Source organism: Zonotrichia leucophrys, chromosome 1A, assembly GCF_028769735.1.
Source record: "Zonotrichia leucophrys gambelii isolate GWCS_2022_RI chromosome 1A, RI_Zleu_2.0, whole genome shotgun sequence".
Classification (NCBI taxonomy): Eukaryota; Metazoa; Chordata; class Aves; order Passeriformes; family Passerellidae; genus Zonotrichia; species Zonotrichia leucophrys.
This window is the reverse complement of record NC_088170.1, coordinates 61,545,680-61,689,858: the sequence shown is the minus strand read 5'-3', so window position 1 is coordinate 61,689,858 and position 144,179 is coordinate 61,545,680. Positions and strand designations below refer to the sequence as shown.

At 38.3% G+C, this 144,179-nt stretch overlaps 1 protein-coding gene across 1 annotated transcript; it reads left to right on the top strand.

Annotated features, from left to right (window-relative positions):
• The first annotated feature begins 27,829 nt into the window (after window positions 1–27,829).
• Window positions 27,830–142,071, top strand: SEMA3C (semaphorin 3C). The gene is made up of 19 exons (XM_064702955.1): window positions 27,830–27,948; window positions 28,140–28,222; window positions 31,327–31,467; window positions 93,784–93,944; window positions 96,151–96,213; window positions 97,561–97,680; window positions 101,497–101,587; window positions 105,375–105,494; window positions 107,339–107,481; window positions 109,576–109,690; window positions 111,815–111,884; window positions 114,499–114,643; window positions 119,354–119,576; window positions 129,907–129,995; window positions 131,969–132,010; window positions 133,276–133,433; window positions 136,682–136,749; window positions 139,530–139,660; window positions 141,508–142,071. The coding sequence occupies exons 3-19, from the start codon at window positions 31,365–31,367 to the stop codon at window positions 141,919–141,921; spliced, it is 2,256 nt and encodes a 751-aa protein (XP_064559025.1). The 5' UTR covers window positions 27,830–27,948; window positions 28,140–28,222; window positions 31,327–31,364; the 3' UTR covers window positions 141,922–142,071.
• The last annotated feature ends 2,108 nt before the right edge of the window (window positions 142,072–144,179 follow it).

Sequence of the window (144,179 nt, the reverse complement as noted above, 5' to 3'; positions counted from 1 at the left end):
AATGCTTTCCCAAAGCACACTGGTGAAACCACACTACACAGCACTGGAGGGACACTCCTCTTCCTGGCTCCACATGTTCTGTCTGTTCTCCCAACACACATTTACACTACGTGTGGGTTTTCCAGAGAAGGGTGTGTGAAATGACATTAGAGCTGCACTGCTGAAAATGTGCAGGGCTGGAGGCTTGGTGGGGTAATATCACAAGACAGTGTGGCATAAAGGGAGTTGAATCTAGTGCAGTTTCATCTCTGTGGTTTAAAGGAGCAGCCCTGGAGCTTGTTCTCTTCATAATAAAGCAGAAAAATTGACAGCCTCATAGACTTTCCTAACTTTTTTGTTCCAAATAATAAATTTGATGAAATTCCTTTGGATTTGTCTGGTACTGTGAATCAAGTTAGCCCATTCTTAACTTTATTTAGGATAATAGATGGATGACACATAATCTTGGAGTTTTTCAAAGCAACTATATGACTTCACAAATCTTATACAAATTCACACTCTTCCCTATATATTACCCCTACACATCTTTTTTGAAGATTATATCATCTGACTGTTGTCTGGCACTCTTAGGTGCTCTTGGTATCATTACAATTAGAAGTAAGTAATTACAATTACAATCATTACAGTACAACTAGTTCCCCTTTCTAACAGTATGGTTTTGTCTGACATCTATTTCTTATAGGATTATAAACATCAGAAGGAGGTGAGCTTGATTACAGCACCAGGTACCACAGTGTAGTCCACAGCCCAGCACAACTGTTGATCTGTACTAAATACCTAAACTGCTGCACATACCCAGGAGAGGCATCCTGAACAATCTAAAGGACATTGAGTAAATTTGTCCATTTCAAATTATTACCAGTTAAAGACAAAATCAATGTCAAATTAAATCAAACACAGACAATTCTTGCACTGATTGAATAAGTAGAAATAGTCCTTAACTTCTCTTATAGCTATTTTAGAATAGCTAAACCACTACTGCTTGAAATTAAAATAGCAAGGAAATTAAAGTGTGCAAAAAGGCTTCCCTTCATTTCCATTTTTGCCTCCACCCCATCCCCACCTTGTGCAAGAGTGGAATAAAGATGTAGACCCAGATTGGAAGAATATCCATACACACCCTGCGGAGATTTTGATCTGGCTGGACCCAACCCTTTCCCAATCTCTTGAACTACAAAGATGCAGGAGTTTGCCACTGCAGCTCAGTGATAACTGAGCAGGTTTGGTGCAGAGCTGTGCTAGCACAGCTCTCTGACAGATTGGAGCTGGCTCCCATCCACCTACCCTGGAGTACAGACAAAACAAGTTCACATCTATCTGCACGTGTTCATAAAAGCCAAGGCACAGCTGCACAGCCCAAAAGAGGAAGGGAGTGGCTCAGGCTGGAGGCTCACCCTGCTTCCTACACATTCACTGCCTAAAAAAGGAAAGGCAGCTCAATATTCCGGAGGAAAAAAAAATAAAAAGCTCTGGCTTGACTTGTTTGATGACACAACAGACAGAAAGTTGTGCAAGAAGTTTGCCTTTCAGAGGGGTAGGGAGCTGCACTTCCCTGCACAGAGGGCCAGGGCTAAATGACACAGCTAATCCTTCAGGGTATGATTTCTACATTAGTTTTTGAGTGTCCATTAGGTCAGCCAGCTGTAAAAAGAAGGAGAAAATGCTTGGTGAGAAGGGGAAAGAAAAGCAAAGCACTGTGAACATGTATATTTGTCTCCATATTTCTCCCAAATGAACACTACAATTTTATTTCTTTCAGGTAGGAAGGAAAATATTTTAACATTTAGTCTTGTCTTTTTAAATTCTATTTCATTCCCTATAATGGTAGAATTTACAATAAACAGACTTTATATATCATTTTAATGAATTTCAGGTCACCTTCTTGGTCTCAGCTTTAAATTTGCCAACCAATTTAAACTAAAGTCAAAGAAAAACAGTATTATTTCTATTACTAAAAGGAACACAAACAAAATTGCATTGTGGAACAAATATATACAAATTTATTCCTTCTTGGCTTGTTTAAAAGCTATTTGAGCTTTAAAAAGTGTGAAGGGAGTGAAGTTTTATTAAGATCAGCTGCAGAAGGACAGAAAATGACTGAAAGAGCCTAATGTTCATGAGACTGCAATTCTATGAAAGACTGGATCAGTGGACAAGGGAAGAGCAAATGATTTGCTCTACTTAGACTTTTGTAAAGCCTTTGATAAGGTCCCCCACACCATTTTACTTCCAAATTGGCAAGGTAGGGGCTTGATTAATAGAATATCAGATTGATAAGGAATTGGGTGCAGAGGCAAATTCAAAGAGCTGCAGTCAATGGCTCCATGTCCAAATGGAGATCAGTAACCAGTGGTGTTCCTTAGGGGTCAGTACTGTGTCCAAAATTGTTTAGTATGTTAATCAATGATCTATAGAGTAGGACCAAGTGCAGCCTCAGCAAGTCTGCAGATGACACCAAGCTGAGTGGTTCTGTGGATACTCTGTCATCTGAAACCTCAACAGGCTCTAAAAGGGAGCCTGTGCAAACCTCATGAACTTCAACAAAGCCATGTACAAGGTGCTGCACCTGGTTCAGGGCAATCCCCAGTGACAACATTGCTGGGAGATGGATTTGGGAGTATTGATGAGTGAAAAAATTGGGCATGAGTCATCAATGGGCACTTGCAGCCCAGAAGGCCAACCATATCCTGGTCTGCGTTACAAAAAGATTCCCAGCAGGTCACAGGAGGTGATTCCTCCTCTGTATTCTGCTCTTCTGAGGTCCCACCTGAAGTAGTGCTCAGCTCTGGGGTCCCCAGTACAAGCAACACATGGATCTGTAAGAGCAGATCCAGATGCGAGCTGTAAAAATATCACAGGACTGAAGCATCTCTGTGTTAAAGACAGGTTGAGAGAGTTGGGGTTGTTCAGACTGGAGAGTAGGGAGACCTCTCTCTCTTTGGGGAGACCTTAGAGCAGCCTTTAATATTATGAGGGCTCATAAGAAAGATGAAGAAAGACTTTTAACCAAGGTCTCTAGAGGCAGAATGAGGCAAAAAGGTATTTAATCTAAAGAGGGTATATTGAGGCTGGGCATAAAGAAGAAATGCTTTGCTGTGAGGGTGCTAAGATACAGGAATAGTTGCCCAGAGAAGTTGTTTAAGGGCAAGTGTTAAGAACCCATCCCTGAAGTGTTCAAGGACAGGTTGGGAGGGGTTTTGAGCAGCCTGATCTAGTGAAAGGTGTCCCTGCCCATGGCAGGGGAGTTGGAACAAGATTACCTGTAAGGTCTCTTCCAACCTAAACCAGCCTATGGTTCTGGTAAAAATGCAGCTCATTAACTTAAGAGGGCAGCTTTTGTTCACCAGTGAAGATTTTGCTCTAGGAACAGGCAATTAAAGTCAGTGCAATATCTGAGTACAAAAAATTTACTGCAAGAATTGGTCATTTTTGTCTTTATGTCCTTGAATCAATTAAAAAGGTTGTTGTAGGTTCAAAAGTTAGTCACTTGATTTCTTCACAAGATGATAAATTTGTTTAATATTGTGACTTGATGTCAAATAACAAGGGTTATATATTCTCATCAAGTTGAAGAGGTTTGAAGTTGTAATAATTTACAAATAACCTTTCCGAATTTTCTAGAAATTATATCAAGATTTATCACTTATAGTTCCAAGCAAAATGGAATTCCTTCCACTGCTGGACATAATTTATTATCCACAGAGGTCTGCAAATACTGAGGAAAAATCTTAAAAATAAAAAATGTGCTTGTATTCTTGAGGTTTAAAACCTCAAGAATTACCAGAAGTAGGGTAAAAAGCAAAAATAACCAATGGAATTTAAAATGCTTGACTTTCTTTACCCATACTTTCTTAGATTTTTCTCTCCTAGTTTGTGTGAATGATTATTTTTAATTTCTTTATTTTATTTTGTCTTTAAATAAAAAGGATTTTGGACTCTTTTTCATTAGTGTGTTGCCTTACTGATCTCACCAGCTTTGCAAGAATGCATCATTGGAACTATACATACTACTCATTGTATAAAGGAACGTTTATAAAAGAGAAATCAACAGTATTTCTCTTTTGCCACAACTGGAGAAAAAAGTTTAAATATCCACCAAAGGCATAGCACATACCTGAAAGACTTCTTTGTCAGAACACTGACTGTTTCTAAAGGCAAGTTCTTAAGAAAAAGAAATTTGCAACTTAACATTGTTCAGAAGGGTAAAAACAGATGTAGAAAAAAAAATTGAAAAAGTAATTTTGAAAGACACAGATTACACAAAGAGCTGTCTGTTATTTCTTACTGTGTCTGTGATTGTTGAGGCAGTTTTTGCTTCTTGTTTTTGGTCAAGATTTCAATCAGCTATTTTTTTATTTTACATATCATACACCAATTATAATAAGCTACAGATCTCTGACTTGGCAATAGTTTTCTAAACAAAACAACATAAGCAAAAGACAATACCATTGCAAGATACTCAGTAAGTCTGGTGTGATTTGGATCCAGCTACTCTACTGCTGTCTGGAGAACAACCACTATGTTTTCTACCCTGAATTCTTTGTAATCAGGAAACATTGCCTGAACACTCCTTTAAAATGTATTTTTACATTTACTTTAGCATGCACTTTTACATTAACTGTTCTCTGCAACAGATTCTAACAAGAATTCTGCATGATGATGGTCAAAGGCTTTGACTGAGGCCACCTTGTATTTAGCTTAATTATACAGAAAATTAGCATATTGTTGATTAATCCCTGTTATGCTAATACTGAGAACAGAAGAGTTTTGGAGAGTGTTTACACTTCTGCTAAAGGTGAAAAACCAGCCAGGACTGAAATGAATCATCAGGTCAAAAAGAAAAGACCTGGCTTTTTGTTTTTATGTTCAACGGTAAGGGTTTTTTGTTTCTGCCAGGGTGCATTACAGCTTACAGACATCTCAGTGCTGTTTTCTTTACTCTTGTTGTAGCTCTCTCTGCTTGAGTAATAACACATAAAGAAAGCCAGATTGGTTTCTGGATTATGAGACATTGAGCTTGCTACAGAAGATGTTGGGAAGACGACACAGCTTTTCTAGTGTTTATCAACATGAGCTGAGGGACGACATTAGATATTAAAATACCTGTGAAAAAATGAGGGTTCTGACACATCAGTAAAGATATGGAGAATAGTCAGTATTTGATCCTAAAACTGTACTATGAAAGGTCATGTAACAAAAAATCAGTTGTAGTATAGGGCTTGTTTATCCTTGCCTTGTTTTAGTTTCCTCTCCTATAGCACATCAGTGCCACTAGGAAGCTCAAAGCAGCCTAGCAACAGTTAGTACACAGTGTATGTGTGGCAGAAGCAACACATTCCAGTTGTTATGATTTCTGGGATGAGGCCACGAGAAAGAAAATATGTCCAGATCACTGCTGAGTGAGTATGAAGTGGCTATTCACAGCTCAGAATATCAAAAGAGCAGAATAACCTCTGCAGTCTTGTCAACTGCTTTATAATAAGGTAGAAAATTCCATATCAGCACCTTAATCACCCTACCATTATCTCCTACTAAAGAGGCAGCACAGTAATCCAAGCAAACTTTTAGACTTTAGCATATATTTGCATATGATGAATTAAAAATTGTAAAGATTAAGGATTAGCTTTGACTGAAGCTGTGGAAGCTATGAAGCTGCAGACACTGTGAAGCACAGCATTCCTCCACAGGAGAAGAAACCCTTGGACAGGCTTTGGGAGTGCAGAGATATCTGGAGTTTCTGAGCACATCCCTAACCAGGAGAACAGTAAAGAAGAGAGAGAAGAAAGTCCCTGCCTCTCTTTCAAAGCAGATTTTCTGTTTGGCAACCTGCTCAGAGGCAGCCACAGCATGTGAAGTAGCTGGAGGGGGCTGTGAGCAGAGAGGCAGGAAGACCCAACCTTTTGGTCACCTACACAATACATGATCACCAGAGTAGGTGCAATTCCCCAGAAGCCTGAGAACTTCCTCACTTGGTCTTCTGAAAAATGCCCAGATGAGCTCTTTTGCTTGCACCTTGATGAGGTTAAGGTGACTTAAAAAGTTAGCTTTGGTCTGATCTGCTGGAAGAATCATCAGGGGAATCATTCTCACCACCCCATCTTAAAATTTACCTGGAAAGGGTAAGGCAAAAAGGCAATTAGAGTCAGAGAGAGAAAGAAGGTTCTTTCATTGCATTTCCCCTGTTAGCAGGATTAGTAGTCAGTAATAACCCAAGAAAAGCACATGGAAGAAGAATACAGACATATGAAGAATAAATTAAGGAATAGCCTCCCAAGAGATATTAGCTTCAAATTCCCTGTGCAATAGAATATAAATATACTGAGATTAAATACTTACAGTAGTAAGGATCAAACACAAAGGTTTATAACACACTTCTGGCAGAGGAATGTGAAAACAAATCAATGCCTGGTGGCCTATGGATGCCTGACAGGATGGTCCTATCTTCCAATGAAATCAGGATAAGACAGAAACCTCTGAAAATCCCATTAAGTGCTTTGGTAGTAACTCTGTGTGTATACATAACATCTGAAAATCTCTCAGCTAAATCATCAATCAAAAACCACAAGATAGCAGACTAAAAATGATTACAATTCTCACCACAGTTTCTATTTCATCCAAGAAAAATAAAAAATCAGAAATATGAAAAATAAAACATTATCCATTTTAAGAGTTTGTAATGACACAAAGAATTTTACATCTGTGTTTTAGAAAAAAAAAGTACTAATATACAAAATGGATATACAAAAGCATCGAAGCACTTCCAATATTCTTACAAGTCTGCTTAGGGTTCATTAAACTTAGCTTACATGACAAAGTTCAACAGAAACTTATTGTGACCTTAATTATTATTAGAAAAAGAGCATGGCCTTTTTTCTGTTATAAGTGGCAAATATCAACACAGATGTCACTGGTCTTTCCTGTCTGTGTCATAGCCAGCCTCCCCACACAGTCACTGGATACACTGTTTGATGCTGGGCTCAGTCATTCACCCTTCAAAATTCCCAGCCCCAAATAAAAGCACACCACTTGCATCATAGGATCAGTGACTCATGTCATAAAATCAGCTTCCTCTTTATTTGGACATTGAACAACTGGCTTGACCCAAGATGTAACAACTGTTGCAAAAGAAAAGGAAAAAAAAAAAAAACAGCCATTTCCCTTAAGCGAAAAAAGAGCTGGTAATAACAGACGTCAGCTTAAGTGGGTTAACAGGGTCACAGAACCATTTACATTTTGTTTGGTGTGTGAGTTTTTGAAGTTCTGTGTAGCTTTTAAAGAAAAGCTATTATTGTACTAGCAAAGGAGGATGCACAATCCCATCAACATTTACACAAACAATGGGTCTGTTAGCTAAGAGAGTCCAAAAACCTCACCTCTTTATGTTGGAAACTGAATTCCTGACTACAAATAAATTTGCTGTCAAAAGCACAGGAAGCAAGCAATTTAGAACATGTTGCAGATGTAACACTCAATACTCATTTTAACCTGACTAGACACCAATGCTTCAGATATTCAAACTGATTTTGAATTACTGATTTTGAATTACTTATTTTAAAATTCAATTTTATTTTAACTTGTGAAGGTTGTCATTGATGCCCAATCAAATATCCCACTATTTCTCCCACTCCTCTCCCCAGACTTAGGTAATGCCCTGCATGTTTTATCTGTGCTCTTCAGCATATCCATAAATATTCAGCAGACAAATTTCTCTGTTACCATTATGATTTTCCTTTGCTTACACCTTTACAATCCCATTACCTTCACGCATATCCTCAGACACAGCTGTGCAATGTTACTGAGGATAATGACCATGACATGCCAACTTACATAAAAAAGCATCTTATTTATGAAAAGGCAGAAATGTAAATCACACTCCTTTAGAAAACAAAAAGAAACCCAAAAACCTCTGAAATTATCATCTCAAAGAGATAAGAACACACAAGTATAATCCCAATGAAACATAATTACAGGGCTGGACCACCACTTCCATGAAGACAGGCTGAGTTGAGCTTGCTCAGCAGGGAGAAGGCCCCAGGGAGATCTTGGAGCATCTTCCAGTATCTAAAGGGGGCCACAAGAGAGCTGAGGAGGGATATTTTACCAGGGCATGTGGTGACAGGACAAGGGGGAATGGCTTCAAACTGCAAGAGAGCAGGTTCAGATTAGCTCTAAGGAAGAAACTCTTCACTGTGAGAGTGGGAAGACACTTGAACAGCTTGCCCAGAGAAGTTGTGGATGCCCCATAGGCGAGGCTGGACAAGACTTTAAACAGACTGGTCTAGTGGCAGCTGTCCCTGCTCATTGCAGAGGTTTGGAACTAAATCTTTACGATCCTTTCTAACCCAACCATTTTATGAATACATGATTCTAGGAATGTCAAGTATTATATAGTTCATTCACATCAAGCCAATGCATTCAAACTATGCTCAGAAGCATACAATGCTGCAGAAGGATAGCATCAAGACACAAAGTTTTGTTCTCTATAAAAAGGAAATAAGCACAGTTACAGGTTTAGCAGAGATAATAACCTATTTCTGGAAAAGAAGGGGCACTCAGTAAAAATTAAATCCTTTGCAAAATAAAACAGGAACTACTAATCACCTTTAAGCTTTAAGTTATTGCTCTAATTTTTCATAGTGAATCAAACACAACCTCCAAGCAGAAATGGGCTTTTAGCAATTGACAGACACCTTGCTGCCAAACATTTCAAAGAATGCACATGGTTTAGCATAGATGCGTATGATAAAACATCTTGAAATATTTTTACATCTCTAGCAGACAGATAGGAATTGAGTGTGTAGAACTATAATTTTTCCACCCAAGGGCTGCCTGGTACAGAGAACTGTCTTTGTCAACAGAAAAATTCCAGCTTGAAAGTTCAAACCCATATCAGTGCTTGCTGCCAGCACTCAAAAGTGAGAAATGCAAGAGTTAGACACAGCAGTGGAGTAAGGAGGTACTGTAAAACTACTCCTTTTTGTTCACCCCCAGCATTCCCAGCACTGGAGCCCAGACTGCCATGGAAACCTGTGCTGAGTCAGGCAGGGGAAAGCTGCTGGTCTGCTCCCACAGCCAGGGGAGAGATCCCCTTCCCCTGCACCATCAGAAATCCACATACATCCCTCTGTGATACAATTCTTAGGTCTGTACCTGGGCTTGCTGAGAAAATTTGCCCTGTAAGATGTTAGATGCTATTTTGGTAGTCACAAGGTCGCAGAGGTGGCTTGTACAAAAGGGTACATTTTTTTAATAACTGTGGCCATCTACTAATATTTTATTATATCATGGCAGTGTTGTATCCAGAATTTATCTGAATTCTTAAATATTCAGATATTATGTGAAATATGTGTGTTTCCACAGTCCCAACAGATCTCGAAGGCTCAAAAATCATACCCAGACTTCATTAGGAGTAAACTGACATCATCCCACTGAACTTGCTGACTGTACTATCCACAGTCAAGATACTTAGAGCTGCCAATACAGGAGATACAACCCATAATCTGCAAATCTTATACATTCTCATGAGCATGTAAAAAAATTCAGCCACTACATGGCAGTGGAAGTGATTTAATTCTTTTTCCCATATAATTATGGGAAAGTTCAATAAATCACCTTCATTTTGATGTGAGGATTCCTACCTCTCTATAATAGATCTTTGTCCTGACATTCTCCTGCCAAAATCTCATACAGTTTATGAGCTGTATGAAAAAAGTCCTTATTCCTTCATACTCAAAATCCACAATGTCTGTTGTCACAGCCTATGATTCTAAGCCATTCAGTGGAACCTGTTTATCTGTCTGTATACTAGACATATGAGAAAAAAATCCCTGTATGTTTTGATCCCTTATACAAAGTCAGTGCATTACACTTAATTGTTATCTAGGAGATCTCGGTTCTGTAGTTGTGCTTTCATTCTCAGGATTTCTGTTGTGTTGGAATACAGCCACATATATGGCCTTGAACATAAATTTTTCTAACTTAGCAAACTATTTTTCTGGGAGGAGGTTTGAAAAATATTGTATCCATACCAGACCAGAGGGAAAATTTTAGCACCATTATACACAGTACTTTCAATTAGTTGGAATTTACCCAGGACCATGGGGCTAATTTCTCTGTTCTTGCTAATCACCAATTTGGCTAAGTGCTAAGCCCTGCAATTTTGCAAGTCCTCAGATGTTGCAGAAGTGTTTTCACTTCTCAAGATCAGACCTTAAATAAATTATATGGTACTTAATAATAGCACATGATCAACTTTATGTCTCATCCAGCTTTATGGATCATCACCAAACTACCAGAAGAGAGTATCATCAATTTAATTACTAAGTTTGAAGCAGACTTACTTATTAATCCTCGCTTTCAGAGCTCCCATATGTCTGCTTGCTCTGTGAGTTAATATCCCCAGGCATGTCATGCTAGCTTCTATAACTAAATCAGTCCTCTTAAGACAACAAAATGAAATGCTAGAAAACTGATCCCTTTCCAAATGAAAAACTTTCTGGTCACACAAGTCAAGACACAAGATCATATCCCCACTTTATACCTCTTATTTTTCTCTAAATTCCAGATAAATAGGAAATCCATACTCTTTCATGGCAGCATCATCATGGCAGCATCACTGCAGGGATGTACTTCTAGGACAAACCATTTTTACCACATGCAAAATCAGCCCCACTGCTCTGAGAGTCCATCTGCCCATTAATGTCTCCAGAAATTTCCACCTGTGCAAATAGCAGGAAAAAGAGAATCAGACCAAGCTGCTATGATATTTCACCCATAATATTCTGTTTGCCTCAATCTATTTTCAGATTTATTTATAAGTGCTCCTTCAATCTATCTGTTAATCCATATAAATGTTTTGCAAACAAAACGTCTTTTGGCAAAGAACTACACAGCCATGAAACCTGTTGCCTGGAGAATTGCTGCTTTTTGTTTGTTTTGAAATTCTCTACTCTGAGATGGTACTAGACAGGGACCATCTGATGAAGCTTGCACTGGAAAAAACATGGATAGATCCCTATCTGCCTTCTCTATGATGCTAATTATTTTGCTGATCTTTATCATACTCATAAACTTTCTCTTCTGTAGGTTGAAGAGGTCCAACCTGCTCAGCTGTTGCTTTTTTTCATTCAACCTTATTACCTTGTTCTTTTTTTGGGGGATAACAAGGTAAACACATTATGAAGCAAGGAATGTTTAACTTATTCATGTTTTTTTTTACTTTATTTATTTTCCTAAAAATTCTTCATATTTTACTTACCTTCTTGACCACTGACAGACTGTGAGCTCTTGCTTCCACAGAACTTTTGTATCAGTGAGGTGAAAAGAATTATAGAAGTAGTTCAGTGTATTTTAAACCTGTGAGACTACTAGAAGTCACAATATGCTAAGCCATCCTAATAATAACTGTATGACTTTATAACAGATTTCATCGCTGAATTTATCTGTTGTGCTTCAGAGATGGGAGACAGACATTCAGCTGACAAAGGACCTACAGCACCTACAGCAGCTCAGGTACTGGAGTACTCATATCTGGCTCTATTCAGGTGTGGCCCTTTGAAGAAGATAAAGTAGCATTAGACTTCCCTATAAATATTGTCTGGTAAAAGATATTTTTCTATGACACATTTGTACAGTTATATGGAATCCCCATTTACAACTGCCCTGGCTGTATTTTCTAAGACAAGTACCAAGAGCTGGCTTCTACCTCTTTGCCTCAAGACATCTGAGGAAAACAACAGTGCTCTCAGCAGTTTGAAATTCTGGAATGTTCATTGTCTGTTGGAGAAAAAGCTCAGCCAAAATCTGGGAGAGAGGCTTAGGAACTCAATCTAAAAGCTTCCACATTAACAAGACAGGGGATGTCTTCATGTGACTAATTTCATGAGTGTTGCAGGACTGTGCTGGTAGTTCCTATGTGCGACAAATACTGTTTTCTTTTTGAGATGAAATTTTTTTTACTGAAACTTTTTATACCTGAACTCAGAACTCCATTGAACCAAACTGTAGTCACAGTGCCACAATCTCCCATTCTATGCTCATATATCATTTTCCTAGACAATGAAGACATATGTGATTTATGTAATTTCTCAGAGATGTTGGTCTTTTCCTTTCTTATATGAATTAGAATTGAGGAGAAAGAGTAGACACTTGCTCTTGCTGTAAAGGAGAATGGAGATGATTCCTGCACTATCTGAATAGCTCACAACCCTGCTTTTACTTCTAATAGATATAGCTCCTCCAAAGCTCCAAAAAGAGCTTTTGGCAGGAATTACTGTTCCCATGCACAGGGCGTGCAATGTAATCACTCCTCATTAGATTCTATTGATTCACTTTGGTTTAAAAGGAACTGAGGATGGATACTGATCACTTTAAAAGAGATCAGTGACATACTTTCCACTTTCACAGCTAAGAGTGTAACTATTATAGTCAATAGTGTAAAGACTTTTATTCAGGGGCTGAGAATATAGTCCTGAGAAAATGAAATATGAAACAGGCAAAATGTAGACTTTTTTTTCCAAAGGAGGAAGAAGTTCTGAGTACAGTAAAAATAAAATAGCTGCATAGAGCAATTTACATTGGCTTATTAAAGTCAGCATTTAAATTGAGGGTGAATGCTTTTAAAGTACTGTAAGAAAGAGCAGGAATGCCAGTTGGATAACTAATTTTAGCTGGAAAACCAGAATAAGGTGTATTTTGAAGAGAAGATCAAAGAGAGAGACTTATAGAAATTGTATGGTGTGCTGGCTACCAGCACAGGATGTTGCCATCAAGGCAACCAAAGTCAAAGACACAGTGCAATTACTTAAAAACACAAATGGATCCAGCATGTTCCCTCTTGGCATTCAGAGCTGTCTCTAACCCTGAAAAACTCAGCCTGGAAGAGAACTCCTATTAGCAGGAAAAGTAGAGAGAGAAAAACCATAGCGAGCTTTGCAAATCTGAATGTCTTTATCTTCATTAGAGAAACTTGTCAGCCTAGTAAATTTATTCCAGTGCATAAATGATTGAGCAAACCTTACAGTAAACAAAGTGGGAAGAGAAGCACACAATATTGCAGAAAAAGTGGTTGACTGCTTAAGAGAGATGGCTTTGTTCCCCTGTCACATAAAATGTCAGTGGAAAGGTCTCTTGCATCAAGGAATACTTATTTTTTCCACAGTAACTTTTAGATCAGGATGATCATAGACCAAAAGGCCTGGAGGATTCACCCTGCCAAGCTACTCTAATGTCCTGTGTCTTCTATAGGACACAGGCCTTGGGATTTTTATTTAATCACTATGTGCAGAGCCCTAACACCAGGACTACAATTTTAATCTCACAACATATTGGAAAAAACCAGATTTTGATTCTTTATAAGGTTTATGATTGAGTTGATTGCATTTACAGATAAATAAACATCAGAGAATGAGTCATACAATCTTCAAGCAATGATACTATACTGATCAGCATATACATGATAATAAGAATACAGCCTGCATCTTTACCTACTTTTTTCTGAAATTACAATAAGCCTTGGGATCCGGGTCCAGCACTCATTCAAGCTGGCACACGTAGCACCAGCAAATTTTGTCTGTGATAGTTTGTACCAAAAGACATTTGCCTGGTTAGATTGCTGTCAGCATTATCATTCATTTGCTGTTTATCCCAGATCTGTTTGCAAACACTGCTGAAAAAGTCGGCCAGGTTTAAAACAACATGTATTCTTGTAATGAAATAAAATAAATCATCATGGTAAGTATTATTTCATGTCTAATTGGCATGCCCTCAAGAGCTTTAAGATCTTGCTAGTGCGATTAAATAACTAAAGGTTCGGTCTTTAACAACTCTTTTTCTGCTCTGGGAAGCACTTAAATGTTGTGAGCCCTCCACTGATTTCAGGAAGATTGCTGGAGTTATTAATCACAAGTCAAATTTTTATTATGGCATCTGTCATTAGATAATGACAATATCTGCAGGAAGGACCAAATGTTCTGCAATGGTTGTAAATAATTTGAATACAAACTTGAAGAAAATTCAACTGGCCCTTGATAAACTGGAGGATCCTTAGGATGCCAGTGCTGTAGGTGATGCAGTTACTCATGAGTATTTTGGCCAAAGGGAGGCATGCAATTTGTGAAGTTTCAGGTACACATATTATCCTGCCATATTTCCCTGTTTGAGGTTCCACATAGCCTCCTTTTCATTTCCTTATTTTCTCTGCCCTGGAAGAGTTCTTGTACAGTAGGACATATGAGCATTTGTTTTTTTCCAAAGGCTCAAAAAATGCCACATTCACTTCCAAACCTATGTCTCTTCTCAGACAGCAGTGCAGCGCAGTGCTGCCAAATCCAAACTTGTGGGCTAGTTTCCTTGTTTAACAAAGGCAACCTGAAACTCTGTAAATCTTGTATAAAGCTAACATCTGCATTTATTCAGCTGAAAGTTATATGCACAAGGTTAGCTTCTAGCTGGTGTAAACAAGGACAGCTTCTCTGAAGTTGCTGAGGATTGCATCCACTTACACAATCTAAACATATGGTATATATTCATCAGTTCACCTCCCTAACACAAAGTTGGCCAGATTGCCAGTGAGGTATTCATTCATGGAGTACTCATACATAGTCTCGTGCTATGAGCAGCAGCCCTCAATTTTAAATTCAAAGACATATTTAAAAATTACTCTCAGAAAATTTAACTATCTGCTGCAGCTGCTTTTTTGTGTAGATTGTGCAACTCTGTTGGCAATTTCTCTCCTGCTTCATGCCCACTTAGTCTTGGATTCAGAAATCCCCCATTGCTGTTTGTATATGAAAGAGAAAATCTTGTTTCCTCCTGCCCCACACACTGTCCTAAGCTTTGCCTCACAGACAGTAGCCATGACCAGAACTGATCAAAGTTTGACACCTAGATCCTGGCTTAAAGGCAAGGAAGAGCAAACAGGACTAGAAAATAGGACAGACAAAGGGGATTAAATGGCAGACTTGATCAAATAGCAGGATCAATGTTGCAGGCTCCCTACATAAAAGGGAGTTGCAAAAACAGGGGCAGATAATTCTTCCTGGAGCACAGTGGAAGGACAAAGGGTGATCAAGGAAAGGATGGATCAGAACTGCAATAAGGAAACTCCAGCTGAGACAAGAGGAAAAAATCTTTGCTACAAGGGAGCCCATGAGCACGTCTCTGAGCAGGTGACTGAACATCAGTCCTTGGAGATTTTCAAGATCTGATGGGATAAGGAGCAAAGTGATCCTACTTTGAGGCTGGATTTAACTCCGGAGTTAGTGCCATGTTTAAAAGGGATGGAATGAGATTAAATCCTTGCAAACCTAAATCACACTGCAACTCCGCACTTTAGTTAAATTCACTTTTTATGTGACAAAAGTTGTCAACAAGATAATTCCAGTGACTGCAGGTGAGTAGTATTGTAGTAACATGAACAAAATTTACAAAGCAACCCATGAACTCCTTTATCACAGATTATATTATGCATTATATATTATAATGTAGTATGATACAATTATATAATATATAGTATAATTTTTTAATTTAAGCAATCCCCAGCAGATACAAATATTTACATGATGCTCTGATAAAACCTACAACTTAGGCAGACATGAAAAAAGAAAAAACACTTTCAGCTGTTTCCTATAGAGTACAAGTTTACTAATGTAGAGCAACAGCTTTGATAGCTTTGGAGATTTTGTTTAACCCTCAGAGAGAAATTTCTAAAGAAAATGTTGACCTTAAAGAAAAGGGGCATGAAACAGTATTGAAAGAATTGAACATTTTAGTGTCTGGGATTCTCTGTATATTTTAAATACCAAAGGATTTGAAATTTTTTTGATTACAGATTAAAAAATGAAAGTTTTATTGGTCATTTGATCTTGATGTGCTTCTTAGATCAAGCAAATACTAATAAAACATACTTTAATACTAATTCTCTGGAGCTTGTGATGATAACTAGATATTATGTTTGTGATTTTTTTCAGAAAGTGAACTTTAACTCTGAATTTCCTTTGATGCTGTTATTTACAGTTTATCTTTTTACTAATAACAGCTAAGATGATATAGCCTCTAAAGGGACTCTAAGTGATAAAAAAACCCCCAAACCCGAATTTGTTTGATTCCCTCATACTAAAACATCCCATAAAAAAATGGCTTTTGTTTAGACTGTGGGCGGGTGGGGGGAGCTGCTCACTGAAAGCAGATGATCTGTATACAAATTCTCTGTTTCTGTGCCATAAGAATTACTAACTCCATTTATGGAAATCACATGTACCTCATGTATTACAATTGTATAAAAGGAACATAAAAACCCCCTTAAAAGTAAAATCACTCTCTTTTGATTGCGACTTACATCACCCTGCACCTGTGTAAACCACCAAACAAGGTGTGAAGTAGTCAGCAGAGATTTCAAAACACCTCCTCATTAACAACGATGCTTTAAAAGATTGTTGTCCAAAAGTAGTTTCTATGATAAGAATATAAAATTAGCATCTTTAAATATTTACAAAATGACATGTATTTTAAAACCACCTAGGAAATCAACATCCTCCCTAAGATGCAAATAGCCTGACAAACTATTCAGAATGAAAAATGTATTCAACAACTTGAGCATAATTTTCTTTTCAAGCACCTTTTTTGAATAGACTTGATTTTTGACAATGGCTTCATTATTCAAAAATATTTTAACCAGTCATCACCCAAAGATGAAGATAAGCATGAATGAGGCTGTTTGACATGGCTCACAAATATCTATTTGCACTTTAAAAGATTTGGGGATTTTTGAATATCAGAATTGTTCTTTGAATGCTTGCAGACAGAGTTTGAAATATGATAGAAAATACTCTTGATAAATATTCTTTTTTTTTCTACAGTGACCCCTTTCAAGTTTAGCCAGGTTGCTAACTTCATGCCTTCTCTGGATTTGAAAAGATGCCTCACACAAATACAGCAAATGTGGGACACTGTCTCTGACAAAGTAGATTTGTATGACATCAAAAACACAGGTATGCTCTGGTGGATGTTGCTGATGGCTTCTTAAAAGCTTTTCAGTTTCCTTGAGTCATAATGGATTAGCTTTCAAAAACCACCTAAAATAAATATAGCATTAGGTGAAAAAGGTGTTGAGAGACAGATCCTTTTCTGTAGATTCCCATTCAGATAAAGAAGCTGGAGAAAACATGTAGTAAACATGTAGTGAGGGAGGTGAAGCTGTGACACACAGGAATTAACCATCAGGATCACAGAAGAAACTTAAGAGTTGTACATTTGTATCAGGTTTTTGCAGGGGTGTGAGTTGGGAAAAGCTTGTTTATTTGTTTGTTGGCTTGCTTTTAGTCCAAAACCACAACAGCGAATAATAGATATAGAAGATACTTCTTTATAGTCTTTTTTATCTTTTTTCTTCACCAGACCTAGACTGAATAAAACTAGTTCCAGCAACCAGGTAGAAACAGGAGAATGAGACACCTGGGTACAAGTCTGAAGCCTTAGAAGGCTGCAGCTTGCCTTTAGATCAATGGCCCAGACGAGACTGAAGGAAAATGTATCTGCTGGCCTATGGAAGCCACTCTTAGAATGATGAAAAATATTTTCTTCTAAGAAAGTAGTAACAGCTCTTTCATACATGAAAGTTTCATACTTTACTTGGAAACTGCCTGTTTCCAAGACAATTTTAATAAAATGCCTAAAAGAACATTTCACAAAGCAGTTGTGGGTTTAAAGGCAGTAGAAAAAAATTTTGAAATGTGTACTGGAAAAACACTGAAACCTGTAGATAATTTGTGTACCCAGGATGCACAATGTTTCTGATAGAGAAATTAAAACTACAGAATACATTTTACTACAATTATTACCATTAAAAGACAATGTAAACCTGCTAGCAGTATGAAGGAGATTACCTGGCAGAAGTCTCCCTGCTCCCAAGCAGGTACAAACAATAGTGGACACTCATTTCCAGCTGAGTTCCATTTGCCATTTATTGCTTTTGATCTTCAGGTATGTAGGTAACAATGAGAATTACAGCAGTATCAACAAAGATCAGAAAAAAATACAGGAAGAATTTTGGAGGAGCAGCTGCTGGTATGTATGACAAATTAAAATCCTACAGTTTTGTTCAGGCATGTATGTAAATCCACACAAGCAGCTCCACTAGTCATTCCACAAGTGGAGAAAGGACAACCCTCCCAAAATCAGCCAGTCATGGAGCTGTATGATTTCAACCTGTTCTAAATAAAGACATCAGCTCGAATGCTGGAATTTATTTGGGCTCTAGTCCATCATTCCAAGTATTTGTTATCTGATGAATTTTACAAAATTCCTGTCATTTTCCTTAAAGCAGAAGGGAGAAAGAAGTTAAAAAAATCTGAGGTTGCAGATGCAGAATTTAATTGATATGATTTTCACCTCTAACAGCATGGATTCCATTATTGACACTGAAATATTACTGCCTTCGGGAGTGTATTGAGTTCTTAAAAAATATGCAGGTGTTAACACAAATTATTTGTAAGTTCATAACTTCCTGGCTTGATCAGAACATTATTTTTCAAGCCAGCTGCAGTTCTGGCTTTTCAACTCTTAATGTAATGTCCATACAGTGATGAAGTGGATTGAAATTCAAAGCACATAAATCGTTCCCTTACAGGATTCTTTTGATAGTAATTAATTGGTCTTCATAAAACTGCACAGATGACAAAATGACCAAATTCAGTTCTACATTTCAACTACCAGTTTCTGCAAATAACAGATTACTGCTCGATCTCTGCACATTTCTGGTATAAACCAATGGAAAAAAAAAAGAATTGACAAGCTGGAGAATACCCAAAACATATCTGAAAGCAATTTGTATTCTGTTTGTCACATTGTTTTTCCTTATGGCTGTCAGTAAAAGGGATTTAAAGGTAGTGATCATGTGATACAGTACATTATTCCAGGAAACAGGACAATGAAACACATCCTTTGTGATGCTAAATAATATTAAATCAGAAAATTCTGTTCTGAGAGACTCAGAATTGAAAGGATGCATTGGTGATTAGGTGGAGGAGGATGACACAAGAAAATGCTTGTCTAGAGACACTTTCAATACCTGACAGAAGAGGCACAGGGGGAGATGTTGACAATCCCTGCACAGGATACCCAGCGTGTGCAGTCCTGAGTTCATCTCTGTTCAAGAGCACAAATGCAGCTTGCATGGTAACAGTCCTTGAGGGCTCTGAAAACTCCACTTAGTGTGTATTTTTTGTTTGTTTCTTGTTCCAGAATGAAGATTTTCTATTTTTCTGGGAAACAATCCAATACTCATTAACATTAGCAGAAGTCATTACATTATATTTTAGGATCTAACTTCTACTCTAAATTCTTTGGTGGGGAGTGGAGAAAAGACAATTCTTTTCTACCCCAAAGGTTTCTCAGACCCATTATTTGATAGGGCACATCTCTGTATCCCTCCCATCCTCACAACTTACATCACTCATAAAAAATGTTAGAGGCTCAGGATTAAGTACTTTTCCATTTTTTTTTTTACTCACAGCAGGAACTCAAGGATTTGTGTCTTTAGTCTTACACATGTTCTAACTCTTTAACTTCCATTTTCCTGGAGGGCATGAACAAGTGCTTGATGCTAACCCTGCCTTGGCACTCTTCCTGAATTGTGTCCATAGGTAGAAACACAAACTTTTGGCTTTCTTGTCTTAGGTGGTAATTTCCAAACTGCAAAAGCAGTACTTTGCCCCTTTGGTCTCCTCTTGCATCTTCAGACTATCTAGGAAAAGAGCATAGCACAGTGAACTATCCCTGTCCCAATAACTTCTTTAAAGTATTCCTAATTAAAGAAGTATTCATATTTATTTTTTACTTCATTGGTTCATGAGTGTGGATAATTACTATTTCCTTCAATGTATGTCTGTATATTGAGATGCATTTTCTAGTCTAAGTGCATGAATAATGCCCTCTTATGGCAAAATTTAGAGATTTCCAAAAACTTATTTAGTCTAAGATCATTTACAGGCTAAATTGATGTCCAGGAAAAAAAACCCAACAAACAAAAAACCAACCAACCAACAACAAAAAACCCAAAACAACACTTATCCTCGAAAGAAAAAAATTATAACAAAAATTATGCTGTGCATGATACTACAGCCAATGCGTTACACTAACTTTTCCATCTTTATGCTTCCTCTCGTTCTCTAATATTTGAGAGGAAAAACCTGTCTTAAAAGCAGTTTTTAAACAATTAGGATAAGGAGCCCATCTTTGGAACATTTTAATGAGTGGTATTTGGCAGCTGCTAAATTAAATTGAATATACATAATGCAAAGAGCAAGCATGTATTATACATATATTTATTGATATTGGCAACAAAGGGTTCAACTGATTTCTGTTAGTGTTTGTAATATAAGTAAAGTGCAAGGAATAAATAGGCAAGAGTGCATTGAAGTATTACTGAAAATGTTTATCTCCAATTTCACAATACTTTGGAAATACATTAAGATAAATTTGAAGTAGCACAAGTAGGTGTTTTAAATGTTAGCAATGGCAAAATGCCATATAATAAAGATTTTAATAAATATTTTGTATCAATGCCGTGCTTGTCTTTTGACTTTTTTTTTACTCCTAATTGACTTTGAATAATGGGCAATAAATAAATTGAATTTAAGTTAAAATGGTGTTACTTTGGAGAAGATACTGTGTACTGGCTGCCATCCAGACTATATATTTTAATTTTTTTTTAGTCTTTTTGGCTTAAAACAAACTACTGCTAATAGATTCAAATAAAGATTCAATTAACAGATGTTCTTGAGACATTCATATAAAAAAGATAAATATTTAGTGGAATGTTTATGTGCTCAAGAAAAAAAATATAAGCATAGATTCACTTTAAATTGTAGTTCTCTCAATAAAAAGCCAAGAACCAATTTAAAGCAATGGAAACTTTTCAGTATGATAGCAAATTCTGAGGCTTGGTTCCTAATGTGACATGTGATACTGTATTTTGGGTGCTTCAAGTGCTTCTATCAATCCTGTGCTAACTTTGAGTAGGCAACTAATAAAACAATAGCAATAAAGTGTATTTCCAACCCATAACAGCCAATAAATACATAGGTCAAAGTCTATGACTACTTCTAAGTACTTTTTTAGCTAATAAAATTTGATTCTAAGTGGATGATTTAATGTTATTTTAAATTAACCCATATCCCGGTTGTCCTGAGGCCCAAAAGCCATACAAAGAATGGAACATACTCAGCAGACTCCCTTAAACCCCACTGAACACACATTGCCTTCATCAGCTTCTACCATCCAGCCAAGAGTTTGCTCAGGCTTTTTATGCAACACATTTTAATGAACAGTGTTCATACCATGGGGCAGCTTTCAAGAAAGGTTTTGGTGACTAAAGTATGACAACTTAAAATACTGCAAAAAGCGTTTTTTAGAGCCTCTCAAAACATCTATTGCACTGACAGTGAGAAAAGGAAAACAGATCTCATGTCCCATGGAATCAGGAGCATTTGGAGGCACCTGTGACAAAGGTTTCTACCTAAGCACAGACCATATTCCTGAGACTTCACACAGTCAAGAACACAGCACAGAACACAATCAAAAGCACAGCTTCAATTTTATCTTCTTTAGGAGCTTAGTAGTGCAGTGGTATCTGCGTAACAAAGTACAAAAATGTCAGCATTGTACCTAAAACATCAGCACAACCCCAGCTGTACCACGCTGATTCCAGAGCCAAACCTTGCCTCACAGCAGACAACATGACAGTCTGTTTGAGAAATGGGGATCAGACTGCTGGAAGCAAGAAAGCATTCCTTAGTGCTGTGGTAAAGAATTACAGCTTGTATTCTATAGTATCTCAATGTTTTCCACTTTGGGGAAGTTAAAGTGTATATTTGATTTACATTAAAATAGCCAATGCTTCTTCGGTTTCCTCAAGAAAATGGAAGAATGGTCATACTGGGTTACTTGAGAGATCTGGTTTAAAATCCCAGCTCCACTGAGAGCTAGGGCATAAGGCAAAAGGATCAGGCTTGATTTGTAGGAGAGGAGATAACTCTGATGCCAGCTCCATCCCTCAGCATTCTCTGGTCCCATATGCACAGACCCTTGACATCTCCAGGGGTCAGCAGGCATTATTCAGATTGCTTCAGTCAATGCTCTGCTTGGCATGTATGCTTCAAATTACAAACTTTTAAAGTACCTTTGCTGTCCTTTCATCTGGGGACACAAATTCTTTTATGTCTTCTGCATGGCAAAAACTTCCTTAGGGAGAGTAAATGGAACAGTGGCCAAGAGGACATGCTTAGGGAAGGACTAGGCCTACACAGAATAGTCCTTCTGCTCCTCTTCTAAAGGAACAGCCTGCAGAATGCAAACAATATGTAGTCAGCAATTAGATGGCGAATACCATCAGTAAAGCTTAGTCTGTGCTTACAGAGGAACAAAACAAATCGAAGACTGTAAGGTATGCAGTCATTATTCTTGATTTGAAGATGAAGGATGGTGGGAAATAGGACTGTGCTGGTATATTATCTGGGACCAGACTGGTTTTCTACAATCTGGCTTGTAGGAGCATTAAAAAATCATAAGCCTTCTTTTGTTTTTTTATTTATTAAAAAAAAAAAAAACCAAACAGTAATTCATACAAGGCTCTACAAACACTGAAGTAGCTGAAACGATGACAAAAAGATACCTTACCAAAACTTCCTTCCAACACAGTGAGAGGACTCCCTTGAGTGCTGTGAGCCCTGTAAATGCAGCAACAGATCAAGTAGCAGGCTGTAGAGTGGCATGTGCTGGAAATGGCCATGACACTCAGGGCTATGTCACTGCCCCTTCTATCCTGCAGTAATCCCTTGCCCTCCCTCCCCTCCTATTTCTCTTTATCTGTTTGGATAAAAAGCTCCATAGCTGCTGCTGCTTTATTTCCCTGTGTGTTTATAGAACTCCTTGCACCATATGACCTTCACTCCAAGTACTTCCAATGCACATGTTACAAACTGTTGCCTCCACTATGCATTTGTGCTTTTTTCTGTTTGCGGCTTGCTTGGCCTGAAACCATCCTTGGTGCATCAACAATTCTTTCCTTTCTTTCCTTCAAGTCTTCATTATACATATTCTTACTCATCAACTTGCAAAATAATGATTACTTGTTTGATTTCTTAAAAACTCAAACGCAGCTTTGTGCAAGAGCAGTGACTGGTTCTATTACTGACCTCACTTAGTCATAGTGGCTAAAAAGTGGAAAATCTGACTACAACACAGTCTTTCTCCTACAAACAGCAATAATGTGGTTGCCATACTAAAAAAGAGGAAGCATGAAAGCCTGGTAGCATACCAGGAACATGCTCACATCTTCTGTACAGGCACAAAAGGACTTATTTGATTATGACCTTGCCCAAATCACAGTCAGAGTTACTATCTACGAAGTGCTGGCTCACTGACTTCCAGGGAACCCACTCAAGGAAGGGTTTATTAAATGAGACAACTGGACTTTTATCAAGCTGAGAGCATATTGCTTTCCTCTGTTCCCATCCAGGTAGTAGTACTTCATTACGTGGTTATACCAACCCTGATCCTAAGCACCTAATTTTTCTTAAGTTCTGAAAAGACAAATTATCTCCTTTAAATGGACTTTCACAGAACCTTAAGCATTAAGAAGCAACCTGATCAATTCAGTTTGACAGCTCATTGTTCGTTACATGCCAGCAGTTTTATAAGGCTGTGACCTTGGTGAAGAATTTTCACCCTTCATGACCAGTCTGACACTGACCCACCTGAACAAGGCCAACGACAAGGTGGGGCACACTATGTCCAAGGACCTTATGCCACCTCTGATCACACAGTGGTATCACCAGGAACTTTATCCTTATTATCTCTTGAATCCTTGAACTACTGGTTGTGAAAAAGAATGTAAATTGCTGCTTGTATGAGCACACCGTCAAAACAAACACCTAATAGATTTCCCACAACAAAGTGCTGATATATTTCACACTTTCCCTACTTCTTGTAACTCTAAGAAAGAAAATAAACAAGGATGAATTAATTGGATTACCTAATGACCCTGCATTTCTTTAAGGTGATTTGACACTCATAAATGAGGGCAGAGAAAATAGATGTTAATAGCATTTTCTCTAATCACTTGGAAGCTGACATTTACTGTATACAGCATTCCTTTGATTTTTAAGGAAGGAATTAATTCCATTTGATGGTCACTTTATTATGCCTTTACTGCATTTTTCTTTATAATAGCTAGCACTTGATCTTGTCTTGATCTGTGCTTGTGTTCAAAGCAGAATCTGATTATTAAGCCTATTGATCTTCATATTGGCTAGTTGTTGCCAATCCAGTGAAATGATCTGATTCTATTCCACTGTGCTGCCTTTAAACATCCAACTGCTTCTCAGAATGTTCCTATCTTTCTCCTCTTTATACTTCTTAGTTTCCTGCTTCTTTAAACCTGTGTTCCTTCCTGTCCTAATGCCTCCTACAAGATGTTCACTTCTTCAGGAGCTCAAAATCTAAGGGAGGGGAAACAAACCAAACCAAAACAAAACAAAAAGGCCATCCCTCAAGCCCATATGCTAAGTAGAAATCCAAATCCACTCTTGTCTCTCTTATTACTGGCTACAGTTCATGTTTAGGTCTAAAGCTAGGCTTGGGTCCATTAAGATGACTTGTTTGGGTAAGAAGCAAACACCATGCACAGATACAACAAAATCAGCTCTATTTGTTTTGGCCAGGGGGATTTGCTTGCTCAGATCACATTGCAAGATCAGAACTGCTCCAACTTCGAAGCCGAGCGAGGGCCTGACTCTGTCCTCACATGTGTGATGTGACCCAGAATTACTGCCCCTGGTTATAAATCTCACATGCAAGAAATCAGAACCAGAAGCAAATTGTACAAGAGATCATACTCTTTGTGTAATAGAGGAATGACTAAAAATTAGTTGCAAAGCCCAGTCCGACTTACTTGTCCTCATCCCAGTGTTAGGCTGTAAAACACACAGCCTGGAAAGCAAGTGTCTTGCATACTTTTCATTGAACTCACAGGGCTGATTCATGCCAGTTAATGCTGAAACCCCACCTCATAATTGGGAGAAGTAATTTCCATTCCATGAGTTTTGCTTGAAGCTAATGCATGCTATTACAAAACACCTAAAGTAAAACTTTAACCATTTCTCTTAGCCCAGCTGTGAAGTTCAAACTGCTTTTTAAAGTTAATTATCATGCTCTGACCTGCACATATGCACAAGTTAAATACAAATAAATCAATATGGCAAGCTTGTTCTTGTTTCAATTTGCTTTTTAAAATTAGCATTCTCTGCCTTTGCCTATCAGATATGAGTGTGATGGTATCTCGCAGATTAAAGTTTTGCATTTGTCTCTTTGTAGTTCATTTGCTATTTTATAAGCCCAAAGTCCATGAGGGAGTGTTGGAAAGCCCCATAATTTTCCTCAGTGTTCCATTTTACTTCTTTATCTCCAATGTAGCTAGCACATGTGAAGAAGAAGTGCAGCAAGCCAGATGGCCCTGCAGTGTCCGTACATACACAAAATCCCTGACAAACACAAGTGACTTTAACTAACAGTGATGTTGATTCATGCTTGGGCATATTCTTTTTGTTCTATTTTTTCTTTATTTTGAGGAGTATGTGTTTGTGCTCTTACCTAGAAAATCAGAACTATAAAAGAAAAAAACAGACTTTTCTATTAAAGGAAAAATATTTGGGGAGGATAGAATCATCATAAATTCTAGTGTTGGTATTTCATGGTAACATTCTTTTTTTCCTCTAACTGGTATCATCACCTATTACACATCTCCCCAAAATCTCCTAGAAGAGAAAGATTTTCATACTTGTTCTGTGGTTTTCTGTGCATTTTCCTTTGAATCACCCAGTGTAGATCACAGCAAGAGGGAGAACACTGGAGTGACTGATTCACTTCTGCTGCTTGGCATGACAATCTCTAATTGCACTTAGTTGTGGGGATTTTCCAAAGCACAAAAGTGACTTCTCCTTTTGCCAGGGTGCTGCTGTCAGACTGAGGCATTTAAACATCACCACAACTCAAGGATGAGCAGCATCATGTTCACAACCACACTGCCTGCCCATGGAGAGAACTGAGGGCTTAGTTTAAACCACTCTCTGGGACAGCAAGTGTTCACACATTTCTCTGTAGTTTATTTGTGTTAAGGAGGAGATTGGAAGAGCACCAATGTTTTTAAGGACTCGTGATCTCAAAAGTTTGGTTCATCTAAAAGGACCAGTGAATTAATCTTCAAGACATGATCTGAAGTGAATCAACCTTTCAAAAGTTCTGGATCCATTTATTTTCTGGCATCAGCTGCAAATCTGACTTTTCATTTCAGAGGACAGACCATCCTATACTTTTGTATCCTCAGGGATGGTAAGTGCCATATAATATTGAAATTTCTTGCTTGAAGAAAGCATTAACTTTGCTAGTCTGGCACTGAAGCCTGGGGGATACAACATCTTTGAATTACCTGTGACCCTCACTCATGCAAAAGAGCCTTTACACAAAGTAACCAACAGACACAGGCCATAAAGCAATCCACATCTATAGATTTGTTTAGTCAGGGTGCTGTGTTCAGGCTACTCCCTGATCTCTGGCTATAATACCACCACTATTATTGACTGCTTTGGTTAGAGTGTGTAACAGTTGGAGACAAACTTAACTTGAGCATGTGCACACTCATTGTGGATACTTGTTTACTGGTTAACATATTTCTGGCTGTGGGAGATCTCTCCAAGCGCACCACAAGATGTGCTCCCTCTAAGTCCTGCTGAGTGACCCACACTGCCTTGACAGGATCAGAGACCATCTCTTTCTGCAAAAGTGAAAATCTTGATCCAAAAGGAGTTGACACCCAGCAGGTTGGAGCAGCACAGAATATGCTTGCAAGACAGTTTAGGATAATCTAAGCGATGGTTTTTAAGCCAAAACCCAAGTGATGTTGCTTGGAAAATCCTCAGCTGTAACAGAGTTGACACCCTGGACAAATTTTTCAGTGCTGTCCCGCTGTTGTAAGAGCACAAATCTCACCAAACGGGAAAGACTGCTCAGCGTATCTTGGGGAAAACTGAGCTTGAGCAAATACAGCTCCAAATCTCCACAAAAAAAAGCTTCTGAAAGCTGGGGTAAAACACCTGGATCAATCAGAGGGCTGAATCCAACCACTGTTCTAACACTTCTCTTACTCTTCTTCGCTTTTAAAGTTTTAAATATCGGAAATAGTTCGCGGGGAGTGTAAGAACCCATCCGAGGGTCTGTCTGTTATCCTGTTCCCCGTCACGGCCGCCTCCTCCCGTTCCCTCTGCACAGTGACCCCTGCCGGCCTCCGGCCTCTCCCGCATCCCCACGGCCGCGCCGGGGCCCGGCTCCGCTCCCGGCCCGGGGCCGCTCTGCCCGGGTCCCGCCGCTTCTCCCGGCCCTGCCCCGGCCCCAGCAGCGCTCCGGCAGCCTCGGCACGGCCCGCCCGGCGGGGCAGAAACTTTCCGGGCGAGTTTCGCTCCCGCTGCGGGCGCGATGGGCCGGGGGCTGCGGCGGCCGAGCCCCGCGGCGCCGAGCGCGGGCGCTGCGCCCCTTACGCCGCCGTGCGCGCCCCTTGCGCCCCTCAGCCCGCTATGCGCGTCCCTCTGCTCTCTCTGCGCGCCTCTTGCGCCTCTCTGCGCTCCCTGTGCACCCCTTGCCTCCCTCAGCCTGCCCTCCTCTCCCCGCACGCTGCCCGCGGCGCTGCCTGGGGCGGGCGGACGGGCCGGGCGGCAGCCGGCGGCGCGCAGGGCGGGGTGTGGCCTCGCCATTATTTATGAGCTCCAGCCCCTATTTGCTCAGCTAATGATGCACCGGCGGCCGCCGAGCCTCGCCTCGCCGGAGCGGCGGCCAGGGCAGGGCAGCGCCTGTAACTGGAAACCAGCGCCGGCACCGCGCGGCCGCTCCATTCACTCCTAGGTGCGTGCTTGCGCGCGGGGAGAAGCGCTCCCTGAGCCTCAGGAGTCACTGCCAGGATTATTGCACAGAGGAGCCGGGAGTATCTTTACAGCCACCACGAGGAGAGACTTTTCTTCTTTTTCCTTTTTTTTTTATTTTCTTTTTTTTATTTTATTTTTATTTTATTTATTTTACTCTCTGCCGTGAACCAGGTTTGGAATTAAAATGTTCTGGTAGCAGGAGTGGAGTCTATAAACTGATAGAAATCAGTAATACTGCTGCTTCCAATAGCCGGGTAAGCATAACTTAAAGTTCTCTTTCTTTTCTGTAATAGATGTGAAATGTCTCTGATGGTTGGAATTTGCTGCTGTTCACAGATAGTTAAACCAATGCTTTCCAGATTGGCATAGTCCGTGTTTGGCAGGGTTTTTTAGTCTTTTTTTTCTCCTTCATTTCTTTTCTTTGCTCTGCCAAATGATTTTCCTTACAGGATTTAGGGGTAGGACCCAGGCTGTAGCAGATGACACCTGCACAGCGCTTCCTAGCAAAGCGATACTTTCCAGAAGCCGTGCCGCATGCTGCCAGCGACCTCCGTGGCAGCGAAACTTCACTACTTCACTTTCGTAGCGGTTTCTCTGTTTGTGTACAGTTAACGCTAGAATGTAAGAACAGAAATGCAATTAGACGCTGCTTTTTGTCTGTCCTGTTGGATTCTAAAGTACTTGCAAGGCTTTAGGTCTGTGTGTTGTCAGCAGAGATCATGTGCACTGGACGTGCTGAATATAGTATCATGACTTACTGAGATAAATTCAGAGCTGGGATATAAGCCCATAGCAAGAGTCAAACCTGCAATGAGCTGTCAGTTACCAGCTCTGTAAATCTCTGAAATTAAACCTATTTCCATTAGGTAACTCACATGTCAGGCACCCTGAGGTACCTTTTTGTCACTATATGCATTTAATATTTATGTGTCTAACAGCTGGGTAGGAACCATGCTGCTCAGCACTTGAATCTTATATTTGCCTGTCACTTCTGTGTTAACGGTGAAGATCTGCAATTTGAGCAATGAGATGTAGCAATGTTTCACTCCTCTAACTGATTACACTAGAATTGGCAGGAGGCACGAGAGTGGGAGGGAAAGAGAGCTGAAAGGTTTTTTTTCTATTATTGTTTCCTACAGTATAATTTAAAGGAAGAAGGAAAGCCGCACTTCACTTGTTCCTCTTTGACTTTTTATCTATATTGCAAAGAAAGCATGGTGTTACTACTGTAAAATACTTATCCCATTGCGTCTGTTAAATCACATGTTCTGTATGATTGGCTATTTATTTTGGCCTGACAATGAAATTTTATTGGAATTTAATGCCATTTCTCTCTTAGAAGAGGAGTAAGTTAAAGGATATCCCATGGGCAAGTCACAAGGTTTTAAATTTAAAGCCCACAAAGCAACATTAGTACTAGAGTTCGTGCAGCTTGTTTAAAAATTATTCTTGGCAAAAACTCTGCAACTATCATTTTATTAGTTAACAGACCCTTAGAGATAATTTGGAACTAGGCCAGAATGGATATGTTTTTCCTACAGACCCGATCTGTAGCTGGCAAATTTCTGACAAGGTTGTTTTTGTCAATTAGCAGAGTTGCAGAATTGCTTGATCTCCGTGCATTTCCCAGTACTCAGAGCAGATAATGAGGGAGAGTTCAGAGTGTGGGCTGCAGAGCTCTGCGCTGTCATGCACGCTCTCCTTCCCACCCCCAGCCTGGTGTGAAGTCCTCATGCACAGAGAAGCCTTTCCAAGCGATTTACAGTGAGTGGATGGGGAATGACAGGGGTGGTAACGAGATACGGGGCTTTTACCGCTAAATCAGTGGTGTGGATCCAGCCCCAGCCAGTGCTGACCTAAACTCATCCCTGCCTGACAGCTCATTCCTGCCGTGCTGGGTGCTTACAGCCGGTCCCTTAAGGACAGGTGTGAGCCTCGGAGGGACAGGATGAACGAGGCTGTAGAAAAATTGGCTGTAGAAATACTGGCTTCCACTGGAGGGACTGTAGTGCTGGAGCAGAGCTGAGGTGAAGATTGCCAAGCTGACTGCACAGGTAACAAGTCTTAATAAAAATAAATGTACAGCCTTTAAGGATATCTTCTAGCTGTAGGGGTTGTGACTTTCAAAGTGCTTCCTGTTGCCATAAAATCAAGTATATCACCTGAATGATAAACTAATAAGTGGTGTCTAGTAGAAGGGCTATTTACATCAAAAAGAAATATATATATATATATATATATATATATATATATAAAAGCACTGAAATAAAATGGGCCTAAAATGACAGTGTTATGTATTCTCACTTTTGCAGCTGAGCTGACAAAGTTGTTACAATAGGCAAAATGAAGTTTGCACTTCACAGTTTTTGGAGAGATGCAGCTTAGTAGCAGATGTGATACAGATATGCACTGTTCAGCTTCTAATGGTGGCTGGGCTTTTTTGGATCTGCTCCAAGGTCCATTAGAAAAGACACTTTCCTCCAGTGATTTCAGTAATCTCAAGTCCTTCTTGAACTAAGAAAGGGTACAGAGTTCTGGAGGGTTTTCTGATTCTCTGAGATGCTCAGGCTTCTCAGCAGCTAACTCCTATAAGTGAAGGTTCAGCAAATGTGCAGGAGAAGTAGCAGATATATCAAGTGTGGTATCATTGTCCAACTCCGGGATTCTTAGTGCCCTGTAAGAGTCAGTGAGAGCAGGTGTGTATCCTGAAAGGAGCTAGCCCAAAAAGCAAACGTTGACTAACAGTTTCAAGCGTGTTGAAATACTTTTGGTTTCACAGTTTTGAAATTAATGACGTACACAGCCAGAATTTCTTTAAAGAAAAACTTTGAGGTGATTAGAGAGCTCAGCTTGCTAAAACTTAAATCTTATTTCCAAGCACCTTTAAGATGTTTAAAGAAAAGAAAGAAAAACCAAACAACCAATAACCCAAACCTCCCCCCCCGCTCAACATGAGAGAGAGATGTTCTAAAAATATCAGCCAGATTTTTATTCGTGAAACTTTATCGCTTGTCCTTGCTTTGCTCTGCCTTGACATTTAGCATAATTATATTTCCAGCAGGTGGAATTGTCTTCATCTCAAATAAAATGAGTCTAGTGCTGTAGTCTGCCCTAGCCAAAAATTGGGCTCTCTTGGTTCCTACTAACAGGCAGAGTGTTCCTCTTGTGCCAGCACAGGAAACTGCTGGGGAAAACCACTTTCAGATGCACAAAGGAAAAACAGGAGTGCTGTACCTCCTTCACATCAGTAATTATGGCTTCAGCTGGAAGAGGCCTCCAACACAATCTTTCCATACTTCTGTTTTTGCTCCACAAGAGTGTATGAGAAGAGTAATGTGATATTATATCTCTCTTTCAGGTTTCATTTCTTGGATATTAAGTTGCAAATCTGAAGAGATGGCGTTTCTTGCAGTGAACGTGTTGATTGGGATATTTATTTACTTTAGCAGTGTAAAAGGATCTTCCCAGCCTCAAGCAAGGGTGTTCCTAACATTCAATGGTAAGAAAGAAGATAAACATTCTTAAACAAATATTATGATTGAACATTTTCTTCTTCTCCTCAAATTCAATAACTGAGTAGAAACTGGCATTTTGATCTGTGTCCACAATTACAGTCTTTGGTTTGTTGCTGAGGCACCTGTCAGCCTAAATTTGATTCTCTTACCAGAGTCTACCTATTGCTGTAGATGCATATTTAATATATAATTAATAATTAGTGGACTTTTTATTTTGGATTATTACTACTTACTAAAAATTAAAGGCTTGTTTCTTATCTGTAATTTTGCTTGGAAAAAATATAACACATTACATGTGGTGGAGATTATTAATGATTTGAGTTGCTTTCCTCTTCAGTCAACTGAAACACTTTATATTCTGAAAGTGGGGCTGCCTGAAGTTTTACCAGAATAGTTAGCCAGGCACAGAGTCCTTTGGAAAAATTCCATTCCTTGTGCACTTTTTGCTCTGTGTAGGATGTACATACCCTGTAGCAGTCACTGATGCCTTCATACTGTAACCCAGCAATGAAAATTATCATTTTCAAAAGAAAGTTTCTTTTACTTCTGAAGTGCTGAGCAGTATCTCATTGCTGCAATTATACCAGTATTGCTTTTAATAGTAAAGTAACTTATTCTTCTATTCTTAAATGCTGATTTTACAGAATGTGTGTGTTCTTCAGCTTACAGTGCCTGTTAAATCTGAGCTGAAACTTTCTGTCACTAATTATAGAGGCATTGAGTTTCTCCAGCCCTCTGCCTTTTCTGTGATTGTCTTTGAGGCATGAGGGCTTGCTACTTCCTGCACCAATACTGCTTGCATTAGGATGGCTTCTGTGGTTCATTAGTGCAGGGATGCCCTGCCACTGCCGTGGGAATACTCTGTGTGCTCTGGACATCTCTAAGAATTGCTTTAAAAATAGTCAGAGCTAGTCAGTATCTCAAACTTCTACTTGATACTGTGATCAGTAACTATGAAAACATGAGTCTGAGAGACATCCAAGTTAGACCTGCAAATACCAACCAGACTTTGAATAATTAAGTTATAGAACAAGGGGCCCTAAACTGATCAATGCAGTACTTAATAGGTGTAAAATACCATGGCTCCAGGAAAAGCTATAGTAGGAATTGAGTTCCAAGAGGGAATTCAAATGAAGAAGTAGGGATAGGAGTTTATTTTCCTTGTATATAGTCTGCACTGGTTTTGGTGGAGATGGAGCTGTTTTGGCACAACTCAACACAGAGGCAGGTTTGGCTGTGGTTGTGTGTTACATTGTAGGTTTGCCACAGTTATGCACAACAGGCTGATTTAGATTGCCACATCATCTCCTTGGTGGCCTTGACAGTAATCTGAGCTTCCCTTGATCTCTGGTATGACCATGAAGTAGGAAGTGTTCATGTCTTGCGGCATTCAACCTTGTGAATGGCAAGGAATAAAAATGAGAGGCAAATGGTTTTAAGAGAAACTCAGGAGCTTTTGTCTCATCACAGGTGCCCTGCAAGGCTGAAACAGTGAAGCATCCATAGGGCAAAAGACCCCAAACCTAAGAATTAAAAAAAAAAACCAAAAAAAAAAACGGAATTAAAGCCTTAGTTTCTGTGTTGCTGGGAGGAGGTTGTCCCTTCTCCATTCAGAAGGGGCTATGATAGCTTCATGCTGCAGTGACCCCTTTGTCTGGTCAGGTCCTTGGGCCCCAAGGGCTCTGTCCCCTGTGCCAGCCCTGGGGACACAGCCTTGCCTCACCAGTTCCTGCTGGAACCCTCCTTGGCTGTCTTGGTTAGAGAGCCTTGCAGTGCTATCTGATTTTCTTAAAACTGACTTTTTACTCTCCGTCATACTTAACAGCCAACCTTTGAAGAAGAAATTACATTTTGAGGTCCTAAATTTTTATTGGGTCTTTTGAAGTCATAAAAGTAAAAAAATGAACTATGTGTTTTTACAATATGAGAAGTATGTCTGAAATAAAAAGCTAAGCTTTTTGTGTAATATATAAACAGAAGTTTTATTTTTAAACCTGATTTCCAGATGGTAAGAAACAACTTTCATTATGCGAAAAGAGTTTGCAGGTTGTTGTGTATACCAAGGTAATGGTCCCACCTGTAATATGAATTTCTGTTCTATAAATCTTTGTTTGTGTACATGAGTAGAGATGTAATAGAAAAAGGTGAAACTTTGTATTGTTCTCTAGCTATTGTTCTCTAGTGTCATAACACATTTTTTCTTCATAAGCTGCTTCATAACTTCTTGTTTTTAAATCATGTCGAAATACCAAGTTATTTGGCAGTCTCCTTGCCCTGAGAAGCTGTCAGTTTTATGGAGAATTGTCACTCTTTTAAAGTGCATCATTTGAAAATAAAACCATAATTAGGACTCCTTATGTTTTAAATGACATTAGACAATGAAGACAAGTCATTCAAGCTTAGGATACTTATGTGATATTTTTCAGGTTCTGAATTGGGTTTGGCTCTGTGTCTACAATTACATTGCATAAGTTTTGGGGGTAGAGTGTATACAGGAGGAGAAAATGAGTGATGCTTTTCAAAGCTAACCTGCTCCTTCACGATCAAGTCAATTGAGCTTATTCACATTGCAGCATTTCTCATGGGAAAATCCAGCAAGTATCTTGACCTATTCTGTTTTTCATCAGGAAAGATAAAAATGCGAATCATTTGAATCATGGGCTGCTTTTCTCTTTGCCATCTACTTCATTAAGAATCAAATGTAATTAAAAAGTGCGCCTGGGTAATACCTCAAGAGCCTGATAATAGGGATTTTGCAATTAACTTCAATGGATGAAGGACTGCAACCCTAACTTCTGTTTCTGAAATCAAAAGCCTGGCCCCTTGTCTAATTAAAATGTAGTTCATGCCTTAGCTGAGGCTGTTAACTGTGGGTATGACGTGAGTGTGGAACTCGCTGCTGTCTGCACCCCGAATGCCTTGGAAATTGCTGTGCTGCACAGAACCCTGAGGCCTGATTCCTGTTGCACCTTGTATAGCCATTTACTCAGCTGGAAGGAGAGGTCAGGCTGGAGCTGAGCTGCTGCTTTGCTCAGGTAATACAGGGAACTGGGCTTAAGGAGAACCAGGCAAAGGGGCTCTGGGTGTGCCTGGGGTGATTTTGTGTGACCTGATTGTCCTGTTCAAGGGGGATGGCTCAAACCACTGGTACCTGTACAAGGTCTGCACTTAAAGAGCTGCTGCAGCTGAAGGAAAAAAGATGGCCCAAGGCTTTTCCTATTCTGAAATTGCAAAGATGTGAAGCCTGTGGTGCAGCAGGTGCAGCAGTGTTGGGAATCATCTGCTGTGTTCCTGTTGAGCCTGCAGGAGTGAGGGAACCTGGCACGGGGAAAGCAAAGGACTCAACATGTCTCCCTGCACCATTAGTACACTATTCCCCCTCCTCCTGCCTCTTCTGGCTCCTTGTCCCTGGAGTAGATATTTTTTAATCTACTTAAATCACCTATCATGATTTAAAGCACCATAGTTTATTTTCTCTTCATAGCAAAAGACTTACCTTATCTGTTTATCAACAATCAAGTGTGGTGCCTGCTGTTTCTCAAGCTCCATGCATTCCTTCTTGTCACTGCATGTTCCTGAACAGATAATTGGGAGCTGTATCCTTCAGTCTTCACAGGGAAAAAGCCTTTCTGAAATCACTGGGAGTATTACCAGAAAAAGGAAGGAGGTACTAGACTCCAGGTTAGTGTCAGACTTTGTTTCATTCCAACTCCAAGAGAGCTGGAATGAAACAAACCTTTTGGGTTTTGTTGCAGGCCTAAAATGCTGAGACATACCATTTTAACAACAAATTCTGAATTGATTGAAGCAGATAGAGTATTTTTTAAAATATTAAAGCAAATAGTGTATTTTTTAAAATACACTCAAACAAAGCGTCTTTGGGATTTAAATTTATACAGTGATACACAACAAAGTGATAATTTCACAATTTACTGGGAATGTGTAATGCATTCCTGCCTTAAATGTCTGGTCTAGCAGATATTTCCCATGCAGATTCTTCTATTGTCTGCAGTGAAAATTCCATATGAGAAGTGGATCAAGGCTAATTTGCACACAGTTTTGTTCTTCTCTTTGTTATAAAATTACTAGAACACATAAAGGAATTTTAAGAAAGTATCAGTCAGATTCATTAATGACAATTAAAGTGCATAAAATGTCACCAGAGCAACAGCAGCACTTATTCAACTGTCAACATATTTTAAAAGATTTAATGCAACCCCTGTGGTTACCCTCAAGGAAAAATAAAGGAACTGAGAACCATTTTCCTTGCGCTCTTGAGCAACAGCAGTACAACTTGTTTTTAAACAATCCCTCATTGTAATGTTAATGTTACCACAGTTAATAAAAAGTTCATTTATTATTTGAGGGACTTTGTGCTGATGACAGTCTAGTAGGCAAAGGTTTACACTCATATAGTTGATTGGATCTTTTTTGGTGTCCATGGAATGAAAGCTATTTACAAAATGAAGTAGAAGTAAACCATTAAAAGAGAGAAAAAAAAAGAGATCTATGGTTTAATTTTGTTTACATGCAGGACTTACCTTGAATGTTCATATAGTTGCTATAGTTGCTTGATTTTCAGCAAATTGTGGGTAATATTTTCTCAAAGTTAACTGATTTGAGGGTTTCACAGCTTCATGGATCTTAAATAATGTTAATTTATAAAGTGCTGAGCACCAACAGTGTGAAAATTTTCCCAATTTAATTGTGTCTCACTGGAGATCTAAAACACTTTATTTGAATACATCCAACTAAAAATAAAGTACTATTTTATCTTTGGTAGAGAAGATTGGTTTTTACAGTTATAGAATCACAGAATGCTAAGTGGTTGGAATGGATCTTAATGGATCTGGTTCCAACATCCCCTGACATGGGCAGGGATTCCTCCCATTAGACCAGGTTGCTTAAGGCTTTATCCAAGCTGCGCTTGAACACTGCCAGGGTTGGTATATCCACACTCTCCCTGGCAACCTGTTTCAGTGTCTAACCACTCAAGAGTACAAAAATTCTTCCTCTTATCTAACCTAAATTCGTCCCCCTTTCAAGTTATGCCCATTTCTTCGTGTCCCATCACTCCTGCCAAAGAGCCTTTCTCTGGCTTCTCTGTAGCCCCTTGAGATACTGGAAGGTCTCTGGTTGCTGGGAGGTCTCCAAACCTCCTCTTCTCCAGGCAGAGCAGCCCCAACTTTCTCAGCCTGTCCTTGTATGGGAGGTGCTCCAGTCCCCTTATCAACTTTGTGACTTCCTCTGGATTTGCTCCAACAGTTTCAAGTTCTTATTTTGGGGACACCAGAGCTGTGGTCAGTATTCCAGATGGGGTCTCGAATTGACAGCTTTGGTTGTTACAAGTTATAGTCTTTGGCGGTAATTTTTACACTTCTGCCTTCTCTGTATTTTTTTCTGTCCCTTTTTTTGTGTGTGTTTCTTTATTCTCTATTATATAAACAGAGGCTTATTGCTATAAATCTTGCATTGAAATTCAATTGCTTGAATAGGCTATGAGTTAAATGTACAAAAAAAATCAAACATATTAAAGGAAGCATTATTTAAAAACCTCTGTAATCTTTCTACAATTCCATGGTTAAAGGTCCTATATGCCAAATGATATTGAATCTGCTTATTTTCATGTTCAGTGCCAATGTCTTAGAATTGGCTTCATTGTCATTATTGTTGACATGAGTTTACAGGAGAGGATAATTTATTTTTTCTGTATTTAGTTAAATTGTGCCATGTGATTTGACTTCAGTTATGAAAATGGTCTTGCAATAAAGCTGAAGTCACAGGTGGTGTTTGGTCCAGTTCTGTGTTTGTGCTCTAAAATTACTGTAAGAGGAACCCTCATGGGAAAGCACAAAGAAGTACATCTTCAAGGTGGTTAATTATCAGGCAACAGAGGTATCTGATGATTAACCAAAGGTCGTTAATTACTAGGCAACAAATTACCAGCCTACAAATTTGATCCTGCTCTTGGATGAAGAGCTCATCTGAATTTGACAAAATTTGTGAAGACTTGTTTTTTTTCTTGCACACTAATAAGTAGAACTGTTTTCTAAGAGATTACTTACTTCCTTTAATCCTTTCATGTTCCTGAACTCAGTCAATTTGACCTGTATCTGAACCAGCTGTGGTTTTGTTTGTTTTTTTAAATTTTGGTATGGAAAAATCAAACTTTATCTTAGAACATTTTGACAGATTCTTCACATCTTGGCGCTCTCTGCTTGTCATAGAAGAAAGCAGCTTATCTTGGCCAATTCCATTCCTCTGTCATTACAGTTCTTTCTTGCATTGCCTGTCCAAGGCAAATGCTGAAGTCCCTACGTAGGCAGTTGTATTGCCATTATTCTACAACACATCTTCTTTTTATGCTTAAAAAAATGTGATGAGAGAGAAATGGCAGAGACATTTCCAATACCCAATTTTTTTCAGTGTTTGGGTACCAGTAACAAGAGCTCCTCTGTGAGCTCACAGAGCTCCTGCTGGATGAGCTCACAGTGCACTTTGAAATGTGGAGCTGCACAAGCCTTTGTGTGTATCAGATGTAATTAGTGACGTGACTCACAATAATTACTCATTTTATTGAAGTGCGTTGACTGAGGTCCTGCCATGAATAAATACATAGACCAAGAACTTGTGCTGTTGCTTGAACTGGCTGTTCCCTCAACATGTGTGTTTTGTTTTTTTTGGTGCTGACTTTCTGAGTTCTCAGTAACACTCCTTAATAAAAGGACTAGGCAGTTTCTCAGGGGAAGGTCTTTCTCCTAGGGACACGATTTACTGATTCACAGTGCAGCTCCTCAGCTCATCTTACCTCATCTTACACTCAGGCATCCCTGGCTCAGCAGACACCAGGCTAAAAGAAGGCTGTATGTTTTTGCCTGTTCAGTTGATTACAGAGGTGGAGTCTCAGGGGTACAACTGAGGAAAACGTGCTCCATTACCTGAGTAATCAGGGTGATGTTGTATCTCTCTTACTGGGAATCAAGATAAACGTGTATTTCCAGGAATGAAGAGAATGATTGTGGTTAACAGAGGATTTATGTTATTCAGTGCAAACTTGGTGCAACTGCATTTGCATTGTTACTTCATCTGCCACTGACACAGCTTCTTCCAGGAAGCAGAAATCCTGGTAGTGATTTACTGGAGCTAGGATTCAGGTGTAACAATGGAAGGAAGATAGGGAGTGATTGCTCTGCCTCTCCCATGAAACCCCTCTGGAGCTAGGACCATCATCTCTTTAGAGAGTTTAGGTCTTTGTCTTATCTTTGTGAATGTAAGGCAAACTATTCCTCCTTGAGGAGAAGTTTCTGGATTCTTTTGGTTGTAAGGTTGGTGGAGGTTTTATTTCCTGCTCCTTTATACAGTATTTGAGATATTTCCACCTACTACTCTAACCCAACAAGTAAGTTATACAAAAGTGAGTGCAACAAAGGTTCCTCAATTACCACAACTAATACCCCAGATTATATAATTTTTTTTTTGGTTGGAAACACAGTACACATAGTTTTAACTTACACTCTTACAAGGCTTTTATTCCAAGGCAGCATTTTAAAGACGTGTCTTGCTGCCATCTTACCTACAAGAAATGAGGCCGTGGTATTTCATCATTATCATAAAAGAAAAAAATCTGTAATTTTCCATCATATCACCTTGATAGAAAAAAGTCTCTGGAAAGCATTTCACCAGTGAAAAACTCCAGTGAGTGCTGTCAGGGAGTTGCAAGAAATACAGGATTTATTGGGAGCTCTGTGTGTTGTTGGGAGAAGTGGATCTCAGATCTGGTGTGTGAAGACCCTCAAATCACCATGAGCTTAGAGACTCTGTGAGCAGCTTTCAGGGCTGAGCTCTTAATTTGTGATTTAGCCACCATTTCCCAAAGCTATATGTAATTTTTAATGACATTGATAATATTGAGAAAGGAAGAATGGTTTTGGTTTTGTTTGGGTTTTTAAAATTTTTATTTGGAGGCTGTAAGTAAACACTTCATATGAAATACATCCTATTTTTTGTGAGAATGTTTTATTTCCAGTAAAAATTTCAAATGCAAATATGATTTTGTGAGATGCAATTTTTAGTGATACAATGGAATGAATACCCAGACTTCTGAACTGTTCTGCCTAATCTTGCACACTGCTCTGGAATAAATTATTACCTCACCAAAATTATCTTGTAGAATGTGGATGAGGAGACATCACAATCAGCTGGGACTGCCAAGTTTCTTCATGGAAAAAATATGTGTATTGGCAATTGCTTGTATTTTTTTTTTAAAAAGAACACGAATCCAAATTCTTTTAATTACAGGCACTGCTTTCAGCCATTAAGAAGGCCAGAATGGCATTCCAAAATTAAAAAAAAAAAAAGGTTTTAAGAATTACTCGGCAAATGTGTGATGTATGAAAATTCACTTTCAAGTATTGTCTCAACTGTTGTCTCCTTTTAGAATTGCCTTTGCAATTTCACAGTTCTGATATTGCTTTGAAATGGAACTGAAAAACACAAGGTCTAGCAAATCCCTCCCTGACAGTAATAGGCTTTCTCAGTTACATGTTCTCCTTATCATTTGTTGTTGTTTCTGTTGCTTAACAATTCTTTTCTGTTGTTTAATACCATTTCTCTTTGCCATTCTTAAAGAAAATATATTTATTTTCAAAAGCTTTGAGTTGTGCAGAGTAAATCAATTTACTTCAGCTCAGAATCAATTAAATTGGACAAACATTTGTCTTCTTTTAACATGTGTGTAAATCAGGCTTGATCTCTCAGTCTCCCAGCTCAAAGGAGCTGCAGAGTTAGATTTACAAGCATAAGAGAAATATGCAAGGCAAGTGTCTGTTCCCTTATTTAGCTCAATTGGCTGAAAATGATGAGTTTTGTTTTCTTTCCTTCTCATGATGCAAAGTTTTGAACAAAAGTACCATGGTAGATATGCACACTACAATTGATAGTGCAACAGGAAAGAGAGAGGGGAAGACAGTAACAGTAGATGTAATAATTAATATTGAAATAATGAAATACTTTCATTATTTTTAATGAAAAAAGGCATATTTATTTAGAACAGTGTTATAGATACATCAGTTTGAAGCCTTAATTTGTTGATCCCAAGCATTTTACTTGGCTTGAGCCTAACCCTGATACAGAAACTCCTTGAGACCAACTACTGCTCTCAGGAGAGTGGATTTTCCTTCTCCTCTGAGATATCCTCTGAGCCACAGCCAACCAGGGAATGAAACACTCTTTTCCTTGGATCCAGCACTGTCACACACCTCTTTGGCCTTTCTGGTGCATTACTATGGCACAGGGTACACATCATGAGCTGTACTTTCTGTGGCCCTTAGGAGCTCCTCCTTGTCTGGAGCAACCAGCCTGCATGCCTCTCATTGCAGCTGTCTGAGACAGTCTCTGTGTGAGTATGTTGAGTGCTCTTACAAGGCAAATATCAAATTAGAACACAAAAATGGGAGCACTTGAATTTTCAGAATGGCACTTTCTGGGGTTTTTTAATATCAGCCAATTAAGATGTTATTTTCAAGGAGAGGCTTGGCATTTTTTCAAAAATTTACTTCTCGAGGCCTGAAAAGGCTTTAGTTGGCATAGAGAAGTGATCCCAGGCTTAGAGTTTGTGATGGCTTCAGCCTGAACACAGCTGGAATTTTTTAAGCTGATTTGACTAAAAACCCACTTCCTGCCACTGTTGAAAATAATGCACCATATATTTTTTATTTTTTTTTACCTAAAGCAGACAAACCTACAGGAAAGACAAAAGAGTTTAAAGGCCCCATAAGGTGTTTTATTGTGGTTTGCATTAAGGAACTAAAACAGTACATACACAACTTTTAAATATGAAAATGAATATGCCTGTAAAGCCATTACCTCTTCTTTAATAACTTACTATCTTTGTAGCTGTGGTAGCTTTAAAATGAGAAGACTGTCAGCCATTCATTTCTCCAGCAGTAACACTGTTTTACTTATGGATACTTGCAAATTTTGGGCTCTTTAGACAAAATTTTGAAAAGTGAAGTAGGTAAAGAATCATTTGTCAATATTTTTATTCCATTTCTTTTCAAGCTCCCTCTCTACTATTTCCTGATCTCAGGTAAATATGTTCTTAATTTCACAGTAATAGCTGAAAGGCTAAGCTGCATAAAATTGCAAAAATAATTTCAAGCTTTCAGGTGCAGTCAGGTATACCACAGTGCATGAACAGTGCCCAGAAAGTGGAGCTAGGAGAAGACTTAGGAACTTGGCTGGCATAGTTTGGCCCACCAGCCAGATACAAAACACCACAGACTTTTTATCTGGTCACACTCTTTCCTTTGAGACATGGGAGAATCTGCTTGCACAATGTGTGCTTCTATAGCTGATGAATTAATTTTCGCCAGCGCCCAGAGGGTGAGCAGTGGGTTCATGAAGCACCAGCATGGTCTTACTTACTGAAGTGAAAGAACATGAGTCTTGCTGCATTTTTGGGTATATATGCCCCTGGACTAGTTAGAGCAGGCTCTGGGGAAGAAGGGAAGCACAGGAATTCAGCATCTCCCCAGCAGCTGGGGAGAGCAGAGCGACCACCCTGATGCAGGGGCTCTGAGGAGGGTTTTATAGAGCAAGGCTGTGCCAGCTGAATCAATACAGGGGCAGGGTTCATACCTACTGGGGTAATTTACAGAGATTTGTTGGGTGGGGGAGAGAGCCTCACAGAATTAATTATGAAAACCCAACCAGCCAATCTCTCTTGAGTTGGATTTTTTTTCAGATACAGGAATCTGCCTGAAATAATGACTTAATTTCCATTTTCTATTAAAAAAATAAAAAGGTAGATTTTATCCCAGATTCTGAGTGTCATTGGCAATTAAATTTTCTTCATAAAAACATTCCAGTTATATGCAGCACTGCAGTCCAGTGATGACACCCCTTATTACTATTACTATTACTATTACTATTACTATTACTATTACTATTACTATTACTATTACTATTACTATTACTATTATATTTGTGCTTATATCCAGTGCATTTTATGGGTACTGGGATTTTGGTATTGGTATTAGTATTGGTACTAGAGTCAAGCACTGAATGCTGGTTATAAAGCAGCCTGTCCTTCTCCTTGTATGCTCACTTCCTCTCTTGTTCTTAAAGAGGTGGAAGAATCCTGCCTGGATTTGTCCAAGAGGCAAGCAGCTAAGTTTATTCTGTTCACTATGTGTGGTGACTGTGACAGACCTTTGCTTTGAGGTTATTTTCTTTTGCACAAGGGGACAGTGGCATGGGAAGGGGTTTATGGCTTGCTTATGGCTATTGAAAGCTTCCCTGGCCAGCTGGAGATCACTTTCACGTTGGGTTGGATGTGAGAGAAAACATGCAACGTCTAAGATCAACTAAACTTGAGATTGTGTGTAACATCAATAAACCACAGCACTCTGAATAAACAAGGCGGCCACTCACTGTTTACTGTTCCCTTTGCTTATTTTTCCAGCACTGTGTCTGTGACAGTCCCAACCTGTTTGCTGAGCAGCTTAAAGTGGGTTTTGCTCAAAATAGGTCTAATTCTTAGCTGATAGGTTTAAGTTCTGTGTGGAAATGTAGGAGACTGTGGGACAATTTTTCACTAAAAGGCCCTTTAAAGAAAGCAAATATTTATCAGTGGAGAGTGATGGGGCGATATAGGAAGCACCAGGAGGTGAAAGGGGCTTGTAGAGGTTACTCACAGGCACAAAATACTGCACCCCAGCTCATGTAGTATGAGAACATTAATGTCTGCTCCAGAGGTAGTTTCCAGTTCCTTTGTGAGTGACTTCAAATCTGATATCAGATCTTGTGTTGAAGAAAGCGCACGTATGTTCTCTTAAGGTTCATTTAGGAGGCAAAATATTACTTTTCACATAAGAATGGAACATAGTTCTGGACTGTTGTGTCATTTATGTGTTAAAGTTTGCTGAAGTCATGCCAATTTATTTGTTTTGATTAGTGGAGATGAAAGATTGGGGAAAGAGGTTATTCAGTTTTGGACCCTCCCACCATGAAAGATTCTGGTGCAATAGGGGCCACAAGGCTGCTGTGGGTGCTGGAGCACGTGGTGAGCAGAGATTCTTACGGTGCCTGTCTGATGGGGAGAGTCAGACTCTTCTCAGCAGTACACAGTGACATCTGTTTAGATGATAGGTCTTTTTTTCCTTTTTTTCTTTGTTTTTCCCTTCTTTTTTGTTTGTTTTGTTTTATATTGTTTTTACTATAAGCATACTGAGACATTGACACAGGTTATACAAGCAGGCAACAGACCGGGCACTGCTCCAGGTATTTGAAGCTCACTTAGGTGAGGTGCTGTGCAAACCCACTTCATCTCAGTAGGCATTCCTGTTTTGAGTAGGATTTTGGCTGACACAACCTTCAGATGTCTTTTCCAACCTGCATGTTTTGTGCTTCTGTGATTTTATCAGAGATCAGCAGGTGTGAAGGTTAAGGCGTTGGTATCTATTTTGGCAGAGTTTCCAGTACAGCTTATCTATTCAAGTAGTTCTGAAGAAGAAAGTTAGCTTCTCTCAAAAAGGTCAGAAATTTGACCCAACTGACCTGGCATCCTGTGTGCCTTTGTCCACAATGAAAGCCATGAACACTCAGCATCAGGAATTTTTATTTAGGATTTTTTTCTCTGCAAATTATTGTGCCTGAAGTGCGTGTTTTCAAGACTGAAACAATTTGCATGTTGTGTAAATTGTTTTCTTTCAGTAAAAATAGAATATATTTCCCTGGTGTGGAGGGGAAAATCATGGGTCCGTCTGATTTGGTTGAATAGTAAAATATAACAGTTCCTCTTCTAAGGAATGGCAAAAATCCTAGATATGCAGCATTACATGGAATTATATGAGGACAATGTCATATGATTCTATGTGTATTTTCTGTACATAATCTCCTTTTTTCTCTTGTTTAAGAAAAAGAGATTGCCTTCTTTTTAAACTGAGTTCTTTCATAATACAGTGATTAAATCAGTACATTATGGTGGAGCATGAAGTATGTAGCTAAATTTACAGGTTTAAATAAATTCTATAATACATATTTAATTCTATTGAACTGCTTTCTTACCAAATCTGAATAAAGGTTAAATTATATAAGTAACATTTCCAACCATATTTCATGGTGTAATTTTGGTCTCAGAACAGATACTAGATCTTGTTCTGGTTCTAGTTTGTTCTCCAAGTTTGTGTCTTTATGTGTAATGTTACATAGAACAGATAAAGCAGATTCCTACAGTACACACTGTGTTTGGTGAAGTATACATGTCTACTTCTGGGCAAATTTTATATTATCTGATGTATTATATGTGTATAGCAAAAACTGTTTGCTGAAATATGATAAAATTGCAAGTCCAGTTAAAAAATTCTGAATTACCTGACCACATCCTATTCTGAATGCTTAGCATCCTAAATTTGTCCAAGCTATTGTATTTTCTTTCATTTAAGTGGCTGAATTTGCATGCTCAAACTCTGCTCTTTAGTGATGTGTGCACATACATATACAACCAGCATAAAAAATAATTAGTAACATGATACATACTTCTGAGCTTAAGCTTTTTCTGTCTGCAGTTTGTACTGTAATATTTTGACTATTTGACAAATTCATTAGAATTGTATTGATTATTAGTCTGTGCAGACTTAGGGAAGATTTCTTTAGCCTTTTTGCAAGCCTGTACTGGTCTCTGACTGGCATTACTTATCAAAGTCCCTCTGTTGTTGCTGTCTGCTGTACAATCATGGAATCCTGTGGCTTGGAAGGGACCTCCAGCCAACATCATGCTCAGAGCAGGTCTCATTAGATCTTGTTGCTTTGAGACAAGTCCACTTAAGTTATTAAAAATCACAGTGGTGGAAATCCCACTCTTTAACATGGATGTTCCAGTAGCATTCCAGCAGATTATTTTGCACATAAGTAAGAAGAGTAATTCCCCAGCCCTGAAGGTGTTCCAGGCCAGATTGGATGAGACTTGGAACAGCCTGGTCTAGTGGAAGGTGTCCCTGCCTATGGCAAGGGAGTTGAAATTAGATGATCTTTAAGATCTGTTCCAACCCAAACCAGTCCATGATTGATTCTAGGATTTCCTTTCTTCATTTTCTTCTTGAAACTGAAGAAACTGAGTTATTTCATCTCTCCGGGGAAGCCATGTGGTCCAGAAAGTTGTATCTTCTCTTTGGCTTATTTTTAGTCTTGGAAAGTTACCCTGTCATTCCAGTGATGAGTTGCTCACTTCAGTATCTGCTCCCCATCCCTTCACCCCTCTCCAAGTTCATCTCTGCATATAAAATTAGAAGTCTGATTCTGTGTCTGTTGCAGTAATTCATGATTCAGCCACTTTAAAACTGTAAGAATCACATATCTCTCTTTGTATATACTTACTGACTATTAAGTTGTTTTGGTGTCCATTTGGGGAAGAAAAAAGGAGGATTTTGTTTGCCTTGGTGTTTGTTGTTACAGTCAACGATTGTTTTTTCCAAAGAATGTGAACAAATGTGTGTGTTTTCAGCGCCCATGACAATTGTTTAAGGTTTCTTGAAGCTGAGTTTGTTGATATTATGAGAAATCACCTGCCAGCCGTTCGTAGAGGAACTTCTCTATAATTTTCTGTGGATGCCCTTTGATTCCTTCCAAAAATCAATTTCTATATACAGTTTAAAAGGAAAAGCCTGTTTATTAGTTCCCTATTAATTTACATTTTGGGCATTAATTCTTGTCACTGGGGGAAGCCAAAGCATTGTGTCAGTTGGCAATACCAAAATCTCTTGTATATGAAAAATAAAATAGAATAGATCTCAGTTCACTTCTTTAGATTCTCAACAGACAAATTCATTCTCTGTGTGGTAAAGGATAGATGGATTTTGTGTGAAAAGAGATATTCATTTCCATTTGATCTGCCTTAATCCTGAGGATATGGGTTTGGATCCCAGAGCTATTGAAAATATTAACTTGATGCTTCCATCAGCTTTCAAAAGCTCTGTGATTGAAGGTCTCAGCAGCTGTTATCTACTATAATAAATGCCAATGACAGAAAAGACTAGGTAAGCTGAGGATTTTATTTTGAAGAGCAAATGAAAGTATTTTCTTTCAAAATTAAGTTAGGAAAAAAAAATCCTTTGGTTATTTCTTTATTGATAGAAAGTACCAACAAGAGTGTTCTTTTCTACAAATACTGCTTAGGATTTTGGGGTCACAGTTCATTGCAAAATATTCTGCCTCTGTTTGCCCAGCTGCCACACCTCCTGTGCCTTGTGTCCTCCTGTATGTGAAGGAAGAGGCTGAAAGCAAGGTAGAGTGAATAACAGGTTTAGTGCTGCTCTGCTTGCAGGCCATAATCAATGTAAATGATGTTAACAGGATTAAGACTTTTTGCTTCCGTGTGCATATGCCACCCTAGAGGAATGGTACCCTAGTATTTAAGCACAGGCAACATAGAACAAACTCCTGGTTTGGTTTTGGCTATATAGTGACACGTACTGGTGACCCAAAATACAGGAATAAGTAATGCAAGCTTTTTTATTTCAATTTTTTCTTTTTGGTGGGTGGGAGAGGTGGTGGTGGTGTTTTTTTTTTTTGTTTTCTTTTACTGTGAAATCAAGGTTGAAACAACTGGGAGCTGCTCCTCCAGCATAACCTCGGTAGTCAAGGCAGAATGGGCCCTCAGACAGAAGCAAGCCAAAATGCCAAAACCAAAGTCAACTCTTAGGCAGAAAAAGGATACAGGAAGGATTTTTCTTTAATCTTTCATTTCAACTTCAATTTTATGGATGTTACACACAAAATAAAGTAAGATTACATTACAGAACTGTGTGCTACAAAACCTTATGGCACAAAACTTAAAGAAAAAAATTCATATTCATGTCAGATGCATTTTAATTTCAAAAGGGTCCACAGAGTTTATGCCCAGCATATCATTTGTATTGCAGCAGTCTTTCTCTGTTTTACATGTTTCCATTTGGTTTTGGAAAAATAAAAGGAAACAGTTAAAAAGACATTTCTCTGTGGAGACAAAAAAACCCCTTCTGAAGTCCAGTAATGTTACTGAATTTTGGATCATAATCATATTTTCCAGTGGTTGCAATATTTCAATTAGAAATCTGCATTTAATCACTCTCCACCCTAAAAGAGGGTGTGCAGTTATGAACACAGCAATATCAGGCAGTGTTCAATGATGTCTTTCATTGTAAGAGAGTATTCAACTTCCTAATGAATGTTAGAATGAAAACAGAGTAGATTAAAATCAGTTTCTATGTTTTTTTTGTACATCCAAACTGCAGCATGAGGCATTCATCCAGCTCAGAGGTTTCAGGGCCATGGATGTGGTATTGCATTAACAAGGTGGCATTTACATGTCTAGGGACAGACCTTGCTGCTCCTCTTGGCAGTGATGAAAAGGACACACGTTTGCTACTGTCCCTTCCTCACTGCCCATACCAGTAATTGCCACTTTGTACTATTTATAGAGACTGAGTTGGTTTACAGTTTTGTTTGCTCCTGTTTTTCTCTTTAGCCTCTATCCAACACAACTGCACTCAAGCTTTTTTTGAGGTTTGTCTGGTGGAAGCGGAATTAAAGATTTTTGTGTACTTTGCTGTCTTATGACAACTGGCAGCAACTGAAATGAGGCATGTCAAGTGACTACCACAAAAAGAAGTCAGTAATTTACAAGTTCAGACAAAGGTTGAAGAAACAAGCCTTCTCTGTAGTTGTTCTGTCTTGTACAGTCTGCTAATATTTTCACGTTTGAGAATATTTAATTTTCCTAATTGAGAGAATGTTACACTACAGTTGAGAAGAAAAGGCAAAATCAAAAGCAGAATACTCTCATTTTCAGCGGAGCAGTGCTAATGCTTATGTTAGTCAGTGAGAAAAACATGGGGGTGGATGAGAAACAATAATTCATTACTGTCTCTCCTGCAGTCAATTAAATCTGTCTCATACGTAGCTGATTAAAGCTGCCTTTTTTTCCATAATAATAAGAACATTAATTGAAATCAGGATGAGAGTAGGACCATTTCTCCCAGCATATCAAACCTTTAGTGGAAGGGAAAAAGTAAAACCCAAATGCCAGCCTTGCCAGGTTGAGTTGGATCATGCAGTCAATATCTATAGCTTGCAATAGGTGCAAAGTTATTCTTTCTAGTCTGATATTGACTCCTGTTCATAGCTTGACCTGCTGAATCTTAACCAGTGCACCACATCTCAGAAGTTTCCTCACATGACAAAAGCATGGGTCAGAAAGCTGCTGATGTGATGTTTTCACACACAAGTGTAACATAAAGGTCACATGTGAAGTCATAGATTGCCTCATGTAACAAAGGACCCTCCCCATCCTCCATTTGTCTGCTTTTAAAATAGTATATAGAAGGATTTTGGAAAACCAATTTCTATAATGTCCTTTTCTTTCTGTAAAACCTATTGTTATTTATTTCCAGGCTCCTTAAGATGCTACATACTATATTGCTAGGCTAAAATATGCATCGCTCTTACAATTTTTCACACTTGCTGTCTCCTCTGATTTGATTCACGTTTTCTGCCTTCTGTATCTAGTTCCCTGTCCAAGTTAAAATGTAAAATAAAGTATAAGAGATGCTTGGGCCCCTGAACACATTGCTGAAAGGTTCGTTTTTCTGCACACAAGTGTTCAGAGTATTTCTCACAGAAGAATTGCATACATTATGGAGATTCCAGTCACAGAACAGTGAATGGTATTGTCAGTTTGCTTAGGAAAAACTAATGAGGTTGTAAAGAAATACTGTCTGCTTTATAAGAGTAAAATTTGACAGCTGGAAAAACAAGGGCAATAGGCTGGTTTCCATTTTCCATTGATTTTTAGCCCCCAACATTCAGGAGACTTCCTTTTCTGCAAAACCACATTCACACTGCCTACACATGAGCACACAATGCTCTTTTGCTTCAAGCCAGAGGCAGATTAAACTTCATTAGGAGAGTAAGGCTTGAGGAAAGTTCAAACTGTAACAGATAGTAATTTGACAAATAAAGAATTAGGGTTTGTTTTACTAAGCCAAAAATAAAGGCCAGAGCAAGGTTCCCATGGCTCTTTTGTGCCTTTAACCACTGGGTAGGAATCCCATCCCTTTTCATAGTCTGGTTTACATACTGTATAAACCTAGCAGACACATACCATGGCTGTTTCAGTGCATTTAAGCACTCACTGGGAGCACACATAACTCTCATTAAATTTAAAAAAAAAGCCCATAAAGTATTTCCCTTAGAGCAAGAAATAAGAGCAGTAACTAAAATATGTGTTCAGAGTATTCTTAGGTAGATACACTAGTAGCTCAGCTTAAAATCAACATGAATGAATGCATTCTATGTCTGAATGAATTTCATTAGCTTTCTGTAGCAACATTAATTTCTCAGCCAAGCATCCTCATATTTACATATTTACACATTCCCAGGCCTTGTTGTTCTAGCAGAAAAGGATGGATCATTGCTGGTGAGTGACAGATACCTATGGTAACTGTTAGGCTGTGATTTGAGAATTTAAGTTCTTCTCACTCAGCAGCAAACTGTGGAGTGGCTAATGTGCAGTGGCACAATCCCATACAAAGGTCTCTGACATCATTATCTGAAAACCTTTGACAAATATACTTGAGATGAACTTCAGCAGATAATCTACCTGCTAAATGTTGTACACTGGAATGTAGAATGTCACTGGATAGTGACTGCATGCAAACAGTGTTACAAGGTGAGGGCTAATACAGAATGATGTGCTGAAATGCCTGGCAAAACATTATGAGACTGTCTCCTGGACTGGAATGCAAAGGCACTGTGCTTGTTCTTGAGAGTTGGGCACCTCAGACTGGGAGCTGAAGTAAACATATCAAATAAACAAATGCTCCAGAAATCATCAGGTTTCTTTTTAAATTACCTGGAAGTATCTAGGAGAGAATCTTTGAGGACAGGAATAGGACACAAACCTTGGTATTTAGTTGTCTTATTCAGGTCTGCAGGGATGTACAACTTTGAGCCTGGAATGTGCACAGAGGATCGTTGCCTGAAGATAAATACTTGCATAGTTTACATTCAAAGAACTGAGCAGACACTACTTTATTTTCTGAATATAATAAAGAGAGAGAAAAAATTTTTAATTTCCATATTAATTTGGAAGCAAAGAGTTGGAAGTTCCAACTCCAGCCCATGTTTCTTAAGTAATATTGTAGGTAGGAGACATAAGCAAAGTTAATTAAGTTTCACTTTTCACCCTTCTCTTTAGCCTCTGCCATGATACACAAAAAATACAGAATGAGCTGAATTTGACTGAGAAGCTTAAGACTCAGTTTATATCTTAGTCACAAGTGCAATGTCTTGTTTTCATAATTACTACTTTATTTTATAGTAACTGTTAGCTCTGTAAAATAGAGAAATTGTCCTTTAGGGGCATCTTCTGGATGGTGGAAGACTGGAGCTGTGGCCAAACACTGTTCTGTTCTTCACATCCACCAAATGGAAGAGGCATTAGCCACCCGCCCCCAAAATCTTCTCTTTGATTGTCTTCTGCACAGACTATGTGCCATAGATCCATTGTTCTCCATCTCCAAAGCTGAATGTTGGGAAACATATACTTTGGAAAGGTTGGTAACACTTTTTCCTGGCTTTAGACTGGCTCACAGATGCCTTAACCAAGTTAATTTTGTGTGTGTTGCCAGAAGTGCATGGAGGTTTTAAGTTCTTGCTATTCTGAGTGAACAAATCTGTCAGTTGTGTTGCTGGTGATCCCCAAAAGCTGCACACAGACATACAGAGATGCCTGTGTCCTGGAATGGGTTTCAGCTCTGGTGAATAACTCCTTTAAAACTTTATAAGGTTAATTAAATTGTCTTTTGGTTCTTTGTAAGAACGATTTACTTTACAACTTAAAGGAAACTACTGCACATGACTGTAAAATGATGAAAACTGTGAGCTAAGTTTTCTAAATTATTTTTATGAAAGTTGAGGGAAAAAAGCAATAAAATGAGTCATAGTGAAAATAGTACATTTCTTCAAAAGAAGGCCTACATTGTAGTCAATATATGTATCAGAACAATCTTGGTGATACTCATTTAAAACCCATGAAATGCAGGGCAATATGTACACCAATGCTGAAGTGTGTAATGAATAGAAATTGCTTTGTGTTGCAATTAGAATTTGTGCTGACAGTGAAAAATACAGTTTGAAACCACACATTTGGACTGACTCCCTTTTCTCTCTTCGTCATTCAAGTAACTTCTCAGCTGTGTATGTGGGGGCAGCTGCATTTACCTTTAATGAAATTACAGCAGCAGAGAATTTGGCTTTGTTTCATTAACTTCACTTGGTTCTTGGAGCTTTTATGTCTCATTCCCTCAAGCAACAGGATAGATATCTGTTCAAGATATTTGTGAATTCAGAATACTTTGTGTTTTCTGCCTCAGGTAAGGAAGGTATCTAAATCTCTCTCTTGTCCTAGTATACATATGTACACACAATATTCTGTCCCTTTATCTACATGTGTAAACATACACATAGGCACAAAAGGTCACTCTGGGACCCCTGACTTAAGAAATAGAACAAATAAATATTTAAATCCAGTTATAATGGAAAGATGTGTTTTAAATGTAGGAAGTGTGAATACCAGAAAGATTTGAAATCTTAACCCTCTGATCCACCTCATTTTATTGAAAAAGTGTTTGCTCCAGCACATTTTTGTAGTGCTTTCTCTTGTTCAGTAATGAATGCCTTAAGCACAGAAACTTTTTTCTGAGCTTTTATTTCAGGAGGAAGAATTATTTTCTAACTGTGAGCCTTTGTTTCCTATTTTGTAACAGTGAATTATACTTTTGTGCACCATAGTAATCCTATCCAGTTTGAGCACAGAATACTCACACAGAAACTGTTGCTGTCTTGCTTTACAATATTTTTTTTTTACCTTGATGGCCATGCTTGGTTTGTTTATTTGCTTGTTCATGGTTTCTAATGTTCCTTCATAATTCAGTCTCTTTAGTCTCTTGCACACTTACACTGATCTGAACTTGTGCCAGTTGTCCTTCAAATTTAATAGTGAAAAACTTGTAAAGAAAGTTAATTATTCCATGGATAAACTCAGGGTGGTAAAGAGATGTTCTGTGATGAGATCCTTCCAGGTAGCGTTCAAAGTGATGCTAAATACAAGTCAGAGCATTTTTAATTTATTTCTTGCAGGTGCATATGCTTCCATTGTTCTAATGGTAATTTAATGTGTGCAAATCCAGACTGCCTCCCTTGAAGTTGGTGAATATGCATCACCTTCCTAATTGTGTATTAAGGGATTAGATTGGAAATGGCAGAAGTTCAGTGAGCCAAGTGCATGGGCTCACTCACATAACAGCAGTGAAACAGAACTAGTGAAGTAGTGGAGCCAAGACTTTGGACAGCTCTATTTACATGCTTATGTGGATGCTGTTTCCTGAAACTTGTCATTTTGTTGTTGACTCACCAGCTGCACAAATGCAAAGGGTTGCACTCTCAACTTTTTAATTTATTCAGGCACAAGTCTATTCTTGTCTTCTAAAGGACACGTGTGCAGGAGAATGGCAGCATGAATTAGAGAGTGTGTTTTTCCAGAGTTTTCAGACTAATTAATCTTAGATTTTGCCAGTCAGCTTGTCTGGAGATGGAAATCCCAAGTTTTACCTGTGAAAGGAAATGATACCTGAAGGCCACTCAGACAATTTCCTAATTGATACCTGAGATGGGATTGCCCTGTCAGGTGTTAAGAGCCTATGTGGAGTTGGATTGCTGGTAGGAGCAGGTGGGGATGCTTCATAAGGCTCCTTATCTCAGGAATTTATCTCCCCACTTCCCCCTGCAGCACTTAGGTGTCAGAGCAGTCTGCTGCTTACAGAGATCCTGACATAATGCAGCAGTACTGGAATAGAAGCTTCATGATGAAGAACCTAGACCTGTTAGTCTAACTATGTCGCTGATATTGTCAGTATTTTACTGGTGTTGAAATGTTGCAGTGTGAGCAGATTTCACCACATTTGTTCATAGGAAGTCTGGCTGCCAGTGCTGAACCCTCTCTTTGTACATTCTTCAAGTGAATAGGTGCATCTCTTCTGCTGAAGGCTTTATTTGAAAGCAAGATTTTGACTTGCATATAAACTTGTGCTCTGAACAGCCTCACACTTAACCAAGAAAGATGTTTAGGCCTGGAGTTTTGTGTGAGCCTCAGGCTTGGTGCAGCATTGTTTACTCAGACAATTGTCACCGGTGCCAGCAGTCCTTATTGCACAACTTTGCAGTCTGCTGTCTCCTCAGCCCTCTCTCAGCATCAAGGAGTACTCTGCAGAAAGCAGCCTCAGCATGCCATGAAAGGAGATGGAAATGCAGTTCAGCAGTGGAGGCTTTGCTGCTCTTGTGCAATATGCACATAAAATCATCTCCTTATGCCTGTTGTTACTGTGTCACAGAAATTGAGGAATTTTCAGTTTAAGAAGAAAAAGTTTAACTGACCCCATTTATATAAAGGGATGTAGAGAAACAAGTGCTTAGGGGGCATGAGTGGGCTTTTGTTAAAGAACAATGAAAAGCAAGAAAGACCCACATGATGCTCTGGAAAAGCTTATAATTTCTAAGATATTATTTTTATTACAATTTTTTCTATACAAAATAGCACCCAGGTAAATATAACAAACAAAATAAGTTAGACTTGTATGAGTTGGGTGATTTGTTGTTGTTGTGGTTTTTGGCTCTTGTTTTTTTTTCAGGTGCATAAGATACCTGAAGGCAGTTTTAACTTGCATGGGCTTCAAAGGGTTGCACTATATGATATATGCAAAATAAGAAGAATTTCTTGTTTGTTCTCTTGCTTTCTTTATGGATAAATGTCTGTGTGCCAGGCAGCAGACAGATCTAAAGTGCAGAACTATTTAGGTATGCAAGAGGGAATGGTGTTCAATTAATGGTGTTTAAATAATTTGATGCTACTGTTCTTTAATTAGAGTAAATTAATGTAATGAATGTAGGCAGTACCTTCTGAGCCCATTAGCTTTATCACTTCCTTGAAGGTATGAAAAAATTTAAAAGCAGCATCAGAAAAAAAAATGAAGTAAAATCCAAAATGCTTATATTTTCACTGGAATCATTAGAATTTATCCTTGGGTTTTAAAGCATTTTTTCATTGCCTACTGTGAAGAGGATTTTCATAGAAGCCAAAAAACCTGGATGTTGTGCAGTATTAACCACTTCAGGAGGCTCTGTATAGGAGAGCCACTGAGTAAACTACAGAAATAGCATCAAAATCTATAAGTCTGGTAGGAAAATGAGACTCTACTATCACTTTTCCATGTGTATTAGGCATCAGAACTGAAAATCAGGGAAAGCAGTTCCTCTAATCTTCAGTTTTATTTTATGTCATTTTCTCTCCTGCTCGTCTCTGTTACTACTTTACACAGTTAAATGCAGAGTTTTGTGTAGCAATGCTACAGCAGTTCTGGTGATCCTTCTTCTTGAGCCTGGTGTGATCCTGTGCTTCTCACCCTTCATGACTGACCCATGTCTGAGCAGGGAGTTGGATTTTCCTGGGCTGGTGAGTGTGTGGGTAAATGTGGCCATCCCCGTCCTTGCTCCCCATCTGCACGAGATGTGATCTCCATGAGAGCAGCACGGCCAGCCAGGATTCCCAGCTCTGCTCTGCAGGGCTGCTGCCCATGCCAGGGTTGATCTCTCTTGACTTTTTGCCCAGATGACAGAGCTGCCCTGCGAGCCTGGCCAGGGTCGTGGCCGTCCCCAGTGCAGGGAGCAGAGCTGCCTTCCCCGGCAGAGATGCCACTGCCAGCGGGCAGCTGTGGCTCAGCAGGGTATTTTTGGAAGTCTCTGAACTTTACAGTTAAGGATGTGCCAGAAGTATTTAGGAAGAGTTCAGGATACGTGGAGCACTTGCTTACTAACCCTCTGGCCTGACAGTGTTAATAAAACTTAGTTTGACAGTCCTTAACTCAATTTAAGAGGATAAAGCTTTCAACTGCAGGTTAGTTTATTTCAGTTTCCTCATGGGCTGCAACATGCTCCCTAGAAACTCTCAGCATTTTTTTAAAATTATTAAAATAAGTTGTCAGGTTCCTAATAAAGAAAAGCTTTTAAGCATATAGTTATTCCAGGAAATGATCCTGGAATAATGTGGGCTGAGCAAGCTTTAGCACCACCAGTGCTGCAGTGGCAAGCTCTGATCAGCAGCAGAGGGAGATGGAAGTTGGAGAAGAAGAGTGGGGAGTGATGGCAGGAGGAAAACAGAAATGGACTCTGCTTTAAAATGAGCAGACCAGTCAAGAAAGTACTGAGCTGAATTAAAGTGGGAAAGAACTATTTTATTTTATTTCTGTCCCCTAGAATAGAAATAATGAAAAGCTTTGGTTATTCTGTCATGGAGTCTAATTTAGTTAACCTCAGTAGGCCATTTACCAGCTTCCATGGAAGGAAGAACTGTTAAATTCTATTAAATTAAATTCTATATAAATTAAACAGGAAAATATAAAATTTTCCTGTTGCATCAAGAGTTCCACCTTTTCTTTCTGTCATGCTCCTAAGTATTTCCCACGAGGGATTTTGGCTTGTCAGGGGATTTAGCATTCATGTAACAGTCCAGAAACAGAATTGTCTCATGATTTGTTATTACAGCAGTATTTTGAAGAAATTTGTGGAGAGAGCAGGATTTTTAGGAACAGCACAGTACCTGCTGTCTTCTTCAACAGGGTTTTGCCTCCCCTCTGTGTCCACCATCCTTCCTCCTATGCACTTTCAGTTACCTGTGAGGGGCTTTGGGTGTGCTGTTCTTCTACTGTGCCTCCTTGCCTCCTCCTGCTCTGCACTTCTTTTATGAGTGCCTCAGCTGGAATATATTTGAAATACTAGACTTTGCCACTTAATATAATTTGTAAGTCCAAACCAAAAAGTTTCAATAAATATGACTTTTTATACTGCTAAACATAAAAGTTTAGTACACTAAGAACTGATCTAATTCATGTGTGAAAGAATTTTGTGTGGGGAAAAGATGGAATCTCATTTGAAAAATAATTTCCATTATATTCTACCCTTGTAGCTATTTTGGGGTAGACAGCACAGACTTTTGGTGTGAGCTAAACCAGCTTTCTTTGTGTTCTGATATAAAGCCCATTAAGCATTTCACAGGAAGACTCTTCTGGATTGCACGGCTGTCCAGCTGTCTGGCCAGGCTCTGTACAACAGGTGTTTGGTTATGATCTCACTTACACGTACACCAATAGTGTCTGGTGCTGCCTTTCAATACTTTGTTTTACTTCAGAATCTAATAGTTTCAACTTGATATCACTATTGATTGTAAGTCCAATGATCATGAATGAATGCCTGTCCATAATAAGCACAGTGGAAGACCCAATTCTGAAGCTCATTTGGATTAAAAAAAGGAGGCAGTTACTAAGACTGAATTATTATTCTTATTTTAAGAATTCAAATCAATAATTTAAAAAATTGCAATGACTAACACTGACTTTTTTCTATCCTTTTCCTTCTAGCCATCAGCATGTTTTACCCAGCAGGTCTAACAAACAGCCATATGCTCTCTGGTCCCAAGGGAACTAGTTCCAGCTTGAAAATCAATATGTCACTGCCAGGCTGTGGTAATAGATGCTTACAGCAGCAGGTTTATATAAGCTAATGGTACTCTGTGCAACAGCAGCTCATTTAGATGAAAGGGTTGCCTAGTCTCATTCAAATGTTTGGGGCAGCAAAAGATGAATGTCTGTAAAAGCTGATCAAAATGGTAATTTGTTCACTGATGAGCAGCCTGTCTGTAGTTGCTACACTGGAGATCCTACCAAGAAGTACAGTGTAGTACACTAGTCTGTGGGGTTATTTCTGCACAATGTTTTCATATTTGTAAGGTCTGTCACTACTCTATCAGCTGTAATGAATCAATATAGTTTAAATTTTTGGGGAGTTTTTTTTATGCATGAACATCAACCCCTCTGGGTTTGGATGAATTGGAAAAAATCTGCAGAAAAGAAAAATTGTAAACATATTTGTGAAATTCAGATAGATTTTTACAAAACCACCTACAAATCATCAAGGCCTGGATTTAATGTGTATTTTGAAAAGAGAAAGGCCTAAAATTAGGGGTTTTATAGAAGAATCCCGCCTTCATTTTTTTTGTGATTTGTGGAGAAAAACGGTGACAGGTCATGTGGATTAAAGTTTGTTGAAGCAACTATTTTTTTCTGTTGTGTGCCACTGCAAAGCCATTCACAGTGCTGCTGGTGATGTCCAGCTTCCTTCCACAGAAGGGTTGTTTGCACCACTGCTGCTGACACGGGCTGCCTAGAGTCTTTCAGAGCAGTTAAAGTACTCTTCCAGTGCAGTGTGTCACTGCCTCTTTCAGAGCAATTGCAGGCAGTCTTCAGTCCCAAATACGGAGGAGACTGCAGATATTACATTGTACCTGTACAAAAGGAGCACAAGCTCCCTTTTCATGTGCTGTAAGGTAATGCTCAGTCTCATTTCTTTCACTTGCTTGGGATAGCCACAACGTGGTTTTTCACCTAAAATATGTAAGTTATCAAAGACAGGAGCAGGGCTTTGGCTAGAAAATACAAGTTCATCAAGTCAGTCAAGCCTTCTGTCCTCTCATTTTGAATGGTGACCAGCAAGATATCCAGAATTTCAGACTTTATCTTGTAGTACATAGCCCATTTTTTGAAACCTATTTCTTATTTCCATCAATACCTTCTCAAGATAAGTTGCCTCTCTAGATTTGCTTCAAATACAGGAAGTCTTGAGGCAGTCCTTTCCACTCCTTTTCTATTATTTAGGATAAAATGACTTGTCTGAATAATTCGCATCTACAACCTTGCTTGAGTTCAGCTCTAGAACTGAGTGAAATTTTGTGCAGAGGAAAAAAATGTAACTCCTAATTGTGTTTGTTTAATTCTTACATGCATGGTTTGTGGGGGCTTATTTAAAAAGAGTTGCAGCACATAGGGCTGTGTGTATCTTAATCTCATGTTCAGACATGGTGTTCCTAGCTTAAATAAGTAGTTTTAAAGAGCTGTTTAGCAACCCTTTGTAACTTGTGGGAGCAAGAGCTTTTCTTATTGAGCCTTTAAAATCTAACTAAGCTGTATTTTTGTGATGTAGAGTTAACTCTTTCTATTTATTTATTTCAAACTCTTCCAGCAGCTTGTTTTACATATATTTATAAGTGAAGTTTCATCGAAAGGACATGTGGCCTCTTGTTTGCAAATTTACAGTGTGCATCAAAGGACATTATAAATGCACTGAAAATTTCCTCTAGCAAGAAACAAAACCACCAGATTATTTGTGCACTGTGCATGTTTATAGCCTACTTCAAAGATTTAAGTTACCTTAGCTCTGAGCCGTGGAATCTCTCTTGCAATGCATGAGGAGGTCAAGAACTCCTGCAGACATACAGATATCAGCCTGGCAGACTAAACCAAATGCAACAATTCAGTGTACACATTAGCATGTTTCCTTTTGTCTGAACAGTGGTCTGAAGCCCTCAGAAATACAGAGAAAAGCTCACTTTTGGCATCTTTTTAAAAATCTGATTCACTGTCTCTTAAAGTCAGTTGAAAGATTCCCATGACCTAAACAGAGCTGTGGAGTCTCTTTCCTCAGAGGGAGCCTGTCTGCATTCTCTGATAGGATCCCAGGTTGGATAAAAAGTGAAAAACTGACAAACTGCATTATCAAATATCAGAAAGCATAAGGGCTTGTGAAATGTGAAGCCTTTCCATTTATCAGGTCAGCTATTCACAGAGCTCCCTCTTCACATCAGCCTGGAAATAGAACTCATGGGTGACCATGGGTGAGAATCAGACTCATTACAGAAGTCTTCAAGAAACCCAGCCGTGTGAAGAGAGCATTACTGAAGGATCAAGTCAATCACTAAAACACTAGAAAATAGCCAGCCTAAATTTAACTCAGCTGCTTTGTGACCATGGATTGTGAAATTACCAATCTAGTTTTTTGTAGGCCTTTATCTTTAGAATTTATGAAGATCTGAGAAGGTGCAAAGTGGAAGAGAAACACTTCAATTCAGTGTTTCTGAGGAAGTTGGCTCTTCTCCTTGCCCGTTCCACATTTTTCATTGACAATTCTAGAACAGTCAATTAATTAGTGTTTTTAGATGGTCACCAAGTGCTTTTAGCAGGGCTGAGATTTCTGTTTGATTGTGTAGTGTCAAACACTTAAACTTTCCATTTTCCATCTATAAGTCACTAGACATGCTATAGTAGTGATTTAGTTAAGATTTCTAAAGACACTCAGATGCTAATTTGAGCAGCATTGAAAAGCCTCATCAGAATTAAGAATATTCTTTTCAAGAGAGGTCAGATGATTCCTAGAACTGAGGAATGAAGATGGAAAAAAAAGAAAGAAATTTCTTGGAGGTTATTCAATGCACTGAAGGAGCTAATTGGAATACTGAGGAAAAATGTGCTGATATAATTATAGAAACATGTTACAATTTATGGTACTATAATTCACAATAACACAGGGGTCAATTTAGATTTTATTCAGGTAGTTTGCATCTCCTGAGTGCTGAAATTTGCAGCATTAGTTTTGTTTGAAAGTAAAGCTGAATGAGTTAATAAAAAACTTAACAACAGTGTTTTAAAAGCATTCTGAGTGCTTCTTTCCTCTTCTGCTGAAATTCTACAATTACACTCATGTCCATAAAAATCACAAACCATATATGATTTTTGAGGTCTTTCAGTCCTCTCCCACTGAAGTGACAGTGTCACTGAGATGGCTCTTGTTGGTGAAAACAAGAGGAGAAATCACTTCTTATCCATAGTGCAGCTTCCCTCCTAGTGTTACATATTATATTTGGTGGGTTTTCCCTCCATATTCTGCCTGACCTCATATTGGAATATAAGGTAAAAGGTGCAAGATAATTTACTCTAAGCCTGATTCTGAATTGTGCAAGTAATACACTTTTTTTTTTTATCCTGCAGTTCTTGAAATGAGTAAGAAATTTAGTGAAAAGTACAATATATGTATATATTCTGTAGCTGACTGAAAAGGGAGTAAATAAACATCTTGTGGTTACAAGTTTAAAGTTTAGTGTGGAGGAAGAGAGAAGCACTGTTCATAATTCAAGAAGAGCAAGTTAAAGGATATTTATCCAAGCTAGATGATTTCAAATGTGTGGCTGATTATCCTAGACAAATTTAAGGGAAGTGTAAGTTCCTCAGTTCCAAGGCTATGGTTGTAATAACAAATAGAACTTCCGAGGAGCTTTCCTGGGTACTGATGCCACAGGGCATGAAAAGCCCAGGTCTCCACTGAAAATTGCCTTTGTCTTCCAAACAGGGAATCTGCATCCAAACCATTTACTAGTAATCATACATCCTGGAAATGTCCATCCTTACCTGGCCTCAGTATTTGGTTGGGAAAGTGCTACCAAGCAAAGGCAGGTCCCTGTTATCACTGTTCAACACTACAGACCTGTGTCTTCAGTGTTACTCACATAATTGGGACTTTCTCTGGCTTGCTAAGTGCAGCATTAGTGATTCTTTTCAAGAGCCCTTCAAGGATGATAATGCCCAAGTGGGCCAGAGCATGGTGGATCAGCAAATATGAGGATGCTCTTTGCAAAGAGGTAAACAGAGGTAAAGACTTTAAAAAAGTACTTACAAGTCAATAATATGGGAACTAAAAAGCTTCCAAATTGACTAAAATGCTGTAGAAGTCAGTTTAAATTGGAAGGATAGAGATGTGGACTGAATTAAACAAAGTTGATTTATAAGGTCTAAAGTAGATTTTAGTCTGATCCAAATTCCTTCTTTGATAGAGCATTTGCTTTTATGGATGTGAGAAAGTGCATCTGTTACAACTTGACTTGACATTTCAAGTTCATTAAAGTAAACTACGGAATTAAGGTGTAGATTAATATAATGTATTCTTAGTGGGTGGAAAATAATTTAAGAATACTGTTTTGCTGTCAAACTGGAAAGACTTCTCTAGTGTGCTTACAAAGTGTCTGTCTGGAATCTATTTCTATTACACATTTTTAAGCAGTAGTTTGGATGATGGAATAGAATTTCCACATTTGAACATGAGAGTAAGCTGAGAGGAATTTCAAGATTTTGAAGGATAAGGTCAGAGCTGAAAATAATTTCACTTAATTGAAAAGTGGTCTGAAATCAATAAATTTGAATTGAACAAGGAGAACTGCAAAGTCTGTGCATGCAGTTAAGGAGAGAAAATTAAATGGTCAAATAACAAAAGTAAGAAAATTGTGCAGCAACATCAGAGAACTGGAGTTAGACTGGATTTAGTCTACTTTGCAGGCTAAGAAATGAGCAGCATAAGCGTTTCAGATAAATTTGTGGAAATGTCCATGTCAGGAGCAGGAGACAATTACTTCACACTGATGAGTGCAGTTTTGGTCCCTGCATTTAGCAAAGATGCAGACAAAGTGAAGGGAGTCTGGAGCAGCAGGGCTGATAAGAGGTATGAAAGATATGACCTGCAAGGAAAGCTTGAAATAGCTGGGTTTGTTTAGTCTGGAAAGAAGAAGACTCATGGTGTGGGAGAAGGGAACTTGATAAGAGTCTTCTAAACCTTTACATCCACAGGGGTTATCAGTTGTTCCCCAGATCCATGGAGGACAAGACAGGCAGCTACTGACTTAATTTGTGGTTGGGATTCTAAAGAAAAACTCCGCTGGGCAGAATTATACAGAAGTTGTATTGGAAGAATGGGAGTGATGGTCTGCAGAGAATTGCACATTTGTCACAAAAAAAACCATTGTGAACCTGTCTAGATGTATTGATCCTTCTTCAGTTTAGCAGATGGTATGATAACATTGTGATCCTTACCAACTCTGCTTCTCCATTTTGATTTGGTCCATTACTTTAGCTTTCATATCTATGGTATAATAAATAAAACATGCAATTTTTGCCTTTTCTAAAACAGAAATTGGTCAAGTAATTTGCAGTAATCCACAATCTTTAACATTTTTTTAAATGAAAACTTATTTCTTCAGCAGTTTTTACTAAGGAAAAGATGTCGGTGTTTGGTGGTAATGAATTATATATTTTCCATATATCAGCATTTAATAGCCTAATATTACTGGTTTATTTCACACATTTCTGTATATTTCATATATTCTGTATATTTCCCTATTAGGTTTATCTCATTTTCATGGTCTTTCCATCACAGTATGCTAGGAATTATAGACTGCTTATTAACAAATGAAATGTCTAGAGGTCAGCATCCACCCAAACTTACAAATAAACCCTTTCTCCAATATGATAGTAGTGGTCATAAATTTTGGCTCCAGTACAGATTTTATTTTTCAAAACAAAAATGAGCAAATCTAAATATACTGTCTGAGATCCATAAAATCATACAATATTTTGCCACCAGCTTCAGTGGAAATAAGACATGTTTTTAATAGGCTAAAGGTTGCTTCAAAATCCACTTTTCAGTTGCCTTTGCAAAATTGCATATTTCCTGATTCAGCTCTGGGATGGCTGCCATCTCTGAGTGATGCCATCATTTGGGTTGTGGTACATAGTGTTACAAGCCTGGCATTTCCCACATTTTTCATTCATGTTTCCTCTTTCATAATTTTTTCAAGCTTTTTTTTTTTTTTCCCTCCCATATCTTACTTTGCTAAGTTGAGTCTCCTGTACTGAAAATGTCTATTAATATTTCTGGAATCCTTATAGGGCTACCCGATGTTCCTAATCTATCTTTGACTGAGTAAGAAATTTAAACAGAATGGCATAGTATGCTCAAAGAAAATACAGCCCAAGCCATTGGAATGAGCCATATAACCAGAAAGGAAAAATGTAAATAAAAATGTATGACTCCATTGTTACTGCCAATATGTTTTGACAGGGCAATTCTCTTGGTTTTGTGGGTTTTTACCTTGCTTTTGTGCATTAGAGTGTTCTTTGTGATCTCAAGCATGTGCTCACCTTTAGTTGCTGCTCGCTGCTTCTGGAGTGCCTTTGGTCATCAATATTAAATGAACTTTAGTGTTTAACTACCACAGATGCATTTGTGAAAGTGTGCCTGTCCAGCTTCAGCACTGGAAACGAGGTAAAGTGACCTGGGAGCTCTCTGGGCACATTCAGCAAAGGCAGCAGACAGCAGCACCCTGAGGGAAAAGGAAGAAGCAGAGGCTGCTGAGGATGGAGCCACAGGGCTTTGGGAGTGAATAAAATGAAGTGACAAAGGGCAGGAGAGGAAGGGAGTAGAGCATATCAAAGAAAAAATAGAAATTTTGCACCCTGGCTTCTTTTGAATTCATTAATTCCTGTGGATTCTGCAGTCCTTCCTAAAATGAGTAACATTATCAGATTTTGGATCCTAGAAGTATGTATTAATATTATGCAAATGAATAAAAAAGCAGCCTCATTTTGCTACATAGTGAATATGGTCTTCTGTGAAGTTTATCATGAATTAAGTGGATGGATCTCATTTTCAATCTGAAAAGTGCAAAGAAAAATAGCTTAATTTGGTGTAATTTATCCCTGTTCACCCTTAACTGGGATTAATGTGATGGCTGGAGTGGCATTTTGGTAGTACTTCAAAGCATTTCACTTTTACAAAAAAATGTCAGCAATAGTTGTAAATACTTTTATTATACAACAGTTTGTGAAGCTATACTGCACATTTGCATCAAACATATAAATGTGCAACAAAAAATTAATATTTAGTTCAGTGAAGTTGTCTTGAAAGGCCATAGAAATGTGACTGGTATTTACCAGCTGGTTCCATTTGACTTCTTTGCACATGCAAATAGTGCCCAAGTGACCTCTCCTACCAAGAGCTGAGCTAGCCCAGCCTAGATCTGCCTATAATTGAAGAGAAATGCTACAATGCTACAAGAGGCATTAAGCCAACCTAACTCACATATATACACAATATATTTGTGTGAAAGTGTCACTGCACCCATATGTTATACTGAAAAATTACAACTTTTTAAGGCAAGATTGGTTTGAAATAGTGATATTCACGGAGGGTGCAGAGGAGTGAATAAACAGCTGATGAATCTGATTTTGAAACAATGAGCCAAGGTGAGCCCCCATTCCTCATTGAGCAGCAGCAGAAAGGAAGGACAGGAAGGGTTTGAGAGCTTCAGGCTGAGGTCAGAACATGATCTTTTGACAGTTTGTAGTTAGGGTTTGTTTGCTTTTTATTTGAGGTTCAACATGAATGTTTTGCTTGGACTGAGCTGTCCCTGCTGCCACACCTGAGGTAAGCACAGCAGAACTGGAAGCTTGATGTGTTTATCCTGTTGGATTGATGTGATTCTCTGTGTTGATAAAGAAAAAGAAAGGGCACAGGGAACTAATAATAATTGTTAGTTATTATGAGGTGTAAGGTAAATGCTGCATGTGGTTAAAACATTAGTCAGTTAAAAGCAGTGCTGGATCTGCACAAAGGGGAGGTATCCCCAGTGTAAGCTCTAACTGCATTTTTTTGATAATCACATTTGTGAAGGTCAACCTTACCTCACACGTATGACAAACCCACTTGCCTGTTAGCATTTCTTATCAACTATTCCCGCGAGGAAAGATTAATATTTGATATATTGAGTGCATGCAGTATCTGCTCTCTGGTGAAATTCCAGCTGTAAAATAATATTTCCATGATTAAATATTAGGAACCTAGGAGGAATGCATTTATTAAACTGTTTGAAGCAGAAGCTGTAGTTCTGATAACATTGTGGTGATTCAGGATGCATCTCTGGAGCTGAGAATTGGATGCACTTCTGGAAAGTACTGAAATGTAGGGGAGCTCTGAAGCCTTGCAATTATGAGTGTAGGTGCCAGAATGAAGTTACCCATTATGAGTAACTGGGAGAGTCTGAATTCCAGAGGCTTCTATATTGAGAGTGTTTAAGCTCTGTAAAGCACCATCATTTTTTTGGTATCTCAGTTGCTGTGCTCCAGGAAAACTCAATTTTTTTGCATCAGTAGTGAAAGATTTCTAATTATGTCAGAAGTGATTGCTGCACCAGAAATGCAGCAGGTCACAGGCCTTGTACTTCCAGGTGGGTTGGTGCTTTTAAAAACAGCATAAACATCATAACTGCATACTATACTCTTAGGGATAGGATGAGTGATGATTTCTGTCTTCCTGACTTTTAAGCATAGAGGTATGTACAAAACTCTATCAACACGGAATTTAAGGTAGGACATAATGTTTTGGAAAGGAAAATTGCTTGGCAGTAATGCAGAGGGCGTAAGGAGGTGGTACAGCAGGCATGTAAGGACATAACACTGATCATGTGGTTGTGCAAGTATTTGAAACTGATTTACTGGAAGGCAGCAATGGCCTTTAGGATTCATGATTGTTTTCATTACAATGGGGTTGAATCAAATATGTCTTCAACATTTGTGGGCATAACTGCTCTAGCTATAAAGTGTTCTGTTCTCTGGCTATAAGGTGAAATCTTTCTAAAATGTACCTGTGACTGCAGGTGTGCTTTTTGCTCTGCCACACCAGCTCCTCTGCTGTCTAAATGACTTGATACAGCTTTGTAAGTGTTCACTTTTCTTACCATTTAACAAAAAAAAAAAAAATGTTCCTTTAAATAACCGTGCCTCATTTGACTTGTAACTGAAATTGTAGGTAACTATGAGTTTACCACCTGCTGAGACAATAAAATCTATCATGGCACAGTGTCTCAGCAGACTGGGGAGGTGGGGAGAAATGTTTGCTGCACTTCAGAAACTATGGTTTTGTTCACAGCCTGCTGGTTTGGATTAGAGTCAGAGATGAGTTTCCAAGTCAGCATGAACAGCACCCTGCCAGAAAGTTGTTCTTGGAGCTGCTGCTTCTTTGTAAAATGCAGAAAAAAAAAAAAAAAAAGAAAAAGGAAGGAAAGGAAAGGAGGAATGGCTACTGGCAGCTTTTCACTCCTACGTTTAAGGATCTTGTAGAGACAACAACCAACACTGTCTGGACTTGGATGCATTGAGTCCTGGGTGGGCAATGCATTTCCTCACTTATGATTGATTTTGTTGTTAGTACAGCAGTGTTAGAAAAGAAGGGAGAGTTTTCAATGAGACTAGCAGTACAAGCAGTATGTTTTTAATATGTGAATGAAGCAGTAGTTCTAGCTTTTATATAAAACATAGTGGAAAGATTATTTTATGTTTTATGATTTTATAATTACCTTCAAAATGAAAATAAAAACTTTTTTGGAAATTATAAAATGCACTTTCCTGCAAGCAAATGAACATTTTTTCCATTTTCTATAAAGAAGGGTGTGCAAAACCATTACACTTACACTTAAATGGATTTAGTCAGCCTACGCAACAAAAATATGTGAAGAATTTCAGCACAGTGGTTGTTTGTAAGATATTTAGACCAGTTCTACTGACTCAAAAACTTGTATGCTAGCAACAGTAATAGTATTTAGCTAATAATATTGCTAATGATATTTAGTAATAATATTTTAGTAGTGTTTTTCAAGAAGAAAGCATCAAAAGCTTTGCAAGGCACTTGATCCAATAGGTAAACTGAAGTTGTCTTGATTGTCCAAGTCCAAGAGATCTACATCACTCCTTCAGACACTCACTTTAGGCATGAACAGGATACAGCACCCTCACTGCTTTTTTGAAAATGTTACATACCGTGATCAAGGTTTCAGTACTCAACCAAGCAAAATTACATTTTTGCCAATTTTGCCTAGATCTGTTTTGGCAGGAGGCTGACCAAGCAGCTGGGGTGCCTCCTGCAGATGGAAGTTCACCTTTCTTCTGCATAACAAGCTTTGGGCAATTACCTTGTCTTATGTCTGTGATTTCCCATCAGTGGGTCAGCATTGATGCCTTGTCACAGAGGCATTATGAGAATAAAGACACTTAAAAATTTCATGTGTATTATGCTAACCATGGGCATGTAAGGCACAACAAGAACATCATTTATTATTGTGTATGCCTGGACTTAGAGTAATTTCATCAGGGATTTAGTAGTGAAAAGTCTGGGTCGGTGCAGTCCATAGAGAGTGCATAATCAAGACTTCATTTCCATTATTTACTTTCATCCTAAGGATGCACTTATGCTATATATAACCATCTAAAGGGAATTCAGTTCTAAATTTCAGTTTGCTGATCTCTTATAAAGTGAGTTCTTGTATACTCGTACACAACTTGTTTAAAGCAATGCAGCATATATTGGAAGAGAGGGAACAGTTTACAGTTTGTTTACTTAGTATTTCATATAATCCTACCATATTTTTTAGGGAAAGAATTCTAGAAAATTACGAGTTGTAAAGCAACCATTTTGATACTGTCCCTATATCCTTTGTAATTTAAAAACTCTTCCCTAAGAGATAAAGAAGGATGGAAAGATGATATTACTCATCCAGCTCTTTTACTGTTGTGCTTTTTATGAGTTCTGCATCCTCAATCTGCAACCTTAAATGGAATTACTGTGTTTGCTAATTGTAAACTAAATACATAATTAAAACAATGTTCCTTTTCTGCATTTGGCATGACTTCTTATCGTTTTAATTTTGTAAATTTTGGCAGAGACTACAGGACCATACATTTGTGTGAAACACAGTGTGCTGTATCCCCATATTTTGAAATTACATTTTTTTTTCTAAAAATACTAGAGGGTGGAGCACTCAGAAGCAATTATGGCCTGACAGGACAAATCTTAGTGAAAGTATGTGGATTGCTAAACCTTTTAGACGGAAAATTCCTTTCATACTTTTCACATTACAACAGTGAAATCTGTGTAATTATTCCAATCAGCAGATATGCAATGTGAATCACAAAGAAAACAAGATCAGAGTAATATAAAGCTATAAACATATTCAAAGGGGAGCTTTGAATGTTTTTGCTTACAGCAAACATTCCTTTTTCTTGGAAGCAGCAGAAAGAAAAGCAGTGGAGCTTGTTGATGTCAGTAGGTATGCTCTTTGAAGACTTTGGAGGTGCAAAGCAATGAAAAAAAAAATTCCAATTCAATAGTAAGAAAGAGAAAGGTGAAGTTCCAGAAAACAGAACCTTTTCCTTTCTCACCTGGGTGACAAAGCTACCTATAAAAAGGTTCTCTCATGCATTTTGGGTGAGATATCTTCTCTTATAGAATTAAGTTTGTGCCATAGGTGAGTGCTGGAGGTGCCTCTGGCCAGAGGAGCCCTGGTGTCCCTGCTTGGAGCTCTATGATGAGCCTCTGCATCACAGGGGAGCCTTGCAGGAGGATAAACTTAGTGCACAGCCATGGTTTGTTTATAAAAGCAAGTTGTCCTGGCAGAGGGTGTTAGCAGCCTTAGAACAGAGGCTGTCAGGTCTTTTGGTATCTTTTTAGCTTTTATCTTCTGTCTGGGGGTTGCAGTGCCTTCTGCTGTGTCCTGGTGTGCACAGCCTTTGCTTCAGGCATTGTCATGGCTAGAGAAAGGCTTTTGCTGTTGTAACATTGGATTTCTTGACTTGGTTAACTAACCTGGTAATGAAGCCTTTCATGCCATCTGCATCATGTCAGCAAAGTAATCTTCAGCTTAGACAGCAGCTGGGCAAGGCTTTTCCTGACAGATGGCATCCTGTCATCTCTTTAGCAGCTGTTTGGACGTGGCTCTGTGTCAACGCCACCACGATATAATCACTGTACCCTGTGAAGCAAGCCCAATGTGACCCTTAAGGCACTTGGCATCGTGCTCTTGGTGGCATATTTTGCAAGAATATTTTGAAGAAAGGGTACGGAAACAAGGAATCCGAGCACGTGTCACATATGTCCTTCCTTTGCACACTTTTATGGGAAGTGGCAAATGTGTTCCAGCACTTTAACAGTAAGTCTTTTGCTGGGTGCTAACCTAAATTTTGGATTTAGAAAGCTATATAGAGTTACTATGAAACCATGCCAATTTTACAGTAATGTTACATTGTTCTGGCTTTATTCCACTGATATCGAAGAGAGTCTTTTACATTTAGCATTTAATTGAAGTTCTAGATGGTATCAACCAGCAAATTTTAAAATCAGTGAGAGAATATTTATGCAACTGGTGGAAAGCTGTTTTAAGAACATACTTTCTTTCTGTTGATGTATATGGTCATGGCAATTCTGAGTCAAGGAGGGGAAACAAGAGTTAACAGAATCAATGCTCTAAAGAAAATGGGCAACAGGATAAATTTTCATGTTGGAACTCAAATGCTTAACCTGGTGGCTATAAGGAGATTCTTTAAATTTTTAGACTCCTGTATTGTAAATTATGAGCCTTAGCTGTGTGTTTTACATCTGAAAACTCAGTTCTCTTCACTGTTTAATGTGCTCTCAATAATCAAATGTTCTCTTTCTGTTTCCACGTATGCATCTTCCACTTAATCACGTTTCATGCTTTCACTCTGCCTGTGGTTGAAGTCCCAAGTGCGGCACTGACAGCTGTGCCACAGTTCCTCCTATGGCTTGGTGGCTGTCCCTGCAGAAGCCTGGGTTGGCAGCCTGGGTGAGTCGTGTGTCTCTGTACACACACACACAGAGCTGCGTCCAAGCCACTTTGGTCACTATCTGGGAGTTCAGAGAATCTCCAGCATGAGTGTTAATTTTGTCCAGATGTAAGTTCTTTTGGTCAAACTGAGTAATACGAAGGACCTCATCACAGGAATCTCATTTCTGATGCTTCCTTCTTTGACCTTTTCTGTGCAGTTAATTAGCAAGTATTGTGACTTATCAGTGAACACTGGCAGGTAACAATTAGGTTTTCTATTTCTGCAGGCCAGTTATATTTGATTTTATATGTTACTGCCAGGCAATACAGCTTTGGTCAGCTACATGGATGTGACAAAATAAAACTCATGTTGTCATTAAATCATTCAGTGTTCCTCAGTGTTGATGAAGTAATAAAGAAGCTCAACATATGAATGTAGCACATTTTCAATGTAGTCAAGTGCACAATAGACTTCCTAGCTTCTTGTGCAGTTTTCTCTTTGTTTGTTTGTCTTTTCTGCTTACACTGAGAAATAATATTCCCAAGATTATTGTGAGCTCTCTGTGCTCAGTAGCTGGGAAGATTTAAGTTGCATATTTTCGGTCTAATTCTTTTCAAAGGAGAAGTGAATAATAACAAATATGTTACTTCTCTGTCAACATTGTTTCCAATAGATGGTTTAAAAAGGTTTTCAAGGACGTGGTATTTTTCGAGGCTGATGAGTGTGCTTAGTTTTACTGAATTACAGCTTTAAAGGACCAAAAAAACATTTTCTTAACATTCAGGTTTCTGACTTTGTGAGGGTTCAGCTTTTGTTTTGAGCACACCTTGCCACATCACTGCACTAGGTTTTGCAGCTGCTCTGGTTTGCCCATGGATCCTGCCAGCTGCTGAGGCTGTGAAGTTAATGGGAGCTGGATTGGTACCCAGGCCCACCCAGCTGCAGTTTGGCTGGGGTTAGTGACTGACCATCAGAACAGCCAGATTATTGCTGGATTCTTTGTGCTGTTGGAGGGGCTGTCCCTTAGGTGAAATGTTAAACAGAAAACAAGTTACTAAATTTTGAAGACTCAGACATAAAATGTGAGCCCATATATAGCTGTGTAAAGTCTAAGCCTCTGACTTTTGTGTTTGACCTACCATCTTTTTTGATTTCAGTATCACTTTTATTCTTATCCTCAAGCTTGAGTGTTGTTTGCTGTGTGGTGTGAAAGAGCTGTTCCCTTTAACCTGGAGCTGGTTGTTGAGAGATGTGTTCTCTATACTGTGTTCACTCTTCTTTGGGCTGTGTTTTAAGAGTGAGGTAAAGTGGTTTGAGATCCTTGGGGCAGTGTTACTGCATTTTTAGTCTTTTTCTACCTGGTGATACCTACTATCTTTTAAAATGCTTTGTATGCATGACCTAAATTTGTAAATCTAATATTCAAAAAGGTGTGTTAGAAGAGCACAAACCTGTTTATTTGGAGACATGGTTTGTTATGGTCCAGTTTCTGACCTTCCACCAGATTTCCTCATGGAACTATACTAAAAATAAATTAATAGCATACAAATAAATAGTTCACATCCTAGTCTCCTCCTAAGTAAGAGTCAAAAGAAAGGATACAAAGTTTCATGCCAAAGCAGCTGCCCTAGTCACAGAAAGGTTCTCCTGTCTGGTCAAGTGGGCCACTCCTACTCAAGATGAAAACCTCCAAAAACTAAGCAATTCCATTGCTTTTTCCCTGGATGTGTGTAGCAAGCAGGAGTAGAGCTCTTTCTGGACAAGGGATATGAGGCTGTGTGCTTCCCTTGAGAGAAAAGGAAATAATTTTTTGAGAAAAGAAGTTTGTTTACCAAATGCAATAATACATGTATTTTTTATTTTTATATGCTATATTCTATCACCTTTTTTTCACTATGAAATCTTGTTTTATTATTCTAAACATATTACCTAATTGCTACGTGTACATTTTGCAATTTGAATGCTTGCATTGTCTCATAGCTGGATTTGCTGTTAGGCAATTATTGGTATCCAGTCAGACTGGATGAATAGAATTGTTGTACTTAGAAAGCTGAACACTTTATATGGCTTAAGAAATTAATTAAAACTGCTATTATTTAGCCTGCAGGTATAGCTTATACAACTTAATCCTAGTTGTAACAGATACAAATATATTATGAGTCCATAAACACTGGTGTATTACTGACTAGGATTTATTATTTCCCTGTGTAGTGTTAGGCAACAAATGGAGCTTCTGTGAAACATTTGTGCTGGGAAACTTTTATCACATGTGGCTTGTTTTTACAGTTCAGTCAGTTACAGGGATGAGAAGAGCCTCAGTAAAGTCAAGATATAATTTGCCAGTGATAAACACAAGAAGTTTGAAGGCCAACTCTCATGCTGTCTCTGCTCAGTCCTTTCTGACTGATTTATTCTTCCTGGAAGTGTGCATCAGTTCACTGTCTTTATGACCTATTAAAAATAAAGTCTTCTATTGAGTTGCACTTTTTTCTATAAAGTTTTTCTATTGCCACTAATACTACACCTGATAAGGCAGATGCTTTATACAGATGATCCATCCATGTGATCATGCCCACATCAATTCCTTGGATATCACAGATTTCTGGAGCGGCGTGTGCCAGGACACCCTGGCTGGCTGCTGCACTGGGAAAACGGGCTCTCAGGGCAGAGATCAGGCTAGGAGGAGCTCAGGAGTGGGTTCTGGCAATGCTGCCTTGCACAAGTCCTTGGCTGCAGCCCCAGCCGGCGTGTCCTGCGAGTGCCCTGACGTGCGGGATGCGCCCGTTCACACGGCCCCGCCTGTGGAGCCTGCCGTGTCCAGGAACAGAAACTTGGGAGGTCTCTGATGGGCTTGGACCAAGCCCTGTGTCAGACTCAGTGTTGGTAATTGACTCTCTCTGTGTCTGACCTCATGCTTAACTTCATGTCAAAGAGACAATCTGAAAAAGTAACTCACAAAATTACTGGGCTTCAGGAAGTATCAAACCACTTCCAAATAAACTGGAGGTGCTGCCACATTTCCCATGAGACTTCAACTCTTCTTCTAGTAGAACAGTGGGAATCAACATTCAGTAAGATTTTGAGGAAGAAATTAAATTTTCTTGGAATCTTAGTAACTGGCCTTATTTTAGAGGAATAGTAAAATTTTTATTGTTTTATTTTGTACAGAGTGATCTTCTGTTGTTGTAAGACAGAAATAGTTTGCTAATTTTCATTACTGCTTTATAATATTCGTATTACCAGTGACTTTGTTTTCTTAAATCTTCAACTCCTGAGCTCCTTTAGCAGAAATTGTCTTGAACCAGGTTTAGTTATATTCCTGATGTGTGTAGGCCAATGTTTGGCAAAAATGTTTGTATTTGTCTCACTATTCAGATTGTTTCAAATGCTTTACTGCCAGCTGTATTTGTTTGTTTGTTTAAAAGAAAAACATCTCTGAACTTTCAACTTATGTAATATTCCTCAAGGCAGTGATATTTATAAGAGCAATGAAAATTTGCACCTTCCTTTGATGACAGGGAAGAGGATGGCAGGGTTAAGTGGAGACCAGCAGATCCTGCTGCTTCCTTCTGATCACATGGCAGCAAATGTACATTCCTTTTCATGCTCTGAATTTGCTTTGAAGCACATCTCTGCAATTGGATGTGTCAGTAGCTGTTTCAAAAATTCTTCTGCATTTTGGACCAAAGCCCTTACATTTGGGACATTGGCTTGCCAAGATACTTGTACATGGCCAAAATATATATTTTTTTGGGAACTTTAGAACTTTTTCCTCTCTGGTTGTCCATCTGGGTTTTCTTTTTTCTTCCTATTCTCCCTGTTTTTTTGTTTTTCCTTTTGTTTTCAGGGTGGTGATGAGTTTATTCATTGTAATAGCATTCTAATGCAGTGACATAAACCCCTTGCTAGTAGGAAACAGAAATAAAAAATAGCTTCATATACCTTCAGTGCAAAGCACAGGAAGTATAGAGTTACAAATGTCAAATAGGACAAGTTGGAAGAATTGTCAGTGCACTTGAATGTTGGTAAAAAGGTATGGAAGTAAAAAGCCTTTGCTGTTTCGTATGCCCTGCTTGGAGGCTGTTGTGTGCTGAAAAGTCCAGATTGCATGCTTATTTATCTGCAGAATATCTCTGTTTTGGAATCTTCTTTTCCTTAAAGTTTACAGGAGAAAAGATACTTCTTTTTTGCTACATAAAACTTTCTGTGGTTCCTCAGAAATTAACATTAGTAACAGTTAACTAAGTGAAATACAGAGCTTTAAAACCCAAGGGAGGCATGTTTAGGAGGTAGGAGAGGCAGATGGGCTGAATGATCTCTTAACTCAATTTTCTGTAACGTGGGAGGCTAGGAGTGAAGTTTATTAGCGTGGGCTTTATAATAAAAACTTCCTTCTGACAAGTTTTCCAGGGATGACCAACCAACCCATCCTCTGAGGCCAGTAAAATGTGAACCTCATGGGACTCAATCTCATTAAATGTCTTGGTCACTGCACAGCATAATTTGAACCCATAAAGAAAAAACAAATTCAGATTGTATTTGCAGCCATTGTTATTTTTAGTTAAGCCACAAACCATTAATGGCTGTTTAAAGTAGGGGGTTCTGCATTTTTCTCCTCAAGCATGTGCTGCTTCCTTCCTACCCGTGCAAATACACAGCCAGGACACTTGGTCCCTCCAAGGCCACTGAAAAGGCTTCAGAGTAGTCAGAAGAGCACTAAAGCTCCAAGAAGGGATCCTGTCTCTGCCTCATACAACCTCCTTAGGGGTGACTGTTCCCAAATTATTTGTTCCTCTGTGTAATGAAAGGCCAAGGCGCCACCTTTGATCTAGCAGGATGTGAAAGTCAACCTTGGCAGTAAGTGCCCTGCTCAGTTATGGTCTTGGATGACTTTTAGTGAGTTGCTATCACTCTTCACATTTCTGATTTTTCTTTGAGTTGTTTACAAAGGTGCAACTGTTTCTGACATGCTTTTGCTCAGCTCTGTTTCTTCTGTGCAGAGTTGCAATTTTGCTTTCAATCTGAAGTAAATTGATGCTGACAAATAAATTATCAGATAGATACATGAGCATCTTTGGTTTATGATAAGTGTCTTGCCACAATCCCTCTTTGTATCCCTAAGCTAGAGGTGTTCTTGAGGTTGGCTGTTTTTAAACATGTCCAGGCATGGACATGTATTGAGATAGATAGAAGAAAACTGTGTGCAAACCAATTTTCAGTATTGACAATCTTATTTCTAGAATGGTATTTTGTTCTCTTTTTGCTCTTTCTGGTTTGATGTTTCTTTGTTGTGTTTTTTTTTTTTGTTTTGTTTTGTTTTGTTTTGTTTTTTTTCCCATAACTCTCTTATTTCTTGTTGATTATTTCCTCTGCTGGGATAGCAGTACATTATTGTGGCAGCCCAGTGTTTCTGTACAGCCAGATAAGATTTAGCTTCCTGTCTTCCAGTAAGACACTGCTGTGTATTTTAAAACATTGAAATAACTATTTTCTTTTGTAATAAATAACCCAATATTTTAATTTCCTTGCTTTCTCTTTTCCCTCAAAAGTGATTGTCTTTCTTCACTTTCTTTTTTACCTGAAATTAAAAATAGGTCCAACTGAGCATTTAAAGATGCTTAGTTTGCATTCCTGAGAGGTCCTAGTGGAAATTCTTGTATATTTTCAGTTGAACTCAAAGTGCCTAATATTTTCCTAGATGAGACCATATTACTACTGTATCAGATTAAAACTTGTCCCTGTTTTCTTCTTGTAAACTTTTTAAAGTTTTTTAGAAGTTCCTGCTTTATTTCAATCTTCTAGCCTTGCCCTATGGAAAATATGGCCACCAGTCTTTCAGTGGAATCTTGTGAATTCCATTGATTGCCGAAGATGTGAGTGCAGAGGGAAAAGATCTAGAGAGGAGGGATCATCCCTCAAAGTGATTATCTCTTTGAAAGGAAGTTGGAAGTTTTATTAACTGAAGTTACAGTTTGTTACCTTTATATTGCCAATGATTCCTGTAAGAGACATGGATGACCCTGCAGCATTTTTAAATACTTGGAAGAAAGCATACATAACCACTGACCTATGGGCCCGGTGTTTTGAAAAATGCCCAGGATGATTGGTTCAAGGAGTTACAGTTTCCACCTGTTCTGAGGTTTCATAGGGAATTGTCACCATTAGGTATGACCTGAGGCTGATCAAGCAAGCTGACATCTGTAAAGTTGAGTTATCTCTTTGGGCTCTGCTTTGCCTCAATCAGTCATGGCAGTTTCAGATGGAGCTTTAGAGAATCTAAGCTACTCCCCTCTCTCTTTAACCCTCTGATTTTTCCTCTCAGTGAGAACATACAGAGCTTCTATAAACTAATCTCCTAAATTCATTACCTCAGACACCTGCAGCAGAGCTGACTCTGCCCAGCTTGCCCAGTCAGCTAATGTACAAACTCACACCTCTTTGGAGTTCAGCTTTATTAATACAAAAGAGAGACTGGTGCAAGCCATGCCCCTCCAGATAACCTGGAATTCTTAACATAGAGCTCCACTCTTAATTGCTTTTATTTTCCTGAGTCAAAAAGAGTGATGGGGCCATTTGTTTCTGGAAGAATACTCTTGTTTTCCTCCTCCTAGAATGTTTGCAGGTCTGTGGTTACTTAGTGGCAATCCTGACTTTGGGCCTGTGGTTTGTACTGCCATAGAAGATATTTTTGACTTTCTACTGACCTTCCTTGCTTAATATTCAAAGCCAGTTGTTACATATCACTTTCCTGTGTTTTCCTTGCCTGCTGATTTGCTCCAGAAGATAATGCTTAGATTACTTGCAGTCCTAACAGCCAGAGAGGATTTGGCATTGGTTTAGGTTGTTACTGTGTTTGAGTGACTCAATAGCAATGATAACATGCTTACCCTGGACTTCCCAGCAGATGAAGCAGACAGGAGGCAACCAAAGTTTCCAATAAGAACAATGCACAAGCAATTCAAAATGCAAACTGGGGACATATAATCTTCCTGCCAGAAGCACTTTAAAAAAAATAACTAATTAAAAAGGAAGGGGTATTTATAATACTTTCCAAAGTATTTCAGCCACTATAAAACTTTTTTTTTTTTAATTGATATTGCAGTGAACTGGAGTTATGTAATATGCCACCCCTGTCCTTCTGCACAGGAATGCAGAAGCTGCTGTCTGTGGCCCCATCTTGAGAAGTTTATAATCCAAATAAACAAGACAGACCAAAGCCAGAAGGAGAAGTAGACAGATCTAATGATGTACCTGTGGTTCTGCATCTGGCCAGTAGCAGAGCTCAAATTAATCTTAGAAGTGTTTGTTGCAAGAAATACGTAGTTTCAGTAAGAAGAACCTGGTTGATGCCAGCTACAAGCTGAATCAATTGACTTTTATAAGCTACTCAGTATAATTTCAGAGACAAGAAAAAGGAAAAATGTGTTGATTTAGTGAATTCTCAAACTGAGACAAAAGAACTAAGAGCATCACCATCTGTGTCATGAAATGGAATCAGAAATAACATGACCCTTATCACAGTGGTATATGCTGACATACTCACCCACAATAATTAAGTTCCCTTTACCTTGACATAGGGTTGCCTTTTGCCAAACCTGGAAATGAAACTCAAGATGATTTTAGTAAGGAGATAATATAAAAGGGGTTCTTTATTTGAAGGCCTTCAGGAGCAGTTATGGAAAGATGTCCATAAAAGCCCACCCCTGCCCAGGGGTGAGTGCATTTTTTATAGGTTTTAGGTAATTAGCATAATTGATAAAAAGCACCAATTAGGAGGACAAGTGATAATGCAATTCCCCCCAGGTCAAGCCCCTTCTCTGGACTCCCCCTTCAGCACTAATTGTACTTTGTCCATGAGGATGTATCTGGCAGAGTTGATCTCAGCCTTGGTTCCAGAAGAACCAAGATAGCGCAGAGCCTTGTACCTCCCAGGGCTTGGAGCTCTGGAATTTGTTTTGTCTTTCTGCTTAAGAAAACGCCATGGAAAAGTACTGGAAAACTAGTCACTAATACAGTAGACTACAGTGCTACAAATATATGTGTGAAGAACACAGAGAATATGTAAAAGAAAAAAGGCAAAATTTAAACAGCATCAATATAGTGAAAGAGATGAGATTCTGGGAATATTTCAATATTTTATCTATTCCAGACTGGTAATGCATATTTTAATGTCCTCATATCTAATCATCAACAGTTACTTTATGCCTTTTATGTTCTTAGTTTTTCTTCAGGATGGAGGCAAGCTTGTTTAAATACCTGCTCATTTCTGATTAGAATTTTTCCCCAAGGCCACTGACATAGTTTTCTTTGTTCAATTAAATCTAGCTAAGTACTAATATTTCCTGAGTAATGTTGTCATTGCAGCAGAGAAAACAGTTCAAACAAATTGCACTCTCTACTCACTGGCTAGGCAGACATCCACACACTAACGTTATTAATTAATGTAATTGATAGGTCTTATTTTAATTACAGTAATACAATCGTTATTAATAACTCTGCAAGATATTTAAATTGCCCTACATGAACAACTAAAGGGATTTTTGGTATCAGCTACTTGAACCAGAAGTTTTGCAGTGTATGAATAATTTGGGGCCAAGGCGCAGAATGAAAACTCTCTTTTAGCAGCAGCACTTTATAATTTTGAAAAAGAAATGTTATCACCTGGACCTGGGCTCCCTACTATCTCACTTGGTATGCATAAGTTCATACTAGCTGAAAGGATGGTCCTTTACCTTATTAGAGAGCAGGAGAAAGGGAAGCAGAACTGAAGGAGAAAACCAGTATTAATTACATGATCTGGACAGTGATCATTTATCTGTGAGCAGCATCTAAATACATGCAGCCTGACAGAACCTGCAAACATTTACTTGCATGATTATTTTTTGGCATCTATGAAAAGTCACCTTCTGATTGCTTCTTTGAATAGTGTTTTCAGGACAAATAATGCAGCTTTGCTTTGGCTCAGTGTGCACAGGGCAGGGGGATATGAGTTCACTACAGTTAAAGAGAATTAACTTTAAATTAAGAATCTTCTTTTATTTCAGTGGTCCAAAGTCAATCATTGAAACAAGCAAACCCTTTACTGTTTTCAGATTTATGTTTCTTACTGTCTGTAACATTTGTCCCTGGAGGTACCAGGTGAGGCAAAGTTGTATTTTAATCATATTGAGGAAGTTCAAATTTATCATATTCAGGAAATTCTTATGTAATCATGTAAATATTTAATATCTAGTCTGAGTTAATCATTCAAACTTCTTTTGTAGTCATTAGAGAAAAACAAAGCAAAGCAGGAACCTACAGAAGATGGTTGAAATCAATAAGAAAGGAGGAAATTATGTTGGTTTGGATGACTTAGATTCTTGTATTACTGTTCTTTCTCTCTCATTCACCAGAATGTTTCTCCCCAGAGTAGTTATTGATTGTTAAGGTTTCATTTTCTCATGCCCACTGCCCTCATCATCTTGTCATGTTGATGCCTCAGGTTTTAGGTTTTATATTTTTCAGATTCTGCACTGCTTTAGTGTGTAGTTCTGAGCTTCATATGAGGGGATGGTGAGCTCTCTTCACAGAGTAGGGAGACAAAACAGTTCCTTCTCTAGCTGGGGACCAAGGACAAATTATACAAATTTCAGGCCCAGGAGCATACTAAAGAAAGAAAAACAAGAAGGATGGGACTTAATGGGCTGGAGCTGTGATTGGACAATTAACTCTAATATGCAAATGGACCAAAACTTTTAAAAGTGTGAGACCCTGTGACTGGTTGTACATTTTGTGACCATTTTGGTTCAGCTTGGGTGCAGCCCTGTCTGGGCTCTTGTGCTTCCCAAGGTGGATCTGTTGAGGCCTCCTAATAAATCCCTACTTTATTCTTTAGCTGCATCTTGTCTGTGTTCTAGGTCAGCCTTCACAGCTGAAAGCTGTTCAGTGTTTTAAGCCTGAAGAAGTTGGTGCATTTTCTGGCAATGCAGGATTTGTGACCATTTCATTTGGTACAAGGAGCACTGAAGGATGGACTTCTCTTTGTGTACTTTATCTCAGAAGCTGTAAATCATTAATCATTTGTGCTGCATTGTTCTATTTCTAGACAAGCATGCACTGATTTGTCATGGTAAAGGGGCAGGCCATTGATAGGCAGTGCCAAGTCTGGGACAGCCCACTTGTGAGTAGACTCAGGAGTTAGACCTCTGAGCAGCCTCATAACTGCCTGATCTCTTTCTGTAGCACATGGGAAACAGAATGAAGTACTAAAGGGACAGCATAGTTGCCCAGATTCCAGCATGTTTCCTTTGTTATGAAATGTGTTGAGAATTCTTTTGGACGACCTATTTTGGAACATAAAGTGGCATTGCTGTACAGAATTTAACTGTAGAAGAGATGAAAGTAGTTGTGACATGACTAAAGCTAGAGTAAAGGAAGTGCAGTATGGCAAGGAAGTATAACCATGAAATTAATATACCAGTTATGCACCTAAGCTGGCATCTAGGTGGGAACGAAGAGCCTAAATTCAGAATCTTAATTCAAGAAAATTCAGCCAAGCTCGTATTCAGATATTTTCACAGATGTAAAGTATACTATGTGGAAAACTCTGCACAGTTTTCTTAGTTTCTCTTTGCATCGAGTTGGCTGCCTAAGGTGTATTGGCATGCAGAACAAAATCATTTATCTGCCCAAGTTCTTTGGTGAGCCTGATACGCACTGTCAGGCCTTACCAACCTGCACCAAATTGTCTGTGATAGCTGTAAAAAAAGACAGAAGGATTTTTGGAATATCCTCAAAAGTATTTGGATGTTTGTGCTTTCCTCAGTTCTGCCTTAGGGTTCCTGTACCAGGAGAGTCTGACTGGTGTTGCCACACTGAAGATGACATTTCTGAAGATGATTGTCCATGCCCTAGGTTAGTTTATAATATCAGGACTAGAACCCAAGCATCTGGACTTCTAGATAACTTCTCACCCTGAGCTAATATTTTAACAGTTTTGGAAATTTTTACCTGCAGCCACCTGGTAAATATGATAAATTTGGAACTTAATTTCTGACAGTTGTTTGGAAAGTTGAGAATTGATTCTTAATGCTTTAATGCTGTATTTTATGCTAGTGGTTTTCTGATTGTTTAATTGGTGTTGAGACCCGGTGATGCAGTGAAAAATCAGGTTAACAGACACTGGTCAGTGATAATGAAATCCAGTGTTTTGTAAAGTGTTTTAATTCTCAGGCTAAAGATAATCACATAGCAAGAGTAGGATTTGATAACTTTAGTAGAACAAATGGAAAAGATTAGTATCATTAGATTACAGTATCTTCAGTGATAATACTTAGGCATTATAATAGATTGCCATCAAAAATACATAAAAATAAGTTTAAATTATTTATTCTATACTAAATACGCATCTGATGTAAGAGACGCCTTCTTCTATGAACTTTCAGTGCCAGTAAACCACCCAGTAACCCAGCATGGAATAGCAAACAGAGCAAGAAAAGCAGCTATGGGAGATCATTTAACAAAGCTAAGAGTTATTAGAATAAATGTTAGTTTTTATAACTGATAAACAGTTTGTAAAAATATAAATATGAAAATATACTATGGAATGCTATGAAGGTGAAGCTATTTAAGGGAACTAGTCAAAATATGTCTTGTATAATAGTGAAAGCCCTATTTAATAAACACCAGCTAAAGGACTTAAACCTGTTGAAAATATTTCTCATTCAGTGTGAGTTCAAAAGGTCACTATTTGGCATTCCTCCTCACAGCCAAATCTACTGAAGTAAGCATGCCTTTAGTAAACAAATTCTGATTAAAAGCTATTCAGAACTGTCTCTATTTGCTTTGTCACAATCACATTGTAGATATTTTCTTTCTACAGCAGTCAAATTCATGACATCTATTTAATGGAGCTAAAAGGAATTGTGCATTAGGCAGCATTACTTTATACAAAAGAGAAGCACTAAAGCTTGTGTACCTGTAAAATAGAGTGATTTAAATGTATTATGCAATAAGCCTAAATGGTTAGCAGGAGCTTGAATTAGAATACTACCTTGAACATTAAAATGCGTTTAACTTGTTTGTTTTTTTTTAACAAACATACATTAATTGAACTTGATAGTAATTCTGAAAGACAGGTAAGTGTTGTTACAAACATATAGCAGATGGTTAAACTGACATAAATGGAGGGTGAGAGATTTGTTCAAGGTCAGAGAGCAAGTGCCCAGGAGTTCTGGCATATAGTTAGTTCCCTGTTCTGATCATGAAACAAATCTCCTTTGTTCTACATATTTGCACATTACGCTTTAAATGAATAGCCATATTATTTTGCTTGTGCTTCCAAAATACAAGTACAGGGCATACAGGAGAGACACAATCTATGATTTTTGCCTTTAAATTAATGCAATTTTTGTTTAAGGATTAAGGGCACAGAGTTATATGCTGAGAGCACTTGCATCATCCTGTGCTACAGGGAGTAGTTTGCTGTAGAGATAAGTGGATGGCTGTGGCTGATTTCTATCCTGTTGCCACTTCCTGTCCTGTACCTGCAGTGTGCCAATTTTAATCTCTCAGAAATCTAAATACCCTTCAGGTTTGGTTTGCTGATTGAGTCCTTCCTTCCTAGGACCTCCAGTTTCCATACTGGACCTATAGGAGGCTGAAATAATATTTTATAGAGTATGTTACTCATCTTCACTCCTCTGCCTTTTTTACCTGGGAGCAAAGATTTGTCTTCTTTGTTGTTGTTCAGCATATCCAAATACATTAATTGCTCAGTTCTGTTAGAGCCTCCCATTATCTGAAAGAGATAGTGTTGTAATCATGAGATGTTTCATAACTGAAGGTTGAATATAAACAAGAAGGTTTTATCTTTTTTTTTTTTCCTATCTGTGTGAATGCAAACAAGAGAATTCTTATACTTTTTCCCCACTTTTGGCCAAGTTCTAAATGGTGATCTTGATGAATAAATATGGCAAGTCTAGTTTAAACATGGAGTGAGTGACTGCAGAAGGTTTATTTATTTTAATGGCTTTCCATTCAGATTAAATATAAACAGAAAAGTATAAAAATTATTTCAAATCCAAATCAGAGTTTTGGCTGAGCTTATTAAGTCTGAAGCATCTGGACTTGAAACAAACAAACAAACAAAAAATATCTCTTTTTGCATATGAAATACTTTTGAAATAACTTCTTCCACGTATTCCATTTTCATTTCAAAGGCTTTTTTGTACATTACAAAGTGCAATCCAAAAAACAGCCTGGTCAAATAAGTACCAAACTGTTACCTTCACTTTACATGTAAGTCAGAGAGTTTATGTGACATGTCTAAAGTTAAAAAGCAAAATGCCACAGAACAGGATTTAGTGCTGAGAGGACTCTAATCCACCAGGCTGTGCTCAGCCCACTGAACATGACTTTTATTGTGCACCCAAATACCAGCTGGTGATCACTTGAAGATTGATGGTAGCATGCAGCTCTGGAATGTGCTCCTAAATTCACTCTTTGTGTCAGTCTTCATGGTGCGAAAAAGAGTGGAAAACGTTTGTGTTCTGTGTGTTTAAACAGCAGTTGTGCTGCTGCCCACTGAGCGTGGCTGCCTGCAGGCTTGGAGCACTCCTGCTCCCGGGAGCCAGCAGTGGGGACAGCCACATCCCATAAATGACACCTAGCAGTGACAGAGCCAAATTCATACAGAAAAGAACTAAGTTTAAATAAAATAATTTTAACTGCACACATGCTTGGAAATATTTTATTTTTATTTAAAGTTGACATTTAAACAAACTCACCTCATGTCTTAATGAATTTAATACCGAAAAAATATTGTATTTAATATGAAACTCATAGCAGTCCATGATGTTCAGCAACACAAGAAGAAAACAGTGGTGATGAAATTAATAATCTCCAGTTGTGTCCAACCACTGAAGTCCTCTGGGGGATGTGTCCAAACCCCACATTCAGTGAAGCAGGCTGGGTCATACAGTAATTTGAAAAAAAAAACCCCAAAAAACCACTTAATGTAGAATCTGATGAAACCTCATGGGTCTTCCTCCAATGGAATTGAATGCATTTAATATACCAGAAAAATCTATTTCAAGGGAAAAAAAGAACCAACTGCTCAGACATATAAAGATAGGTTTGACCTTTGCTTTTCTCCCAAACCAAACTTTCCTTGGCTTCAGAAAGCATCCCAAACACCCACATCCAGAAAGCAGCTTGCTTCCTGTCAGTGGAAAGGGTTGGGTGGCCTTGCAGCTGCAAAATAAAATTAAATCCAAGAGCTCAAATTAAGTTACAAGGGGTAGTACACTGGGTACTCTACTAAAGCATACAGAACAACAAATAAATAGAGGAAAAGGAATTAAGAATATTGTGGAAAAGTTTTCTATTATTCTAAAATTTCTGTAAATAGAAATAGCAATGGAAGATTTGGATAAATGCAGTTGTGACATGACTGTGGAATCGAGCACGGCTGTTGCTTTTGGTGAAATTTGTTATCTCCAATACAATGACCCTTCTGGCATCGTGTTGAACTAGGGGTTCATGGAAGGTTCACTGAGCAGGGGATGCCATTTGTTGACCTCCAGCTGCTTTGTTTTCTCACATAGTCGAGTGAGAATAAGTGTTTCTTTTATCCTTCCCAGATGTAAAGCAGAGCTTGCTAACTATCTTTACTTGTATACAGAGATGATTATCTGATATATAGACAAGAGTATGTAGACACCAGGTATATGCATCCCATTGACATACTGATACTGAGGAAACAAGAAAACACACCAAAAAAGAAGCAGTGGTTTACCTATTTGTGTGGTACCCAGCAGGCCATAAACTTCTTTGCTTAATTTTGCTATGGGCAACTTGGCTGTTTTTATGAATATCCCACTAAATTCAAATTTTTTTAATGTATAAAAATACTACCCTTTAGTTCAGCAGTCAACTGAAACAAAGTTATTACTGTAATTCTTTTGAATGCTGCCTTCCAAAGTTTCTTCAGTTCATAACTGGGTAAATTTTACATTATTTTAATGAAGAATGAATGAAAGCTAAGCAGTGGGATTTAGCTTGATCTCTTTATGCCTGATGTTTGCCTGATAGCTAATCCTAATTTGATTAAATTGATAATAATAATAATGAAACTGTAACCAAGCTTGCATATACTAAATTGCCCTATTTTGTACAGAGTAGTGGTGAGAAGTGACTGCTGAAGATAGGAACAATATGTTTTAAGGAGATCTGTGGATGAAGCAGCATGGCTAAAGTTGCAATACAGTTGGTAACATCAATAAAGGCAAGGATTATTGCAGCAAGGGCAATAATGCCAATTGTAGACATAGAGAGATTTGCTGAATCTCTGGGGAAGTTGCTCTTTGAGGGAGAGAAAGGAATATAATGGAAAGGATTCCTCTGCCTTGCCAGAGTGAAGTGGGTTCTTACTTTATTAGAGAAACCATAATGAAATTTTTCAGTGGATGAGATGTGTTTTCTCAATGAGTTTTTATTAGCTCTGGTAACAAATAATTGAGCAGCTTAGTGAAAATATGCTCGGAGAGAAAAGGATTGCATGTGAGCTGGTGTTAAGAACTTTTTCAGTCTGAAAAGAAGTTGGGAGACTGCTATCATACTTTGATTACTTCAAGTGTTGATTATTCTGAAACATTTGATAGATCTTCACTACAGTTCTGTGTCACAGTTGTTGGTACATTGGCAAGGATGTATTAACATCTCAGAACTGCACGCTGCTACTCCCCAGTAGCTGTCAGTTTTGCAAAAGCCAAATTCTGTCTTCACTGTGTACAGATTACCTCAATACCTCTGCAAAGTACTCACTTAGATTGAACAGGAAGATAAATTTGCCAAGACAGACATTTCTAGCAGTAAAACAGCCTACCTTTGACCCAACCTTACTTGTACTCTCCCTGTTCCTCTCTTTCCCTTCCCAACATTTAAAGATGTCTCAGCTGACATCATCTCACCCGTCTGTTTGTGGGGAGTAAATAGTCAGGTACTTAAAAGTAAGCCTTGAAAGGTTTGCTTTTATTACAAAAGAAATAGCCTGGATGAGATTCAAAACTAAAGAAAAGTAAACTCAGACCTTGTTCTCCTAGTGGCAAATGGGATGAAGATGTATGATTTGGGAAAACAGTTCCCAGATCTCATGTTGTTGCCCAATTCTCACTTGGACACTATCACAAGCTTCAAGCTTAATTAATTTTTTGAACAGACAGTTACAATAATTCACATTCTTCCATTTCGCATATCTCTCTGTAAATTTGAATCAAAGAGTTTTAGTGTCTGCATACAGTGAGGGGTTTAGCTGTCCAGTTAGTCTGATCACTGCTTGGAACATTTCTCTGTGTGCTTGAGCATCACAGGAAGGAGAGCAGTCGTTCTTCGGTGGTGTGATTGGTGGCCCACTAGAAAAAAAAGGAAGAGAGAAAACACAAGAGTTTACAGTGAAGACATATACTTCTCCCAGAAGAAGTAAAACTATGTGGAATCTGTCTGACTTCTCCGGGGGTGCGGCTTTTTTTTCCTCAGTCTGTCTCAAAAATAATGTCATACTTGGCAACCAAAAGCTTCTCACTCCTGCATCTGGAAAACAAAAACATCCCTAGTGCCAATGGCAAAGCCACTGTGTGCACCCAGGTTGAGCTTGTGCAGCCTTTGGGCAGTGTGGCAAGGGCCCTCTCTCTCCATGGGTTTTGGAAAGCAACCAAAGGGTAAGTTCTGTGTAACTGTGCAGACTTTGAAGTAAGCAGCTCTTGGGGAGCAGCTTTCATGCTGCAGAGCTGTTGTACACAAGCTTGTTACACACAGGGCTTGGAGGAGACTGGCTCCCATCTGACATGGATAACTTAGCTGCAGTAATCTTGAACCCAGTCAGCTTGGCTTTGTGGCTCTCCATGCTTGCCAAAGTTATCCCTTTTGTTTTGGGACCAAAACTGAGAACAAGGCCTGCACAGGATAATAATGAGCAGAAAATGACAAGGTAATATTTGAAAAATAGGATATCTTCTAGAAAGTTCTGTAGAATGGCAGTATTCATAGCGTCTTCTGAAATAAAGTGTGCAAATTACATTTATATAAAATTAGAACTGCACGCTACTTGCTAAAAAAGGAAGCCTACTTTTCAGTGTTTTTATTGAAATGCCTATACAGACTTCAGAGGAGTTCTTCGAGGTTTACAGTGAGGTAAATGGAAAAATAACCTGAAGTTACTGTGCCCAGAAGTGTCTACAGCCTAGTGAGACTAGATTGCTGGAGGGTGTGGGTGGTCTTGCATAATGCTCAGTGAAGGAATCTCAGTACTGGAATATTTGGCAAGACTTAGGTTAGCTGTGTAACTGCAGTTTGGAAAACATTGACACATTTTTCCTCTTTGTTTTGGAGTGGGTTTTCTGTTGTGGAATGTGGTATGATTTCACATGACAGCATCTGTGAAAATGAAATCATATCTCTTCTTCATAATTTGATGCTTCAATAAAGAGACACAGAACGTTGTGGGGTGTCTTGGGTTGATAAGTGTGCCACAAAGCCATGTTAATACATTTTGCCACACGAGTGAGTGGCTTTCTCTTCTCATGTGTTTGCTTTTGCTTAGAAAGCACATTCCTTCTGCACAAAACTGGCAGCTGCCCACACCTCAGAGGATCTGCCCCTCCTTTTTCCTTCAAAGTACTAAATAAAAGATGAAAAATTCTGTTACAGATTTCAGTAATTTTAATAAAACAGCACTGTGTCAAGAATTATTTCCCTTTTGGTACAACATTTTAAAAGGCAGTTAATACTTGATTGTGATTTTTTTAAAGTCTGTGAGTTACCAGGATTTCAGGAGCTTTTTCTGTCTTGCAAATTGGGGAAAAAAAAGGACCCATCTACTGACATATGTGAACGCTCTGCTTAAGGTCAACTGTTAACTGGTATGTCTTTTCCTATCAACACATGGTCCCCTTCACAAAGAGCTATTGAGTGTTTTACTGCCCCTAATGTATATGTTGAGCTGCTCAAGGTGACAAATTGTTCTTCAGACAAGCTAGAGCCACCTCTGGGCCTGATTCTCCAAAGACTTCACCTTGGTGTTCTGATTTCCCTTTGTAAAAGACTTCACTATCTTAGTCCAGTAATGTTTAAATTTTGCTCTCAACTCACGTAGCAAGTACACCCACAAGTATTCAAGCTGTATATTTAAAACAGATCATATTTAGATATCATTGACATTTCCTTGTTATTTACTCTCATTCCAAATGCAGCAATTAAGTTTCCTTCTAGCAGATTATACATTTTTGCTTTGGGCAAAAAGAGGGTTCTGTTTCAGCCTGTACTATCTGAACTCCATTCTTCTCTCTTGTTCAAGTGATCTTGTTAATTAGTTAGCATGTGATTTTATGAGCACTTGTAAATCTATTTTCTCCCCTTTCACTTGCCCTTTTTTTTTTAATAAAAATACGATTAAACCCCTCTCAGATGAATTCAGAAGCAAGCAAGTGTGCACATCTCTTATTTCTAGTTCTTATGAAGCTATTACCTCTTATCTAAAAAGCCAGATTTCATTGTCACAGCATTAAAGAAAAGAGTAGAAACTCTCATGCATGAAGAAGAGATAAAGAAAAGGTCAGAGGTCCATCTGAGCCTTTTTGGGCGCTGTGTGTTTAAGGCACACAAGGGACTGACCAGTAGCACATGTGGCTGCTTGTGGTGAGATGGCTGTGTCCCCATTCACAATGGGATTGAGAATGGCTGAGGGATGAGTTTTGGTTTGAACACTGCATGAGCAGTGGCAAAGTGCTTCAGCAGCTCCCTTATCTCAGCCCCTTTAGCAGAAGGAATCAATACATATATCTTCAGAAAAAGGAATATTGACAGTGCAAAGGTGACTCATTCGGAAGTTTTGAAAGGAAATATTCTGGTTTTACCTGTTCTCTTTCCGTACATGAAGTTGAAAAAGTAGTCACTGGTGTTCTCAGACTTGCAGTATTATAGCAGACTGTTTCCACAACTACTGTGTAAACTATAAAACTGATGCATTCATTTCCTCCATGTCTTTACACTAAAAAAAATTAGAATAAAGCCAAGAAAACAATAACTAAAATTGATTCCTATGAAATCTGATATTGTTTAAGTGAATCTTTTCCACTAATTTCTGCTGAAATGTTATAAAACAGATTTGTAAATACAAAGTAGAAAGAAAAATATGTAAAATATTTAAAGCAGACCTTTTCTTCTGGCTGAAGTTTTTTGGTTTTGGGATTTTTTTAATGATTTTTGGTAACTTTGCAAATACCTCAGATACCACTCACATTCTTAAAATACATAACCATTCCATTCAATGGTAGTAACATTATGCATAGTATCTATATATCCAAGTTACTTTTCACCTTTTTAAACGTGACCTGGCAGAAGGGGACCATTTCCATTTGATGCTATCAGCAAAAATATTGTTCTACTTAAATAATTGTTTCTACTAAAAAAAAAAAGAAAGAAAAAAAAAAAAAAAAGAAAAAAAAAAGAAAATTGGTTTCATTCCAGTTCCTGGAAGGTGCGATTTTACATTGCAGTCTCACATTTGGCATGGGCTGGCATATTTGTTGGCACAAACTCAGGGCTTAATGAGGCTTAAGAGAGTTTTACAGCCTCTGTAATCAGAGGCTAACACTGAGCTTGCTGCTAGATGTACACAAGGTGTGTGATTTGGGCACCCCACACCCCAGGAGAATGTAAAATGTAAAATAAAACAGCATTGTATTGCTGACTTCCACATCACTAGGGCTACATAAAATCCATGCCAATTTGGGCAGCAGAGATTCCCTGGGGAGATGCAGCCCATCTTCCTGGAAAGCTGAGTTTGTGCCCATCTCTGGTGCTGTGTGTGAATGGATTGTTGTGCTTTACTCCCTGCTTGTTTCTGAAGCACAGACACCAAATCTCTGCTTTTGCTCTCAACTTCCCCATAAACAGCCTTCTGAGACTGAATCCTTATGCCAGCAGGAAAGAGGAGGAAAGCACATTATTTCTCGCACTCTCCCACAGGGGATCCTAAATTAAAAGCCTGACAGACCATCCTGGGCTTGCTGAAAGCCCTGCTAGGCTGGAAGTGCAGGGATGGTGGAGAGCAGGCATGACTGCATGCAGCGTCTCACGTGTCGTGCTTTATCCACAGTTTATCAGTGGATTAATTCAGTGCTTTGAACTTAGGCTAGGGATGCTTGCATGCCAGGGCTGGAGCTCACCAAACCCTGCAACATAAAGGTAATTCTTGATTATGTTGAAATCATTCTTCATTATGTAGAACATTCAATAATAAGTTCAATAATAAGGAAAAAGGAAGTTATATTTTGGGAATGTCCTACTAAAAATTGCATTAATTTCAGTAACAAATGTATCAAGCAACATTATAAGATGTCAACCTAAGAAGTCACTTCGGGGTCTTGCCTCTACATATTAGAGATTATTATATTCCTTAGTCTTCTAGAGTCTGGTTGTTTTCAACATTGTGCTTCCAGTGAATTTGAATTAAGGAGTGATGGAAGTTTGAGGCTGAGTGTTAAATAAGACATTCAGAGGACTACCTGATGGATCTAGCTCATTTATCCTTATGCAGGCTGGGCAATTTGGTTATAATAGGCTGTGTGAGATAACTACACCTCCCTGGATACCCTGTTTCTAATAGCTGAAATTGTTTGGTTTTGGTGAGAATATTTTGGTTTGTTACAAAGGCTTTTGTGATGTCAGCAATAGATATTCCACAAATATTTTGTTATTTCTTCTGTGAAAACATAGCTTTTTTTTTTTTAAATTTTTGTGGTGGATTAGAAAGATAATTAAAGAGTAGGACTTTAACTGTCTAATTGTCAGTAAGCTGTGTGCAGAGAAAACTCCCAGTCATTGGGATCTCCAAAATGTGCAGTTCAATAGTAAGCATAATCTGGAAAGAGAATTCACTGCAGCTTTTGTTTCTTTGTTAAAGCAACCTGTTCTCTAAGATCAGATTTCTTACAGTAGGGCTCAAGCTGGTGTTGGTTTTGTCCCTGAGGAAAGGCAAAATTCACAACTGATGATGGAAAACTATGAGCAAAGATTATTTTTGTATCATTAAGGATAAATGTTACTTGTATATTGTTTTATTGTCAAATAAAATTTTTAATATTTAGAGAGCTGTCTCTAGCATCATTCTCTATATAGGTTTTTCTACTTTCAATGTTAAGTTCTCAAAGCATGGAACAGAATTGCTCTGAATGTTAGTAATGGTCTACTTCATTTTTCCCAAAAACTTTTGTTTGAGAGAGATGAAAGGGAATATGAAAGATCATCCAGCATCTTTGCAGCCACTGTTTTCTCCAAGCAACAACAACTAAATATTAAATCTTTTAAAAAAGGCAAATTTTCTTGGATGATTGTGTGGTAAATTTTGTTAAATTAAAATAAAATTTGATTAGTTATAAATTCCCTCCATACTTTCTTGAGTAGCCCACAGAGTGTAATAATCTGTAAACTTCAGCATTGAAAGAAATAAAACTAATAAATCAGTGTGAGAGTATTTGTTTCACAGCTTTCCTTCCTCTTATGGATGGTGTTGAGTTTCCATAGTCCAGTAACCTGGCATAAGGTGTTCTTTGCATCAGCAGCTTGATGGAGGCAGATTATTTTTCAGGAGCCTTGGAAAGAGTAATACCATTTCAAGGAGGTTAAAAGTCCAAGAAAATAATGGACTTTGATGAATGGAACTTGTGGAAATCTGTTGCTGTCTTTGTCTCTTGTTTGAAAGCAGTCGTCATGATCATGATGACCTTTTACATCAGCCCTGGTGTTCTCATTGTCAGCACTGTCAGTCAATGGGGCAGCCAGGAGGGACGTTCTGCTGTGCAGTCACTGTGCTCGCATTGACCCTGTGCTGGGTGGGAAACCCTCCCAGTTTTTCTGTTCTTTCCTGGTATATCAGATGTACAGTCAGGAGAAGGTGCAGTTTCACCTTACAGCTCCCAGGTGTTATGGTAAAGTTAATAATGCCCAGGAAAAAGGAAGAGCACGAGTGCCTGAGCCTGGCTGTGAGAATTTCAGAGGCCAAATTTCAAATGGCACTGTGCTGGTGAGATTGCTGGGACAATCCTAGCTAAAAGCGTACTGGCAGGACTTTTTTAAAGTGAAAAAACCAATTGATTTCTCAAGCACTTAAAGAAGCCTTCTGAAAGTATTGTGAACAATTTTCATATATATTTAACAAGTTCTTTTTCAGTGTTTTAGGCACAGATTGTAAATCTTGATTGTATGTTTATGTTTTGTCAAGGCACAAGAAAAATACTACTTTGAGTTTTTTTATATTACCATAAATAAGTGTATGTAGGAAACTCAGCTCCTGAAAGCCGTCTCACATCTAAATTAATCAGAACACAATTATCTTTCAGTAACTGGAGATATTTTTCATCTTCCTATGAAACCAGTTAACAATGATAAAAAACTAACTGGAGTTATGTATCATATATTTATCAATACAAATTATATTCTGATAAATGTTCTTTCAATCATTAGTTCTCTACTAGACAGGTATGAATCCTAGCACTTCAACTTTTGCCTGCTATTAAAAATGGCTCTCCAAGTAATTTAAAAAAATTGCTTTCAGCTAAATATGTGTTTTGCAGAGGGTGCATACTTTAGGCACACTTCTTTTGGCGCTTTTTTTTTTTTAATAGAGCACATACACAGAAATTTTTCTGTTTTGAGAGTTTTACTTTATAAAATATCCATAGCTTCAGAAAACTAATTTTGTAAAAGACATTTACTGTTTTCCATAGGGAATGAATGAGCAAAAAACTTTGCTTTAAAAAACTTGATCAACAGTGACAAGCCATAGTGTCCCAGACAAAGTTTGCAACTGTGAACTGTGGGCTCAGATCTTGCATTTATGAATATACATTATAGCAGAGCTCATTTTCATAAGTACTGTGTATTTTGAATATAAATACACAGTACATAGGGAACACAATTCAGTCCTAATATTCATGAAGAAAGCAGGCATAATTATATGCTAAATATTTTAACAAAGACAAATTGATTATTAAGGTTTTATTTTTCTACTCTCAGCTCTTGAGAAATCTCCCTTCTGTAATTACTGAAAAGTAAAACAATCTGACTGAGGGCCAAACTATATTGGCCAAGCAAAGATGGGAAGGCTGAGTTTTCTTGAAGGCAGCAAGCAGTGCTTATGTTGCAGTTGCTTACGATATTCCTGTAACAGGCCTGATCCTGCACTGCTGAGATCAAAGGATGTTTTCACTTCACTTTATTGAAAAAAGTTTTATGTAGAAAAATAAGAGCTCCTTCTACAGTTCTCTTAGTTTGGTCCAAACCTGTAAACAAACAACTGAATGAACAGACACATTTAGGCTTGACTGAATAATTTTTCCTTTTAAGTAAGCCACACATGATGATGAAGAACAAAGTAAAACTTGACCTTAAAAATTATAAAAACCTTTTCTTAGTGAAACCCTCTGTTAGGAAAAGGAGGTAAAATGTTCTTATGTAGTTCTCATTGATCATGTGGGTTTTCTGCAGTCATAAACTTCAGAATATATTGAACATATTGATTAATTTAATAAATTATGTTCCTTAAAAGCCAAAGCTGTAAATAATAATATCCATTAAAATAGGAATTAATTAGATGAATGAATAACAGCACTGCCTGATTTTTATTAGCTATGTCTATCTACTTAATGTAGAAAATAATTGTATTCAAACTGGAAAAGAGACTTTGCTTTACCTCAGCCATTGTATTATTATCTAGTGTTCAATAAGTCTTTTTCTTCCTTCTCTGGCCCCATTTGTGCTCAAATATGTCTTTATTTAGAAAGATTTTCAGCTGAGAAGCATGAAACGTGAGTGAACTGCTTTACTATGCTACTGTTTTTACTATTTCAGAGCTGCAAGAAACCAAGACCTCTGAGTATCACAGGATATCCCACAGCCCCCTGGATTACAGGATATTATTGATGGATGAAGATCAGGATCGGATCTATGTGGGGAGTAAAGATCATATTCTGTCTCTGAATATTAACAACATAAGCCAAGACCCCCTCAGCGTAAGTTCAAGTTTTATTCTGAGAATCTGAGGTTGTCTTTCCTTTTAAGACAAAAAAACATAGCATTTGATCATTTTACACAGAAGTCCATGCCCACACCTTACAAGGAAAATCTGTGTGGTTTATACTTTCCAAGATGGTTCAGAGATACACTTTTAGAAGAATCCTCAAGGAAGAGTAAGATATGCACTATCATTCTCAGATCATACAGGGAAAAAAGCAAGGACAGAGTTGTCCTTAATCTTCTACTACATTTTTAAGGGTTTGTGCTCTTACCCTAATCACTGAACTCCTTTCCAGTCTCCTGGTATGTCTGTGTCAGCCTTTGCTCTTCAATTGGGTAGCTGAGACATTATTTGGGTTTGGTTATTTTATTTGGGTTTTTGGGCACTGTGACACCTCCTGTTTTCTGACTTCTCTCACTTACTGAGATGGTCTTTTCCAAGGACTCTGTGTTCCCTTACCAAACAGTAGAAGGCAATTCTGTGTGAAAATAATATTATCAAATGCTTACAGATTCCTTTCTTGTCTCCAAAGCCAGCTGACATTCAGCCTCTGCTTTTGAAGTGGGTGTCCTGCAGAAGTTCTGTGTGCCCAGAAGCCTGGCTGTTGAGCTATTGCCTGTCTACAGACTTTGTCTTGCCTGTTTTAGACTATCACAGCTACTACCCTGCCTGAAGGTGTACCATAAAGGCCTTGTTCCACCAAATCCATCCAGTCCTTTCATCTGTGGGCTTTATTACTGTACCTCAGAAGGGCTGAGGGGCAGCAATACCTGGCTTGCAGCTGGGAAGATAAATGCCTTCCTTAAGAGACAAGGCTTTTAATGTGTCAAGAGAGAGAGAGGGGCCCTGCCAGAGAGTGATTGAGCACAGTTAAATTAGGCTTTGCTCTGAATCACCCTCTGGACATGCCTGTCCACCTGAATTGATTGTTCAGGGAGCCCAGGGAGGCTCATTCTATCTTACACATTTAAATTAAACGCCTCTAGTTCTACGGTGTGAATGCATCCTTCCCTCCTCCTAATGGTACCCAGATCTCCCTCTGACATGGGGCTGCCTTCTAAGGTCTGAAATACCTTCTGTGACCTTTTTGCTAATTTCCATCTCACAGTGAGCCAGCACCCTGGTCTGGCAGGAGCTGTGCCCCAGCATGGCACTCCCCCTCCTCTCCTTGGCACGTTGGGCTTAATCCTGTGCTGAGTTTGATTAGATAGGAGGGCCTCTGTTACATGAAATATTTTCTACAGTATAAAGCTGTGAGACATTTCAATAGCTTATGTAGGCCTGGAAAATAAAGAATAAAAAAATCAACAGAAAGGAAAAACACACAAAGCTTTCAGGCAGTGAATGTGATCACCCAGTATTGGGCTCAGAATGAATCTCTGCAATTCCACACAGTCTATTTGTTTATTTAACAACAGATTCACTTTGCTGATCTTATAGATCTGTAGAAATCTCATATACATATCCATTCAAATCCATAATTCTACATATATATATGTACATATATACACATAGATCTTTTAATGATATTGTTTATGTTATCTTGAGGCTAAATGTTATCAGGCTCTGTCACGTACTAGATTTCTGGGGATAAATTTGTAATGGATGTCTTTCCTATTTCAAAATCAAAATAAATAATGGAAGAAGCTCAAAATATTTACAGTTTGAGATAAACAGATAAGCATTCAGACATTGAAGTATTTATTGAAATCCTTCTGAAAGAAATCAGTGTGAAATCTTGAGATTTCAGATAGGTTTTGTCATAATCTAGCCAAAACTTTGATGATAAAATTGAAAAATTGTTAGAAGAACCCTTCATTCAATATTTTAGTCTTCTGGATGTAGTGTGAATGATTTCTACAAGTTCAGTAAAAGTAAAAAAGTAAAGAAAGATGGGCAGTAATTTAGGCAATAGTGGTGAAAAAGCTCTCTTATTTAGATAAAACAAATCTAAATTGATTAGTTTGCATTAAAAAATTTTAATAAACTTAATATATATCAGCCAAAGACCTGGCCCTTGATTTTGTTTAGTGCATGCTAAGACAAAGATAGTTTTATTCATCAACATAAATCCTTTTTTCCTTTATAATCAAAGTAGAAATTATATCTAAATATTAATCTATTAATGTATGTTAGGCAGTGAATTTTTTTTTTAATTATGTAATACATATACTGCTTGAACAATGCTTCTTTCCTTGCAGATTTTCTGGCCAGCATCAGCAAACAAGGTTGAAGAGTGCAAAATGGCTGGCAAGGATCCTACAGTAAGTTGTAATCCACACGCACTCATACACACAAATTAGGTACTTGGCAATAAAGTAAGAGCACCTTGAGTGCAGCCAAAGCAAAATGAAAGAAGTGTTTGATTTTCTTTTGAAATGCTTTGCAAGCCAATCTATAAAGTGAAATTCTGGAAAATCAGGTAATGTAAACAGAATGCACCGTGAGATTCTGACAGATGGGAGAAGATACACAGTGTCCATTTCCTCCCTTTTTTGGTTGTTACTAATCAAACTAGGTAGTAGTACTTTTCCAGGTATGTTCTGGGGTGGTGCTGCTCTGTTTGTTGAGCTGCTCTTCACAGTGTGGAAGTTCTTTGGCTGGCTGCACTCCCCAGGAGCACACTCTGAGAGTGGATGGTACCCACTGCCTGCTGTCTGAAAATGCCAGTTGTGCGCCAGTTTTCAGATGATATTGCTTGGTGCTGGCTCCAGCTGAGCCAAAAATGTGAATGCCTTTAAAAGTAAATAAACCAGTGCAGTCTGCTAAACAAGGATTAACTCTACTGATTTTCATGAAGATGACTGATGGCACAGTTTCCAACCCTGTGCTCCTAAAACATATTCAGTTCACAGTGTCTTCGCTGAGGTTTAGATGGCTGAATATGAAAGCAGTTCTGGGATCTGGGTAGGAAAATGTATTCATTAAAAAATCTGTTTTCAACCTAAAAAGCATTAACACTTGATCACAATAAAAAATGAAAGAGTAAGAAAAAAAAGGGAAGGGAAAAAAAATGTAAATCCAATACTGTGAACTGTGTGGCCCTTAACATTCTGGTTCAATTTTCATGTTGATTTGAAGATGTCACTGTAGGTCTTCCATACAAAGCAACAATTGACTGCAAACCTCAGTTTAAAGTTTTGAAAATAAATTGTTTATACAAGTAGCAAAATCTGATATTTGGACTTGCTTTCTTTTTAATAATCTCCATTTATGTTGAACCAATCAGGAGGAAGAAAGGACTGTATTTTTTCTTATGACACAGAGGTGTCCTTAGGGAAACTTACTAAGGTTATGCCTTGGTTTCCTGTAGAGGTCCTGCTTCTTCTCATGCAGGAGAAATATGTGAATGAAAATTGGATTGCTCTGTGGAAGTAGGAGAACTCTGTGGGCTCCTCTATAACTCATCTGTGGTGCTCAATCAGAGAGAGCCCTGTTCCCAGAGCAGGCAAATTGACGTGAAAAGAAACAGCTGTCCAGATCCAGAGACCAGCAAACTCAGTAGAGCTGTTTTCATAATGCTATTAAAATTCTATGTCATGTTCTCTAGAGTTCCCAACATCTCCTAGCACTTGCCCCTGTGGAGTGACTGTTCTCTGTGTTTCCTGCAGCACGGCTGTGGGAACTTTGTGCGGGTGATCCAGTCCTACAACCGCACCCACCTGTACGTCTGCGGCAGCGGCGCCTTCAGCCCCGTCTGCGTCTACGTCAACAGGGGACGCAGGTCTGAGGTAACTCTCCTCTCATTCTGGCCACTCACTTCGTGGTCCACCCTGCTGGTGTGAAGCAAAATCTCAAAGTTTTGAAAGTGCAAGAATCAGTGGTCCCAGTAGGTTTCTTCACCGATGTTAAACAGCGAAAGAGCAAAGGTCCGTAGTTTTGTGACCTGATACCAGCTAGAAGCAAAGCCATGATCAAAATCCATGCCTCAGATATGATGGTTGTCCAAAATACGATATATTTGTCCAATATATGGACAATATTTGTCATATATATATATATATATATATATATGTATATGTCCAATACTGATGATGTTTGCCCACAGTCATACCAAATGCTGGGATATGTTTGATAGTACTCTTTATTTGACATTGTCTGGTGAATTCATTCCTACCATTTGGTGGAAAAATGCCCAAGAAATACTTGAAAGGAAATAGCCAGTTAGATGAAAAGTAAAATACAAACTTCAATTTTTATAACTTCCATGTGTTACTGGTTTCTTGGAGAAGCCCTTAATTTGGCTGGCTATTCAGGTTAGGTTTGCTGGAATTCAGCTTAACACCATCTAGATGCAATCCCAGTAGAGGAACTTTACCTACTGCACACCCACCCCACTAGATGGTGCCCAGATGAAGTTGGTAAGTTTCTCTTCACTGTAAAATCATACTTTTTCTAGATGGGTTTCCAATTTTTCTATATTCAGTTTCACTGAGTGTATTTTCAGTATAAGTACCAGATGTTTCAGAAGTATATGGTCCAAGTTTCCTGATTTGAAAGTGAAATGTTTGTTTATCTGCAAATATAATAGGTAATAAATTAGGCAACCAGAAAGAAAGAGAAAGGCATTTAAGCAGGAGGCAGCACCTCAGTAGCTTTTGGGTCAGATTCATGTCTGCAGGCACAGGGGTGTGCAGTATAATTTCCAGAACAATGTGGAAGCAGATGTGTTGGGAAGGAAGATCAGAGGGTGCTACCTGGAGCTTTGCCATGTGAGGGCAGCTTTAAAAGCTGGGCTGGCTTCTCGGGAAGACACTGAGAAATTCATCACTGATTTAATTGGGAGTGGGATGGGAATTCTGGCTGAGCCCCAAGATTGATGCAGAGGGTGCCAGGGAGGTGATTATTCAATGTTCCTCCAGATCAGTTTGCGTGGTATGATCTCAGTGACTTTTGGTAGATCCCTACCTGGCTCAGCTTCCTTAACAGAGTGTGCACTCAGAATCACTGCACTTTCAGTCCAACTAAATTATCTAAAAGTAGAGATTATAGGCCTGGATTTAAAAGCAGAAGCAAGCAGAACTAAGTAAATTTATTCTTCTGGTCTAAAAATTCTGCATTGACTTATTTTGATGTATTATGAAACAGGGATCACCTTTCCCCGGCATTATTCTTTTTCTTGAAAAATCATTTAAAACATGAACGATGATCTCATTTGTCTTTAATCAATGTAATACTCTTTATCATCTTAAGTACTGGTATTGCAGGCCAGAGAAGTTTGAATCTCATTATTTTAGACTGTTTGTAAATGAGATTGGGACAGATGGGAGAGCAGGAAATGACATCTCCAGATGATGCAAGATGTTAAATTTCTTAAATGAAAAGTAAAGATACATGACTTGGAAAAGCAGAAGCAGCTTCACTTAGGCTGTCTGTAGAGCTGCATGCCTATGATCAATTGATTAAATAAACTGCTGTTTCAGACGTCTGGAGTCTGTGAGACACTTGACTGTAGGCACTTCTTGCTCAAAGCCATCACTGTGCAGGCCAACAATAGCATAACAGTTTAAACCCAAGAATTTCCTTCTGAACTCATTGCATATATCTGTGCATGACTAATTGATAGAGCAGTATGAGGAACTATGTAATGCTGATGGGACTAGTGAAAATTCATTTTTTCCTCTGCTTGTATCATTTTGCTTTCAGTGTGGCACAGTTTTCAATGCACAAAAGGTTGTTTTTGCACGTGCAAAACGAATATTTTAGAAAGCACATCTGTTTTTCTCTAGAAGCTACAAAGCCTGACAGAGTCATATCCAACAATCATAAGAGCTGGGCCTGTTTTGCTCTTCTGTCTCCAGGATCCCACATAAGCTCACAAAAAATGGGGGTTTCATTGATGAGGCAGAATTTTGCCCTTTTCCCTGAAACAGAGGTTATAAAACAATTAATTTTCTTCTTTGGCACACCTAATACTTAGGTCTTTGATAATTACTCCCTTAGTTACCCAAATATATTCTAATGTCAAAGTATATGCAAACAGAAGGAAGTATAATCCCTAAGTGAAATAATTATAGACTAAATAGTAGTTTAATATATATGAAAATCAAGTGTAATCCTGGAGCTAGTTTAGTAGAGGAGTAATGGGCATTTTGAATTGGTAAATAGTGGTTTAATATAGTAAACATGGATTAGAATCAAGCTGCATATAATCTAGAAGTGAAAAAAAACAACAAAGAAACCACCCAAGATCACATTAGAAACTTCATACTTATACTTTAACAATGTTTAGAGAGCTTATTACTGAAACAATAGATAAGATCTCTGAGATTAAATTAGGGAAAACAGAAGAGGGGGAAAGAGAGGGAACAAGCATATGAAAACTTCCTGCTGCAGCTGTGCACTTGAACTTGGTGTAATCTTCAGTTTGCTGGTGCCAAATGGCTGCTGAGGGATTTGTGTGGCATCCCCACTCCCCTGTGATCTACATTAACTGTTAAAGGGAATGTCAGGAGTTGCTGGCCCTTCTCAAATAACTAATTGTTGGCATCTACCTCACAGAAGCCTTTCTTTGGAATTTTTGTCAGCTACATTTTTCTTTTGAAATGTTTAAGTTTGGTTATTTGTTGTTGTTGGGGTTTTTTCCTTGCAATTGTGTCTTTTTGCCTTTTATTGAAGATTGGAAGTTTATTATAGGAGCTTAAGAACAAGCTATTTGGTATACAGTGTGGGGGAATCAGTGTGTGTTGGGTCAACTTATATCTGCCATTACTGACTGCAGTTTTTAAGGAATGAGCTTGGGCTTGAGTAATTTCTTGCTGAGCACACTGTGCTGGTATTGCTGGGAACCAAGAAGTGAAGAGTTGCACCAAAATGGCCAGATTTTGTAAAGATATTCAGATTGATTGTATTTTAAGCTGTAGTCCTAATTGCTTCTACTTTGCTAAATGTTCATAAAGTATATAACATATAAAAAAAATCCCTGTACCATGATTTCTTAAAAAAAATGAGGAGATTTCAGGCTATGGTAAGAGGTATAGATAAATCATCTCTCACTGTGGATTTGGAGCTCTACACATAATCCAAGAGATGGTATTGAGGAAAATAAGTGTCATTTGGGGGGTGTTTGGAGGTCTGATAACTGATAAAGACCAAATGATTTATGCTATTATCTAATAACAGTTGTCATAAGAGATTTTTTATTTTACACATGTTATTGTTCTAGTAGCTTTATTACAATGTCCTAGACAGTTATAAGTACACCAATATATTCAGAAAATAAATGATAAATAACTTCAAAACCACAGAAGCAATCTGCATGGATATTATTGCAGAGATCAGTCAACTTATCCTTAAGAGAGACAGAGGGAACTTTTTTTTTGATTCAGTGTCTTGAATTTATAACAAGAGTCTTGATAATAACCATGTGTCAGTGTTATCTAACAAGATGATGGAATAGAAGAGTTAAACTACCAATAGTAGAGTAAAAGTGCCCAGTAGAGCACTGTTAATAGAGCATTGCTAATGCTGTGAACAGCCAGGCATAAAGACCAGCTTAGATCTAATGGTTTCTGACATGAGAAGTAACACTCAAATCTGCTTTGCAGGAACAAATCTTCAAGATTGACTCCAAGTGTGAATCAGGAAAGGGACGCTGCTCTTTCAACCCTAACGTGAACACGGTGTCTGTTATGATCAGTAAGTAAAGATACCCCAGACTGCTGGGGTCTGAACCCCTGAGGTCGTGTGGAGGGTGAGTTGATGGAATGCCCCAGGGGAGCTGGACACAGTTCAGCCTCTGAGGAGCAGAGCCTTTTGTCTGGCTGATGGGCTCAAGGGGTGGCTCCATCCGTGTTTCAAGGCCTGTGTGAAGCTTAAGGTGGGTGGACAAATGAAATGCCAGAATAAGTTATTGAAAGGGGGAGAGAGACACAGGAAACAAAAGGTTCTCTCTTTTCCAGATTACACATTTTTTCCCAGGATAAGTTTTAGCTTTGCATTACCCTGTCTAGAATTTATATTTGAATGGTTTCTGACCTTGTTCATCCTAGACAGCACTTGTGTCTTATTTAATTACTTTTAAAATCCCAGAGTAGCCAGGGAAAGAAATCCTGAAAACTTCAGATGCTTCATTTTTGTTGTCATCGTTGCTGTAGAGCCCAGCAACTATTGTAAAGCTCTTCATTCTTCAATTGGCTTTATACCTAACCCAAATTTTGCCATTTTTCCAACTGAAAGTCCAGAAAGTGAAACAATATGCTGTGCTTGTTGCACACCTATGAGAAAACTCCAAGGAGGAATACACTTTGTGCAGCCTAAGTCATCTGTAAAAGATACTTTTAATTTTTTCAACCAGGAAGAGCTGGAAATATATACTCAGTATAACCTGACCTTTCACATTTGCTGTGTGTTCACACACTTCTAGTGCCAAAGCCCTGATTTTTCAACATGTGTCTGCTCCTTGCTGTATTTATGGCTGTGGAGGGAACAGCAGTTGCAAAGATTTTTGAGACTTTCTTAGTAAATAAAGCTTATTGCACACAGGTACTCTGTATTTCACCCAAGGTTTACCAGAGAACAATGTGCTGTGTTTCTGTCATTCAGCTTCCTCTGAAATCAATTACATCAATTACATATTGTGTGAGATATTTCCTTTAAAGTCTTGTAGATCTTAAAGAAAGTGTGATACAGTCTGTCCTACATGGCCTGTTCAAAATATAAATTGCTTTTGGTTTGCTTATTTTTTTTTTTTTTTTTTTATTCCTGGATATCTATTTAGTACAAAGGATAACTATATCTATTCACACAGATGTGAACTGAACCCCTGTAGAGAACAGGTGATTGCTATCTGGACATCTCTCTGAACCTTGGCTGCACTTACAGCTTTATCTCAACAGTGATCTAGGGACAGTGTTTACAGACACTCACTGTGTAAAGAAAATGTTTGTTCAAAGTCATTGATAGATGAGTCCACTGCTACTCATTGCCGTTCTGGCATTATTAAGTGAAGTGACTGTTTCCTTTCCTTGTTCCTTCTGGATTTTATATGAGAACATTAAAGAACATTGTTTCTGAATTATTGTTTGTATAATGAGCTGATTTTTTTCTACAGTTGGTCTATGGCAGGTTTGTTATCTTAATAGACTTTTCGTTATCTTCCTTGATCTCTGTTATGTGACTAAGGAGACCTTCCCTCCAGTTTGACTTATCTTTCATGGCATAGTTCATCTACAAAGCTTAAATTATTCCACCAAGGTCAAATTCCATTTAAAAAGAGTCCCTGGATTGAGTTTTATACTTTGTGTTGCAAAGTCTAGTCACTTCAAAAGCCTTAAGCTCTAGTGAATTTGGCCTCAGTATCCATGCCAGAAACATGAACATTTTCTGTGTCAGCCCGTGTTGTAATGAGGGCACTGAGCCAATGCACTGGAGTCACCTTTGAGCTTTCTGCAGGAGGAATTCCCTCCCATTGCTTCAGAGCATAGTAAATACCACCAGACCAACTAACTCTTCCACAACAAAAGAACCCTTTTTAAATATAGATGCAATTTCTTGACCGTTTTGGGCATCACCTGCCTAGAATACAGCAGGAAATCTGATTCACCCTTCAGAAGAAAGTGGTGCTATAAAAATAAATTTGAACTTTGTACAGTTTGCCACTGTACAGAGATGCATTTGCATCAAAGCAATGAAAAAAAGTGCTTTGAAGCAGCTTGGCAATACAAGTGTGCAGGATGTATATCTTTCTCCCCACCAGTACTATGAGATATTTATAAAAGCAGACATACCTCATCCATTCAGTAATTCCCCCCAGTAACAAAGTGAAATAGAGTGAATTCATTGTGCTGTGCAGACCAAATACTGTGTGGAATTTAAGGATTTTACCAGAAGGAAGTGGAACTGATGGATCTCCCCTGACACATGATTAGCAAACAGACATCAGGAATGCTTAAGACATAAGTAATACTGTTGATATTTAATAGGATTAAAATTACATAGTGTAGTACTGTTCTGAAGTGTGTATGTATGTGTATATTCACAGGACTGCATGTAACATTTAGTGAGAACCATAAACCTGATCTCTTTCATCCAATTTGTTTCATAATAAGAATAAAGTTCTGATGGATTGAGGCAAGGAGGCAAATATACAAAATCACTTATAAATTTGTCCAAATCTAACATATTCTGTCAATATCTGCTCCAGAAGAAAATGCTTCAGCAACATGCAGCAAATGCATTGCTTAAATCCCCTGTGTAGGAATCTTGTCATCATGGGGAGAGGTGAGAGCAGAAGAGTGGCTGCCCTGCCAGGGTTCAGTTAGCAGCAAAAAAAGCAAAGTATCCAGAGTTTTGATCCTCTCATGGGCTTCTCAGTAGTCTTCCATGCTGGTTATGAACACACACACACACACACATGCACACACACACATGCACACACACACACACACACACACAGAGCATGAAAATAGCCTCAAGTATTTCTGAGCCTGGGGCTCTTGCCAGCCTGACCACACTCTCTGGGTAGTCCAGGAGCACAGACAAAAACATCAATCAAGGGACCCAGCTGTACTGGAATGTATTCAGCCACCACTCCCACTCTGAGAGTTAGAGTTTATTTTAGCTACTGTTTTCTACTCTGGGGTTTCATTGTCATTAGTCAGTGGAAATTGCTTGGTTATTCACAGAGTAGAAAATGATAGTATATGTAATTATAATTGTAATTATATATATATGTGTTTGTGCACACACACAGACTTAAACAAACACGGATAGAGATCCTGACTGATGGGCTGAGTTTTAAGCCCTGCACAGGGAGCAGAAGCTCATAGTTAATGTAGGAGTTTCATGTCTCAGTCTGCTCAAACATAATGACCCTATACTTAGAACCAAGTACACAACAGGGACAACTATTGCTCCATATTACTCTGAGTAAAGTTCAGTGATGTGATTGTCTGGCTTCTGCAATACTGAAGGCAGCTTGAGGCTGCCTGGGGCAGCCATAACAATGCTGCTGGTAAAAATTGACACTGATCCACTGACTGTAATAGATGTTGTGCCAGTTTACAGCAGCAATAAATTCAACCCAGTCACTTCAACTACTTTCATAACCAAAAAAAAAAAAAATTCTTTGAAGTGCATACTTTAGATATTGAATGTGATACTTTTTGATAACACTAGCCTTATTCTCCAGTGGTCCTTAGCAGTGCAAATGGGACAACTAAACTTCCTATCAAGAATGATTTCCCATGTATGCAGCTCTGCTGTGGCATTTAATGGTACAGTTCCATAAAGTCTCTAAGAAAAATCTGATTACTCTCATTCATTCTAGCTTGAGTCTTAGTAAATCAGAGAAAACCTCATTCCCATGACCCACCATTTATCTGTATAGACTCCTGTGTCAATAAAGAGCTGATGAATTTTAAATAAACTTTTTTTTTTTTCCCAAAAACCATAACACTTCTCCCTCCATTTCAATTCTTTGCAGATGAAGAGCTTTTTTCAGGAATGTATATTGATTTCATGGGGACAGATGCAGCCATTTTTCGCAGTCTGACCAGGAGGAATGCAGTGAGGACCGACCAGCACAACTCCAAGTGGCTGAGTGGTGAGATGCCTCTAATTTATCAGAGTTTTAGTGGGTGTCACAGAGATTCTGCTTTCCTTTGCTTAAAACAAAGACCTTATCTTTTAAAGAGCTTGTCTCTGAACTTAATTTATGAAGAAGAACCATGAAGAAATTTGTGTAAATACAAACTGTAAAAAATGCACAGATGTAGAGGGATCCCTGCATGAACCAAGATCCTAGGCCACCCTACCTGAAGGCCTTTTTTGCATTAAGGCTGAACCAAGCTCTTTGAGGGCAAGTGTATGAAAACCTTTCCAATGGCAATTGGAGGTAGTCTGATTTCTAGAAAAGTGCCTTCACCTCTAATGGATCAGATATTGCCTTAAATCAGTGTTTGATTCTAAGCCACCAGCTTCAGTTAATTCAAGGTGATCCATCTCTGCACAGAAGATTCATCACCACTTGCATTCAAAACGTGTGCAGAAGAGTGTCCCACTATCAGAGAAGTCAATGTGGATCATTGTCACTTATTTCCTCACCCAGTGGTGTGGAATTGGTTATCTAAACACAGTAGGAAAACTAATTTCTGAGTGGAATCACCTAATTCTTTGATTCACTGACATCAGTGTGAAAATTCTCCCTGTCTTTACTGGTAAGAAGACTCCTTCCAATGAAACCAATTTAAATTGAAGTGGTAGTCACCCCTCTGAGCAGAGGTAGGTGTGAAAGGTTATAAACCAACTAACACAGCAGTTACAGATTTAAAAAGCCTTCACGTATGTTGAAGTAAAAAGTTACTGTGGTTTTGTCTTGATATTTTTTATGGTGACTTGTCATTCCTGTCTGGCTGTGACTGCAATGAAATCACAAGATTTCATTCACAAATTCATTTCACTATGAAAGGGAAACTACGTCTGCTCTCTAAATTTTTTTTTTTGTTTGTTACACATTCTAACACTTACCAACACACCCTAACATGTGCATCCTATAATGAATTAGAGAAAAAGAAAATTTAAAAATGCCTTATTTCTGGAAAATGTGCCTGTTCAAAACAGGCACTTGAAAGTAAAATTTATCTCCATGTTCTTTTAGAGCCAGAGTCATGACATTTGTTGTATTAATTGAGAATAGACTTATGTGAACAGAAAAATGCTGCAGTCCAAAATTAATTTTTCATCATACATTCAACCTTTGTATCAGATTGTTCCAAACTTTGTACTGTACTTTAACTGAACAAACAATCTTGCATGATCATTGAAAAGACAAAGCCTTCATGCAGGGAGAAGGGCCACTTCTTCCTTCAGTCAAAGGAGCTATTCTGAGGGCTCTTGCATTGTCCATTATATGTTTGCTGTTAAGGTTATAAATTACTTTGTTCTCTCCCTAATCCTCCTTTGTAGTTTTGTACATACATTTGATTATGTTTACCAGCCTCTGATACAAATTCAAATGCTGCTCAAGCATTTGCCTATCCTCCTTTCCTTTTCTGAGTTACACAAATTGTTTTCCTGTCTTATTTGTGAACCTTATTTGTTATACTGCTAAGCTCTTCCAGCTTACTTTTATGTTTTGTCTCAATGAGACTTTCCTTAGGTGCCCCAGATAACACATTCTTCCTTTTTCCTCGATTCTTCCTTCTTTCTCAAAGTCTTTGGGTCTCTGCAGTAATCCAATACCATTGCTTCTGGACTGCTCCTCTAAAAATTTGCTGTAAAATAAAGTTTGAGGATGCAAGGACATTTGGCTAACAGCATGGAGCCATTTACCTGTTGATATTTAGTATGTTCAGCACTTCTTGAAGCAGTCAGTAAATGTCAAATCATTCATTGCTTATACTGATACATCTTTTGGTTTCATCCTTTCGGTAAACTTTTTCATTTCAGAGCCTATTTTTGTGGATGCTCATGTTATCCCAGATGGCACTGACCCCAATGATGCCAAAATCTACTTCTTCTTCAAAGAAAGACTCACAGACAACAGCGGCAGCACAAAGCAAATTCATTCCATGATTGCAAGAGTGTGCCCAGTAAGAACTATTTTGTTTACCAGGTTTCTGGGATAAGCTGCTAGTGTGACATGATAATCTAAAAGACTAAATATTTGAAAAGCTTTTGATTTGACAAAATTTCCTGTTTGTGTGCCACCATTCATAATTAAGAAAGCTGTTACTGAGCTCACAGCTAGGGTCTGAACAGGTTATATATATCTAACTATACATGTAAGAATATGGAAATGTAGAGGTTCAGAGATTTGTGTATTTCTCTGACTGACTCAGAATATTTATCAGTGTTGAGTTTTCAAACTTGCTGTCCTTAGCACAAATAAGACACATTATTTTCTTAATAAAAAATGAACTTTAGGCAGTGAAGGCTTTCACACATACACACTCAAAATAATTAAAGCACATCAGAAATATGAAGCTTTTAAATTGGAGGATTTAACTTTCAAATGCTGTTTTCATTTTTACAACATCTGTTCTTTCAGCTTGCTTGCATTGATGCATGTGTGAGCCTAACTTTAAAAATGTGCACAGGAAATTTAAATTCAGGAGTTGTGGCTATTCCTGGGCAATAATTAATTTTTTTTCACAGCACTCCTCATTGTCTCTATTTCAGTTTTCTTTTATCTCTAATCAACTGTAGACAAAAAATGATTGAAGCAGCTGTTAATATCTCTGGTGAAATCAATTTATTTTTTTTAATGAGAGAAAAATTATAAATACACAATTGCTGCTAGCCTATTCAGTCCTTCTTTTGGAATGCTTCAGGAAGTTCATTGTGGATGTTTATACATTCCCTGTCTTTAATTTGGCTTTTCTGTAGAATTTGATGCTTTGTGATTTTGTTGTACCTGGGTGTGAACGTGTTTGTCCTTCTCTGGCAATATGCTGAGGAATGTGATCTCTTTTATAGTCTCCATTCTCTGTATTTTAGTTAAAGTGCCTAAAGGCCTTTTTGGGTGTTTTGCAAGAAGACATTTCACACAATTATGGCTGAATTAGGTTTTCTACTGTTATGATGAAGCCCAAATGATTTTTGAAAAGCCTAAGCCTTTTTAGACTTACACTGAAGCCAGTGTCAGAATCCCAAGGCAAATTAAAAGAAATCTGAGCCAGTCATATTTATGTACTTGTATACATACAATATCATTGTATTCATGTATTAAGAATGGCAAAATATATTACCCTTTAAGACTGGCAAAATATATTACCCAGTGAAAAGATTCTTTATGCGTCACCCAAAATGTTGGATTACCAACTCCAACAGCATCAGTGAAACATTTCCAGCACTTTATTGAAAGCCCATTTCAGTAGCTTCTACATCTTGGTTTTTCTCTTTCCTTGGGTGACATCATGTTATGTAGTTTGGAGGACACTGCTCTTGTGTAAGTCATTCACCAGCACAGTTGGTCAGGATTTATCACCTCAGGGCTGCATCACCTGGTTTGGCAGCAACAGTTCCCACCCTGAACCATGGAAAATTGGAAAGATCCATGAGTGAGCTGTGACCAAGCCATCTCTGGACTAAGCTAGCAGGACTTACAACAGTTCATAACTAGCTTGACCGACACTAGCCATCATTTCAGAATACTGTTCAGAGCATCCACCTCATGTGCTAGTGTGGCTTACTAGGTCAGGTGCAGCTATGCTACCGTCAGGACTAGAAGAAACATCCCTGCATAGAACCATGAGACCTTTTAGAGATAGCATGGACTTTTTCCTGGGTGTCAGTGAGTGATGCAGAGTTCCACAGTCACTTCCAGTCAACAGCATGCACAAAATTTTTTTTATTTTTTTATGCACAAAAATCTACTGCCCAACCCTCCAATCCTGCTAGCCCAGCTGAGAAAGTCCACTCAGAAAACTAGTTCTTGGTTTGTTCTGCATATAGAGTGCTTAGATGAGGGGATTTGGCTTAGTCCTATCTATTTTTACTATTAAATTTACCAGATAATTATCTAGATAATGAATTAGCCTGATAAAAATGTGGGAAAGCCCAGTAAAATGTTAGCTGGGCTAACATTTCCAATATTAAATATTAATATTAATTATAATATAATAATAATATTAAATATTAATATTAAATATTTCCAATTTACTGAAAATAATGTTCATTTCCAGAATGACACAGGTGGTCAGCGCAGTCTCGTGAACAAGTGGACAACATTCTTGAAAGCAAGACTTGTGTGCTCAGTGATGGATGAAGATGGAACAGAAACATACTTTGATGAATTAGGTATCACAAAAAACATTCCTTAAAATTTCATCTAAATGCTGTGCCTGGTCGTATTTAATGACTGATTTTCATTCAGTTTCTTAGTCAGGTTGTTAACAGTGAAATCATAGCACAAAATTCCCCTTGCAGTTTTATGACAGCAGGAACAAGAAATTCTTCATAAGTCTCTCTGTGTAATTATAAGGTAATTAAGGTAATTAATCTTGACTGTGTAAAACAATGATGTATGTAAAGAATTAATTCTTGGAAGGAAACATCTAAATGATTCTCTTACTGTTTTGCTACTAGCTTGGATTACAAAAGAGGGTTTTTTACATCCCTTTGAAGCTGTTTCTTATAGCACTGTGTAGAATTCAGCTTTTCCATAATGCATTTTTTCTATTTTTGATCACAGGGTAGAGTCCTCAGTTTGGTAATTCAAGAATAATGCTAATAAATCCTGTTAGTGGCAGCAGCAGTAGCACTATCCATAAATATTATTTTTCATTAATCATTTAGTCATACAAATTTTTGTTTCAACGTGTCAATTACTGTAAATATTCAATGCATACAGCAATCACAAGAGGTTTATTTTCATGAAGAAATTAATAGATGCATAGCTTGATACCTGCATGCCAAACAACATTACCAGAAAGTTTCAAATTCTATGTTTTCTGTAGCTGAAATGCACAAAATCATGGTTCTAAATTCATGTATTTGAAGATCTGGTATGTGCTTTACTATAAATATAAATATTATAAGCAGCTAATGTGCCCTGCACTGGGTCTGCATCTGGTTCTGATCTTCTCTCCATTGTATCCTCTCTTTTTTCTTGATTATCATTCCTGATTCCCACCATAGCAAATGGGGTTTGGAGTCTTCTTGAGGTTATGTATTTACAACTATTTGGTGTATTTGCTTTAGTTGAAGGTTTCATTGAGACCTGACTGGGCCTAGGAGCAGACCCTAGCTTGCTCTAGTTCAGAATGTGCAAGGTGCTTGCAGGACTGATTTTCTGAGGTTTGCAGTGCCTCAGCACTGCCACAGCAGCTCATCTTTCAGAACTGTGATTTACCAACCCCCTCCTCTTCAACAAAGCAGTAGGATAACTGCTTTTAGGTTCTTGTATGACAATATGTAGGGCCGTAGTGAATAGGAGACAATGCTCTCAGCATGGGCTCCCAGCACAATTCCCTAGCAAAGAGGAAGAATACTGTCACAGCTGGAAATTCAGAAAATGGGGAGAGAGCAAACACATGCTTCTGTGTTCATGTATAATTCAGGAGAGTATGACACTTCCAGTTCTGCATGGTGGAGTCTTTTGCTTTTGACACATTGAAAAGAATATTTTAAAAATTCAGCGGGTTAAATGAAAGAGCCACATGAATTAATGGAAAGCTAAAGAACATATTCTGTGATAAAAAGCTCACACAGTTCAGTCTTTTTTGAGTTGTAAATTAAGTTTAAGAGGTAGCATGATTATAGTGATTAAAAACATTTGTAAGGACAAACTGTCAGAGATTAAAGTAGTTTTCACTGCAGTGTAAAAAAGAATCAGCAGATCAGGGGTAATAGTGGGTAAATTCATTTCAGTGAGTAGGTACAGCTTTGCACAGTGCAGTCAATAAATCCCAACACAACAGGATGCAGGAGTTTTACATCTCTCACAGTCTTTACTGCAAAGCTGTCTGACATTCATTTCATGTTGAAAATGCTCTAGTGAGGGCACTCCAGTGCTTTCTGGACAATAAAACACCTAATTTCCCTGTTTTTGATTACATCCATCTATGGGAACTCTTTGTCTTTAACCTACTGCAACTTTAATGTTTTCCTACTGCTTAACAACCTGCTGAAACAAGATACAGCTGAGAAAAATGTGTGACATAGATCCCGAATGTATTTGAAAATCTTTGCCTTCTGTCTCCATAAGGCTAGAGGGCATGGAGTTAATTTCCAGATTTGTTTCTGAATGTTTAAATGCTAGATTTATGCATCTATGATCTGTTCATGTGGTTAAGCCTCCTTTTTCCCATTCAAGTCTGAGATAAAACTACTGTTGAGTTTAGAAAGAATAAAATTATCAATTAAACTGGAAAATAAGGTTTTTCTTACTATTCAAAATGTTTTTCTTTCTCTTTCTTACAGAGGATGTGTTTCTCCTAGAGACAGACAACCCCAGAACAACGCTCGTGTATGGAATTTTTACAACATCAAGGTAAACATGGAGATTTGAACAAAATTACCTGAACTGCCTGATTTTCTGTATGAAAGCTGAAACTGGTATTTTGTGGATGAGGCTGTGCTGGGCAATTCTGTGTGTCTGCCATGGCTGTGGTTTGCATGCAGGAGTCTCAGCATCATTGCTGATGATATCTATGTCAGAGCTGTGCTTCTTGGAGCAAACTGCTTCCTGACATGGTGTCAGCTGCCACTGGGAAAGCATTTCCATGGAGGGCCACTTGTCACTGCTCAGCAGTGGAAAGCTAAAATGACTTCACATGAGCAGTGAGCTCATATGGCATCTCAGAGCATTTAACACCTCCTGAAAAACATCCAGCACCCTGAAGGATCAAACCAGGATATCTGACAGGAATTCATACAAATCATTTCCAGTCTCTCAGCTGGATGATGATCACAGAGATGGCAAATAAACATATTGGCTTTAGGTGGATACAAAAGGACAAGCTTGCGTGGCATCTGGTCACCTCCTTGCAGCTCCCTGTTTCCATTCAGTTGTATTCATTTACTGTCTGGTTTAGAAAGTGTTTACTGAGCTCCCAGATATGGCTTACTGTGCTGAAACTCTCCACAGAGATAGACTGACAGATTCTTCCACCTCTACCTTTATTTTTCTTATTTTTCATCTTGCCATCACTGCATAATGTTAACAAAGAGTAAAATTGGTTACTATCCCCTGATTTCTGATATGCTACCCTTTATTATTTAGTTGTTATTTCTTATGTTCCAAGAAGTCTTCTGTTTTTTTTATAATTTTAAAATACTTTATCAAATTAGAAAATTATGTAATTTAATATTAATAATTTCTTTAATGGCAATTTTTAGTATAAAAATCCTTTCCACTTCTTTTTCTCCAAGACTTTTTTCACTGGGATACAGGGGTCTGCTTACTCAAATGTGTAAATATGATAGGAGAATATGATTCTATGATATTTTATTGGGAAAAAAACCCATGATATAAGTTGTAAACTTAGGTGCTATCTGTAATTCCTACATCACAAAAAGAGAAAAGGATGAGCTTGTGTTTAGTAGAAAAACCACACTTATCATTAGGTTGTGGGTGACTGAACTGGAAATACTTCTGCCTAATTCTGGTATTTGTCAGTGGAAATAAGATTTGAATCACAGGAACATATAAGGTGACAAAAAAGAGAAACTCACTTTTTCCTGGCTCTCAAGCTGTTTTCTCTCTCTGCTGCATTTTTTACACTTGCGTTGGTCTATTCTTGCTTTATTTTTGTTCAACTATAGGTTGAATATAATAAATACAGAAACCATAAGGATTTTTACTCCGTAATAGTTCCTGTATCTTCATCTCTGTAGACTTCCAACTCATAACAGTAGCAAGAGAGAAACATCACAGGAAGTAATAACTACTGGTATTTTATCTAAATCATACAGAAGGAAATAGATTAATACTGAGCTAAATTATTTTAGTGTCATAATATGCTGTAAATCTAACATAAAACATCTGGAAAGACTAAATGCATTTCTCAAAATCTATTAATGCCTAGTAAAATTTACACAAATACCTTAATCCATCTAAAAGGTTCATTCTGCTAATCCATATATAGCTGAGAGCAATGTGGATTTCACTTCTATTGTTTAGATACTATGTGTAATTTTTTCAGGCTTTTTTCTGGAGTGTTTTTTCTTCTTCAATTGAAAACAGTTACTTGGATTATCTTCATCCTACAGCTAACACTAGGCAGATTTTAGACTTGTCTGGAGTTTCCATTTCTTAAAAATAAATACCACAAAGCTTGCATGCAGCAGGAGGAAAAATGAAGGAGTTTAGTCACTGTAGTCAGCCTTAGTATCAATCTGGAAAATTTTCCCCTAGTGCCCTTCATCATCATGAGGTGATGGAGACCATTCAGGGCTTGTGCTACCTGGACCCATGGCTGAATCTAGAGCAGTGGGAAGAACATGCCCACTTTTTCCTTAGCTGAATCCCTGGGTTCCCCTCAGGAAGCTTCAACCTTAGGGCTTCATAAGACCAGTTTTAGGGATGGATTTGAGGACTGTATAGGAGTAATTCCTTTACAGCCATATCTTGTCCCTATTTTTTGCAAAACAAGCTGGAAATGGATTATAATAATCCAAACAATTGTAGTTGCTCTGGATGTTTTGATTAATATTTTAGCCATGTATTTTAAGAGGCTCATGGAGATCTTGTGGTTAATATACTGGTAGGAGTTCTGGAAACCTGTGCTGAGCTTGGCAGTACAAAGTTTATAAAACTCCTGCCTCACTGAAGTCAGCAATATTTTTGCCATTGATTTAAGTGGAGCCAGATTATATTTCTTCTATATTTAGCATTAGGAAATCTTCCTTTTGCACCAGTAGGGTAGTGCCTGCCTCTCTCTTTTTTTCAGTTCACTGTTCAGAAAGGTGCTAAGTCTTAAGAAGTAGTAGTGCATCTTGGGCAGCTAGATTAGTTGGTTTAAAATGTTTTCAATCCATATAAAAGCAATAAATTGTATACAGTATTATGTTAGAGGTATCTTTCATCATTGGACCACGAAAAATTGTGAAAAAGCTGTAAAAAACTTGGTAGATTGCAATGCTAACTTTCTCTTGTCTTCCAGTTCCATATTCAAAGGCTCAGCTGTGTGTGTGTATCATCTGTCTGACATCCAGACTGTGTTCAATGGACCATTTGCACACAAGGAGGGCCCAAACCACCAGCTGATTCCATATCAGGGCAGAATTCCATACCCACGACCTGGCACTGTAAGTACAAAGATGTTTATTCAGTCTTGCCAATTGCTTGTCTTTGTTTAATGCATAAATAAATATTATTTACTCCAGGAGAAAAGTCTGTATGTGACTGTGACAGTTACAATTCAGGACTATTTTATTTGCTTTTCAGTAGCCTGCAAATCCAACTGCAAATCATGTCGTGTCTGGAAGTCTTCTAGAAAGAATTAAAAGTCATGTAAAGTGTTAGTTGTTCTTTCTCTTTCTGCTTCATTAGGTGATAGTTGCCTTGTTTGCATGCACATTTCCATTTTGTGGGTACATTTGTGCAAAATGTAGCTAAATAAAGAAGCATGCAAAGACAGCATTGTTAGTGTGTTCCACAGCCTGGATCCAAATGTCTGTAGGTCTGTCTTGTGTCTCTATGAATTTTCTTTAGTTTTCTAGAATTATGCACTTCTACTCAGATGCTTAGGAGATCTAGTAGGAGATACAGAGAACAAAGTTTCTGGGACTTGTCACTCGACTAAGTCATACCATGCCAAGTTCTGAATCTTAGAAGAGAGACCTAGAAATAAAAGCATTTTCTTGCTATGCAGTTCACCATCTTCTTCCTTGTAAGAATGCTTTTGTGTGCCTTGCTTTCAGGACTTCCTTTCATTGTATCAGGGGTATTTATAATCTTCCAATAAATTCTGTACACAATTAGAGCTAGCTCTGTTTCCAAGTTGTGTAAAAGTATCTCATGAACTATTTAAACAAAACTATTGTTTCTTCTTACTTTTCAATTCATGACATATACAAATTGCTGTTAATGCACTTTTTCCTTTCTTTATTTACTTACCTGTTTTAACTATTCTTAATTTAAATGTAGCAAAAATGTAACATCTGATACTTCAAGCTTTAATGAAGAATGTATGAACTTTCTCTAGAATGATCTCTGAATCCATATTTGCTAAATGAAGTATGGTTGTGTGGGTGTGTGTTGACTCCTGTGAAGTCTTAGAGTTTCTCAAGTATCAGAACAAAATAAATATGCAGAGAATCATAAATTATTTCTCAACAATACAGTTATATTTTTTTAGATTAACACTTTGGTGCTTTTCCATTCATCACAGGAAATTAAATTTTATTTTAATTTTGCCAGTCCCCGTGGGAACCTTTAACCATATCACTATTTCAGTCTGATTTGTCTTTATGCTGCAAAATCTTGTTCTTTTTCTTTCTTTCTCTCTCATACATAGAATAGCTCAAATACATGGAATAGCTCTCCCTGTTCACACAATCCCTGTTCACACAATTCTTCATGACATTTTAGTGCATTTGCTGCTGGCTGTAAGAGTTAGGACTTTACATTCCCAGATCTCTAGAATTAACTAATCAATACCTGACATTCCACTAAGGTCTAATGCTAGCATTAGTCTTTCCTTGCAATTAATTAGTACTGTTCTAATCTCAAGAGTGCGCTGAGGCTTTAGAAAAAACACCCATTTAAGCAGGAAGTTTCACACTCTTGTGATTAGTCATATTTCAGTTTCTTGCTGCTTCAGAGTGTTTTGTTTGTATGTCTTTCCTCAACCACTGCCATGTTTTTTTTGGTTCACCTCATGGAGGCTTCTGAGGTATTCCAGATTGGCCTAAAGAAATTGGGCAAGACAACAGAAAGGAGAAAAAAAATCAGATATGTATTTAACATGGTGACAGAAATTATGTACACTTTCCAGATGTGCCGATGAGCTCTGAATTGGAAGATAAATTCTTAGATCATAGCTCATAGAGATTCCTTTAGATGACTGTTGCTCAATTTTGGATCACTGGCTTTTGTGTTTCCTCATGATTCAGCCACAACAGAGTATCCCTAAGTCATATTTTCTAAGATGAAATTTCTTTGGCTTTGCTTTTATTTCACTGCCAAAATAAATTCCACTTTTCAATGTGTGCCACAAACTTTATTTTTCACTTATACCAAATCGGGACATGGGGATTTTTCACTGCTGAGAATTTGTGCTCAAAGAGTTAAAATGATTAGCCAAGTTTGCAGTCTGTGGGGCTTGATCTTCTTTTCTCTGGAATGTACTTTTTTTGTAACTTCTGGGATGCTGGGCTAGACAGGGGTGCCTTTTTATATGACATGGAAAGTCCTATTTTGCAGTTGCCTAAAGAGATATTCATACTAAACCTCTGGGTAGAAGTGAAAGTTCATCATGTTGCAGGACACGGGATAAACAATGGAAAGGCTTCAGTGTAGCTTCAGTAGGATTAAATGAAGCAATACGTTCTTTTGGCCATGATCAACTCAGCAGTTTGGCTGGCCTTCACTAAATACCAGTGGTTTCTTATTTCTCCACAAGCAAAACTTACTTATGGAAAAAGAAATACATAATTGGCAGCTTGCTACTAAACTCAGTGATGTTTGAGGGTAGTTTCCATTTTTCAGAGTTTACAGTAGTTTTTGTACCTACAGCATATTGGAGAATATGCTGTAAATTAAAGAATTCTGATAATCAGGTGTGACAAGCTGTGTAGACAAGTTCTTGAATGAGCTGTGAAGGATGCCTATTCAATCCCTGCTGGAAAGGGAGAGCTTATGGGTTTCTTCAATATCATCTTTTGCTTGTCAGTGGTTTAGCAAAAGAATTAATTGATTAAACATGTTTGTTAAAGCTTTGCTCGGAACAATGATATAATGTAAGTTTTTAGGGTCATGCTGGTGTGAATCATAGCACAGACGTTTTTGCAATAAGTCACAGACAAAAGTCTTATGACTCCAATTCAATAATGGAAGGGTTGAAAGTATCAGAGAAAGACTTCTAATTGAGCTATGTGAGACAGGAAAGTTTAAGTTGAACTGTTTGTGAAACAGAATCCCTCTTGAAAGGAACTGAGGTCTGGCAGAGCACTACCAAGTAGAACAATCTTGCTAATGATGAATGCAGTTCTTTTTTAAGCATTTATTGCTAATCTTAACAAATAGTTCCATACATTTTCTGGAATGTGGATGAATATGCCGGAGAGGATAGAGCAAGCAAGATAATAAGAATTGAACTTCGTGAGCAATCCTAGAGCATTAACACAGAGCATGGTTTCTGATGAGAGCAAAAACAAAACCCTTAGGATAAATATGAGCCCAGAAAAATAAATCAGCAAGGGTGTCAGATGAGAGAAACAACCCATGTCTGATCTGAGTTCTGGTTCTTCTTCCTGGAGGGCACTGATGCCAGAGCAATTTCTTTTGAAGAGTTCCTACCAGAGCTGTTCTACTTTGTATAAATAATTAACTCCTGATTGAGCCAGAAGATGACTCTAAAGCCTGTGATTAGGCTGAAGTCCCCTCTCTTATTGTTTCCTGGTATGCCCAATGAACAGTTTATTGGGTGCATAATATGGAACAGCTTTTAGCAGTGAGGGTAGAACAGGCACTCCTGACTGTGGTTACGGGGATGCCCCGGGAGGTGAAAACCCAAATTCTAACTCTGCAGCTCATCAGGTGGCTTGGAACATGACTCACATATCCCCAAAGAGATTCCATGTCTCTCAGAATATGATTAATTTTATGTAATTTTAGCCATCTAAAAGCAGGGTGTTCAGTCTGAATTACTGACTAGAGAGGAAACCTAAGAATAAATGCCTGACTTTAAGAGAGTAGGAGTCAGGTGAGGTAAATCTCTCCCTGAGCTACTGGCTATTTTGTGTCTGTGGTTTTGACCAGAAATTCCATCCTAGACGTAAGAATGACCCTCTTCAAAATAAACAAATTTCCATCAAGTGCTTTTTATTGAACAAATCATTTTCCAATTGGAAAAATACTGTGTTGAAACACTTCTGAATATCTCCAGTACTCTGAGGAGAGTTTCACAGCTCAGAAATACAGTAAGGGAAAAAAATTAAAGCTCAGGAGTAGCAATAAGAAGTGAGGTACTGGTAGCTGAGAGAAAAACCCAAGTAAATTAACATAAGTACATGGAGGACTTTGTACCAATTACTGACATAGCTCTGATTTCTTCACAGTTTCTTTCTAGTTTCAAACTCAGTAAAGAGCTGAGTTTTCTAAGATGGCTTTTATTTTCTCATGAGGCTCAAAATGCCTCAGGGATGATTATTTGGACGGTTCTTCATGATATTTAAAGAAGCATCCAAAGTATTCATGGACTTCAGTTACTTCTAAGGCATAGGGGAATGTATAGACAACCTTTTCAGATATAAATAAGTTGTTATGGGACTCCCTCATCAACTCCATCGTATTTCTCTTTCAAATGAAGATGAGTTGCGGGCCCTTTCATCATCTTATAATCAACAAAATGACAAGAAGAATATTAGCCAAATTGCAATTAAGTATCAGATTTTATTTTCTGCCTTTGAACTAATTCTGTGTAAAAAGCAGATGCAAAAGTTTGGTATCTTCCCGTCCCAACCTCTTGGATTTTTTTTTTCAACAGACAGTTTAGAAGCATAAAACATGTAGAAATAGGTTCAGAAGTACAGATCTTTGCCCTCAAGCTGGATTTTGAAAGTGCAAAAATACAGTTTGGTTTGTTTTATCAGAAGTGATGAGAGTTCAAAGTGTAGCTATTCAACACTTCATTCCCCTTACTGGAATATAGTACGTTTTGGCCCAAGTCTGAAGCGCCTTTTTTGGGAATTTCCTTTGTCAACTCTCTGTCCATATTTGTAAATGATCTGGAGATGAAAACTCTCTGAAATGTGATAAGTAGTGTTCGTCATTACTGTGCATGTTACTTGCAGTGTCCAGGAGGAGCCTTCACGCCCAATGTGCGGACAACCAAAGAGTTTCCAGATGATGTTGTGACCTTCATTAGGAACCACCCTTTGATGTTTAATCCCATTTACCCAATACACAAGAGGCCATTAATCATCAGGATAGGAGCTGACTACAAGTACACAAAGATTGCTGTGGATCGAGTGAATGCTGCTGATGGGAGATACCATGTCCTGTTTCTTGGAACAGGTAAGACAAATTTGGCAGCATTCATTTTCCTCTGTTGCAGTGTTGCAATCAACTCTGATTTTTACAATTTATAGCTTTCAGAAATATTTGTTTAAATGTTTGCAATCTACAGAAATGTTATAAAAATCCATTAATCCTCTTTACTTTCTGTGTATTTTTCTTTTTGCTATAGGCATCATTATGTGCAAGTGGTACAATGTATTGATTTTAATTTTGAGACAAAAAAAATGGTATATATTTTATTGGATCTCTCTTGAGTGTGGTTGTCTGCAATATGATTCAACATTAGATTTTGATAATCTGTAATGTAAGAAAAAAATAACAAAATCTAGCTTTATCATTTTTTATACTGTCATCATTATTATTTAATATATGCTGTGTGAGCTACTTCTAAAGAAAAGCACGATCTGATCAAGATGTTGCAAAGCAGAAACAACTCTTCCAGAAAACAGTAGTAATATGGAAGTACTTACTCTGTACTTAGTACAGAGAAAAAGAAACAAATGGTTGGAGTCCTAGCAGTAGTGGACACAGTGAACTTCATCCAAGTATTCTAAAATAATTTCTGTCTAATATAACCTATATTTTGTTCTTTACTTACATCAGATTTGAATCTGGTATTATGTGTCTGAAGTCTGCAGGGAGCAGGTTAAGTGGTTCTTGTACTGATAAATTTAGACTTTTTAAAATATTCTGATATGAATCACACCCTTTAGATTGAAGCAGACAGGTAGAGTGGTACTCTGACTAGACCCCAGGACTCACTCACATCTGAAACTCCCACTGGTTTAACAGGGCATTAGAGGTCAATAGGCACAAAGGCTAATCTTTTTTACTTTTTTTACTTTCAAGTAGAACAAAGGAAAAGAACTCTAGGAGACCAAATATATGTCTGAACATCAGAAAATGATTACAGAGATGACTTGCATTGCATTTATGGTTCACATATTATTGGGGCCCTGATTGTTTTCTGCTTGTAGAATAACTGTGTCTGCCAACAAACTCACATGGGGCTGGGAATAACCATATTGTTATATTAGATTTAGGAAGCGGGTGCTAAAATTCTCTTAAGAATTTCAGGCTTCTATGGGGAAAGGATTAAAAGTAATTCTCTTCACTCTGCTTAGAAAATCCTCTTCAGCAGGGTGCCCACGTGCCAGAGGAGGCCAACTGCACACTGTGCTGTGTGTGCAGAAGTGTATCCAGCAAACAGGTTGATAGAAAGGATTTTTTTCCTGTATTTGGCTCCTGTTTTAAGTACTGTGCCCAGCTCAGGGCTCACCAGTACAAATAAAAGATTGACCTAATGGAGCAAGATCAGTTGAGGGACTGTATGATGTGGTGTATGAGAAAAAGCTGAAAAAATGGGTTTATCAGGGAAAGCTAAGGAGAGACCTTAATGCTGTTGACAGCTATCAAATGGATGGGTACAACTGCCTAGTGGGAAAAAAACAGATGGGGACTCTTCTCAAGGTGCTCAATGCCAAGGTGAGGGATTTCACACAAGTTGCAGTGTGGGACAGTGCTAATAGATATAAAGGAAAAAGGTTTTGCCATCACCATGATCAAACAGTGGAAAAAGCATCCAGAGAGGTTATGAATTCTGCAGCTTCAGAGACTCAAAACATTCAAAATCTAACAAACACAGCATTGAGCAGCCTGCTCTAATAGGACTTGCTTTGAGTGTGGGACTGCACCAGATGTCTTCTACAGGCTACAGGTTTCTGCGGTTCAGTGACAGGAAAACAAAAGCACTTAATTAATTCATGTTTAGTTATGGATGGAGAAAATGAGAAGGACTAAAGTCCAGCAAGAACTCAATCTGGTTACTGCTGTAAAAGGCAATAAAAATGTTTCTATAAATAAATTAGCAGTAAAAAGAGAGTTAAGGAGAATTTCCATCCTTTACTGGAAACAGTGAAAAGGCTGAAGTACTTAATGCCTTCTTTGCCTCAGTCTTTAGTAGCAAGTCCAGTTCTGCAGGCTCCCAGCCCTTGAGTTGGAAGACAGGAATAAGAAGCATAATGAAGCTTCCATAACCCAAGCAGAAGTGGTCAGTGACCTGCTACACCCCTTAGACACACAGGAGTCCTTGGAGCTGGATGGGATCCACCCAAGGATACTGAGGGAGCTGGCAGAGTGCTCTCCAAGCCACTTTCCAGCATTTAGCAGCAGTCCTGGCAAACTGGGGAGGACCAGATGATTGGAAGTTATGTGCTGCCCATCCACAAGGAGGGTATGGGGAACTACCAACCTGTCATGCTGATCTCATGGCTGGGGAAGCTTATGGAGCACATCAATTGAGTGCCATCACATGGTGTATGCAGGAAAACCAGGGGTCAGACGCAGCCAGCAGGGGCTTGTGAAAGGCAGGTCCTGCCTGACCAGCCTCAGCTCCTTCTGTCACTGAGTGACCCACACAGGGGTGAGGGAGAGGCTCTGGGTCTGCCTGGACTTTAGTGAAGCCTTTGACAGCATTTCCCACAGCATTCTCCTGGAGAAACCAGCTGGTCATGGCCTGGATGGGAGCACTGTTCAGCTGGGCCCAGAGAGTGGTGGTGAATGTACTTACATCCAGCTGGTGGCTGGTCCCAAATGATGTTCCTTCAGGTCTTTCCCAACCTAAAGAATTCTGTGATTCCATGTTTTTCCACCAAGCCTTTACCAAGTCTCCATCTGATGCCGAGTGAATGTTTAGTATATGATAAGGCATAGTCAGGGCAATGAATTATTCAGAGAATTTAGTAAGTTTTTGATCTGGATATTTTTGTTTTCTTGACTGGAAACTGATAAATGAATTTTAGGGTATTCTTGACTCTCTCGTATCTGCAGCTGTTGGAAAATACTAAACCTAATTAGGACAGAGTTTTCTACAAGGTGGGTTCTTCCTCTCCTGTCCCTCTCCCCACCACTAACATCAAACCACATTTTCCCTTTAGTTTCATTAATGCAAATACAATTTTTGACTTAGTGAGCTGTTAGGATAATTTTTGTCCTTTCCTGCAGAAGTCTTCTACTGTAGAAATATCAGGAGTGTTGATAGAGAGCATCTTGCTCTTGTTACACAACTGCACAAGAAAACTTGATAGAAGTTTTACTTTACTGTTAGTTTTCTTCCTTGACAAATCACTATATTTAGTCAAAGCAATAGATTGGTAGGCTAGTGCAGATCTTTCAAATGAACATTTTATTTCATTTTTTCCAATGTATTGTGGTGCCATTATTTTAAAATGCTCTGTAAGCACCTAATGTTATTTGGAGGCAAATTCTACTAAAGCTTAGTGGAAAAGATTGAGACATATGTTCCCAGACCATATCGATTGTTAATGTAGCAATGATAGTTAAAGCTGGAAAACTATTGAAAAGCTGAAATGTCCTTGAAATCACAATTTGGTAGTAAGCATTTTAATAACTCTGGAAGAGGTAAACATAGGTAATTTCATTTTATCCTTTGATGACCTCCTGATTCTTTTTAGGTGATGAATGTGGCCTCATACAAACACACAAGCTGTTAAAAACTAAACATAGCTCAGGCTGTTCTTACGTTAATCTCCTCTGTGCACCGGCACAGGACCCATCATGGATCAGATACAGAAAGTGCAGCTCTTGATACTTTATATTCATTGCTTTATCTTCTTCATTACACTGGAGACAAAGATCATTTTCTGCTTTCTAGTGAGTTGGAGGGCAGACATTATTCTTCCTGAGCAGGGCACAGGACATTGATACCTTCCAAGGTCTTCCTCCAAAGAAATCGTTGCAATGCAAGTTACTGCATTTCCCAGCCCTTTAAAATAAAAGTGATCAAGTTTCAGCCGCTGAGAGGAGAAACTTGTTTTCTTTATTCTCTGCTTTCTGTGAGACTCAGGAGGATTTGATAGAGATATTAAGTGTCTAAAGGAATGCAGAGGGGATTTGCTTTGGTGTCAGTTCATCCCAGCAAATGCAAAAACCACATTGTATAGGAGAATTTCATGTGATAATTTCCTTGGGAGCCTGGAGCCCCACAGCCGGAGACAATGGGACTTGACACCTGGTGACAATTACACTCAGCTCAAATGATGAGTTACTGCTGCTGAACTGAGATGTTTCCAGCCATGTCTGTCACTGTCAGTGACCTGTCTCATGCTTGAAATCAGAGTGTTTTATGTCCTGCCAGATGCAAAGCACACAAAATGTTTAGCTTTTCCTCTCTTCCTCCTCTATAGCCTTAGTAATAAATCAGTTCCTGAATGCAAGTGAGGAATAACAAGTACAGAGCTCCAACAGCCCCAGTGGTTTCCATCATGTAGCCATGGCACAGGAGGGCATAGGCAGCTCTGTAATTTTTTCACCTTAGTGTGAACTAAGTGTAGTGTTCCCTTTGCTCCCCCAGACAGAGATGCTGGGCTCACGGGGCTGCTCCATACCCAGAGTTAATGCACTGGTTTTTGTCCCTTGCTTACCTGCATAGCAAACAAAATAAATCCAGGAACAGACATCATTCATGTGGCATTCCATGTTTTTCAGATGATAACAATCTCCCATTTTTCCTCTGATTTTAAACACGAAGACTCCCAAAGCACTTCACAAAGCTTGCTAGATTTGTTTGGTCTCCACTAAGGGATCTCTTCACCCCTGACTGGTGTGAGCTGACTTGGAGTAAGGAGCGAGTCTGGACTGGTAGAGAGCAGTGCTGCAAGAGAAGACTGCTGTCTACCTACCTTGTCTTCCCAAACAGAAACCCAAGAGATAATTTACTTGGAAAGAATATAATCACTCATTTGCATATTTAACTAGAACGATGCTGATGGTATTTTTTCCCTCTGCAATGAGAAATAATATATTCAATTCAAGAATTTGGGATTAGAGTTCTGTTTCAATTATTCCATTTCTGTCATGAGGCAGGACTCAGTGCTGAGTTTTTTGGATTCACCCTAGTGTTGTAGTGTAATTTGTTTACTCATTTCAGTTATATCTAAAGAACCTGAGCTTTCAATATTTTGTGTTCATCCTTTGGTAGATTGTTTTCTAGCTGAGTTTTAAGACAGCAGTAAAACACCATGAGAACATATTTGTGAGATTAATATTCATTTATTAAGCATGCCACCTACTGCTTGCAGCACGAAAGCCTTTGGTCAAAGTACACACAGATTGCACAACCAAAAGATTATTCATGGGGTTTTTTTATTGCTCCTGGTGTTACGAAAATATTTAAATGTCTGGGTCAAATTTGGGTACATTAAACAGCTATGGACACCAATGGGATTTTTTTCAGCTTCTTGCTATCAAGATATGATATGTTTTTCTGGAAAGAGATCTAAGTTACTGTCATAAAAAGACCCTACAGACTTCAGTGTGGCCTGTTGAGATGATTAATGTCAGCCACATGCATCTGATGTGGCATGAGGCTGATCGATGTTTCTCATTATCTTTTCTCCTCTGATGAAACATTTGTTTTCAAAGTCTAGATGCATTAAGTGCTTCCAGAGCATAAGTTTGTAATACTCATTTTCATGGTGTTGTATGATGGCTGTCTTTTTAGAAAACTCACCCTTGCTGACAACAGTAGCCTCCAGTAATGCCATAGCCAAATGATCTACAGATTCTAACCTAGAGGTAATCTGGTCAGAAGAGCAAGCTTGCCTCCCATAGTTTTCCTGGCTGCAGCTTTGTGACTTGGGGAGATGATGTTACACAACAGTGGCACAACAGGCGTCAGACACAATTTCCTTCTTCCTTGTGGTCATAGCGCCTGAGTCATTCATAACCTTTTGTTGACCTGTTCATCCAAAGCTTTTTCACAGGCTTTTAAGGTACTATGTAAGTTAAGAGGGCATGCCTCTACCTGCTTCATTTACCCTGTTCAGGTTTTCTTTCAAGCAAGCTCACACTGTGTCCCAAAAGATTGACTGAGCTGGGGCTGTACAAAAACTTCACCCTCAAGTGTGAGCATTTGTATCTGTCTTTTTGTTCTTTGATGCAGCTTGAATTTTATGAAGTTTCACAGAGATATTATGAGCTGGAAAAAATTTCCCCCATTTGACAGATGAGTGAGCTGAGCACAGAGAGGTTCATGGCCATGGTGGGAGCTCTGAGTTACAGCAGACAGGGTGTGGGAACGTGGCTGTCAGCCCTGGCTGCTAACCTGCCACCCTCTCAGGTGCTCTGCTGAGCCTCAGCGTTTTCTCAGACAGACAGATTTCAAAACATTCTACGAACTTTTTGCTTTCTTTTTTCTTTGTAAGGTTATTTGTATGCATCAGGTTCAGCTCAGATAAGAGGCCAGAAATAATTAGCTGCCATTAGGCTGACAGGTAAAAACATGGAGAAAAAGTTTTTAGAGGGTCTCCAGCAGTGTCAGATACATCAGGGGTGGGGATTACTGAAGGAAGCCTCTCAAAACTCATATCAGAGTAGAAGTTGGTGCCTATTGCAGTTATTTTTTTTATGATGTGGAAAATTTGGGGGTTTTATTTGTAGTTCAGTTTGTCCATGTGATGTGGCTCAGGGGTAAATGGGTCCCAGCTCTCTTTGAGGCTCACATTACTGACAACTGCAGTGTTCACTTAGAACTGGGGAAATAAAAACTAGTCAAAATTCAGAGAATGAGTTTTATACTCAGACCTTCTGATTCAGCCAAAAACCTCTGTATTTTTCATGTCTTTTCATTAAGCTTTGGTTTTTCCATTGCCTGTGGTGAGGCAGAGCAGGAATTAATGTAATCAGGCACAGTCTAACTGGTATTGATGAAGCTTAGCTGATTAATATCAGTCCAGAATCATGTCTTGCATTTCAAGAAATATTATTGTAATTATGATGATGATGATTTGTCTCTTATGCTTCCATTCAATTTATTGGAATGCCTTCCTTCTTCATTTATTTCCCACTCTGAATACATTCTACACCTTTTTTTTAGCCTGCACTTTCCCCCCTTGCTGTTCCCAGTTTCTCAGTCCTCTCAGAGGAAATGTGATCTCAGTGCCATTATTGTCTTTAATGTCAAGCTGGGACACCTGCATTTGTGAAGCAGGTAAATAGAAAAGCATTTTGAGTCACTCCTGTCCTCTTGCTGTCAGCTTGAGTTTTGTTTGTCCATCTCCCCTTGACTCACAGACTGCTGAGCTGATGCAAGGCTGCAGTCAGCTCCCTGTGAAGAAAGTGGTGAGCAAAAATCAGCTCTTCATTTCTAGTGGCAGGTTGATATTTTGGAGACACAGTAGCTTTTTCATGACTGTGTAAAATCATAGCAATGGACAACTGTTTTCAAATGGATTTCTGGAAGGAACAAGTAAATGGCAAAGGAAACCATGTTCAATTTTATGAATTTTTGTTCAATTTTATGAATTTTAGAGGATTACCTTCTAATTTTATACAATGATCAAACATGAAAAAATTTCACCTGCACTTGTTGGATGATCTCTAATGCCTGATTTACAGCATAAAATATTACCTGTTGTGAAATATACTCAGAAACAGCTCAGACACTGCTTTGCATAAGTCTCCTGCAGTGCTCAGTGCTTCATCCTTTCCTCTGACCCAGGGAATTTAGTTCCCTTTTTTCTATTAGCAGAAATAATCAAACATGATTTTTGACAAAACTCAAATACACCATAAGCTTTCTATGTGAACATGTGTAAGTGACTTGATTTGTCAGATACAAGTTTGTGTTTATAGTGGAGACAGCAGTGCTGCTGAGAAAGAAATAAAAATTCAGGTTTGGGGACAAATATTTGCTTTTCATTTATTAAGGAAAAAGCTGGACTACAGAAGCAAGGCTATTTTCTGAAGCAATGGGAGAACTATAGCCTATAATTGAATTATTGAAAGGGTTTATATATAGCTGTGTAGAGAGAGATATATATGTACAGACTAATAGAATCCCTTGTTCTAACAAATTTTATTTAATCAATAGCTTTCTATTGCCTACTTGAATATTTATTTAAAACGTTGTATTAAGTCTTCTTTAAAACAATGGAACATTCCCGTCTACAAGGATTTCTCCATCAGGGTACAATACTGAGTCAAAGCAAATGGTAAAATCCTGAGTCAGATGGAGTGAATACGAAGGTAAACAGTCCTTCACTCTGTGTGTTCTTCTGGGGTGTGACACAAAGGCAGATAGGAGCCTGCTTTACAAATAGGAGAGGTTATTAGGACACAGGGATTTGGCGTCAGGCATTATCGGTATTTTCTGTGCCCATACCCAGGATAAAATCTCCCCTCAGGTTCTGATTTCAGTTTGGGGCAATGTTTGAGGACTCAAGACAATGTAGGAATTTTAAATGTGTGGCATGTGCTAATGGATCATTGACATAAACCGGTTCTTCAGAGGCTCAGCAGCCTTACATTCCTTTGCAGGTAAGGTCACTGTCAACATGCTTAGTGCCCTGTGTGTCAGGGTCACAGGTACTTGACAATTTGCAGGCAGCTTCAAAAAAAGCACCACAAATGGCTGCAATTCCTTCCTGCACTTCTGATTATTTTGTAAGCCAGAGTCTAAGTCAGAGAGAATTGATAAAAGAATGCAAAGAAGCAGAGGTAGACTGGACTGAAGCCATGTACATGTGTGAGTGGGTTATTCCCTTAAGCAGGAGAAGGAATACACACAAACCCTTTCTCCTTTCCTCTGAGGGAGGCATCTGCAGCAGTTTAACACTTCTGTGGGTCCTGGCAGTTAGTAAATCTCTCTCAGGTTCTCATAGCTTAGCTAATACTGGCACCCAGGCTAGACCACAGCTGTGCTATCACAAGATTTGGTTTCAGTGAAGTTTCTTCAGAAGGAACTGTTTTATCATGCCATTGTATAATGAGAATAAATGTCTCTGTAGAAAATTCTCATGAAAAATTCATGCCTAACATGCCCTGAGCATGTACCCTTGATAGCTACACATTTTTAAGTCTTGTCAGCTTTCAGTTTTTCTTTTCCTTCTTTTTTTTTTTAAAGACAAAATACTGCAATGTGCTCTCTGTGTGTGGGCAAGTGATTAAATATCAATATTCTGGCTTTAAACCTTTTTTTTTTTTGTAGTAATAATAATAGCAACAACAACAAGAAGTAGTAGTAGTAGTAATAGTAATAGTAGTAATAGTGGTGGCGGTGGTGTCTGGCTTCCTTGAGTGAAATAGGGAGATGTAAATTATTTACAGTAATCATCTTACCCTGCAGCTCTAGCTATAGAATTTAGTCACTGAGCTTAAAGCAAAAACAAAATTGAACTTTTTCAGTTTACATTGTCTTCATTATAATTTGCCAAACAGGAAACTGAAATTTCCTAATAAATGTAGATACTTGCCTGTTTTATCAGCTGCACAACTCTACATTGCTCTTAAAACTTTTGAAGGCTGAACAGAGCCTATACCATGTGTTCTTATTCCTCAGAATCAGTATTGAGCAAATATATTTATTCTACTCAGTTTAATTTCTAGGTCTTTCAGGTGAGAGGAATTCTATGTGCTTTTTCCAAGTTAAAATGCTCATTCTTGTGATTATACCACAGTCTGCCTTTTCTGCCACATCAGAAAAACTTGAGTGGCTGTGTCAGCCTGTGAGAGCCTTCACAGATGGATCCCTTCATCACACATATTCTTTCCACAAAAGAAATTTGGAAAACTAATCACAAATTCCCCTTTGGTCTCACTCATCACATCTACCCTGCAAAAACAGTCATTGCCACATATTTCTGCTTACTCCTTTGTTCTGAGTGGATTTGTGAGGCTTGGAGCTGGATTTTGAGAGGGAAACCATGATACAATAGCTGAAATATCTTCACCTTGCTTTTTCTTTTTATCTCACAGAGCAAAATATTAACTCCTACCAATATATAATGTACTTGATTATTGGTTTAATTTCATTAAAGAAAGCTTTCATCTTAGTGTATTTATGTCTAGGTAGAGTTGTTCTTTGGAAGGTTTACCTTTCATGTCATCAGTTATCCTAGCATTTTATTATCAGATATGAATATATCACATCCTGCTTTAGCTCCCTCTTGCCTGTTCAAATTGTGTTTTACTTTAAGATTATTAAAATAAATTCTGCTTCTGTGTGTCTGTACAGCAACAGAATATACTGATTTTGATTGATCTCTTTGTATAGAATGGTAATAAATTCAACCTTATCATGACTTATGTTCATATATGAGAATAATACTGTGATAGTATTCCTGTATAAGGAATCATCCCGTCATTCTTACTGACTCCAAACTGTAGAAATTACTGAACATTTCTTACCTTTCTCTATGTCATAGTGCTTGCTTCGATGGTTTCCTTTTATAATTAATGAAAAAAAATTATAATTTTTTATTTCTCCCTCTCTGTGTTACATGATCTCACTTGTTCTCACCTATTGCAGATCAGGGAACCGTACAAAAAGTTGTTGTCCTACCCACCAACTTCTCTGCAAGTGGAGAACTCATTTTGGAAGAGATGGAGGTTTTTCAGGTTTGGCTTTCTCCTTCTTTTGTTTTTCCAGTGTGTATGTTCACACAAACACTTTGTTCTAACAGACTTTGGCAAGGCCAACTGTGATTTGGTAAAAGATCAAGTAAATGAGCACGCTGTCAGTTTGATAACCACATAAAGATTACAAAATGTTGACTGTTAGGAAGGCTAGAGCTAGCTGAAGCCCTTTTCTTCTCCTGTATTTCAGTTGCCTATTTTTTATGTTGATATACTGGCTAGAAGGATTTTGATAATCAGTTTTTTAGGAGGTCGTGTTCTAATGGCTTCCAGAAGGAGACTTTTACCATTGGCATCACTGTAGAGGCTGTTCCTGTGTATGGCTGGAATTTCAGATTTCAGTACTTTGATTATCTGAAGATCTTCCTAGTTCTCAGTCGAAAAATGAAATCAAATTAGTGTTGTTTTTGCTTAACTCCTGTTCTTCAAAGTCACATGCTGCTGGATCCAAGAAAGCTACAAGTTTAAAAGAACATAAAGCTGAAAAGAAACACAAAAACTACAGGGAGATAAAAGAATAGCCTCTGTCAATCACTCTGGCATGTAACAGTTGTAATAATCTAAAGAAAATGTTCACCCTCATGTTGAAAAATCCTTCTCAAATATTTGGATGGGCTATTCTTAAACAGTAGTCTCAAGGCAAGTGGTATTATGTGTCTATAAACTTAGTTAAGGATTTTGTCATGGCCTTTTCTCTATTTCATTGTCAGAATACAAAAAGGAAAATTTAAGCTGCTTTACTGAGGCGGCATTAATAGTTTCCTTAAGAAAAGGAATGCTTAGAAAGGCATCTTGTTAATACTCATAAAGGCATAGCTAGTCTTCCTAGGCTTTTGTTGAAGATCTCCTGCTAAAAAGGATATATGTGAGTGATATTATTTAAAATTCACACTCTTCACCAAGAAAGTGCAGATTCCATTTACTGAAACATAAATTAATACTGCACAAGGATGGGTGGACTGAGAGGCATCTCAGCCTAAACGTAGTTTCTGGGCCTCTGTGCACAGAGATCCTCTTCCAGAGTAAACAAGGAAAGGAAAATGTGGCATCAGATCCAGTGTTGCATTTGACCTGCAGACTCCAAACAGTTCATGAAGGAGCTCTAAACTTCTCCAAACCTTTGCCAATTCAATGACTCACAGCCAGATTCTCTGGCCCTGACCTCCCTGCTGTGTTGTGGTCATCTGCAATTAATCCTAGCCCACTGTTATGGCTTTTCTTTGTGATTGAGCACATGCTGAACCGTAAAAAAATGCTGAACATTTTTATTACCATCGATTTTATCACTTGTTTGGATCAACATAATGACTTAAGGCAAGGAAAGTAACAATTCCTTTTCCAGCTCTTTAATATTTGATTTGGACACAGACATTAATAGAGTGCTCTGATGACACACAGTAGTATACAGTACTGTCTCTGGGAAAGAAACATTCAAGAACACTTATGCCATTTTAAAATACTCTGGTCATTGACAATCTGAATTTACATGTTGCATGGTAACCAAACTGCACACACTGTAAATAACTTGTATGAAAAGAATTTTGTATTCTTATCTGGATCATGTGGTAAATAATCATGAGCTCTTTTATGATTTTTCCTTATTATCATCATTAAAGAAAAAACATTTCCTATTACAAAGTTAAAGTAATGGCTCTTCTATTTCTGAGAGAGCACAGATGCAGGTTAATTATAAGTATACAAAAACCTTTTAGATACATGTAATAATAATGTGGTTGCATTTCAGCAATATATTTTGTGAGATATTAATTGTTTATATGTCATTTGTTTAGTTCTGAAAATAGCAGTACTTAGTAGGAGTGAGTGCTCTCTTTCCAGGATATTAGAATGTAGTTTTATAAAAATAGTTTTCTTAGATATGACTAAGGTTTTAGTGACTTTTAAATGTTAATTTTGGAACAAAGTTCTTAACAATGATTTGTTACTCTGTCTTTCAGAGTAATTCTCCTATAACATCAATGAAGATTTCATCTAAAAAGGTAAGGCAAAGCGGGATGCCTGCTTAGTGCTTATTAATTAAGAAGCAAATTGACTTAGATGTTAGAATATCACATCTTGTGGAGCACACTAAATACAGGGAAGTTTTCCATATTGAGTACAGAAAACTTGACTGATATTTGCACAAGCTGTTTATATGCCCTTGCACCAAGATAAAACAATTTCTATTAATTATGTATCATTTCTAATTAACTGAAAGTGTCAGGTTTCTTGTTTTCATTTATAATTCAGGAATAAAAAAAAAATTAGAGAGGAAATTATTCACCCTCCCTGTTTTTTTCTCTAAAGTCCCAAATAGAAATTTTTCCTTGGAAGTCTGTCTGATCAGTGTAAAAAGGCAGTGTTGGGGCTGTTGGATCCGTGGTGCAATTGTGCATGTTTGTTTAGTAGTAATAAACAATGGCAATACGAATAATGGAAACAGCTGAGAGGATTTCTGCTGAAATGCTTAACACAAAAGCTGAAAATATGTATTCTATGATTTTGCAAGCAAGATGTTGCTCAATATTTTACAAAGCTACTACTAAGTAAATATTCACTAAGTTGATTTCAGTATGCTTTTTCATTTTTATGACAAGAAGATCAAAGGAATTTCAAGGGATTTTTGTTCAATATTAATTTCTGTTTTTTAGAATGATTAATTGTTTTTTGAGTAAAACAGTCATTTTGGCCCAGGTTTTGGTAATGATCTACACCCTTTGAACTTCTCTTGCAAAAGCTCTGATTTATTATGAAAGTTCTCTTGGCTTATTTTTCCAGGTATATAAGGCTATCAGAATCTGGCCGTAAGCCTCAACGTAATCTCTAGGTTTTACGTCTTGGAAATGTGTGCAATGGAGGATCCAACTAGGAACTCTGCATAATATTTATTAAAGTGACTGTGTGCAGAGAAAATACTTAGTTCAAAGGCTTGAGCCAGTAATCCTCACTGAATAAGAACCAAGTTCTCAAATCTGAGCAATATTAAGTCAGCCTGTCTGCCCCAGAACAGAACAATGACACTCAATGTCCAAAAAACCATTAACATTCCCCAGTGTTTCTAGGTGTTTTCTAGCAGGAAGGTGGAAATAATATAGATCTGTTCACCTGGGAGATTTCTGTTGATCTTGACTTTAGATGTATTTTGGCTCCGCTCTTGGCCTTGAGTTAATTCCAAAATTAATTGAAAGGTTTTTTGGGTGTGTTAGCCAGGTCTTGGGTGAAACTCCTCCACATCTGAACTAAATCCTCCCATTTCCTCCTGCAGCAACAGTTGTATGTGAGCTCAGATGAAGGGGTCACCCAGGTTTCCTTGCATCGCTGCCACATCTACGGGACCGCCTGCGCCGACTGCTGCCTCGCCCGAGATCCCTACTGTGCCTGGGATGGCAACTCCTGCTCCCGGTTTTATCCCACTGGGAAAAGGTGAGCAGTGTTTAGCAGGAAGATGGCTTTCATTCTGAGGGTTGTGATGTGGTGGAGAAGTGGGATTTCATTCCTTTCATGAGCATGTACAAACAATAACCCCATAGCTGTTGTGCCTGGAGTTATTCATCACCTAGGACTGTGTGCTGCAGGAGTGTATGGTAAAGAGCTTGGCTTTTCATATTCAAAGTAATGGGTGGAAAAAGAATAAAAAGGAAAGAAATGGTTCTTAATCATAAATATTAATCTTTCTGTCTCACGCACACAAAATCAGTGAGACATTTGTTCCCTTCATTTAAATTCAATTACTTACTATGGATGTAATTATGATAGCCCTAAATACAGCAAAAGATCTCTCAGGCTGTCTGAGGAATAAACTCATTTATATTTTTTTTGTTCCTCATTTGCTCCTAAGTGAGAAGAATTATTTTCAGGAAAATTTTAGGCAAATGTGACTTCCATGTAATGCCTGTGGATTTGGGCTTTTTGACATGAGGTTTATTAAAGCAGACAGGGAAAGCAATTTCTGTTTAATTTGCAACAGAAGTAATAGTCCATCTCATAATCTTATGCAAAACAGGAGTCTCTTTCCTCCTCCCAGGGGAAATATTTAATAGCAGAAGGCTGTAGTGAGCTCTTGTCTTAATAAGATTTCACTTCTTATACAAACAAAGCTACAGAATACACAATGAAGTGTTACTGCAGAGGAGACAAATCTTTCAGATGTATGCTCTCTACAACTACCTGGAAGGAGCTTGTAGCCTGCAGGGGTTGGACTCTTCTCCCAGAGTCAAGCAAAAGGACAAGAGGAAACAGGCTCAAGTTGTGCCAGAAGAGGTTTAGATTGCATATTCTAGAATCATAGAATCATGAAATATGCTGAGATGGAAACTGGGACCTTTGAGTGCACCTCCTGGCCCTGTAGAGGACACTCCAGGAATCACACCATGTGCCTGAAAGCATTACCCAAACATCTTCTTCAAGGCTTGGTGCTGTGACCACGTCCCTGGGGAGCCTGTTCCAGTGCCCAGCCACCTTCTGGATGAAGAGCTTTTCTTGATATCCAGCCTAAACCTGTGACTGTGCTCAGTGTCTGCACCAGGTGCAGAGGGCCACTTACAGTCACTGAGTTTTGTTCCTGTTCCTTCATAGATGGAGACAGTTGATGGGAACAGGCAAAGTTTGAATTTGCTGATAATAATATCATCCCCTGGACAATTGTTTTTGTTATTGCAAAGTTTTCTTGACTCATTCCTTACCTGAGATTACAAGGTAAAACCCAAACTGGTCATGTAGCAATTGCCACAGTACATGGGGTTGTTAACTGCTTCCATTGAGAATATTCAGCCACCAGTCTGCAAACTCATTCTTTTCTTCCATGGAACAAAGATCAGAATGTGGGGGAGGAAAGAAAAGAAAAATCCCCAAGTCTCAGCCCACCTAACTCCTACAGTAACACAGCTGCCAAAAGGTACAAAGAGCAGTCAGGTACACCCAGCCTGTGCAGTTTCCAGTTTGCCATCCCCATTATATACACCCACCCAGGGTTATTTCCACTGGAGCTTGCTTTCGTGCTGATATTTTGTTTGCAATTTGCTCCGTATGTCAAACCAAAATAAACACCTCTAACTGTATGGAAAAAAGTCTGGCTTTCATATGTGAAGGAAATGAGTTGTCTCTTTATCTAACAAGGCAAATTATGAAGGAGAAAACATTGGTAACCAGATCCAAATCCCATTGTCTAGACAGTAGTTTCTGCTGTATGAATTTGCTTATTTGCTTCTTTTGACACTTCTGTCTCCTGTGAATTACTGTAGTTCCTCATGCAACATCATTTTACCCCAAAACACCTTATGGGTATTACCTTTATTTTCTAACTGCAACTTTTTTTTTTTAAATTAATATCTAAGTGCTAAGTTCTCATTCACAGAAATGCTTAATGCAAGCAATGTGCCATCTCTGACAGTTTGGAGCAGCTCATGGTAGCACAAGAACTCTGACATTCACTCCGAAATTCTTCATGACCTCCTTTGACTCATGTAAATAGTTCACAAGGGTTAAGACCCCAAGGCATAAAATGAAATCTTTTTGATGGTAAACATAAAAACTTTATTTGGAATTTCAGTAATTACTCCTTTGAAACATCACTTTTCAAATATTTCCCTTTCAAACAATGCATGGGCTCAGATGACAGGGGATTATGAGCACTCTCTGTGTTTGTGCACTACCTGGTATAATGTGGCCATAGATGTGTCACCCTTCCCTCTGTAGTTCTGGAGCTCCAGGGGCTTTTTATGGTTTCTGATCCTCAAGTGCATGGTTCAGAATACAGTTATGTAGTGTCCCATTGCAACAACCAATATATTTTTTTCCTTGAACTCGATAAATACTGTCCTACCTTACACAATATTTAGCAATGAAAATAATATATCTTATTAATAATAAAAAAGTTGTGCACCAGCTTTTCATGCACTGAATTCTATGAGCTATGACTTGCTAGCTGAGGAGGACTGAATGCCAGTATTCCCAGTAAGCTCCCCAGAAAGTTTGCTACAGAATCGTGATTTTACATCTGTCATCCAGATTATATAATAAATTCCCTATTTAGATGTATCCTGATACTTGGTGAGTTTTATTATATTTTGGAAATAGTCACATCTCTTCAAGTAGAAGACAGAATAGAATCTTAGCTCTCCACCATTCTAGTCACTCTGTTATGAAGGTGGCTACAGGCACCAAAAATAAAGTGCTTGGAGCTTCTGGTAAGCTTCACTTACCACGTGAAATTGAGGTAATTTTTATTATAATTTTGTGCTGGTGTCTCAGATATGAGCAGTATGAATCTTGTGCATCTCATTGTTAGCTGCTTGCCTTTATGAAGAGTTTCAGCTGGAGGTTCTGGCTTTGGATGCTGGCTATTGTGAGTGAACAGAGATCTCTTTCATTTATCACCTCTGATCCTTCCATCCATAAACCTCTACTGCACAACTGCTTTACTACAAAAACTGCACCTGTTTTATAAGCTTCAACGGATGCTGCTTCACCTAAACAGTATCTTCACACCAACAAGCCTGCCAAGAGTAAAGCACACTCACTGTAGGTCATGAACTATCCCTAACATTTGATCTAGGAAAAAAAAAACAAAACACAAATAAAAAAAGCAAATCCACAAATAAAAAAAAAAAAAAAGTGGTTATTTTCAGTGTAGCTATCTTGGAATAATATTTTGTTTTTACAAAATATTGCAGGAGGAGCCGTAGACAAGACGTGCGACATGGAAACCCTCTGACTCAGTGCCGAGGTTTCAACCTGAAAGGTACTGTAATTTAGAGATCCTCATGCTATATAAAGAACACATGGTTTTCCTTTATATGATTCATTGTAACTGACATTATCAGTTTGGTTTACTGGTAAAGCATAATTATTTTCCAAGTCTGAGTTTTGTTTTGATTTGGTTTTAGCACCTTCCTTGCAATTACATGAAACTTGAACATACATGATAAAATATTGAGACATGAAGTACATAGTTCAACATACTTGAATTGAGAAGATGACACTGTTGATTAGAAAAAGGTAAAGTTAGTTTACCTTGGTTTCCCTTCAGTCTTTATTAATGCCATTTCATTCATTTAAGCTTTGGACCTCCGATTTTCTCTGAATATTTGATCCCATACTGAGTTTTGGAGCACACCTTTGAGCAAACAGCAGGATCTAGGCTGGCCTGTCTTTTGATTTATGATTATTCCCTTATCCCTTTATATGAGGAAAAAAACGATTCCAAATTTCTTTATGGAGTCTCTTATTTCCAGCTGTGCAACTGTTTAGTCAGCCTGGCCAGGGAAGCCAAGGCTTTGCTCTCCCAGCAAGCACTTTCTCTAGTTTGATGGATACCAGTCAAATATGCCCAAAGTCATAGGAGTAAATACATAAATAAAAGCAATTCAATCCTCTTGAACCCCCTGCATGTCTGAGCTAGGCAGGGGCAATGGATGCCATCAGACCAAGGGCACACAGACAATTCTGCTCCTTTCACCTCTATTATGAGCCTGATTTTTGAAGTATGTTCTCATCTGTACCACCTGGTGACCAAGTAATAGAGCTGATTGTAAATGTTTTTATTGATGTTTTTCTAATCAAAGAACAATGCTTTAAGAGTGACATGTGAAAGGTTCTGTTAATAATAATTCTACTGAAACAATCTCCACTGGTTGTTTGAAGAATCTCCTGGATGAGAAAAGACCACAGCAGTCAGCTGGGTGTAGATCCCTCTGCTTAAATGAGTCACTATTAGGTAATTTATGTTAAGATGAAGAGTTTGAGCAAGTAATTCCAAGAGATGACCCCAGTTAGAGAATACACCTGAGCTCTGAGAGATCCACGTTGAAGCAACTTGAGCTGTGTCTTCCCCTGCAGGCATCTGCTGAGACATCCCACCCATTATCTGTCCTAAGGGTGGGTGTCTGTCTCCTTCCATTTGGAAAGTGTGAGAATGTCATCTGTCTGCATTCTGGCCCGAGGGGGGATAATTGTTTCAACCTTGACAGTCTTGTGAAGCAGGTTTCTTGTTTTCCAGCCACTTTTGCAATGTGGATGTATTTATAGGTTTAGGTATTTTAACATCTTTGTAAAGGAAGTTTCGGTGGCAGCAGTGGGATATAGGGTAGGTAGATGGCTGTTGTTTCCCTGGAAAAAAAAAAGATTAAAAGAAAGAGCAATTTAGACACTTGCAAAATACAATTTGCAGCCATTTATAGCAAAATGACTATGTTTGGGCAAAAAAGTGAATCTACTTAAAGGACAAAAGAGCAGAGAGCCAAGCAAAGCCAAGGAATCTTCCATGCTCATAGAAAACCATTATGCTGAATCCAAGTCTTTAAACATGGGAGACCTCTAAGCACATATAAATTTAATATTTTTGGCACATTGTTATTTTTAAATAAATCATTAAGAACTAAGCAATCTTGTATGTTTTAGCTTCATGTCTGTTTAATATTTTTATGTTTGTGTTAGGCCTTATGACCATTACAGAAATGCATTTTGAATGTGAAGTATTACCACATTATTCTCTTAAAAGTTAGAATTGATTTTGGTACAGCTTCCTAAATGTGCTGAAGGACTAAAAACAGGCAAAGTCTCCTTCCTTCAGAAGAATAGATTTCAATTTCACATATCAGTTGATGAAAGAAACTGAAAAGAATGGGAGATAAAGTAGAGTATGAGAAAAGCCAGTCTTAGGACTGTGCAAGAACAGAATCAGATTTTAGTCATACAGACGTCTAGGTATTTGCAGTTCTCATATTATTTCAATAGCTTCCATTGCTTCTTTCTCAAAAATAAAAAAATGTATTTCATATATGAGACAAGCTTTTCAGTCTGGAGGTGCTTTGTTTTGAGGACCAAAGCAATAAGCATCCAGAAGTTCCTACTGGTGACTGCCAATTATTCATCTATGGAGACTGTAAAGGGACACAAGAAGTCCAAGTGATGACATAAACTCAGCACTTGCCCAGGTGTTGCTGGAGTGCTATAAATCTGTCTTTCTCCCTGTTGCTGGCCTGTCTACATATTCATCACATTTCAGGTTGGGAGCCAAGTCCCTTCCATGTGTTGGAAGAGGAGCAGAGGAGCAGGAGCCCAGCCTGTCCCCTCTCTCCTCCCTGGGATGCTGCATGCAGCTGGAGTATCTGGAGCCTTCTTTAGGGCATGATGCTTTATTTTGGTCAACTCATAAAAGGTGAAGAAATGCATTAAATGCATCATTCTCTTTTGGAGTAGTAGAGAATGAGATCATTTCACAGAAAAATATCCCTGAGCTCAGTTATTCCATCACCAAAGTTTATCAGCCTCTGTCCTAATTTCTCAGAACAGATCATGTCACTCTGAAAACACTGATATTTGAAACTGAATGTGCTTCTTCACATTCCATTTATTCGAATTTTTTTCCTAAAAATTATTTAATTTTGGCCAATATCAGAATCAGGCATACTTCATTTAATCTATATTGCAAAGAGTTTCATGTTTTCTTAACCAAATCACCATTCACAGTATCCTGACCTGTTTTCTTTATCTTTTTTTTTTTTCTTTCTTTCTTTCTAGCATACAGAAACGCAGCAGAGATAGTGCAGTATGGAGTAAAAAACAACACCACCTTTCTGGAATGCACACCTAAATCTCCTCAGGCTTCTATTAAATGGCTGCTACAGAAAGACAATGACAGGAGGAAAGAGGTGAGTTATGTGAACAGGAGCTCTGGGAGGATCCTCAGTCAGCATGAGATTCCCTCTCCAGATAAAGGGAGAGAACAGTTTGTGTTTTTATCAGGCAGTCTGGCTACAGTGAAGGTGGAGAATTTGTGTGGAGGCAGGACAGTGACCATCATTTTCTCATATGAATAAGAGCAGACTCAGTACAGCTGAGACTTCATCCTCAGCCCCACAGATTTCTGTCAGATCAGAACAGCTATAGAAAATTAAAGAATATTTGCTTCACACCTTACTGATTGCAAACTGAAGGTTTGCAGCACTCAGAACTTCTTACTGATCTAAGGAAATAGGCATAAAAGCAAGAACTTGTATAAAGTTCAGGAAGAAGTCAGCATGCAGTAGCTCCTCTGTGCTATTGAAGAGATAAAAGGCAAAAGTGGGAGAAATGTGAAAGGTTTCTTTAGCAAGAAGCTAGTCCAGGCTAAGAACACGTATTGACAAAAGCATTTCCTCACCATGGTGCAATCACATTTTCCATTACTGCACTCTCTAAGGCTCTCGAGTTTCAGCACTGTAATATACAGTATGATTGTTTATGGGGAATGTTCCTTCCTTAAGTAATAAAAAAGGGGAAAAAATCCATTGCAAATCCAAGGCACTTACTATATGAATAAAAAGAAACATTTTTCAAAAGGAACTTTTAAGTAATGTGGTGTCTGTTGATAGGTTATAAATACGGTAAAGTATTATTCTCCTATCAGGCCATTTTACAAAAACAGAGGGGAATTACAAATGTCTCACTGACTTTTCTAACTATTCAAAGCCATGTCCTGGCAATAGGTGCCATTCCTTAACCCATTGCTCCAGTAGAACATCTCCCCTTTTTTGTTATGTTCAGTAAATAGATTGGAATCGATGCAGTTTCATGGTACAACAGGCTGAATAAAGCAATCAAAGTGTTGATTAGTTTTCAAGCTCTCAGATGTCTGGAAATCTTCCACAATGTCTACAAAAGTTTACAATAGCAGAATACCATAATAAGTAAATTAGTTCCCAAGAGAACCAAGTATAATGCAAAGTACAGTAGCAAAATAGAAAAACCATTCAGCAAAATATCAGCATTGGTTTCCTTTCATAATGGACTGAACTAGCAATTTTTAGTTCATACTGATATGCAAAGGGACATCTGCACATTCATTTATAATTGGATGATAACAAGCTCTGGTGACTTGCTTCTTTCAGATGATGTGATCATCTCTTGGGACAGTGCAGAGTCTGAAGCCAGAAAGGAAATAGGAGAGTACCTGTGCTCTTGGTTAACATTGAGCCAAGTCCCACTTGGGCCCACTGTGGTGATAATTTTTATAGGCTGCAGACTCTGCAGAGCAGATAGAGTTCTTCAGCAATAACCTGCTCAAAGTCAAAATATTTAATGAGAAGACACCTTGAGTTCAATGCCAAATGAGCCTCCCTGGTCCTGCACCTTTCTTCCACTCAGCAGCACTCTCTTGATGCTGAGAGAGACATTCTCAGGAATGCAACAGGGCAAATAAAAGTTCATTTTTTCAACTCCACTATTCAGACATTATGAAAACTTCTATTTCATGTGGTTTCCAGATTTTTATCTTTGCTTACATCCTGATCAAATTTATTCTACACATAAGAAATAAAATTACTTAAGTCATTTTCTTTAGCAACACTTACCTTCTTTGAGGTATGCTCTTTTCTAAAGGTGGTCTTTTGAAGATAATTATATAAAAATATAGTAACTTTAAGAAAGTCATGTTTGAAGTGAAGCTTACCAGAAGCTCCAATACTCTGTTGTTCTATAACCTTCCCTAAAGTGTTCCTTTTGCCTTTTTGCTGTCCAGGTGAAGCTGAACGAGAGGATCATCGCTACTGAGCACGGGCTCCTGATTCGCTCCGTGCAGGACAGCGACCGCGGGCTCTACCACTGCATCGCCACCGAGAACAACTTCAAGCAGACCTTGGCAAAGATCAACTTCAAGGTGCTGGATTCAGAGATGGTGGCTGTCATGACTGACAAGTGGTCCCCTTGGACCTGGGCCAGCTCGGTGCGAGCGCTGCAGTTCCACCCCAAGGACTTTGTGGGGGCTTTCAGCCACTCGGAGATGCAGATGATCAACCAGTACTGCAAAGACAGCAGGCAGGCAGGGCAGCACAGGGAAGAATCCCAGAAGATGAGAGGGGACTACACCAAACTAAAGGCCCTTATCAATAGCAGAAAAAGTAGAAACAGAAGGAATCAATTACCTGGGTCTTAATTTTATTTTATAGTAATAGATATTTTTGTCCTCAGTGTAGGGGGCTTATATTTGTCTATTGTAAACAAATTCGTGCAAGTCTGATAAAAAATTAAATGAAATTCCAGCAAGACATGTAAAAGATTTGTCACCCAATTAAATGCAGTGAAACATAAGAAAATAACTCAGAGCATTTTCTTTCCTACGTACTTAGTGATTCAAGCCTGGGCTCTGTCCTAGAAGCAGCACTGGGTATTCATCTTAAACCAGATTCACCTTTAACATCTCAATATTTATTACAGCTGAATAGAAATTTTTAAAAAATCAGTGCATTGTCTTGCAGCTCTGGACCTGCACCAGCTAGACTGGTGGTGAAAGAATCTGGGTTAAAATGCATACTTAGAGTAGGATGGTACTAAGATTTCCTTGCACTGTGTTTAAGAACATGAGTTTCTTCTTGTTTACTGCTCAATATTGGGTTTACAGCTTTCACTCATCGATCAAATCATGTGAATGCATGCAGCTAGGAAGCAAGTAAAATGTACTAGAAATGTTTCATTTGCTCAGAGGTCAAATGAAGGAACAAACAGAAGAAAAACAAATTTATACTTTATCAGAGTAAGCACTGATTATTGTGCATAGTATGAGTTGTAATAAATTAATGAGTTCTGGAATGTAACTTAAAATATCTCTCTTGATTTTTATTAAAATAGGGAGTCCTATAACACTACATAGCTTTATAAGTGGCACAAAGGTAACATGAGAATGTTCATTATACATACAATTTTGAAAAACACCTAAGTGACTTAGGTATATTAGCTACTTCTCAAAGGATTACACTCCAATTTCTTTTCAAAGGACAGAATGTAGATATACCATATAGTGCTTGTTCAGAAATGAAAAATATAGATTATCTTTATTCTGTTCCATGATTAAATTGGAGCTAGTCTGCAATGTGGAAACAAGTCATAAGTGTCTTTGAAATTTTTAAAACATTATTTTTTCAACTGTTTTCTCAAAGTTGCAAATATTTTAACTAGAATTTTCTAATTAAACCAATCCCATTTTCCAGTTTTTGTACCCTTATTCTTTTCCATGTTATTTTCCAAATTTGCTCCTATTTTCAGTTCTCTGCTAAAAAGCAGATTAGGAAAAGAAAAAAAAAAAAGGAATGAGGGAAAAATAAGACTGAAAAATGGGTTTGGGTTGAAAACCAAAAACTCTAACTTGAGAGACATGTTCAAACAGAAATCTTTTGTTTAAGAAGCAGCTGTCAGGTCTAATGAAGCAAGTTTTGTTGAAAATTGGATGAGTGTACACCAAGCCATCTGAGGAAAAGCAATCACCAGTGCTTTTACTGTGTAAAAGTGTTCTGGAAGCCACTGAGTTTGTCCAAAACAGTCACAGGGATTAAAAATGTATGAGTACCCTAGAAAAATCACAATTATTTATGGCATTATACAAAAATATAAACTGATATTCAGCTCAAATCTGAGTTGTTAAGTTATAATTCTGCTTCTGTTAGAATTCTCTGGGAGGAACTCTACAGGGCATGGGGAAACATTTTGGATTTGTGCCTGTGTGAATTCAGTTTAATGCAATGGAGGTAACACTGGTGTTTATCTGCCATTAGCTGGATTGTCACTTTATCACCACCTCGGGAAGGACAGCTGGGAAATGAGCCCTGATCACACCATTTAAACAGTCTCTAAATCCCTTTGATGCTCTGGGATCTCTTTAGTTTAATTTGTGCGCTTACTGCTAGCATGGCAGTGCCAGCCTGCTCATTATTGCCATCAAGTTAAGTGCTCTCCTTACTCAAGGCCTCAGTGTGCATTTCTGCAATATTTAGGCATTAATAACTAAGGTCCTTCTTATGGAAACCATCAGGAAACTTCCTCTGACATCCATGAGATTGAATTTGGTCCCAAGAGCTAGCAAAGTAGGTTCTGGAGGAATAAGACTTTTTTTTTCTCTTTTTTTCCTTTTTTTTTTCTTCTTTGTTCTTTTTTTTTCTTTTATTTTCCTTTTTTTTTTTTCCCCTGAATATGACTGACTTCTGAGGTGTGTAAGTGACAAACCAAAAATCAAGTGCCATGGTGTAGAGCTACCTCCTGGAATGACACTAGTGCATATTGTCTGTGTGCTGCCATGCTCTTCCCATCTCCTCAGCAGATTCACTGCAGAGTTATTGTGGTACTAATGCCTGTTGTAAGGATCAGAATTGCTTCCAGATGGAATACAGTGATTAATAGGTGTTTCAGGGTACAAATTGCCCT

Coding starts and splice junctions, on each gene's coding strand:
- SEMA3C (XM_064702955.1), top strand. CDS start 31,365: ATGGCGTTTCTTGCAGTGAACGTGTTGATTGGGATATTTATTTACTTT. Junction 129,996..131,968: donor AAGAGATGGAGGTTTTTCAG/GTTTGGCTTTCT, acceptor TCTGTCTTTCAG/AGTAATTCTCCTATAACATC. Junction 136,750..139,529: donor CCGAGGTTTCAACCTGAAAG/GTACTGTAATTT, acceptor CTTTCTTTCTAG/CATACAGAAACGCAGCAGAG.